This window comes from Chelmon rostratus, chromosome 8 (assembly GCF_017976325.1).
Source record: "Chelmon rostratus isolate fCheRos1 chromosome 8, fCheRos1.pri, whole genome shotgun sequence".
In the NCBI taxonomy this organism is placed as follows: Eukaryota; Metazoa; Chordata; class Actinopteri; order Chaetodontiformes; family Chaetodontidae; genus Chelmon; species Chelmon rostratus.
This window is the reverse complement of record NC_055665.1, coordinates 15,046,980-15,186,379: the sequence shown is the minus strand read 5'-3', so window position 1 is coordinate 15,186,379 and position 139,400 is coordinate 15,046,980. Positions and strand designations below refer to the sequence as shown.

Genomic DNA, 139,400 nt, shown 5'->3' with positions numbered 1-139,400 from the left:
AGTACCCTCTTTGAAAGGACAACTCTTAGGTCAAACATGTGCACTCTGGCTATTAGTTTGTTTCGCAGAGACAGGATTTTCAGGGACAGCTGAAGGACATCAAGCTCTAGAAGAGGCTTTTGAAACATTTCAAAAGTGTACTTCATTTTTGGTGGGTAACTCAAGTTCATGGCATGAATTATGCCCGTCAGCAGGAGACAATCTTTGCAACACTTCCACAATTGTCAAGTACCTCAGTCCCCTCAACGACAATCAACACATCAGCGTTGGATGCACCTTCATCTTCCTCACATGTGTGGAAGACACAGATTCTCAGGACTTGCTCAGCCTGGTCCTCTTGAGCTGCCTCTCTGATATCCTTTAAAATATATGTGAATCCTTGTTCAGGTGCACAGTAAAGCTTAATTTCAAACAATTTCACTAAGTTTAGGAAAGTTAGTCCACTGGTATATTTTATTCTGTCAGTACATTTCACTGTGTATAGTTAATTCTGCTTGTATATTTTACTCTGTTGGCACATTTCACTTCCATATTTTATCGTTTATTGTTTAGTATATTTTATTGCCTTAGTATATTTTCATTCTGTTATATTTTTAATTGCTTTTACAAATATTTTTACTGCATGTTTATTTAATTTTATTGTAGTTATCTTAATTTTATTCTTTCTAATCTTCTTATCTTTCTTACTATCTGTTCCTAACATGGGGGTTGCAATGAAAATTTTATTGACATGTTCAATGACAATAAAGACTCTTGAATCTTGAACCTTGAAATTCTCTTTGAATCAGCAATCATACCTATACATTCTGTGATGGGGTAAACCTCCTATAACTTATGAAGTGCAAAGAACTAAACCATTTTTTTTTTACCTGAACAGCCAGATGACTTTGCTTGTGACACTGCTTGTTGTAGAAGCTGCTTGAGAGGGCACTGCGTCAGCTGCAGAAAGCTGTTGCTTTGGGGAGGACGAAAAACAAAGACAAAATACAGTTTTTCTCAGTCGCTTTGGTGCTTTTCTCAGATCAGAGTGAAAATTCTCATAACTATTAGTTCAACCTCCACAACGCTTAGTCATTTGTGCACATCATAGCAGCAATTTCTCCTTCCTCGGAAGCAATTGCAGGTTGGTTGGAGGGTGCAGCCAAATGTTGGAAGATCCACTGTGAATTCAATCATTCAAACATTTTGTAGGGAGAACAGGTATCAGTAATCCAACATCTCACAATATCTTTTGTTTACTTTACATTGCTGTAATTGTACTCTGCACCACATAGGCACCACTCTCTAAAGCTTGTACTGGAGCTAGAAGCCAGGGAACCACTGCACACATTCATATACGGTGATGATGCGGGTTTCAATCTGGCCAAAGGTAGAAGGCAAGGAAGAAATTGCATTGGACACTTCATGACTACTGGGGTCAGAGCAACAGGCCGGTAGTCATTCAGGCAGGTGATGGATGTCTTCTTAGGTACCAGAATGATGGTGGAGGACTTGAGGCACTCAGGAGCCTTGACCAAGGAGGTCATTGTGGATTTCAGGAGGTCCAGAAAGACGGATCACACCCCCCCTCCCTCCCCATGGAGGGAGAAGTGATGGAGCCTGTGGACAACATCATGTTCCTGGGCCTCCACATCACATCTTATCTCCTGTGCCATGAACACCTCCTGCCTGGTGAAGAAGGCTCTTCTTCCTCAGGAAACTGAAACGGGCTGGACTCTCCTCTCGGCTGCTCGTCAACTTCTACAGGGCCCCAATTGAAAGCATCCTCTGCCTTAGTGTGACAGTGTGGTATGGCAGCTGCACTGCACAGGAGAGGAAACAACTGGCACGGGTGGTTAAAACTGCACAGGGCATCGTGGGCTGCCCCCTTCCTGACCTAGACTCTATATATGAAGGCCGGGAAGGTCAGGAAGAGGGCAAGATCCATCGCCACAGACCCCAGCCATCCGGGCCACAGACTGTTTGTACCGCTTCCATCAGGAAAGCGGTACAGGAACATCCGCACCACCACTAACAGACTGAGGGACAGCTTCTTCCCCAGAGCTGTCAGAGCTATCACCCCCAGCAGCCCCTCACTGCAGTGAGAGACTGTGAGAACTGTGAACCACTGCACACCGCACTTTACATCTTCACCTCCACCTGCACCTTCTGTGTACTTAACATTTAAGTAATAATAATAATAATAATAATAATAATAATAAATTTTATTTATAATGCACTTTACATTTAAAGAATTTTCAAAGTGCTACAGAAAGCAAAAACAGTACAACAACACAAACCAAGCAATGTGACATATATAAAAAAAAGGCTAGGGAAAAGCCTTTGTGAAAAGGTAAGTCTTTAGGCTACGCTTAAACGAGTCCACAGTCTGTGGAGCTCTCAGATGGTCTGGGAGAGCATTCCACAGACTGGGACCAGCCGAGCAGAAGGCTCGATCGCCCATGCTGTGCAGCTTGGTTCTGGGGACCTTGAGGAGGTTGGCTGAACTGGAGCGGAGGGTGCGTGAGGAAGTCTGGGGGAGAAGTTCCTTCAGGTAGGCTGGAGCATTCCCATGTACACACTGGTGGGTGAGGAGGGAGATCTTATATTGAATCCTGAGGTCCACAGGGAGCCAGTGTAGTGACTTCAGGATGGGGGAGATGTGGTCAAATAAAGTACACACACGCGTAACTAAATGGTCAGCCGTTTGCATTCAGTATATACATTTTAGTATATCAGTACATTTCATTGGTATATTTTATAGTTTATATACATTTTAGTATATTTCAGCTGCTGTCGGTACATTTCACTGGTTTATTTTATTCTGTTGGTACATTTCACTGGTATATTTCATTCTGTTGGTAGATTTTATTGTTTATTGTTAAGTATATTTTATTGTCTTAGAAGATTTTCATTTCTGGTATATATCTAATGGCATTTACGAATATTTTTACTGCATGTTGGTTTATTTTATTCTAGTATCTTAATTTTATTTTGCAATCTTTCTTATCTTTCTTATTATCTTGTTTCTAACATGGGGGTTGCAATGCAAATTTCATTGACATGTCATGCTCAGCGACAATAAAAAAATCTTGAATCTTGAACCTCCTCCCATTCTGTCATTATTTATACATCTACTGGGTAGCATCCGGATAACAATTAGGACAGGTACGACGAGTTTCACATGGTCATTTTATTAATACAGGGTACGTATGAGTTTACTCTCCAAAACCATCCTCCTGTCCCTGTCCTGGAAAAAAAATCCATCGCCACACGTGGACTTTGATTTGCAGGAGACAGAAAAAGACATTGAGCAAAATTCCTACAAATTTGAAAGGAGCATCATATGAATCCGTCATCAGCTGACCATCAGGAGTCATAGCAGGGACAGTCAGGAGACAGGCTGGCCTGGGATGAGCTCAGCAATTAGCTAGAAAAGGCAAACCCAACAATTTTGACCAGCTGTTACTTTTGAAATGCATTTGTTGAAACTGAGCGCCACCAAGTGGTGACAGGTGAAGTTTGTTTTAGCAGGACTCAGTATCACATTTACACATTTCTATTCTAATATATCTAATATTGTGTTGAGTGAGTTTTTAGCAGATATATGCCCAAATGTTTTGCTGATGCAGTCTGATCCACCACCAGCAGGTTGATGACTATATGGACTAATTAATATTTGGCTGCAAGGTAAAAACAAATAAGATGTGTTTTTGACGATGCATTGTCTGTGTATTATGAACAGACTTTGTGCGTGTTTATTTACAAAAGATGTCAGATTAATCTTTTAGTGAAAACAAATATTATGTATAGATCTTGTTGAAAAGTATTTTCTACCACTTTTTCCATCTGAAATGCTTTGACAATATCTTTCCAAAAGGCCTCTAACTCTCCCTGTGGATAATGTGGCTTTATTCAATACAGATCCAGTCCTAATTGTGTTTTCCTGCATTGAGTTGATTCCTCACTCAAATTACATACTGGAGGCACAACTGGGACTGGATTTAAGACAGTTCTGGACTTGAACAATAAGAAATCTATAAAAGCTTAGGAATCACACGTTTCTTCAAACGTGTAGTTTAACATTTTAGGAAATGTGCTTTTTTAAGAGTCAGATTAAATTTTTGGTACAGCTCTAATCTCCTGTGTAAACTAGTGAAATAGTCCAGCACATAACTCCCCCAAAACAACAACTTTTGAGATGTAATATATTAATTAGTGAGCTTTAGAGGTGCTGGAAGGTGGATTTTGTAACCTTTGGACGGAACCAGACTAACTGTAGACCCATGTATTTCTTTATGCTAAGCTAAGCTAACAGGCCTCTGGTTCCAGCTTCATATTTACAGTACAGACATTGTGGCATTGATCTTCTTTTCTAATTCCTGGCAAGAAATGGGAAGAGTATTTTCAAAATGTTGAGTAGTTGCTTTAAAGACCTCTAGTGTCCACATTAGATCCACATTAGACCTGGTTGTGCACGTCGTCCACGCAGCTCTTATTATAGGGGAATATCTACTACATTCATTTTGTGAGTCCATTGAGTGCAAGATTGCTGTTTTGTCTTTCACATCCCTCTCTCCTTCCTGCTCCAGGGAGCCAAGACAGTAAAGATGGACGGAGCACGTCAGCCAAAGGAAACGATAGCGAGAAGCCACCGTCCATGCCAGTGGAGATGGGGAAAAGCAAAGTGGCTTCCTGGCTTACCAGCCAGGGGCTGAAGAAGGTGAGTGCAGAGGAGACAAAGTAAGAATAATGTTTCAGGGAACGGAGCTCTGTGTGCAAAGACTTGTCTTATCTTAGATATATCATCTTTTGTGAGAGGGTGGATGGTAATGAATCCGGAGACAGTAAGAGGTGTGTTGGATTTACCCAAACAGACTTAAATGGATATATAATTTTTCCTGCTTTTAAACATATTTAATTTAACATCGATTCTACTCTGTGATCAATAATATCCCAGGACGTTGTTTGCTATCAGCTCCCAAATCGCAGGTAAAGAATGTGTCTCCTCTTCACTGGGACACAGTTTCTACAACTAGTGTAAATGTAGTTGGAGGAATATGTCTAAGTCTTGTCTGCCTTGGTTTCATTCCAGGCCAACACAAGAGATGTGATGATTTATTGATATTATGTTATTTTCAGGTGGCAAGCCTGTGTCATCTTAAGACTGGGTTTTATAGAAATTGGGGTATTTCCTACTGTTAAAGTGTAAAAAGAGGTTTTGATATTATTGTGAATTTCAGTCCCCATCAGCAACAATCAGATAATGTGGAAATTACAAATCACTTTGCTGATTCTAATTGGTTTGTTTAAAGATTCACTATTTAGTTTTTTCTTTATTTCTTAGCTAAATGATCATATCACTGTTCACATGCACGTCAGTATGCACATGAGTACCTGAACATCAGCTGTCATGAACTTCACTCTGCTGGGTCTGTAGGAAAACCTCGACGAGCCCTTTCAACGCTATCACCTTGTGTTTTGTTCTGTTCTCAGTTGAATATGAATTTTATTACAGCTGTTTTGTTGCCTTTATTTCATGTGACCGTGTTTCCTAATTTTCTCTCATTTTGTCAATCACATCGTTCTTTACATCTGAGAAAAATACAGTTTTTAATGAATCAAAGCTCCCAGTTCTGCTGTTTTGTGAATGAGAATGAACCCTATCTATGCAGTGTCGCCATTAATCCACCAGGTGGCTCTAACGCTATAAGAAATGTAATAAAAAACGCATACATTTTCTAAAAAAAATCCAAATTATTTCTATCTCAGTTACATAGGCATAATTTTAATGTTGTATCTGGTTATAGTGGAGGTAAATATTTCTGCTTATATTTCTGTTGGTTAGTTGATTTTGTGAGTATGACAATTTTTGAGCTAATATATTTCTAATGTTTAGTTTAACATGCAAATTAACTAGTGACAACAGCTGTCTCTAAGTACAACATTTGAGTAAAAGTACTTAGTTACTTTCTATCGTGTGCAACTGTGGACATGTGGAGGAGTAATTCCAGAGGCCTGAAGTGGCGCACAAGAGAACAAGAATATGCAAGACAGAAGTCAGTGTGTACAATTCATTAGACATATGCAACACTGCCTGTTTGATTGTGATCCATCAAACTGAACCTGAGAACAGGGATCAATGGATTGATGGTGATTTGAGGATGAGGTTAAGTCAGAGAATCTCAAAACAAAATGGGCACTGGATGTGGTCCAGCAACACATTCATTCTCTTTCTTTATACTTTGCCAAAAAAAATCATTATGATTTCTACATGGTTAAACACATAATAGCCAGGGATGTCATTTTGCGTACCTTACTGTTATGCACTTCATGCTCTGTCACACCAGTCTTGCATTCAGTGACTCCTGGCACCCTGTAGATGGGAGCATTTTCATGCTGGAGGAGACACTTGTCAGGATAGACATGCTTCATGTTTGATTATGGTGATCGCACAGAATAACTGTAAAAATTTCCCACTATAGGTTCAAATTTGTTTTACCAAATGTTCATTATTAGTGTCTGTTGTGGAAAAAGCTATCTTTTCTTCTCTGTAAAAAATCTGTCTTGAACATCTGAATTAATTTGTCCAACCTGAATCTTGAATGTCTCGCCAGTATCAGGACTCTATACTTTCTCTATCATTCCCATATGAATGAGGTTCAACATTTTTAACCGGTCATAGCATGAAAAGATCAGGTGGAACTTATAACATCAGTGAGGGCTCCTTTCCAGCAATTATTTCAATAGCATTTAATAATGCTATTGCGTATCCCTGTGTTTGACTGCAAGACCTACAACATGGCAATAAAATGCCCCCCAAAGCATAACAGAGCCACTGTCAGGGCCAAGCAGTCAGGCCTCTACCATTTCCCTTACCTGAATTTGATGAGAGGCCGATACTGCTGTCTCGCACCTGTCTGGCACCTCATTCTTGATTTTGAAGGTCCACTTCCTGTTTTGTTGTGTTTGTGCGCGAACTTTATTTCTGTTTCCTGAGGCTCACTTCCCCCCGCTGCGTCGAGGAGTGATTGGGCGCACCTGGATTCACTTCCCGAATCAAAGATGCCTATTTATACTCTGCGGAGACGCTCCTCGACGCCAGAGTATACTCCTTCGTACCGAGGTACCAGTAGGCTTCGATCGTGTCTTTTGAAAGTTTCTCTTGGAGTTATTATTTCTCTCTTCTCTTTTTGTTTCAGTGCCTCCCGTGCCCGCACAGCCCAGCACTCTCTGGACCTTTTTGAGTTTTTGCTTTGGACCGCATGCTTAGTGTGCTTGCTTTCTGCTCCCTGTGTTGTAAAAATAAACCTTTGTTTAACCCTCTCCGTTTCCGCTCCTGGGTCCCTCTCAGCATACAACGTCACATCATTTTGATTACCTGTGGCCATTTATTTAGCTGATGCCTGCAGACAGGGTGCAGATCTACTGAAGCAAACAAAGACGATGATGACCATAACGTTCGTGTTTATAAAATGTTGTAAAACAACATGATATGGAATATATCAGCCATTGGCCACCGAAAAGGTCGACAACTAACCTAAACCGAATGCACTGATTATAGATCAATTATTGCAAAAACCCTTTATTAATACAGACTGACAAACATTTGCTTGTGGCTTAGTGGGAAACATGGGGACTTTCCACGACCTGGCAACCCAAAATTGGATATATTTTTTAAATGACTTATAGAAACCACAAATAAAGCCATCAGTCACAGGTCATATAGTCTTTCTATAGGGTTTCTTATTAGTAAATAATACTAACTGGCTTAATTGTTTTGCACAAAGTTGGAGATGTTACCTGTGAAGTGCAGCTCAAAGAGAGAAATTAGTTTGTAGGTGAGCAAACCGAGAGATTTTGAGAGAGAGTTCGTCAGACGGAGAGAAAGAGAGAGACAGAGAGAGATGTGGCTTTTTGGTTTGCCAATATGAACCAGTTGCACAGACGGGAGTCTGGTGGATGGAGGAGGACGGATGGAGGGAGGGGAGCTCTGAGGATAAATGCGCTCTTTCATTTCAAAGTGAGAGAAATCCGTTGCTGGAGGCACATAGTTACACCGACAGAAACTGACGTGAAGCGGCCGTTCACGCGAGGGCAGATCAGCGGAGAGGATCATGGATCAGAGGTTACCAGAGAAACCGCGCGCAGCAGCTCACCTCACACTCTGGACTCGGTGAGCAGACTTGGTGTCAGCGGGGAGAGCTGGATCTTCAAAGACGCGCTCCGGAGCCAGGAGGGATAAAGCGCGCGGCTCGCTCGCTGTTTGGGAAGGTGTTGCACATTAGTAACGGTTTAATGACTCCGAACTGCAGCCTCTTGTTGAACGGGACAGGTGCAGGATTTTCACAGCCAAAACATGGGTCACTGAGGTGTCAATTTAGTTTGTTTTCTTCACTTTTTCATGCACTGTAGTGTAGCTTTCTCCTGTGGCGTCGCTCAAACATTCCTCCAGGGACTTTAACGCAAAGACGCCAGAATCACGGACTCTGGTGTCGAGCAGGTTTATTTTATTGTCGTCTATATCAAACAACTGGAGACTGCGTCTGTGACCGTCCTGAACTGAGCCCTCACACGCACAGCAGACATGCCACTGCGGCACCGTTTCACCGGATTTTACGCATCTCTTGGGGAAAGAGAGGGCTGAAGAAGCGCGCGTGTGTTTATGTGTGTGCGTGCGTCCGTGTGTGGTGGATGCCGTTGCGCTACATTTACAACACCTCAGGGAAGACCACTTTGTGAACAGAAAAAAAAGAGGAGAAGTAAACGAGAGACTGTTTTCATTCGGTTTTATAAATGGAGCTGTGTAAATACCTGTTGTGCCTGGAGTTCATCCTCCTTCTTAAAGGTAAGAACAATTTTATAGTCGTTTTACTTAGGTCTGGTTTAAAAGCCAAGTTATTCTTTTTTCTATTTCGTTTTTTTTACACATTTGCTGTTTTTAAAATAAGATGAAACCGCTTCAAGATCATTGGAGTCTGAACAAATGACTCATAAAGTTAAATTGTGAACTTTGGAGACCTTTGGAAAGTCAACATCTTGTCCTTGATTGATGCCTCTTCACTGCCCTGTTGCTCTCCTGTCCTCCAGCACTGTCTCACCGGATGATTTGGTCATTAACCTCCACAACTTTAACAGACAACATGTGAGAGAAATCGTGCCACACGTGTCTCCCTGAGTCCCACAGAGCTTTGTTCTGTGTGACAGTAAGCGACTGACCGTGAAGACATTCCTAACATGACTGTGTGCAGGGGAGTAGAGAAGCAGGCATATTAAAACATATGGTCAAACTCCATTTGCCAAACAGATTAAAGCTATAGGAAGTTGTACGTGACTCTAGCAAAGTAACAGTGCCTGGTTCAAAGTCTGATCCTTCAGTTTTGGGAGTACTGAGGGAATATTTCATTCTCATCAGAGGCCTCCAGCTACCAGAAGATGTTTGGAGCAATCAGATATATTCGTATGTATCATCTACCTAAAGGTTACTGGTTCATCTCCTCTTACAGCTGACACCTTCCTGACCCTGGCAGCTGCGTAACTTGACCTCAACGGCACTATCAGCCATTCCCATCGCTTAGACTTGACGTCTAAGGTTCCCCTAATAAGGCGTCCGAGCCATGTGTGTTTTCTCCATGGAGCATGAACATTAGGATCCCCTTGTGCACTCATGTTGTGGCAGAGCAGCCTCACACACCTCATTGAGCCATTCCTGCTCACCAACGAGAAACCGAAGAAAGTGCCCATTGTTGTCTACCAAAACTAAGCGTTTACGCAGCTGATAAGAAGCAGTTTAACTGCTGCATTATGGCACGCAGCCGTGAAGCGAAAGGAGATCCATAGGCTGAGATATTAGGCTGTGGGAGGCATGTTAACTTTGTACCTGCTCTGAATCTCACACACACACACAGTCCCTGAAGTCAATGCAACGATTGAGATGTTGGCATTTGCTCCAGATTTTACCATGTACACTGAAGAACGATTGCCCGGGCAGCCAGTTTTCATGCTATGCAAAACACCTCTAATTCAGGAGCTGAGCAATAACCGAGGCATGCATTGAGCATTAAGGTCATTCACACCACATACTTATACACACACCTATGTACACATGCCAGCAGCCAAATGTTGCCTGCGGTTAGGTTTTACACATTGCCCTCCATTATCTTTTTGAATCAAGTATGTACGCCATAAGTCTTCTCACATGTGTGTGAGTTTGGTAGCTTGTGTGTGTGTCATACATGAACATGTAGGTGAGTGAGTATGTGTGCAATGTTAATGGTTTCAGCAGAGCTCCCCTGATGTGGGCAGCAGGCATCCCTTGTCTGTTACACCCTGTTATGCTTCTACTGAGATGTTGAACACAGGTGCTTATGTGTTTAACTCAATTTCACCCGCCATTCATAAATTTTCGCTATTATTCTCCCAGCTATCTTCTTGCGGGGGTTTTTTTTTCACTCTTCCATCATTTGCTGACTTTCATTCCTACTCCCCCTCTCCATCCACCCCCATTCCCCACGAGAGGGTGACAGAGATGAGAACAGAACACGACAGAGATAATGGAGAGAAAATCTGTGAAAGAGGGTGAGAAGAGGTGAAGCAGGGGGATGCATGGGAAACATTATGAGTCGGGTAAATTAAGATGATGGAAACAGACAGTCAAGCAGACGTCTCTACTGCAGGACATTTCACAGATGTGCTATAAGGGATGTAAATTAAAGAGATAGAGAAACAGTAGAAAAGAGAGGGAAACTTAAAAAATCTCTGCATACTGCTATAAGCGCTGGCATGTCTCTGCAGTATCCAAAACATTGTAGTGTCAAGTTCAGTTTCTGTTCCCTCCATAACACACATATGCATATACTACACAATCACAACCATACTCATCTAGCAGCAGTAGCGCCCAGAGCTGAACGTGTGGTCGAGAGAATCTGGACTCAGTTTGGCTTAATAAATGTTTGCCGCCAGTTGTCATGGCGATGGGTGGTCAGACAGGCTGCGGTACAGTGTCATATATAACGTGCAATGAAAATGGAACCAGAGGACAGGGAAAACAGGGAACGATGGTACAGTTTTGTGGTAGGCTTGGGAGGGGAGAGGGGGCCTTGTGGTAGAGTTACAGTGTGTGTTTGTGTGTTGTAGGAGAGGGGTAAAAGAAAGGAGCAATTTATGGTTTATGAGAGAATGAGTGAAATAGGACCATGACGGAGAAAATCAGTAGCAGGGGTTGTTATCAGAGGCCTGGTTGTTGTGGAAAGAAATTTGGAGAGGGAGAGGGTGGGTGCTGTTGCCACAAGAAAAGACAGAGACATTTTACCGCACTGTGTATAAGAGCAGTGGTGAGAGAGAGTTGGAGAGTATAACTTGTTGCCACAAGGCTGGATAGGAAGAGTTTGGTTCATTCTGGCCATGAAAAATGAAGATTTAGTACTCAGGAATTACTCTATTCTTGCCTACGCATTTTCCCATTGGTGAAGTGTATTAAACATCTGCGTAGAATCAGATAGATGGCTGAATTTCATCTAAGCCACTGGAGGTTTGGAAATATTGGAAGCTCACACAGATCTGCAATATGAGCAGAAGCAAGGGTTTACAGTTGGACTCTGTGGCAGCTCTGTGTGGCTCAACTTATGCACAGTAGCCGCAATGACAATGCTAACATGCTGATGCTAAGTAGCTATAATGCTAACTGTGCTCGCATCTTAGCATGTTAACATTTGCTAATTTGCTCACCGGATGTTGTAAACATTTGGGTCTTAGTCCAAAGATTGGGACGTCCGGGGGCATGCTCCCCACAGTAATATAAATCTGTGCATCAGCGTCAATATCTATATATATATTCACGTACGTTCATACATTTTAGCCATCTGTATTCATGTGTAAGGTATCTCTAACTTTATTTTGGCTATATATCTTTGGCTATATACCTTTGTTGGTGTTACCACACTGTTTTTGTCCAGGTGTTATCAGTCTAGGTGAAGTTGCCTGCCAATGTTGCCTGAATTATAAAAACAGTTGTTCATCAGCTGTTGGCATTTATTGTGCCTCTTGGTGTGATTGTATCTTGAAATGGTTTACATCAATCAGTTCAAGAGAATCTTAGCTTTCGAACAGTGTATGATATGAGTATTAACATTAGCGTGGCATTTGTGTCAACAGACGGGAAACAAAACAAACATTCATAAATTCTCAGGCCCACGGGCAGGCTGGCTTGCCAGCAGTCCATGTTAGAGTAGTTGCGTCGCCATGTCACTGCTACCAGCCTCCATGTTACAGCTGTGGATTCACAACCCTGAAACATCAGTCCGCAGTTCATTTGCTGATGCTGATGATCCTGAAACACTGTCTGTGGCTGGTGGCTGAGGTTGACCCCTCATGAAAAAATTATTTATGTCCATAACTGTCTAGCTGGCTGAAAACCTTGCTCACTGACTGTGACACGACACACACAAGGCAACAACCTCTCATTACAATGTTAGGACCTATAGAACTTTGCTAAATTGAGTTGGCTGTCCAGTCAGAGAGCCTGAGGGGAAATTACGCAAAGTTCAAGTTATTTTAAAAGCCTGAAAGATTCGGGTCTTTTGAGAAAACATTCGGGGCTGGAGCCCAAGGAGCCACCCCCACACTCCACCATTGGAGGAGATGTTTAGCTATTTCACAGGATAACTGCAAAATCTGGCCTGCTGGTTGCACGAGAAGAAAAGTCCGGGGATTACCAAAGTCAGCAGGAATCACCCTTTATAGAAGTCAATGGCAAATCTTATAGCAATCCAGCAAGCATTTGTTGAGATATTTCAGTCTCGACCAAAATGGTGGACAGAGTGTCGTTGGGGTTCCTAGAGCCATGCCGCTAGAAGCTAGTGAGAAAATCTGGGCACAAGAAGAAGAAAGAAGAAACTTGAGTGAAAAATTTAGTGACATTACAAGAAAAAAAACATCTGTGCGAAAGAGACAATGAAAGAGCAGGTAGAAGAACCTGCAGTGTGAGAAAGGCAGGAGCAGAGATGGAAGAGAAACAGCGAGCGTATCTAGTTTCTCTCTCAAAACCAAGTGGAATCCCCCTCTGATTGGCCTGGCCGAGGTAACTGTCTGCGTGTGTCAGTGTGTATTTCTGGGCAAGTATCTGTATACAAGTGTGCAAGTAGCTGGTGTATAATCACAGCAGCAGGGTTCTGGTCTTGTTCCTCATCCTGGTCTACTTTCAGTGAAATCACTGAGGTATGTACAGTAGGAGAGTTGCTGTAAATGCCCCCCAGATGCTGCTAAATTACATGTCAAGTAACATTTATTTCAAAAAAACACATCAGACACATCCTGCTTTGCAAAGACACAAATAACATACAGTAGATGGGTCAAGTTAAATACCAACTGTTGAGCGTAGCGAAGTGTTTCTGAGGCTGAACTGAAAATACTACTTGATAATGTACTTTAGTTTAAGTGGAAGTGTTCATCTATAGGAAGAAGCCTGTACATTTTAATTCAGAGTTTGATGCAAGTATGAACCAAAAGCCTGTCAGTAGTCAATGTCTTCTTTCACTGACCTGCAGGCTGTAGATACCTGTAGGTTATTCATGGCAGTTAACATAATCATTTTCTGATTTTGAGGACGCACAGCAGGGTCCAGACTAGTGTTTTCTGCTGGAGGAATGAATCCCTCCTGAACATTAAACGATTGTTAAATCAACAATACAATATACATGCGTTTAACAGATAGAAGGTTGTTGGCATGGTGGGGGGAGCTGCAGCATCTCAGCAACTATTGGGTGGATTGCCATTAAATTTTGACAGTCATGGTCCCCAGAGGATCAGTCCTAATGATTAGTGATCCCCTGACATTTCATCTAGCGTAACCATGAGGTTGACATTTGAGGTTTTAAGTTGAGCGGCTGTGATTAATAGATAAGTTGTCAACTATTAAATTAATCCCCAATTATCAGGTTGAGTATTTTTTTTTACAAAGTCCAAATTCTCTGATTCCAGCCCCTTAAATGTGGATATTTTTTGGTTTCTTTATTCCTCTTTGTCAGTAAACTATATATCTTGTCTTGTGGTTTCTTTTGAAATTTTGAATTACTTTAAATTCCTGGATGCACCAACTCATAATAAATAAGTTTACTAATGCAAAGATCTGCTGTGTTGCTGAGGAGTCATGAATCATAAATTCCTAATCTTACTCATTTTGAGTTGTAAACGGTAATCAGTAAACTCTTGTTTCATTTGTTCATTCAGTCCTCACACTGTGTAGCATCACAGGAAGCATTTAATAATTAATCAACCTCTATATATTTTTTCTGGTGTTGGAAAAACATATTTAGACTTTCCCCTTCAGTCTGTGAAAAAACAAGATGTGTGTCTTTCACTTTGCCAGTCGGAGCATGTTTTCATGCTTCTGTTTACACCTAAATGTTCGCAACTCAGTGGACTGTCTGACTACCATCTTGTTGCTCTCTGTCTTCTCTCTGTCTCCTTCACCTCTCCCTCTCGTTATATGAAGGGCAGGCTTGTGTGTCATAACAGGGGGCTTACTATACTCCATAGTTTTTCCAACCCACACCCTTCCCTGCCTTGCCTCTTCTCTCCCCTCTCCTCTCCCTCTTTCCCCTCAGACTGAACTCCCTTTTTCCTCAGAGGTTGCCTTTGGTCACTCTGTTTATCCATCTTTTTCAGCCCCCCTTCTCCCTTCGCCCAGCTCGCTCTCCCAAAGCCAAGAGGGAAAATAATAATCTGACTCTGCACTGTAGATGTACAGTCATGTACACACAGTCTTGCCGAGAGCTAGATGAGATGATTGATACCGGTCTCACATCTCTACAATGAATGCTAAAAAGTACTCCGACACATAACACTTCACAAAAAGTTTGTTGTTTTTACACTTCTGTTTCTGTGCGGATTAAACAAGCAAGATGTAATTTGTTAATTTGTGATGCTGGTTGAGCCAGGCTAGCCATTTCCCCCTGTTTCCAGTCGTTATGCGAAGCTAAATTAGTTAGCTTCATATTTAAAGGACAGATATAAGAAAGGTACCAGCCTTCTCATCTAACACTCAGTTTTCCTACAACATCCAGTTTTGTTTTTGTTTTTTTTTTAAGTTTTGTGGGTCTGAACAAAGTTTGGCTGCACAGCATGCATGACTGATCCAGTGTGGTTTTAAGGGAATGCCAAGTTTAAAAAAAATATAAAACTTATCCACGCAATAATCTCTTCCGTGTTTCAGAGTTGTGTCAGTGTTTCAACATAGATGTAAAGCATCCACGCATCTTCACCGGTCCCGAGGACGCTCTGTTTGGCTTCTCCGTTTTACAACATGAAGCAGATGGAGAGAAATCGTAAGTGTGTGTTGAGAGACAAAGGAAGAGAAACCAATAATTAAGCTGCCATAATTCCTACACAATGAGGACACGTCTTGATGATAAATGATCGACTGTGTATTTCTGTTGAAGGATGCTGGTCGGGGCTCCCTGGGACGGGCCGCCCAACAACAGGAAGGGAGATGTGTACAAATGCATTGTAGGAGAGGAGAAGAACTCAAACTGCAGCAAAGTGAATCTAGGTGAGAGAAACAAGCATACTGAAAAAATCAACTCCCACTGAAAGAAATCTCATCGAGGTCAGTAACCGCCTCTGTTTATCTATCTCAGGCGAGACTGCGCTCCAGAACGTCTCCAAAAACCTGAGGAATTCTCACCTGGGAATGACGCTCACTCCAGACTCACCTGATGGCTTCCTGGTATGTGGCTCCAACACTGAGAAACAAGACTTTTTATTTTTGCTACATCTGGGTTGCGTGTGGATACCTGAAGGGATGTGGTGAGACCAGGTTGTGTTTGCTTGACAGAATTCTAATGAATCAGCTCTGCTGGTGTGTTTTTATTTGACTTTAGACCACGTGTGGTTTGCTCATCCCCCACTTCCTGGATACCTTTTAGAAAATTCATACACACATTAACAGAGTCAGACACATAGACTGTTCTACCACCAGTGCTGCTGTTAGAACTAACTCTTATTTCAAATCAAGTATTGCATAAATTTTTTTTTTTTTGATCAATAAGTTAATCAAATTAATCTGTAAAATAGTGAACAATGCCCAGTACATGTAGCCAAGGCCCCAGGAGACGTCTTCAGTTTGTTCATTTCATCCAAACATTGTCCCAAATCCCAAATGTATTATATTTCCAATGATTCAGAGAAAGAATTTTGGACCCACAGTCTTTGGCATGGTTGCTTGATAAATGATTAGATGATCAGTTACCAAAATCATGGCAGAGTAATTTTACCTGTGTGCTCTGAGACTCGGGGGAGTCATAAACGTCACTCTCCACCCCCTGCTGTGCTGCACGTGGCGCTCTGTTTTGGGAAGCGATGAGATCAAAGCTCAAACACCAAACTTCAATGCTGTACAAATTCTACATTCACATAATTATCTATTCCATGTGAGCTGGCTGACTGAACTGATACATGCTTTCAGTGCATAGGCATAATACTGTAATTACTGTGATTATGCGAGGCTGATGTCTGCTCTATTTTTTGCGAGACTGCAGGAGGTACAGATTTGAGACCAGTATGGTTTTTGTTCTAAAATCAAAGTCAAATCTTTAGGGAGTCAGGTCTCAGAGCAGTCAAGTGTGAGCCTCCATTTGTGACTTAAGTCTGGCTCGAGACTCACATCTCAAGTCAAAAACTCTGATGCATACATCCTGCTGTTGCTCTCCAGGCCCTATTTCTCCAGTTTTGAGGTTTCTGGCTTGCAGATGAACTCACTTCGGCCCGGGCCAGCATGTGTGTTTTGCATGTGTGTTCATATATTAGTTACTGTGTCTATGTTCCTGTGTCTGTTTGAGAGTGTGCGTTATGCAAGTGCGCTTGCGTGTTTCGGAGTTTGCCAGGTTTTTACTGCTGCTTCGGGTGTGGAGTCGTGTACAGTTCACGTACGCCATCCAGCTTAGCCCATTTTAGTGAGTGTGTGTGTGCGTGTGTGTGTGTCCCTGTGTGTTTATCTTAACCCCAGTGGTCAGGTCTATAACAGGATCGGAATGCGTCTCCGGCCCTTTGTTAATGACAGACCTACCAAAAGCCATAGCACCTCTCTTGCATTTCTCCGTCTTCTCCCTCCCTCCTTCTTCTCATCCCTCTCTCCATCCCTTCTTCTCCGCCTGTCTGTGTGCCTGAGGAGAAACCCGTCCATAATGACAGGGCAAGCAAAACCAGGATGTTTCTCTTTCTCTCATTCTAGCCCCATTTCACCCCACTTTCCGTCTCTCTTTTGTCTCTCTGGTGTGTGCGCGAGTTTCTCTTTTATTTCCTCTTTCCGCGATCTCCCCCTTATGCCTCCCTCTTGGTACGAAAGCCAAATAAACGGCACGCTTTGAAGACAGAAATATTTTTATATGATTCCCCCCCCCCAACCCCACACTCACCCCACTACATTTAGCACAATCAGATTTAAATTGCTCCACTGGTCTGGTGTTCCAGCTCTGTTAAACCACTCATGACAACAGTGACTGCCAGCATGTCAACAATAGTGTCTCTCTCTCTGCCTCTCCCTCATTTTTCTATCCCCCAAACCACACTATTGTAGTTTTTCCATGACTCATGACTTGTTTTCTTTTTGTTCCCCGTCTGCCCTCATTTAAGTCTTTTTTTCTGTGTTTATTTGAGGGTCACCGACCACATTCATTAAAGCCTTTGATATTGACCGAAAAGCCACCTGCACGTCTTGCGAGCAGAACACGGACGAAACATAAACCGCTCAAATTGGCTGTAGATGCTCCTGAAATTGCCTCACCTGTCAGACAGATGCTGATGTGTGTGTTTGTATGTGTTTGGCAGGCTTGTGCCCCTCTGTGGTCTCAAGAGTGCGGTACGTCTATGTTCAGCACCGGCATCTGCGCCTCTGTCAGCGATGACCTAGAACCAAGAGAGACCATCGCTCCGACAGCACAAAGTAACCACACATTTGCACACACACACACGTTGAGGCTCTGCCTTAGCTAGCCAAATATTTTTAAACTCCTACATGTGGCAGGGTGCTCCACATACATGGACATCGTGATCGTGCTGGATGGCTCCAACAGTATCTACCCCTGGTATGAGGTCCAGAACTTCCTCAGCAACATCCTCAGCAAGTTCCACATCAGCTCGGACCAGATGCAGGTAAAAGTGCAAGTTGATGTGTACTTCGCTGCCTATAAATATTATTTACATTAGTAATGGAAACTTGTGGTTTTGAATTTGTGTGTGTCCCCCTCTAAAACCACTGGAAGCCTGTAACTGCTGCCCAGAACACTAAGACAAGCTAGTCCCTTGAGTGAAAACTTACATAGAGGCGACATGTATTGCCAGTTTGGCAAAATATGACCAGAATGAATGGCTTTAGTAATGTTAAAGGACATGAGCCGAGCAAGCTTGAGGTTGCGGCGGAATGGAAGTTGCGGGGGGGGGGGGGGGTCTAGGGCTAAACAACAAGAGGAGTGAGTGGAGGTTTGGGTTTTGAAAAGGGAGGGTGGGGGGTAAGGGGTAGCAGGCAATGTGAGGTGAAGAGGAAATACCTCTGGTTTTTGAATGAATTCAAAAATTCCCCAAGTGCGCTGTTTGCTTTAAGAACAGGATTGGTGCTTAAAGAGATAGTTCACCCCAGAAACAGGAGTCTCAGATGTTGCTTTCCACAACTATGCACCAGCACAACCATGAACGTGTGCCATTATTGAAATACTTTTGTGTGTGTGTGTGTGTGCTTGCACACGTTCAGGTTGGTATACTGCAGTACGGTGAGGTAGCTGTCCACGAGTGGTCTCTGAAGGACTACCAGACCACACAGGAGGTGGTGGAGGCTGCCAAGAACATCAGCAGACAGGAGGGACGGGAGACACGGACTGCATATGCCATCCACATGGCCTGGTAGGCCTGTCAATGTTACTTCACTCTTACTGGCTCACGTTCTTTGTACTAAAACTTACTGTGAATTTGGCTGGCTGACAGGAAATTGTTTGAGTTTTGTTATAACATCCTTCTTTCTCTACATACATTACTGTGTACTTTAAAGTTATACTGACTATCAGGCATATTTTCTTCCTGTCTGTTCTTTATTGTAATGCTGTCCTTCACTAAAATCCCATCGTTCTGTTTTTTATTTATGCTTATCTGACAAGGACTAGATTACCATACTACCATTAGAGTACCGTGGGATACTAAAAACTGCTATAATCAATATTCTAATTTAACAAAGGATCAAATGACTGGGCATAATGTGAGAGGAGTCTGTCCTAGTGACAGACACATGCATAATTATGATAAATCCTCGAGTCTCTCAAGCGTTTTAGCATCTTTCAGCTCACTGTTTTGTTTTTAAAGCCTGCAGGTTTACTGTTTTGTTTCCCTCTCACTGCTTCCATCAAATACATTTCCAGCTGGCAGCTCTGTCCACCAAAAATAAAATCTCTGATGAGCACACTATACACTGCTTGCCCATCATCAAACCGCAGATAGTCGTAGTTAGTGACTAGCTGGTGAATAAAGTGGATCACTTAGCAGCTAAAGAGCCAGTTATCTCCATTAAGAGAGACCAAAAGCAGAGCTGAAAGGAAAGCGATTATTGGGTTTTGCCAGATGAACGCCAACAGGACTCTAAATGAGCGATAATGTTGCTCTATGTCTGCTGGATGAATAAATAAGCAACTTTTTGCATAACAATGAAATGATAAGATAATGTCACTGTTGTGCTGCCTTCAAGTGGCAAAAAAAAGCTGTTACTGCATATTTAAACCAAAGACGTTTGTTTAGCTAATATTTTGTGTTCATAAAGATTTTTCTGGCAACATGCAATCACCAGTTACTGAGCAGAGAAAATGTCTCGACCATCTAGACCATCTTTTAACCTACTTCTGGCTGTATTGTTGCCCAACTTCTCATCCCCGTCATGGCTTTTCTTCGTTGTGGGTATTTAAGCTGGTAACCCAAGTCTAAAGAAACAGCTCTATAGGTTGAGGGTCAGTGGCTAGATGAAAACCTCTAAGTCTTAAAATATCTCTTCCCTTTCAAAATAAAATTCCTGCTTTATTAAAGTCATACCCACATAGAGCACCACACCCAGACCTGATGTGTGGCCATGACTTCCATTTTGGGATGTGTGTCTTGGAGAGGTGTTCTACTTTTGTGTGTGCGCACACACGCACACATACACACACACAAACACACACACACACACACAGGTAATTGGAGAGTTCCTGTTTTGTGGTACATTTAAAGGTACAAGTTGGAGAAGTTTAGGAGGAACGTTTAAAAGGTAGTTGAAAAGCAGTGACTGGAAAATGGAGCCAGTAAAATAGTGTAACTGTGGCGTTTAAAACACCAGTGACGGGAAATCCGGACACTACAGCACAGTCTCTCCGCTCTTTACCTTTCCCCCCCTGTCAGATGGTGAGAAACCGTCTGTAGACTCATCACTGCCCGCGACAAAAAACAAACAAAAAAACTTATTCATTTTTAAAGTTTGTGTGTCAGGGTCAGGGTTTTAAAATAGTTGAAGAACTTCTGTTTTGACTCACACACGCACAGAGATGGACAGATAGCAGCCCTAACACCAGGCAGGAAAGTGACGGGGTAGAAAAACAGTGAGATTAGCTGAGCTGGACCAGCGGGCTGCTGGCTCAGCACGGCTGCAGGTGTGGCACAGCCTGACCCAGCCCCTGGTCAGCCAAGTAGTGCTCCTGCAGCTGTAAAAACACACACACACACTTACAGTACGTACATGCATGGATGAACACGTACACACATATTAAGATAAATTCTCAAATTCACATACATGCATTGTATAACTATACTTACAAGAGGTGACATTGACTGCATTCATTCTTTGATCTCCCCTATACTCAACTTTAACCCTCTTCCTTGCATGTTTGACCTTTAACCTTTACTCTGACCTGGTCCTTATTATAAACTTAACCCTAAACCTAAGCACTTGGCTAACATAACTCCTAAATATATCTCCCTTTTATTTTTGTGTGGACAATCAGTACACACTCACACAGACTTGACTTGACTTGACTGGGAAGTGACTGAGACCAGACTTGCTGAAGACTTGACTGTCTGGGATTTACTGGAAGTTGGCAGAACGACTGGTTCTTTAATTGTTCACTCAAGTCAGTAGGAATATAGCCGCCAAATTGTCACACACACAAATGCTGTAAAAGTGACGTGATGTGTGGGGGAAAACAACAAAAAGATAAACAAGCTCAAGAAGAGTTTGTAGTGGACTGGATCTCCAAGCACAGATCATACTGAGGCTCTGCACGCTTGGCTTGCTAACATTAGCAGAGATATAAAAGATTTAAACACAAACTCTGAGATGAGTTGTCTATATTGGAAGAAAAACTATTTGATGGTTACAAGAGACTTAGTGTTTGACTTGACTTGAGGCTCTTTGTCCAAATTAATTAAATGAGTTAATTAGATGGCTTTTAGGTGCTGGTAATCCCTTGTTACTGTCAGACAAAGCCAGGCTTGATCCCAGACTTAAAGCTAATGGCTGCTAAGATAAGCTAATGGCTGCTGGTTGCAGGTTCGTGTTTAAACATACGGACGTGAGTGGTACAAGTGAGTAGTGAGTGTACGTTGCTTTGGATGTGCACACAGTGTAGCGCTGTCATGTGAATGACAGTGACGGAGTGCACAGAAGGCTTTTTGAATGAAGATTAGATGACAGACTGGTGTATGAACATCAAACAGCCCTCTACAATTGGATTAGCCACTGATTTTTATATTGCTCCACCCGTCTGAAGCTCTAACCCCCCCCACACACACACACAAAAGTACACTCACAGACCGCTGCGCCGTGTCATTACCACACTGCTGTGACTCCATAAAATGGGTTGTAAATACAACCAGGCCTCCCAATTAGCTCCACTCACTTTCTCCCCACTTTCATCTCCCCTTCCCACTTTTCCCACTCCTTGTGTCTCTCACACTAATTTTCCTCTGCTCTCCCTCTTTTCATCCCTTCCCTTCTTACCTGTTTGTCTCATCATTTCTCCCTCTCTCTCTTCTCTCCGCCACATTTCTTCCCCCTTTTACATCTCTTTCTTCTCTCTATCCTCAGTTTTATTTCCCTGTAAACATCGCACAATGGTAATACCACATCAGAGCAGGATTTGCACCCCTCAGCTGTAATATTTGGCTTCATTTTGCAGTCTTTTACCATGCTACCATGCAATTCGCAATCGCAACCCCTTTACTCTCCTTTCCAGTTATTGTCCTCAGTTTTTCCTGCCATCTGCCTTTTGTCTCGATATTTTTTCTTCCTTCACAGACTCATTATTTTACTGTTGCTATCGGTCTTTTCTCATCTTCTCCAGTCTTTCACTCATGCATTTGTTCCTCTCTGTTATTTTTCATCCACTCTTCTCTTCTGTTTTCTTCTCTCCTCTCCCTCGCTGCTCCCTATGTAATTTGCAGACTGCATAGGGGAAACGGTTGTTTTTAACTCTGAGTTTCTTGCGGCTGACCACGATGTTATATTTAGGCAAGGGCTGGAGTTAGGCCTGAAAATGACTGAGTTCACTAGCAGTGACTACTCTCCCCAGTTCGCTCTGTGTGTGTGTGTGTGTGTGTTGGTCTGAGGCTTACCAACCATATTCAACGCTTGAAGCAGGTCCCACTGAGAACAGGTTTCCTGCAGACAAACAGGGTGCGGCTTGGGTCTGTTTGTGTGTGTTTGTCATTTAGGTTTCCTCTCTGTATCATAGCACAACCGGATGGGAATGCACAGATGCGGTCGCTGCGTGCAATGACACATGCATGCTGCTTGCGATGACCAATCTGAGGGAACTGGCAGCTGATGTATGTGTATCCAGTATGACTAATATATTTGTGCCGAGGTCCAGTTGTGATTTGGACCATTTATATCTGACTTGATGGGAAGGGACTTAAATCCCGGTGTTTTACTGGCTATTCATTTTCCCAGAGAAGCACTTGAAATTGTATATTATCTTATACGGATGTTTATTTGAGATTTTAGGAAACCAAGTGACTGATACTCCCTGGTATCCTCCCTCTCCCTCAGGCTCTTTCACTCCTTGTACTTTCCTTCTATTTTCATTCTCGTTCTTTCTTGCGCTCTCCATTGCGACTCATGATCTTTCAGCTGGATGTTTTAGCATGACATTCAGTCTACCCTTTTGTTCTTTATAGCACGGAGGCGTTCAGTGCTGAGCGTGGAGCCAGGGAGGGCGCCACCAAGGTGATGATTGTAGTGACGGATGGAGAGTCGCACGACGGGGAGGAGCTACCAGATGCTCTGCAGGAATGCAAGAACAGAAACATCACCAGATACGCCATCGCTGTGAGTACATGTCATCGAGTCTTGATTTGGCTGTTCTGCTTCAAGAACCTGAAACCTTAAAGAATGACAAGTTCTGGGTTTTATTGGGGAGTTTTAGTGTCTCATGATGCTTAAAATTATGACAGAGGAGCTTTTTTCTACCATGACAAGGGTGAAAGTGCTGCAGGAAAAACACAAACAACGAACCTACATCATCAGTGGGGTGTGCATCCCTGACATTCCTCACACATTGTGTGAAAGTGGTATGATGACCATCTACACCCTCAAGCAACCACACAATACCACCACCACGCCACCAAAAATAACATCTCCAAATTACCAAATGAACCCCTTGGGTCTACTAAAATAGCAGAGTGGGAACAAAAACTCTTCCTTTCCAGCCCCACCCGACCCCCCCTCCACACACACTGAGAGGTGGCATAATTTTAGTGTCAGTGGGGCAGACAGACTCTAGTGGCAGGACTGGTTGCAGACCCCTCCCTTCCCCACAAGAGAAGCTGGGGAGCCTCCAGACTCCACTGGAACCACAGAAGAGGAGAACATGAGCCAACATGGAGGAGAAGTGCCACTTTAGAAGCATGCAGAGACAGTGGAGATCAGAGTAATCTATGGATAGAGAGGTTCAGTTGGCCCATTTGGATCATCCTGATGTTTGAATTACTCTAAAGTTTGGCTCAAGTTTGGCTAGTTTGTGTTAAAAATCTTTTTGGAAGATTTACTGTTAAAAAACATTGTTGTTTGCATTATATTTGTCTCGTTGCTTTAAACTATGTTTTGTTTTTTGGGTTTTTTTTTGCTGAAATTCCAGGACAAAAGTATTCACAAGGGTTTATGCTGCCTCTGGAACAACATGTTTGATCAGGCTCGGATCTGATTAAAAATTCTCCTGAGTCTTCCTCTCTAAAGGAGGCCTGTGCACCTCATTTACAAATCAAGTGTGCTTGTCCTTTAAAGCATTGGTTCAAAGAGCTGATGAGCTTGGTCTCTTAATATGTTGGTCTTTATGCTTATTGGAGTTTTGACCACTTCTCTTAGTGGTACCACATAGATTTGGCTTTTATTTGCTCAGGTTTTCAGATAATCATCTCTGAGATTTCTGCTGCCACACTAACACAACAGAACTGAGAGAAACGTTTGTTTGTGGTGCCCAATGTAATGCAAAGATATGTTTCGCTGTCACCGAAATGCTAATTCCATGCTAAAATGCTCACAGTGACAATGCCAACATACTGTAATGCATGATGCATGGTTCACCACAACCACCATCTTTGTTCAGTATGTTAGCATGCTAACACTTGCTAATTAACACTGACGCTGTTAGTAGTTTTGCAGGTATTTGGTCATAAGCCATAAGCCATGGTGGTGTTAGAGGAAAAAACAGAGGATCCCTAAAGTCATCAGGGGAACACGAAAATCTTTACAGAATTTAATGGCAATACATGCAGTAGTTGTTGAAATAATTCATTCTGGATCAAAGCAGTGGACACACAGTGAAAAAGCCTCAGTGTGAACTGAGTTAATCAGAACTACTCTCTACTGAGAAGTATTCTCTATTAAAACTGTCCACTGTGATTATTTTTCAGTGCTTTAAGCACCACAGATGAAATTCTCCATTGCATTGGTGTTTACAAGAGGCAGAGATCTGGTTGTCATGGCTAGATACCTCTTGGGAAAGGAGAAAAAAACCCTTTAAAATGCTGACACAAAGGTATGTTGCGTTTAAAGGGACTAAATCTTGACCATCCAGCGACCATTGATTGTGTTAAAATGTGTTAGTAGGGTCATATTACTGTGTGGTACTTAAATAACACCTCCATCAGACATACGGACCACATAATCCACCAAAGTTTCAATTTGAGAGAAGGCAACAGACAGCCAGAGACAGGCAGTCAAGGTGTGGGTAGATCAGAAACTGCATACAAACCGTCAGTGCAAACAGAAACACAAAACTAGGCGAAGAAAACAAGAGAGGCTGAGGTCAGTTTTGTGGTCCAGTGTTTGCCTAAAATGTCAAAGTGATGACAGGTAAGTACTACTTGTAACAGCAGCCATGTCTTGATGTTACCCTCATGGCTGCTGCTGCCTCTGTGTGTGTGTGAGTGTGTGTGTGTGTGTGTGTGTGTGTGTGTGTGTGTGTGTGTGTGTGTCAAAATGGCTCACATGGGACAACAGAGCTACAGACTGTGTTTTATACATCAGTGTGTGTTTGTGGGGGAGCAGTTTCTGCAGAACCATGTACATACAGTTGTATTCATATTGTATATCATATTCATCGTGTCTCCAGATCCCTTAAATCTGGAAATGTGCTTCATATTTTAATAGATCTTTTGCTTTTCTGTCTTCCTCTTTCTCTGTTCATTACTATGTTAACGCCAGCAGCAGTTGGCAGCCTGAGTGGAATTTCTCAGCCTCTATAAGATCTTAATGTACATATTTATATGTAAGCTCTCTTCACGTTGCACACTACACCGCTCTCCATCCCCTACCCTTTGAAAACAGAGGATTTCCTTAGTTTGCTTGGCAGCTGGAGTCACAGGAGGAGATTCTGGGGTTTGGTTTCTCTTATGGAATTTTCTCATTTGTACTTCAGGCGTTAAGCCATAGGCCACTGCTGCTACAGTATATCTTCCTCATCAGTCATCTCTTCACCTTTCAGCTAGGCCTGTGAGCCTCATTTACAAATCTCTGGTGGCTGCCATTTCCTCTGTTCTCATGTTTTCCAGTCAATTTTTGCCTTTAGGTATTGCTTAATTGCTAGTAAATTACACAGGGTGTGAAGTGTGTTTATTTTCATGTTAGTCAGAGTTCAATCCTGCATTTCCAGTGAGTGGAGGAGGAAGTGTTCAGATCCTTTACCTAAGGAAAAGCATTAATACCAAAAGTGAAAGTACTCATTGTTCAGAAAAATGCTCCCTGTCAGTATTTCACTATGATGTTTTTAGAGTAATATAACTGCTGCATTAATGTGTATGCTGCATTTTATTGCTGTAGATGTTTCAGTTTGAGGTAATTTTAATTACTTTATAGATGGTTAGGTGGTTTAGTCTACAGCAATGCATCGTATTCTATAAGATCATCACATGTTTGTTATGTCTCTGTCCTGTAAGAGCCACTGTCAGAAAAACAGCCCTGTTTTCAGCTTTGTGACAATGAACTTTCCAGGTAATCCAGGAGTGTTTTTTTTTTTAAATTATTGTTTATTCATCTTAAGAAGTAGAAGGATTTTAAGATTCCACACATAAACACTTAATTCTGCAGTTTATCAGACAACATTTAATTAAAAATCAAATCACCAAATCTGTTAATTAATGGTTTTCACTGGATGGGAAGGATATGACAAATTGTAATCTTAAAAGTAACTAGTAACTAAAGCTGACAGACAAATGTAGTGGAGTAAAAAGTACAATATTTGCTTCTGAATTGTCATGGAGTATAAAGTTGAATAAAATTGAAATACTCAAGTAAAGTACATGTACCTCAAATTTGTACTTAAGTGCAGTACATGAATAGGTACATTCCACCGCTGATCCTCGGTTACTTGTGTGCTCCTTCTGCTACATTGGGATGTTGGCCCTCTCTACTGCCGCCTCAGACTTCTGTGCTGAAGACACAGTGGTGTTCAAACATGTGTCTGTTTGCACAATTAAAGGCTGCAGATCAATCAGTGTGGTCCAGGCCCTCTTTTCCTCATGGACGTGTTCTGTCCGCGAACTGAGAAGCACCTGATTCAGCTGTATACTGCTGGAAGATGTTTGGAGAACCTTGTTTCATCTCTCTTTTCTCTCTTCACTGTCCCTCAGAAACCTGAAGAAGTAATTCCTCCTGATTCATGCCAGAAACTCTGTTTATGCTCTCTGTTTTTCCCACTTTCACCCCCTTTCTCTGCATCCAGTTTAATCCTGCAGTGTTTTATTGAGTTTATGTTATCTGCTTATTCATTTACCGTATTTTCTCTTTTTAAAGGATGTTTCTCTCTGTTTCTCACGCTGCGCTCCAGGTTCTTGGTCATTACATCCGGCGGCAGCAGGACCCTGAGACTTTCATTACTGAGATCAAGTACATCGCCAGCGACCCCGACGACAAATACTTTTTCAATGTGACTGATGAAGCCGCCCTCAACGACATTGTGGATGCCCTGGGAGATCGCATCTTCACTCTGGAAGGTTTGTGGACGAATGAAAAATGCAATGTTGCAGTTCTTTAAGCCTTTCATGATTAGCACCACACATATGTGGCGTTGCAAACCATATGATTTAGGAGTAAGCATCATTTTAAAACAATCCATCAAGTTTTATACACAGTTGTGTCGCAGGATGCATAAAAAAGCAAGCGTGAAAGCATACAAATAGAGATATTTACTGTACAATGTTTACATATATGTATAGTTGGGATTTTTAAACGCAAGTCATTATATTATTGTATAAATACTGGGAAATTATCAAATCTAAATAGTGACTATTTTAATTTTAATTTAACTTCAACCACAGATTCTCTGCATTAAAGTACAAATCTATTGATGTCAACCTGAGAAATTTTAACACTACTATTTTAACATTTCGTTCTTGTTACATTATGACAGTATTTTTCTATTCATCTTATATTTAAGAATAATCTGGCATCCTTTTTTAAGGTTTAAGATGTACAACACCAATGCTATATTAAACATTTTTATTCAAACATTTTATCAACACTGTCAGAATAAACATATTCTGATTAATAAATTACATTGATTGGTCAACCAATATAAAGGAAGCAAACATGAGGATACAAAAACTGAAAGTAGAGTCTGAGAAAGAAGAGAGGAATGAAGCAGAAGAATATGAGACAGAAGTGGAGAAAGAATATTTAAGAGGGAGGAAGAAAGTGAGGGAGGACTCCGTCCATGTGGGAAAATAAATAGCAGCCCTGCAGAGAAAGCAAGAAAAGGAGAAGGCAGAGGGAGGGTACAGCTATCACAATAGTTGTGGGAGCATGAGAGGAAGGCTGCTGAAAAGTGATGCCACCCCTTAAATGTTTAGGGAAATCAGAGAGGAAGGGACAGCAGGAAAGGAGAGGGTGAGGCATGTCCACCACCTGTAGTCTTCATTGTGAGTGAGTGAGAGTGCTGATGGTGTCATCTAGATACTGAGAGGGAGAGGAAGGAAGGGAGGGGATGTGTTAAGAAACATGACATCGGAAACCGACTCGCTGTCTCTGTCCACTTGTAGGCACGCTGGGCTACAACGAGAGCTCGTTCCACATGGAGATGTCTCAGATCGGTTTCTCCACGCACACACTGGATGTAAGTCCGGTCAGCTACGCTTCTTTGTGTGAAGTGCACTTGTTCTACCTGTGTGTGTCTCATTTGAGGCCTTTTCTGCTCCTCAGGATGGCATTCTGTTCGGGATGGTGGGTGCCTATGACTGGGATGGTGGGGTGTTGAAGGAAGGGACCAACGGACGCATCATGCCGCCGAGAGAGGCTTTTGAAAGCGAGTTTCCACTGGAGCTCAAAAATCATGCTGCTTATTTAGGTACCCACGTGTCGCACCCCTGAACATGATGCTGAAAAGATCACACTCCTGGTTTATGCATGTTAGTGCATTAATATTACATACGTTGTTGCGTAATATTAATGCACTAAAATGACAAAACCAAATGAACTTGCAAATGGGCCCAGGGGCAAAAATTAGCTGTGTGGGCCCATGATTAGCCCCCATGTACAAGTTAGTTTGGTTATAATATGATTAGCACTGCAACTACTGACTATATACACTATCAATTAATCTGTGGATTATTTTCTCAGTCAATCAATGAATTTCACTTGTAAAATATCAGAAAATAATGAAAATTCAACTTCAGATTTCTTGTTTTGTCTGATTAACAGTCCAAAACCCAAAATATATTTAATTTAACATCACACTCAAAACTACAAGAGTGCACTGAGTAGAGTACAGATCTCCACCAGGCTAATAGTCAAGATGGAGGCAAAGATAACAAAAACTGGGATTTATTCATCTTGTGTCATCCCGAGCTTAAGTGGATCAGAACAAATCGTGTATGGAATTAATCAGCAGATGCACCAGTTCAAGATGAGACCAGACCGCACGACAAAGGCCAAAATGTGGCCTGTTTTCAGCCTAGCTGATTGCTGGAAATGCTATGTTGCCCCAAGCAGAAACAAGAACTGAAGTAGTTGTTGATCACTTGCGGCCCCTACTGGCCGGTTAAGAGGAGTAAGGAGTCAGCAGTCAATGATGCTGTAAAACAGAGCAGTCAATAAAATAGCTTTTTCCAAAATTGTGTAGCATCACAGTCACATGACGTCCTTGAGTACAGTCATAAATGTCCACAAGTGGAACCAGTAGAAGAAGAGATTGATTCATGCACACCTGGTGGAGATAATAACTGCCAAACAGTAAACCTGGACCCTTTTGGGGCTGTAGGGCTGTTACCTGCTTTTCGCAGCTGATAATCCATGTTTGACTCACTGCTAAACAGAAACCTCTTGCAAATGTAATAAACTCCAAATTTCAAGTCCGACACACTTTAACCTGCATGAACATGTAACCTGACAAAAATACAAGGTCAACAAGATGTGACACATGGTCCAAATGGTCAAGAGACTCCAAAGATCAAGCGTACTTGATTTGTAGTGATGAATTAAAACATTCAGCACCAGTATGACACTTGAACTGCAGTGTTGGATCATGTGTGTTCATGTGTGTTTGCAGGTTACACAGTGTCATCTGTGATAGTTGGTGACTGGAGGAGGCTGTATATAGCTGGGGCTCCTCGATTCAAACACAAAGGGAAAGTCATCCTGTTTGAGCTCAGTGATGAGGGCGATGTCAACATCGTGCAGGCCCTTAATGGAGAGCAGGTAAAGCTGTCGTCCGCTCCCTTCAGACAATTTTGTTTATTTGTAGCAAAAACAGAACAGCAGAAATTTTATTTTGTCAGAGATTAAAGCGAGGGCTCCACCTACTGGCAGTCAGCTGAAAGAACATGTTTCTGTCTGCAGATCGGATCTTATTATGGCAGCGAGGTATGTGGGCTGGATATCGACCGGGATGGCATCACTGATGTCCTCCTGGTTGCTGCTCCAATGTACCTCGGCTCAGGAAACAAGGAGGCCGGTAGAGTCTACATCTACACCCTCAGTGGGGTAAGGCTGCAGTGGCACTCATTGTTCTTCCCCTTAAGGATCATTATGCAACCATTATGATGATGATGAGCCACATATTTCAGATTCATGCTATTTTCTCATAAGACTGACAACAATATCTATTTTTAGCCCCTGCACTGTAACTCTTTCTTTTCTCCCAGGAGGAGGTGTTTGTTTCTAATGGCACTCTGAAGTCTGAGGAAAAGTCCCAGGATGCCAGGTTTGGTTATGCACTGGCAGCTGCTCCAGACCTCAACCATGACGGCTTCACTGACCTGCTGGTGGGAGCCCCACTGGAGGACGAACACCGGGGGGCCATCTATGTCTACCATGGAGAGGGTATTTACATCATCCACAATTATAAGCAGGTATTTGACATTTTACCTACAATTACATTTTCACAGGTGTATTTCGGTATTTCAATCAAACTCATTTCTGCTTCTGCCTCTCAGCGTATTCCAGGGTCATCGATTTCCCCCTCCCTGCAGTATTTTGGCCGCAGTGTGAGTGCTCGGCTGGACTTGGATGGAGATGAGCTCATAGACTTGGCAGTGGGGGCACAGGGCAGCGCCGTGCTGCTGAGGTGGGTCGAGGCAGAGTTGGGAAGGGATGGTGGGGCGTTGCCAGGACAGATTTTATTCCATAGCTGCAAGAACTGGGAGATAACGAAGCTACAGAACAGATTAAATACATTGCATATAGCCAGCTGGTTCCCACATTCAGTAACACAAAGAATACAAAAAAATGTTAATTTCCGATGTAGATTCAAGTCATCAGGCTTCTGCATTTTTGTGGTATCACATGGCTAAAAAATAAATCCAGTGTTTATCCTCTGCTGTCCCTCCTGCCAACAGCTCTCGAAGCATAGTCCAGATCAATGTGAGTCTGTCCTTCCAGCCGCACTCCATCAACGTCATCCAGAAGACCTGCCAGAGGGGTGGCAGAGAATCAGCCTGCCTCAATGCCACCGCCTGCTTCACAACTGTCTCCCGCTCCCCTGGACCACACAGCAACAGCTTTGGTATAACACTTTAATTTTACTTTTACCATGAAGCCCAAATTCACAGGCTTGCCCTCTCTAATCCCTCTAACAATCGCTGTAAGTGCTGTGAATTGGCCTGGCTCACAAATTATTAGAATGGGAATTTTCCAACACTCACCATCTGTCCAAACTGCCTGCTACCTCCTCAGATTTGTGGGTGGCAGCCATGTTGGACGACAGGAAGTTGTCTGCGCGGGCGCTGTTTGACGACAGCTCCCACCGACAGACCCAGCAGGCAGTCCGAGTTCACACAGGACAAACTCTCTGCTACAAGCTGCCATTCCACGTCTATGTGAGTGCTGCTGCTCACACCAACCACAAGTCTCACACTGGATCAGACGCATGTGTGGCAGGACAAACTTTGTTTAATCACTGATGTTTGTTTCTGTCCTTGACGTAGGACACAGCAGACTACATCCGTCCAATTAGCTTCTCGCTGCGGTTTAAGATCAACAACACGGAGAGTGGTCCAGTGTTGGACGAAGGCTGGCCAACAACTGTCAAGAAATCCGTGAGTGGCACGACACTGACTGTTCTCATTAGTGCATCATATTTCCTCCCTCTTTCCTCCATTAAACATGCTGTCCTCTCCAGATCCAGTTCTTTAAGGACTGCGGTGAGGATGACGTGTGCACAACAGACCTGGTTTTGCAGGCTCACATGGACATCTCTGGGACGAGGTACAGATTTGAGATATTCTTCTGTTCTCTTTTTTTTTGAGTTTGACAAAATCAGATATCTGCACCGTTTCAGTGACTCTCTCATTGTGTTTTCTCCACAGACAGAAGCCTTATGTGATTCGCAGCCCTCGTAGGCGTCTGGCGGTGGAGGTGCAGCTTCAGAACAGACTGGAAAACGCCTACAACACCAGCCTGACGCTGCACTATTCACGCAACCTGCACTTCTCCAGCCTCAGCATCAGGGTAAACCACACGCACATATAAACAGCTAACACATGCGGCAGCATGTGTAGCTCACCATGCACATTTATACGTGTCAACATAGACAAAACTAACACACAATTTCCTGTTTCTCACTTTCTTTTCTTTTCATGTAGGAGGATGCCCACTTTAAGATTGAGTGTACAGCACTTGGTGCCAACAGCCACTCGTGTAATGTCAGCTATCCAGTATTTCGCTCCCAGTCCAAAGTATGTGCATGCAGAGGAAATAGCTGCCTCACTCTCTCCACTCAGCCCACTCGTACTTCACTTCCTCCAGGTGAAATGTGTCACTTCAGCCGCCTGTTGTCTCCTTTTTCGTTGGCAGGTTAACTTCATGTTGGAGTTTGAGTTCAGCTGCACATCTCTGCACAGTCGAGTTCAGATGAAGCTTCATGCTGCCAGGTAGCTCACTGAAGGACCAAGTTCTGCATACTGTGTGCACACAGTTCACAAATACTGGAAACCTTAATAAACAGACTTTTTGTCTTCTGTGTGTTCATGTAACCCTCTGGTTCTTCTACAGTGACAGTGTGGAGAGAGCAGATACTTTGGGGGACAACAGTGTTCAGCTGCAGAGTTTTGTTCAGTATGAACCAGACTTGTTTGTTAGCAGGTATGTGTGTGTGCAGCAATCAAATGTTTTAGCTATTTTAAATACATTTTTGTACCACCCAGATTCCAGAAAGCTGGGTCGCTGTCTAAAACAAGAATAAAACAGAATGCAGTGATTTGCAAATCCTTTTTGACATATGCTCAATTGAAAACAGCACAAAGACAATGTATTTAATGTTTGACTTGATGAACTTAATTGATTTTTGTGAAGCATGTTTCAAACAAGTTGGGACAGGAGCAAGCAAGGATGGAGCGAGGTTCACCACTTTGTGAACACATGATTGTATAAAGGACGTTACTACGTGGGCTCAGGAACACTTTGTAACACAGTTTGTTTGCAAATAATTGCATTCTGTTTTTATTTACATTTTACACAGCAACCAAACTTTTTGGGAATCAGTTTGTATTTATGCACTTTTTCCTGTTTTTCTGTGCAGTGACTCTAATTTGAACCGATATGAGGTCCACCCCACTCGGACAGTGTCAGAGGCAATTGGACCAGAGTTCTACACACACCTCAGGGTAAATCTATGGCCCACATGCTAATTTTAGAAACCCATGGCTTCAGTTTATTGTAAATAACATAAAAGTCATCATCACTCTGCACAACAAGGTGAGGCAAAATTTGAGCAGTTTTTTTTGTGTGTGTTTGTAGCTGCAGAACCTCGGCTGTTACTCTGTGAGTAATCTGGAGCTCAGGCTGCATCTGCCCTCTGTGGCTGCAGGAGACAAAGTCTTCATGACTGTCACCGAAGTCTTTTCATACAACGTGAGTAGTGCTGCCACGTGAGAGTTTGTATCTCTCTTTTAGATCATATCTGATGTGTTAAAATTGCCCCATAGGCCACAGGGGTGAACTGCAGCGTGCTGAGTGATCTGGCCCAGCTGAAGGCCAGGCAGAGAGACGTGCGCCCCCTTCACCCCGAAGACATGATGCAGAATGACATACTGGTGAGGCCCCTGGTGGCGCAGCTGCTACTAAACACTGTGCAGCAGCAGTGTACATGTTCACACGCAGTTTGTTTGTATGTTTAGAACTGTAGCAGGTCATGGTGCACAGAGATCGTGTGTGAAGTCCAGCAGCTTCTGAGAGGGCAGGCCGCCATTATTCGCGTCAGCCGCCGAGTTCATGACGATTTTTTCCGAAAAGTGAGTGATGCAGCAGCACGCAGATGCTTACTCATGTCCTTTTTTCTGTCCTATGACACAAACACTGGTCATCACCTCTGTCTTTTTTTATAGGCCAAATATAAGTCAGTGAGGATAATAGGCGCCTATCGCCTCGCAGCTCAGGAGACTAACCTCATCACTCTGGGCACAGGAACGGTCTGGAGGGAGGTAAGAAGAATGCAGCAGGATTTTGAGAAGCAGAATGGGAATGGCATTTACTTTCCTCTAATCACTCCCTTCAACTTTTTTCTGTAGACTGTGCTGGAGGTGCTAAAAGGCCGAGCTATTCCCATCTCGCTGTGGATTCTGATTGGCAGCATCATTGGAGGCTTGCTGCTACTGGCCCTGATCATTTTCATACTATGGAAGGTATTTTCATGTTACACTTCATGTTACATTTCAAGTTTCTTCAGGAAAATGAATGTTATACGGACAGAATATCAATCTCTATCTTACTTCTCGTCAGCTGGGCTTCTTCGCACGCAAACAGAGAGGAGAGGATGAGAACCATGAGGACTGAGCCCAACTTTTGCTGCCATGTCAACAGTCATTTTTCACGACGACCACACGAGTCATACCAGGCACGGAGATAGTCCTGGGGTTGGACTCCACACACAGACGCAACAGGGACCTCCAGGACCAAAGAGGGCATTTGAGGGTCCAACAGAAATGCACTACCCACTATTTTCAGGGTCGGGAGCACTTATGTAAATAAACTTTTTTTTTTATTTCAAGGAAAAGTCAAAGTGTATTAAACCACAATTCTTCTATTTAATATACAGACTCCATCATGGTTTTACATTTCCAACGATCACTTTGTCCCATGTTTGTTTTACAGTTATGTGTTTGTTCTTTAATGACATTAAACTGTTGAAAAGAATTCTTGTGCCCAGTTTATTTATTTGCTGATACATGTTTTAAGAACAAGCAAAACAATCTATTCAGAGCTTCATATCACTCCAAACTGAAACAATCCAGTCAGTAAACTATAAAACAGCCATACTTGGCAGCATTCATACACAAAAAGTAACGGCAAAAGTAGTATGAGTGAACTGTCACGCTTGTGCACCTGTCTCTCAGCTCATCTAAGTGACAGTGGAGTTGATGTACAATTCTAGTAGAAAGATGGTTTCATCCACCTGGTTCTCTGCTGAATCTAACCTGGAAGGGAACGGAACAATAATGAGAATGGTAACACCGACAGGCCAAAGAAACCTGCAGAAAAGCGAACTGTAGTTTTGTTTGTTTCCTCCTACTTGTTGATATGAAGCCGTAAGGCGTCCAGCTGTTGCTTTTCAGGGGCAGTGATCATCTCCTCGACCTCGGTCAGCTGCTCCGGCTCAGCCCCGCTGGCCTGCAGAGATGCCAGAATGGCCTCGATCCGCTGTGATTTCTCCAGCAGACGCCTGTCGGTCAACCAGAAAACCAATCACCTGTGACACTGTGTGAATCAGACACCTTCTACAGTAGATCATGTGCAATTATCTGGCTACTGGCAGAGGTGCAGGAAACATGGGGACATTCAGTTATGATATACTCACTTGCTCTCTTTGGTCTCAAACAGGCGTCGCTCTATGAGGTTGGCCACTGTCTGCAGAGAGAAAAATGTTGAGATAAGACATCACTGAGGGTAGAACCAGCACGAAAGAAATAAAGCATGCCATCAGTAGTCCTCCTTCCATCCAGAGCCCTAAAGGTTATAGTATGTTTATTGTTATTGTACCTTGTAGCAGTTCTGAAGCAGCATTCTTGCAGTTGGGAGTTGGTTGACGGTGTAAAGATAGAAGGTACGTGAGGGAGCATAGTCAGGAGTCTTGGGGATTTCCTGAAGAATTAAAAAAAAATGCAGTTGTTCAGAGAAAATGAGTAGGTAGATTAAAGAATGGTCACTTTTATTAAATTCCTCCTCCCTTATTGTTCACAGAATAAAAGATTGTGATGCTGTGTGGATCTAGTTTTTAAATATCTCATTCTAATCTGCAACATTATGTCGAATTCTACATAATATATGAATATCACCATATATTTAAAGAAAGTACAAAGCCCAAATTCAAAACTCTTGTAGATCCTAGGTTGTTTTGCTTGTGGGAGTGCAACAAAATTCCCCTATTCTCGAGCGCAATATGTGCAAACACAGCACAGCAATAGATCGACAGGTTTCAGCAAATCCACTTTTGCACTCAGCTCAGGGCTAAGGATAACCCTCGGCTAAGAATATGCAGTGTGAAAAGCCCCTTAGACAGTATAAGGAAGTGGTTCAATCGCCTTTAACGCTGGTGAGGAAAGCCATCATGTTGAGGTGGGTCGGGGATGGCCCACCTCACCACTATGTCAATGGAAGTGCTCTTTTTCTGCAGACATGGAAGAAACCGTTGGAATCTCTGGGAGTTAAATATAATCTGACTTTATTGGATAACAACTGTGGACAAGTGGTTTAAATGGAGATACTGGACATGAATCAGATCCTTGTATATACAGTAATTAGCATTGAATTTCACCATATTGTGTCTCCTTTTACGTAAGTGTTGGGATTTTTTTCTTCTTTTAGGGACTAGCCCTGCAACACTATATTTTTTTATATTTTGATATGAAGTGCATCTTCAAGAAGTGTGCCAAATAATTTTCAAAGTAGGTTTTTGGATCAGATTTATTTTTCATTTTTCTGGATCACTCCTACCTTCCAGACAGCCACTCATGTTAATACACTAAGAAAATTGGCCTGAAACTTGCTTTGTACATTTAAATCGATCACAGTGAGCATGTTCTCTTATTTTTGTCAAAGTTACAAATCATTACTGGCAACAGTTAAGAAGGAGGATTGTTCTAGAAGCTCTTCATTCACAATCACAGTCTAAAAGCTCAGAGTTGGACAGCAGCTTAGTTAGAACACATAAATGTGCAGAGAGGTTTCATGAGAGCATCTTTACATATCAAGCATGTACCTGTAGCTGGACCAGGTTGTGTGACAGCAGCGTGTAGAGCATGTCCTTAGCCTCTTTGGCTGGAATCATGGCAAAATCCTCCACCTGCTTCTGCTCTAGGTGACGTTTCCTTAGCAACAGACGGAAGATGCGTGCTGATCGGGAGCCAAATCTGAAATTAATAATAATAATAATAATAATACACTTTATATGCATATCACTTCATATAAGAAATGCAGCTCAACAACAAAGAAATTAGATGCACCAAGTGATTCAAATAAGAAATGCATGAAGATACAGTGAAGACAGGGATAAAATGCTGTAACTAATGTTAATTAAGATGGAGAATAAAAGCCACTTGATAAGAATAGTAAAACTAAAAGTAAAAATAAGGTTTAAATTAGAGTACACAGAATGCATAAAATTAAGTACAACTACAGGGGCAAATAATCAAATTTTATTTTCAATTATGATTTTGACTTCAACAAATTCTGAAAACAAGATAATTATTATTACACAATTATTAAGCCACAATCTGCAACGATGCCCTCAATTTTCTTGTGTTATAAATCCAGCGCACCCATTTCTTTTCCTTCTCCCTAAAAGCCCAGACTCATCTCAGCCAGGCTGCGTGTGCATGTTTAGTTCAGCTCGAACCGACATGATGGAAAGAGAGCCTTTGGCCAACAAGAAAAGTAAAAACCATAGCTGTCAGACAGGAAGATGTCACATGGTGCGTGGGTGCGCACAGCAAGCACACAAACACACACTCATACACAGTGATATTATGTTGAGAGAGTATGCAGAGATGATTGTTAAGCATTGGTGCATTTGCCAAACCACTTTCAATAAGGTTAGAAGAGAGCGTAAGCATGTGACAGCTTGCAGAGCATGTATCAGCTCTCTTAAGAGACGACTATGTGCGTAACGTGCCCAGAGCTGACAGTGTGTCACTGGTCACCAAGCATGTTCAATACTGAATGAGTTAGCGAACACTCAGATGTATCAAAGATAGAACCGTATCATAGGACATGATGCTGCCTTACATATTACATTCATTTTTAATTTGTTTTCAAGTTTAATTAAATTCAAAGTTCAATAAATGCATGGCGTTTCAAAGTCAACGAGTACTGGCGTTTAAATAATCATGATCTTAATAATGACCTAAGTAATTGCAATAAGGATTTTTGCCATAATTGAGCAGCAGTACATAAGTGTGACTGTGATCTGAAGAGTTAAATAATGAGTTGCTGATGACAGGACAATTGCACGGATACACAATTTAAAAACACACACTCACTCACCTTTCCTGTACTACAGACTCAAGCGTGGCCCGAGCCAGATTGGCCAGCGCTCTGTGCAGATCTGAGTGAGGAGTTAAGAGAAGCATCCATGTCTTGTGTGTGTCATGATTTAAATGGCACAAAACAGTATCCTGGTTCTTGACAAGGACCCTCTAATTTAAAAAGGATACTGACAACATACATTCCTCCTCCGCTTTCACCAGCCTTCCCAACAAACTCCATCTAGGAAAGAACAAGGACAAGTAGATCAAAAACAAAAAATCTATCTTGTAAATAAAAAATTAAGACCGATGTGCCTTGCAGAGGTCATACCGGGTCATCAACTAGTAGTGTGAGGTACTGGTCTAAGATGGGTCTGGAGATGTTGTAACTACTTGGGAGCGACCTGAAGATCTCGTTGGATGAAAGGGGCTTTGTGCAGGTGGCTGTGGGGGAGGTCGTCACCTCACTCATCCTCAGCATCGTCCTCACAATCTCACTGCTGGTCTGAGTTATTAAATGAAATGATTTAGAAAGCCAGGGCATGTTATAATCATAAACAACCACAATTATTAAACATTTAATTGCTTTCTTGTTGGATGTGGATATCGATACCACTCTCATATCTGTACAGAAAATATGAAGCTACAGCCAGCAGCTGATTAGCTTAGCTTAGCATAAAAGACTGGAAATACGGGGGAAACAGCTAGCCTCGCTCTGTCCAAAGGTAACAAAGAGAATGTATGAAGCTGACTAATTAACACAGTGTATGTCATTTGTTTAACCCACGCAACAGTTAAGATCTTTTGGCTGGGCACTGTGACTTTTTGGAGTCTTGTCATCACCACCAGGCTGCCAGGCACACAGTGGACAAGATAGATATACCATGCTAATTCTTAAGCTTTAAAGCAGGCGCAGACCCAGGTTAGCTGTTTCTACCTGTTTCCAGTCTCTATGCCAAGCTATGCTAACCAGCTGCTTCATGTAACAGACAGACATGAGTAGTAGTATAGTAGTATCAATCTCCTCATATACCTCTGTGAAAGAAAGCGAACACAGGTATTTACGCAAAATTACTATTCCTTAAACTAATATTTCTTAATCTTAAATTAACTAAGGATCCATGTGTTAACCTGACCTGGTCCAGTTTGTTGGCTACAGCGCTGATGATTGCCTGGTCTCTGAAGTGGAGATGGAACCTCTCAAAATTCACCTGCCAGTAAATCCCCTCATCACCATGTATCTGAGCACAACAGACACAGAGAGTAAGTGTGAGAGTAAGAGAGCAAATGTGTTAAAGGTGTAAATAACATGTTCTGAACACCCACCTCTGAACTCATTTTAGCCTTCTTTGCGTTCCTTTGGTCCTCTCCATCTTCAATGGGGAGTTGGCGTTTGCCTCGCCCGATGAGTGTCACTTGAGGCACCCTGTAACAGTCAGGGAAGCTCTCTGGTGTGGGCGGGGCAGTGCTTACAGGGGCTGCAGGAGTACCAGGGGTTGCAGGGGTTGCAGGGTCAGCTGGAGTCGCAGTCTTTGCTGTTCCTGTTCCCGCCATTGGAGGGCAGCGCTGAAGAAAATGGGTCTCCACCAGTTTGGAGAAGGCAGAGGACACTTCACTGTAATCCATGCTTAGACCCTCTGGAACAACAGGAAAGACAAACAGACAAGTTATATTTTGAGCATGTTTGTTTGATTAACAGGCGTTCCGCACTGGTTGCCTATAAGGCTTTCCTTCAAGGGAAACTCACAAGCTTTTCTACTACTTTGATTGATACAGATACTGAGATACTGACCCTCCATGTTCTGTGTGAGGCGGTCGGCGACTGTCTTAACCGTGCTACTCATGGTCATGTCGCCTCTCTGTAGTAACTCCTCTATGATCAGCTCTCCGGTGTCACCGTACAGGGTTTTGGCAGTGTAGATGTAGCGTGGGTATCGCAGGATTCTCAGAATCTGATCACAGGTGGTCCGATACTCCGTTGGGCTCCCAGGTCCTTTACGGCCTAAGCTAAACACACATGTCCCATGCTGCACAAGCACACACAGGCACTTCTTAACCTACATTAAGGCAGTTAGACAGAGGGAAACACACAAAAAACAGAATAAACAATGAAATTAATGAGAACATGTATTTGTATATTGTACATAACATATTAGCATTCATAACGCTATTTTACAAAAGAAAAAGTGAATGTTTTTATTTTCCCTGGCATTGACACAACCTGCAGCAACATTACTTTCCAACATGGTGTTAAAATGCATTTTCAAAATCACAGCTAAGGCCCTCTACATGCATACATGGCCATGTAATCAGGTTTCTGAGGAAGAAACCTATCCCTCATGTAAAGGAATACCAGGTTTTGCATTTAAACTGATGATGCAAAAAAAAAACACTACTGCAAATCTGCTGTAAGTGTGGAATAATCAGTGTATCTACTGTAAATGCACTACACATTACTCCTACAATGGCTTGACTATCTACTAATGCAACCACAAAAGCTGAACAGCTAAAGTCTGCTTGAAAATGCTTAGAAGCAGTGTGTACATACAGTTAAATATATAATGTATGATAATATTTCCATGGTGTGAAGTAGAGACAGAAACAGTGTCGAGACAGTAAGTGTGGGAGTGGTACCAGGTCCAGTGAGATGCCAGTCTCATGAACGATGGTTCTTAAATTCTGTGCTCCACTTCTGAGCAGGTGTCTTCCCACTTTAGCCACCAATTCTCCAAAGTGCTCCTGCAGCAGGAGACCACACAGACGCACCTCCTGGGCGGTCATCTGCGCAGACACACAGGGGAATACGCAAATGAAGAAAGACGTCAGGTCTAGCCTCGCTACAAGTTTCCCAACAACCTACATTAATTACCTGTAGCATCATTCAATATAATGTATTTATTATACATTATATACGATAGACTTAGCTGTGCCTTTGTTGACCTTTCCAGAACACCTGATTCTAATAAAAAACTACATAAAAGCACAAATAGGACCAAAAAGCTTGCCAACTGAAGGGTCACTGAATACAAGGATACACAAAGACACGCATCATGGAAGGCAAGTATTACCAAAACATAAAATGTCATGATTGCGAGGTATTAGATTTTTGTATTACAGGGAAATAAGCGCCTTTTTTACAATGTGTGAAATGCATAATGTTGAGGGAGGACTGCTGTTGCTATAGGCAAAACACTGGTTGCTATGTGAAAAACATGCAAACAGAAATTATAATTTTGCATCTTTTTACTGGATATTGCAAAACCAAATAGTGAAAAAGCAGCAGTCATGTCACGCTCTCTGATGCATTATCTTGCTGTTGCTGAAAGTTTGGCTACCACCAAATGAGGGACTTTTTCACTGCACAGGTATCACTAATGACATAAACAATTAATGACAGCTCTGTTTTATTCACAGTGAGCCAGTACAGCTGACAGTAAGCAGCATTAAAAGCACCAGGATCCTGAAATCCTATCCTATCCTGAGCTGAAGCAGCTCAACAGAATCATTAATTTAATCATTAAAAAGAATAACAACAATGTTATTATTTAGACCTGTGCATTACTGTTCCATCAAATATCAAAATAGTCGCAGATTTATATTTCTGTCAGTCGACTATTTGATTAATAGACTAGTCAGACTAGTCAGTCACGAGTCAGCACTAGTAAGATCTTGGCCTCTGCTGCTTTGACTTGGACCACTATTTTGTTTGTTTGTCTCTCAAAACATTATGGAAGTGCAACATTCCTTTGGATAAGAGTTCAGTTACGACTATTCAATATTAATATTTTCAGTGTAATTATGAGTACATTTCTAGAATGGTGAAATAGGCTCTAACCCACAGGAACTTCTGCTTGGCAGTGTAGACATATGTCGGTGCTTGTCATTCAGTATAAACAGACAGCTACACAGGTGCTCGGGCGTGCACATACACTTGGCTAGATGAAAAGAATAAACGTCCGGTGATCTTATCTTTACCGTCGCAACACTACTAGTGAACGTGGTGCTGCTGGCCAGACAGGTCAAACAGTTTGTATAGTAGCTATAGCTAAAGCTTACACCTGAGCATCATGTCGTCCGAAACGTCTGCCACTTTTCACAAACCTTTCTGAGAGTGAAGCTTCTGGACAGAGATAGTCCTTGTTTTTAAGCATCCCACAGATTAACGACTAAACACACGCGGCTTCTCGTTGACAACACACGAGTACTTCCGCTCCTCGGCTTTGCTCGCTCGGATTTGCCCAGCGGTGCCGCGGTGCATGCCGGGCTGGAGGCGGACAGCTGTCTTCAGTTTGTGGAGGACCGACGTCAGTGTTTGTGCTGGGCTGGGGAAGATGGCGGAGGCTGCGGCTGTTCCACCGCATCGGTTTTTCTGTCACTGTTGTAAGGGAGAAGTGAACCCCAAACTCCCGGTAAGGCAGATTTTTTTCCTCTCTTTATCTGTCTATACCATCCTTTATAACATGTGTGGTTGACAAGTCAACCGTTCTACAAAATACCGTTTGTTTCGCTTGCTTGCTACAGCTCAACACTAGCTAACCAGTTAGCAGTTAGCGGCGTTTGTTGTTGTTAACTCTCTTAATAAACTCGTGACACTCACAAATGTCTTGCACCAAATGCAAACATCGATAGGTTTTGTTAGGCTTGCATGTTTAAGACAGTTTTGTGAAAGCACTGTGCTTGACGCCTTGATTTGACGGCTTGGGGATATTGTGTTTTACACAAAACAATGCAAACAGATGAGAGAAGAAGGTCTATGTTATTACCTTGTCATTTAATTGTATAGACAGGGTTAACAGTCGTTGTTTGACATTGGGTTGATTTTGTTTTCAGTTTTTGTTTCTTATAAAGCAATCCTGACAGGACGAGTTGGGGAATTTTTAGTAACATAAATCTCTAGGTTTTAGTTTCAGTTTTAAAGTCAAACGTGAGTGTAACGTGGAGTTTATGTATAAACACTGACACATCCCCACATCTTACCAGACTTTTAGTAACCTCAGAATGTATTAAACAGATATTTACTACATCCTAGATAGTTGTGAGAGTTTCCCATTTACAGTTGCCAGTTTATTAGGTACACCTACCTAAAACTAAGACAGACTAATAAAACAGCCTTATAATAAATCTTCCGTTCATGTTGTTTTGTTGAAGCTATTTTAGAGGTTTTAATTCAAGTAAGTTGTAAGTTTGGAAGCTGTTGTTTGTTGCACTGTTGATCTATATTGCATTAACCAGCAATATCTGAAAGGATATTGATTGGTTGATGGGCAGAAAAGTAATTACTAACAATTCTGATCAAAAATGAATTGTCTATGTCCATAATTAAGCAAAAATGTAATTCTTTTCCGTAGTTGCAGCATCTCAAATGTGAAGAATTGCTGTTTTAATTGCCATTTATGACAGTAAACCTGCTGTCTTTGAGCTTTGCTCTGTTGGTAGGACAAAAAGATGTCATTTTGTATATTAGGAATCTGTGATGGGCATTTTGACTCATCACTAAGCAATAAAATGATTGGTGGATTTAGCAATAATGAAAATACTGAGAGGTCTTTGTGTCAGTAAGTCAGTCCACCAGATAATCTTGTCAGGGAATCCTTATGTTTATGGTGTGGTAGAGGGTAATTCCAGCCTGCACTGTCGCTGAGTTTAAACCAGCCAACTTGTCTCAGGCACACTCAGTCCTGTGGCATGTCTTCACTGAGCCAACTGTGTGTGACACCAGGGCTTATCACCCCACACTACTCCACTAAATCCCAAGGACCATCTCTGTCGTGTGTCTATCTATGCAGCATGTGTGATAACCTCCCTATGAGAAAATGACACACAACTAACTTAAACAGTTTTCTTAATGCAGATCCATGAGTTTTTGTAAACCAGGCTAATAGAAGGTGTGAATTGTCACATGAGTTTGAACATGGTATTAATTTCTATTTTTTTCAAAAGCATTCAATGAGTTCTAAATATAATAAATTATGAATATTTAATGTATACTCAAAATATGTATTTTTGACCTGTTATTCTTTAATATACTCTGAGTTATGAAACAAGTATATCAGTCTAATCTTTCATATCCCAGTATGTATATTAAATGACCCCGCTTCAGTCCCGTTCCCATGGTTGAGAAAACCCTGACTTACACTGAGGGGACAACAGGTGATCCAGCTGTACAAACTGGCTGTAGTGCCTTCCTCGTTCTGTTGTCGTGATTTCTAAAATGCTACACACTTTAGGTGTGGTTGGCAGACCAGCTCTACCTCCTGGGCTACATTCATAAAACACTGGCCGTCATACAAATCTGACTGATAACATACTTGCAAAGACAGACTGACAAAGTGTTGACCAAACCAGTCAGCAAAATGTTTTTTTTTAATGTTTTTATGATTCCCTTGAAGGGCTCTGCAATAAATGTAGAAGAACGTTTTCCAGATATAAGTATACTACAGTATGGCAAATACAGTATGCTGAGATTACTTTTAGAAAATCAAATTGATGTTCAACATAATAAACTGTGGTCATTTTTATGCATTACATCAGGTAAGTCTTGTTGCAAGTATAAAACAAAACAATGCATTTCATTGTACTTTTGATTGCTATTGCTAACCGTAACCTTTCTAATGATTTGATGGACAACACAGCCATAATACAGTTAGATCATGCCAGCACAAAATGATTTTACTCAAGTAGAGCTGAAACAGTTAGTCTATCAGTCTGTAGTTAATTGACAGAACATGTAACTGTGACTCCTTTGATAATCAGTTATTTGTTTCAGTCACTTTTAAACAGAAATGCAAAAACATATTTTATATGTGGCTTCTTGTGTGATTATTTGTTGCCTTTTATTATAGATAACTGAACTCCTTGGATTGTGGACTGTTGGGTCGGACAAAACAGCACATTTGAATCATCAAATTGGCTTCAAGAAAATTACATTGAGCACTTTTTCTAACCTGTGTGACTTATTGTTTGTGGTAACTCTTTCCAGGATTACATCTGTCCAAGATGTGATACAGGGTTCATAGAGGAAGTAACAGAAGACTCCAGGTAAGATATATATATAGACATATATTATCCTAGCTATCTACCTCTCGTCTCCAAACAACATGATATATTAAGGTCTTTTAGCGTTAGTCTGGAACAAAAGCAGGACTGTCAGACGTTTTCTTGTGCTTATTTAGAACCCACGTGTTGCACTGTAGAAGATTGTAGTCTCACCGTGCATTTGGTCCCAACCAAGCACTGAACCTTGACAAAATAATAATAATAATTATAATAATAATAATACAATTCATTTATATAGCACCTTACAACATCAGACAGATGATCAAAGTGCTTTACAGAGAAATTACAAAATGCATATCAAAGGATAAAAGTTACACAATATTAAAAGCCAGTCTAAATTAATGAGTTTTCAGATGTGATTTTAAAAGTGCCAAGTCATTAATAGAATGCAATTCAGGGGGTAGAGAGTTCCACAATTTCGGGGCCGCTATCGAGAAAGCACAATCCCCCCACTGTTTAAAATTAGAAAAAGGAACCTCCAACAGGGGCTGTTCTGAGGACCGGAGGGCTCTACAGTGTCACCTAAGCTTTATAAAATCAGACAGATACTCTGGAGCAAGACCGTGGATAGCTTTAAAAACAAACATTATCAATTTAAAAATGATCCTTAATTTAACTTGGAGCCAATGTAGTTCAAGAAGAACGGGAGTGATGTGACTGTAACGGGGGGTGTTGGTTAGAAGGCATGCTGCAGCATTTTGTACCAATTGAAGGCAACAGAGAGAAGATTGCTTGATGCCGAAGTACAAGGAATTACAGTAATCTAACCTAGAACTGATAAAAGCATGGATAGCCATTTCAAGATTGTTCCTGCTGAGGAAGGGCTTAACTTTAGTTAAAAGACGTAGTTGGAAGAAACTCAGCTTCACTACAGAGTCAATCTGCTGGACAAGACATAGACCAGGGTTCAAAATAACTCCCAAGTTCCTTACAGCAGGTTTAAGAAGAGAGGATCTTTCCAAGAGGCAGTAGATAAAGGGTAAAAAGAAGAGGGCCGAGAATGGAACCCTGAGGGACGCCACTAGAGAGGGGGGCACAGAAGGGGGCCACAGTGTGTACAGACATGTGTACAGGGTTCAGTGGATGTTGCTAATAATGTGTCTTTTGTCCCCTTGTGCACATTTTCCCCCAGTCTCCTAGAGGGTGGCGCTAATGGGATAGATGACACAGCCACAGCCACACACTTTGCAGAGGTACAAGCAGCTTTGAGGGATTTTGGGCAAAATAGGGTGGGGAAGGGGACAAAGAGGCTTCAGTGCAGTCATTTTATCTTAATTTGTTAAATTTAAATAAATTAAATTTGTCTCCTTTTTCCCTGCCTTCCTCTCCACTCACCTTTCTGTTGCTTGTTGGTTCACCACTGTTCCCACTGTGCTGCCTGCTTTCCTGTCCTTCATCCCTCGTTGTCCAAACCCTTACCTGTCTCCTCCCCTGTCCAACCCCAACACCCCTGTAGCTATGGCACCTTTTGTTACTGGAGCGGCCATTTACAGATGGTGACCCACTTGATTCAGAACCCCGGCTCCCTGGAGGGCGCTTGGGGGGTCTCAGTGACCTGGGGGGGTTGGGAGGGGGACCAATTGGAGGGTCAGTCCCAGCAGGACTAGGGGGACCTATGGGAGGTCTACTAGGAGCCGGGGAACACTGGGGACCAGGACGTCCCTCTCGCCTGCCAACCCAAAGGAGATACCGGTCCAGAGGCAGCAGTAGGCCAGACCGTTCGCCTGCTGTGGAGGGGTGAGTAACTGACCGGTTCAGCCTTCACCTCCTCTGTCTTCCTCAACATCCTCTTGGCTCTTGTCTCCGCTTTGCATACACCCACATGTAATAATGACAGTGCTATTTATGTTCTTAGAATCCTAACTCTTCTTATTTTTGGCAATGACATTAAATGTTGTATATTTTGTCCCTGTGTCTCAGGATTGTACAACAGTTTCTTACCGGCCTCTTTGCGAACTCTGGAGTCCCTGGGTCTCCTCCTCTCTCATGGTAAGATGACATTACAGTGGTGTCACAGTGTTGGTGCTATTTCTTGTCAACTAGTGGTGTCAGTAGTCCCTTTTACACCTGCATTACAATGTTGAACTTATCAGACATTACCAGTGGAGCTGTATGTGAGAACGTAAACGTTAGTTTGACCAGACATTAAACAAAATTAACTCTGCCACCTCTCGAGTGCGTAGTCCGTGTAATGTGCGATTGAGCCCATGTGTGAATAGACCGGGTCATTGTCCGGAGAATTTGCAGCAAGCAAGTGGGCATGTTGATGACATTGATGATGTTGAAGTGTAGCTAATTCATACTCTTGCCTGTATATTACTTTCCACTCTTTCGTTAATATTGCAATTATGTCCAAATAGGTGTTGTATTGCTAGAAATGTCAAAACTTTCATGATTACGGATGACTCCCCCTCCTCCTGCATGGTCTACCCAGGTGCCACCCCTCACCTAAACCACACAGAGTATTTCCAGTAGATAAGAGTGCGTCTCACATGGAAAAAGCCCTCTTGTGTGCTACATGTGTGAAAGGGAAACTCCGGACAGTGTCCAGACCTGATTTTCCCGCCATTGTCCGGAGTTCATATGAGAAAACGTCCTGTGTGTCTCTCTCAGGACAGGGATGCTGCACTCTAACCCAGGGGATTACGCCTGGGGACAGGGAGGGTTAGACGCCGTGATAACACAGGTAAGACAAATTTGATAGAACTTTATTCCAACTTTCTAGCTGTCTTTGTCACTTTTGAATTTCTCTGAAGTTTACAGGTGCGCGTGTGCGTGTGCATGCGTGTGTGCGTGTGTGTAGCTACTAGGTCAGTTGGAGAACACAGGACCTCCTCCAGCAGAGAAAGAGAAGATCTCTTCTATCCCAACTGTCAGTATCTCTCAGGAACAAGCAGGTCAGTAATTCCTTGTTTGTCTCACTTGTTTGCTCCATATTTCTCTTGGTGTGCCCCTGAAGTACTAATTGCCTGTTGCTCATGGAGCTGTCAGTCTGATCCTCTGCATGCAATAAATGTATTTAGAAAATTAGCTGAGTACACACCTTGGGTTGGACCTGCTCTTTTGAACCTATTACTAAGTTTGTGTGTAAAGGCATTACTAAGTGCTTAGTAGCTACTGGCTAGTTTGGAAGTAGTGATTTAAGTTTAAGTTTTTAAGGCTGCACCAGTAAAACCTGCCTTACCTTTAAAAGCAAAGTAAAAATTTGTGGCAGTACATCTGTCCCTGCAGCCTTGAGATACAGCGTACTGTTGTTGCCTGCCAAGCTTCTGAAACTGTCTGTTTATCACGAAATGCCCATTGACCTTGCGAGTATCAACAGTTTATTCCATAAATTGCTTTAACGTGATGTCTTTTTGCTCACTGGTCTTTCACATCCCTGTTTTTCTTCCACGTCCTCTTGTGGTTATGTTCTTCTTGACTTCCTCCTATCTGTATGCTGTCCTATTTTGCCACTCAGCTCTAACTGTGTGGTTAGTTATGCAGCTTTTGCAGGGCCGTTGAGAGATTACTTATTTGGGCAAATGATGATTCATGTGCATTTTTTTTCTCAATATCTTTTTGTTTCATTGTTTTTACTAATTAGTGAAAACCATGCTTGGTACAGTTAAAATGTTTCACTGCCCTGCTAAGGCACTTTATGATGCAAACACAGATTTGCTACTAATGATCTGCATGTCTCCTTCCACAAATGCAGCAAGTCATTACCAAGTGACCAATAATTAACACTAGAAAACACAGGGGTATTGATAGCAAGTGGATGGTAAGAATCACGTTTCCATCTCGCCTGTAGATTGCTGTATGGAATGTCCGGTGTGCAAAGAGGACTTCGCAGTGGGAGAGCCAGTCAGACAGCTACCCTGTAACCACTTCTTTCATTCAGACTGTATAGTACCGTGGCTGGAAATGGTGAGTCTCAACAAACATGGCAGAACTTAAGAATAAACTCATAGAATAGATCCTCAGTTACATGTACTTCTGTAGATGGCATATTCACAGCAGCCATGAGGGTATTAAGACCTATGGGAAATTTGAACCCATGTTTTGACTACATGGTAATTTAGAAGACAAGGCTGGCAATATTTAATGTTTTTGTTATTGTTAGCAAATCCCATGAAAAGACAAATTCAAAGAATGGATTAGTGCGACGTACCTTCTCTGTGACACTGATGATGTAAATCTTCAAGTACCTAATTTCATTTAAACTCATGGAATAATTTCCACTGTATTTTTTTTTTTTAAACAAACAGGACTAAATAGTGTGTTTGTTAAGGACTATTTTCAGTTGTGGAGTCATTTGGTGCACTAAGCGGCTGTGGGTCAGGAGGTAGAGTGGGCCATCCACTAATCTCCGTGTTGGCGGTTCAATTCCCGGCTCTTCCTGTCCACATGTTAAAGTGTCCTTGGACAAGACACTGAACACTAATTTGATCCTGATGGGCAGCTCTGTCGCCATCAGTGTGTCTGATACAGTATATTTGACGGACCAGACAGAAAAATCACAGCCATTACAAACAAAGAATTTGCTGAGCATCGTGCAAAATCCGACTAAAAAGAAGAGAGTCGGATTTTGAGAAGTCCGCTTGTAAAAACTGCTCAAAGCTAATGTTATCTATATTCTGTTCTGTGGCCACACAGCATGACACATGTCCAGTGTGTAGGAAGAGTTTGAACGGAGAAGACAGCAGCAGCCAGCCCCCATCAGAGTCCCCCTCCCTCTCCATGGACCCCCGCACACAGGAGAGATGGTCCTTCTGAGACACCCACCTGTCTCATCCCTCGGTTCTCCTCGCCTACATCCAGCAACACACCGGGAAGACAAAACGCTTCTCACTTTCCTCTTTTCATCTCTGTTGCAGTCATAATCATCTCAGTCAGATTTTTTTTTTTTTTTTTGAATTTTTTATTTTCTATTTTTAATGCCTTTCTCCTCAACCATGTATGCAGACACTCGTACAGACGTCTTAACAGTGACTTGAGGTCTGCTTGATCTCTTTTTTTGCCTAATGACAAACCAACCTAGATTGATGATGATCTTCTCTACTTCCATCCCTCAAGCAAACTCCTTTTCCATCATTCTTGAAATGCACTGCTGCGACACTATTATGGGGAAACACCAGACTTTATATCATTCACCATGCCCTCTTTACTCATCTGAAAATTTGCTAAGTCCTGCAACTGAGCCCTGTACGGCATATGGGAATACTAAAGCGGTTACTTTCACTCTTGGCATTGACAGGGACTGAACCCGACAACATAACACCTATACCCCTGCAATAAATGTTATGTTTATGAAGGGTATAACGTTTGATTTTTGTTGACATTGTGTCAGGAAGATTTTGACTTAAGTCTGGGTTGGCCACATTTGAAAGCTGTGATATCGAGTAAAGCAAGGGACTCCTAACGCGTTTCGGGACTCTTCTGCATCTGGGAAAAAAATAAAATGTCAAACTGGTAAGGGAATGAAATAACAAATTACGGAGCTCGGCCCATTGCGTAATTCTTTAGATTAAAAAAATACTCCTCCTGGTGTATATATTACAAACAGATGGCATCCCTCTGTCATTTTGTTCCTCTGTTTATGGCTGTCTTTTGTTCATTTTTATCACTTTTTTTATGTACATAATTTAATTCCAACAACTTATGGTTTGCAAAGAAAAAAAAAACATTGAGAATGGAGACACAAATGTGAAATACCTGGTTATCAAACTGTATATTATATATATGAAAAAATGTCTATGATGTATTAATAAATTGACAAAAAACTGTAATAGTTTGTCATTGTTCACAACCACATTAACGGAGTTGTCATTTTATATCCTCTCTTCCCCCTAAAGTAGTTAAACATTAAACTTGACATGGGATATTTTAAAATATGTGCTTTATTTAAAATTAAAACATTAAATAGCAACAGCAGATGGCATTTACAAATTATGTACATTATTATTAATATTATTTTTCAGAAACTTGACATGGTGAGGACACTTCAAGCATCTCATTAGCTGGAAATCAAGGCACCAGATTCCCTTCAGCACAGGTCATTCTGGTGAAGTGATACATTCATTACTGTCAGGAAATATTCCTGGTAAGATAAAATAAGCATTTTAGGATTTTGGATGACAATTAAATGAGTTGAACTTAATTTAAGTGAAATTGAAATCACAACAGCTGTGAGGAAAGCATGGTAGATAAACATGTTCTTGCACCAGTTAATATGAAAGTAAGACCTGCTTTGGCAATGTGGACATTCCAAACTTAAGCTTATCTGTTGAAATGAACAGAAATATCTGTAATGTGGTTCAGCTCAAACGAGCGTTTGTAAACTTGTCGTAATTAGTGCGTGTTCCAAGCAAGTGTGAGCAATGAATGAGCCGGAGCAGTGCAGGGGATGTAGCCCACAGCGGGATCCCACACCTCAAACTGGATCACTGATGATGATCTACAAAACACAAACACACAGTTCAGAGGAATGAATTTCCTGTCATTGCACAAAAAAAAACACTTTACATACCTGTTAAGTATGATAAGCACTACTGAGGCATCTGATCTGATAAAAGCAGAGTACTCCAGGTGTGTTTCTTGACTGGTTGACACGCCCACTCTCTGAGACCCCTCCCACAGGAACTTGCTGTGTAAAACGGGATTTGTGTGGATGTCATTAGACTCAAATCCTATTAGAACAGGTGAAATGTGAGATTTTATGTGAATAAGTACCAGGTAAGACCCAGTTTGCTACCTGAAGTGGGCCATGCTATAGAAGGTCGGCTGCTTGTAGAAGACATCACGCTGTGCATCCACTATAACAGGGCTGTCGACAAAGTTTTTAACCCAGTTTGGTCCACCAGTCTGGTCCAACGCCAGGTTCCAGTCAGTCCAACCCACCACATAATGATTTAGGTCCTGCCATGGAGAAAACGCCCAGAGTTGAGTATCCAGTTTAGTATTAGTATGTAGTGTAAACACTAGAAACACTGTGTAAAATGTAAATAAAAACAGAATGTAATCATTTCCAAACAAACTGTGTGACAAAGTGTTCCTGAGCCCATGTAGTAACTTCCTTCATACAATCATGTGATCACAAAGTGGTGAACCTTGCTCCATCCTCGCTTGTGAACGACTGAGCCTTTCCAGGATGCTCCTTTCATACCCAATCATGATACTATCACCTGTTACCAATCAACCTGTTTACCTGTGGAATGATCCAAACAGGTGATTTTTGTCTTTTGTTGCTCCTGTCCCAACATGTTTGAAACCTGTTTCTGGCATCAAATTCAGAATAAGCAGATATTTACAAAAATCAATGAAGTTGATGAGGTCAGACATTAAATATATTGCCTTTGTACTGTTTACAGATGAATAAGTCAAAAAAGGATTAGCAAATTATTCTGTTTCATTTATGTTTTAGACAGCATACCCACTTTTTTGATATCAGGGTTGTAAGAGGTGTTTTGTTGAATTGAATCCATTGGGTTGGTGCCTGCCTGTTCTTTTCAAATGTCACAAGGACAGCACATCTACATAAACAAATCCTTCCCGATTCACAAGATGTCTCGAGTCTGAATGCGCCCATGCAAAATGGATAGAATGGAAGGAGTCCAATTTCCTTTGAGAGCGAAGTAAGAAGAAACAAAACACCCGTTCCAGCTTGCTCTGATGGCCTGCAGGCAGTTTCTAAGCTGAGCGTGTGCAGCAGACTGCGACTTGTAAACCTGCACTGCAGCATCAAGGGAGGTGATTCACCTTTCAGGAGCAGCTCACAGCCCGTCAGATCTCACATCTGTTACAGTGGATCTGACTGAACAAGCATAACCCTCGTGCACAAGCTAAGATGATCTCACCTCTATAATGTCATGTGCGTACTGTTCAGCCCTGTTCCAGCTACCCAGCTTCACCCCTCTGTCCAGTGGGCTCCAGCCAGAACAGGCCTCTGTTCCGAACAGGTAATACTCCGGGTAGAGATGATGGGTGACTCCAAGGCTTATCTCAGCTGGGACAAGCTTGTCCATGTACCAGTGAACTGCCACACCATGAATGTACCTTCCTGCATGAACATCACTAAGGACCTGGAGGCAAAAAAAGACGAGTCAAAACTGAGTTTCCACGTAAAATGCGTGCAAGAAAAGGGCACAAAGTTCTCTATTCAGGGTATCTGCAGGCACTGAAAAGTCTTCAAAAGCAGTGAATTTATTTTCCTTAAAAATGGCCTTATTAAAAAGTCTTAAATTTCATGAACAATCATCTTGAATGTTTCTTCTTGCCTGCGGAAGACAGTAATGTGAGTTCAAACAGTTACTAGCGCTCGCCATAGCTATTTCAATGAATTCATCATTTTTTTATTGGTTAATCTATCCATACATATTACACTGCTCATCCTGGTCCAGGTCACATTAATATAATTGATTACCCGATTCTTGTTTTACGCTTCTAGGAAGTACTGAAAGAACATATTATAATAATAAATAGTTCTAGGCCACATTGTCCCTACTGGTTCTCTGTCATACTTTCATACTCAGGTCGTTGTGACTGTGAAATCCACACTAAATTGCATTCTATGTGGTAATAAAAAGGTCCTAAAATGTCTTAGATTAAACACGATGAACCATGCAGATATCTGTGTTTTTAGACAGAGCCTTGTTTAAAGTTGCCCTTGACTTCTGTGGCATTACCTCTCAAACTACAGAGGGCACACTCCATTCTTCCAGTTGATGTCTGATACACTGGCAGTTTTACGCTCTTTCTTCCAGAGAACAGTTTGGAAGCCAAAGATGTGAGACTAAAAAAAGTCCTTTCTTCCTGCAGCTGCTTCACTGCAGAGTGAGCGGTAGCTAACTACACTTCTTTTAACTCTCCCCAGACATCTAAACACGTCTACCTTACCTTCTATCTTACATTATCATGTTAAGATCTTTTATTAGCGATTAATCTGTCTTCTTTTTTTATCCTGATTTACTCCTGATATCTTGTCTGCAGCACCAGTGTAGCCGCAGACAAAGTTCACCATGACCTTTCCTACTATCTCCCCGTCTTTGGACTCACCACTTTAGCCCAGTGGGGCAGCAGCAGGCGGTTGTCATCCAGTATGAGTATGTGTGTGTGCGGGTGTGACGAAGCATGCAGGGCAGGGCCCAGGTCCAGAGCCACCCAGTCCCTCTGCTCCTCAGGAGTGAAGCCCAGAGCCTGGAAGCTGCAGAGGGACAAAGATGCTACTCAGTCTGTTGTGATATTGAGGAGTCGTGACGATGGTTATTTCTGTGACATCATCATTTGAGGAGAGACCTGTAGTTTGTCATCTTTCCTGCAGAGGGCTCATTCCCTGTGGTTAATGCCCAGAAGGTCAAGTTATATTTAGCATATTCCTCAAGGAACCTGAGAGGAAAAGCAACCACCAGAGTAAGTTTCCCTTGCTTCAAACATTACCATCAAGTGACATCACATTCAGGTAAAGCCCCACATGTCACCTGATATAATACTGAGCCCAGGTCTTATGCTCCTTGCCCCCTGGCTGGCCCTTCAGGGAGCCCTTTCCTATGAGTGCACCGTTAGTTTTCATCCAGGCGGGGGCGCTCCAGGCACTGGCCAGGAGAGACAGAGGGCAAGGGGACAAGGCCTGAGCACGCTGCAGGAGAGGGATCTGAGAGGAGGAGGAGGAGGAGAGGTTAGAGGGATGGAGTGATGGACATGTGCATGTGTGAGAGTAGGAGAAAAGAGAGGAACCTTCATGTTGACGTCCTCAGGGGCCAGCGTGAAGTTGTCCAGGTTGTAGTCTCCAGGTGTGTCAGCATATGTGTACAGACGGGTGGAGAAGTCACAACTGGCCAAGGGCACACGCACCACGCTGTAGCCAATACCTGCCGGAGACATGGCATCAGCAACAACTACTTCAAAATGATCATTTAGCAGCTTAGAGAGGAACATATTTTGATGATATACGTAGGAAACCTCCACACTTGTTACTCACGCCCATGGTTAACACCTTTCTCGACATTAATCATTTTGAGCATCAGTAGAGAGGACACATGGAGGCCATTCTAGCCAGCAGTGTTTTTTTCTTTTAACTTACAGAATTATGTAGCTTGACTAAGCCTTTTATTCACTGTTGTTTGATATATTATGATTATGTCTTCCTGATCTGTATTTTGGTCTGCCTACAGAACACAATAATCAAATAGTAATCAATAAAAATAAGAAAAAAGATATATTTTTCAATGCTGTCATGTTATAATTGTACAAATTTCTGGTGTCCAAATGAATTATTCTGGTCACGCTGTAACCAAATTAGCTAACACTCCACCTTATCCCTCCCATTTAGCATTTATAAGCAGTGAAGTAACTCCTGCTAACCTCCTGTGGGTGGTGCACATATAGACACCTCTCACAAAATGTGTGAAATGTATTTTTAATTATGTTGGAACAGGACAACCGTTGCTATGTGAAAAAGTGTGGTTGCTATGTGCTTTATATTAAAAAAGGACAAAAAGAACAATGAAGCTGCATCTTATTTGTGGATATTCCTGGGTATTATGGTCAGATTATGCTTCTCTAATTTAATACCCTACTGCTTTTTTCCATTTACTTGTTGTACCTTCAGGGGAAAAGTACTGTCGTAGCAGCTGGTCCTGAGCACCAGCAGAAAGAGACAGGATGTTAATGGCTGCTGCGTCCGTCATAGAGCCACCGAATCCCCTGATCCTCTGGTACTTCTGGTAGGGAACAATAGTCAACCTGAGGCCTGAGAGAGACACATAAACATGAGATGAGAGACACTCCCCACCTGCTCCAACACCACAGACATTGCAGTGAAACTCCACATCGCTCACCTGGCCCAGTGCTGTTCACCTGGACCTGACCCTGGCCTGCTTCTAGTCTGCTGCCGGCCATGCTGGTCAGGTAGGAGGCATACTGGCCCGCAGGAGGCAAGGTGACTGAACCGACGCTGTCACAGTAGGTTGAATTACACTCACACACGACAGAGTCGTGGCCAAAATTTCTGGCAACACATCTGTTGCTTCCTGGAAGGAGGAAAAGTCAGAAAAACACGATGTTTTTTCCTCACTGTGACAGTCTTCTTTATTGATGAAGCACAGAAGTTATATGATTAACTTTACATGCAGGCAACTGCAGGTGACACCAGGTGTTCTGCAAGTACATTCACAGAAATACTGCACTTCAGTACAAAGTCCAGGTACTTCTACTTCACTTGAGTATTTCCATTATTTGCAACATCACACTTCTACTCCACTACATTTGTCTGTCTCCCTTTCCAGTCAAAACCACATATCTCCACATTTGGCGATTTTGAAGGTTCAAATGTTTTTTGAGGGTTAATAAAATTCTCCTTCTTCTTGAACTATTTAAAAACCCTGCTGAATGAGCTACATGTGATGATCTTACAGAATATGCTGCATCACTGTAGATAAAACTACCCAACAGTATACAAAGTAGTTAAAATCAGTTCAACCTTGAACAGCAGTAAAATGCACCGCACATTATTAATGCAGCAGTAATATCAATCCAAATACATCAGACATGATAGTAAAACATGACTGAGCATTTTTACATACTCTTAAGTAAGGTCTTGCGTGGCTTTTACTTCTAGTGGAGTATTTTCACAGTGTGTTATTGGTACTTTATTTGAGTCAAGGACCTGAATACTTGTTCCACTGATGGAGGGTTACCTGTGCAGAGGGTCACTTCTGATGTGAGGAAAACGAGGGCCAAGAGCAGAGACGACGGCAACAACAACAACGCCATTTTATCTACAATTAAGGACTGCAATTAGTCTACAGTGTTGCAAGTTCAAATTCGATAAAACAACGATTTAAATCAGGATAAAATTGCAAAAAGCACGTTAACAACGACCAAGCCGTTCGCTTCTTTTAGCTGACACCCACACATTTTATTGTCATTTCATTCAGAGCGGTTTAGAGAAGATTAGCTCACCTGAGAGGATGCTGATACAAACGCTGGCATGTCCTGCCGGTTAATTTAAATATTAACACGACCGTCACCTTAACGTGGTCCAATCTGCCATGTCACCCACCGTGTTTTGGCCCTTAACGGTGACTTTGGACCAGTCATGTGACTTTTTAAACTGTCACGTGACAAAGCATGCGATACTCTGACCCACCGCCAGGTGGTGCTGTACCTTTTAGATAGATAGATAGATAGATAGATACTTTATTTATCTCCAAGGAGAAATTTGCAGTTCCAGCAGCTCAAAAAGGTGGACACACAAGGGCATGCAAAATAAGAACACGAACTACTTTCAAGTAATGTGCAAGTTGCACATTACTTGAAAGTAGTTCCTGTTCTTTTTTAACCATTCAAGGTGAGTTTTTTTATGTTTCTGGCTGTTTACAGTGTTTAACACGACAGAACAGCATGAGGTAATAGGGTTTTGGAGCATATTTTAGTAATATTATGAACTGTCAGTATACAAATTAAAATAGATTTGTCAAAACTAAAACATGGCATTTCTGAAATATGAGTTTAAGACAAGATTGCCCCATTTCTACATAACTTTTCTCCCAGCTTCTCAACTGCACATAAAGAAATTGTCAGATAACGCCATTCCATTCGTGAAGAATGCTGTTCAGATGAAAAGATTAAATCTTTTTTACATTCATCTGGTTTATGTCTGAAAACAAGCAGAAATGAACTACTGTACATGCAATTAAAGACTGGATGTGTAAGAAAAAAAGAAAAAAGTTCTTTACAGTGGACTTATAGTGAAACACAACAATTATTTAACCTGCTTTCATACAACAAAAAAAGCACTTTCTTCTATTTAATTCAACATTTTATTATCAAAGTAACACACATGCATCATAATTTACAGAGGGGTACATATTATAGACATGGACATTTGTTTGTTTATTTATTTCTAGGACATTGATAATTGTGTGTGATTTAAGTCATATGTGACTTCACAGGAACGCACAAATTCTGTCCAACATTGATGGATTTCTGTTGCTCAAAAAGATGATTTCTTTCTTCCCTTCCTCTGTTTGACCTGGGGAGAACAACAAAAGAAAATAAAGTTAGTACAACAGCATCACTTCACTGTATGTTTTATAAAGCAAAGCATTCACAGCACCATCACTTACTCTGTGGATGCTGCAGCCAGTGGCGGTCCATAAAGTAGAGGTAACAGCTCTCAAACTCCCTCTCGCTGTAGTTGGGCACAGACACTGGGATGAATGGCTCCATTTTGTTAAAGCCACTCTGATGAGTCAAACACAGACAGGAAGTCAACATACTGGACATCAAACATGTCTTTAACAGACTGTATCATCCCTTTAAATAGCATGTTCACACAAGAAAATATCACATGCTTGAACAACATTAAGATGCAATAAATCACCAACTCTAACTCGCTAATAGAGAAATACAGACATACATATCAATATGTATAATGCACCAAAGACCCTTTTACAATATCTAAACAAATAATACAGATATTAATATTTATAGAATTTAAAAGCAGAGAGGGGAGAAATCATGCATAACAATGGATATTTTCAAATATGAATCAACCTGTTTAGAAAAAATAAGCTGAAGTCAAGTCTGCACAGTCAGTGGTCAACAACACAAGTCTAAATGATTAATATTAAGCAATTATAACAACTTTTTTTTTTTTACCTTAGACAAGAATGTTATACGACCCTAGTTTCAGTTCAATCACTGCCCAGTATAAATGGAAGAGGTGGGTGACAGTAATAGATTTATTGGTCCATTACGAAATTGATCTTATGACTTGCAGACATCCACTAAATACAACCACTATAAATAAAATTACAAACCACTTCAACAACACAAACAGGTGCAGTGCTAAGCCTAAAACAGTAAAAGCAGTAAGACACATTCAAGGATGGGGACTCGTCCTTTGTCATAAGTAATCTACACACTGGCCATACTACTGGATACACCGACTGTTTTGTTGCTCGCAGACAACAAAAAGTTGAGATGCTCGTCACAAAGCAACAACAGAGCTTAACCATTATGTCTTTTGTATATTTCTTGACATTATTCTGAAAAACAATGTCTGCCCATGAGTCCTGGTGATGGAGTGACGCAGACTTGAGGTCAGGTTTGCAATTTCCTGACTAATGACCAAAGTTAGAGAAGAGAAGGAAAGACTAATCTGCTGTCAGAGCTGGAGGGCAAGTGCTACAGATTATCAAGTACAATAAAATGACCTCTGACCTCTCCCAGCAGCTCATGAGGCAAGTAGGCAGATTTTGAAGTGTAGAGAGACCCAGTCTGAGACAGAGTGGTGATGATGGCGCCTCCAGTCTGAGACAAAGAGAATTAATGTTAATGGAAAAAAAAAAATCAGAAATAAAACATTCTCATACAACTATAGTCATTGCTTTTACCCAGTCGTTCTTCATCAGCTTCCTCAGGTTATGAATCACAGTGAGCTCTTCTGGATCCACCTGATAGACAGCGAGAAAGACAGACACATAAGACATCCTGTATGTGGAAAAGGCATGAAGACAAGTATGAGGCATGACAAGATTGTGAACATGATTCCTCACAGGACTCTTATCCTCCTTCCTGATGGTGGATCTTCCCCACAGGGCATTGACTCCATCCACAGCCACCGCCAGCCGGAAGTCTGACTCTGGCTGCCCGCTTTGCAGCCTCAGCTCCTTTATCAACGCCCCCACCACATCACTGCTGCTCTTCACACGAGTGATACCCTGCGGCAAAGGAAATACCATCAGAAGCCTCATCACAATACCTTAGGGAAGGAAATCAAAGGCAGTTAAAGGGGAACGCCACCGGTTTCCCAGTCTGTTTACATGTCTTGGAGAGTGCGACTGCATATGTAAACTAGAACTACAACCTCACAGTTGTCTGCCTCTACCGCCCAGTCAAGCTGCATTTACATCCATGTCTGTCCAGACTCAAGTAATATATGTAGTGAAGATTTTGAAAGAATTTAATAAAAGTGTCTTTTTGGCAAAATGGAAGTTATCACTGGACTGACATGTATGATTCCAGTGAATAATTTCCAGTGAGAAACATGCTTCTTTCACTTGGAGACTATATTTACAGAGGAGTACAGAGGACTGATAGAGAGCGTTTTGGCCTTCCTTCAAGGACAAATGGATGGACGGACAGACAACTCAAAAACATAACGCCTTCAGCCATGGCTGTTGCCAGGATGGAGGCTTCAGAAAGTTGTATAAAGCCTTTTGTCTCTCCAGAGGGAGCTGTGTGAAGTCTGATAAATTGCCTCAAGTTGGCTGCTGAAGATTTCAAGTTTGAAAATGAAAAAAATCCAGAGTTACAAAAAAGTGAGCCCGCCAGACCTCTGCAGGCCGCTGCTTGAGGCTAGTGGCTTGAGGCTACGTTAGACGCTACTAGCGCAACACACCCAAATCTCCGACCAAACTGTCTGAAGCGCAGTTGTATTGTGGTTAATGTAGGAGCCAGGTTTTGACAAGGAAGAAGAATGTGTGGAATTAAAAAAAAAACAGATCTGGTTCTACTGCATTTATACTTTGTTTTTTAAATTGTCTATTATGAATCGGACAATGTTATGGAACTGCAATGTTAAATCAGTAGAGTAATCTTATAAATAGTAACAACACGTAACTTAGTAGGACAAAATCGGAGCAAGTGACTTACAGTTAAGTGTCAGAGAAAACAGCAACTTCATGCACCATTTCTTTACTTTTACACCTCTAAACATCAACAAATGTCCTGTCAGAAGGCCAGCTATTAATATCAGATCCAGTTACAACCTACAACAAGCTTGTAGTATGATAAGCATGAATGATAAGTCAGACAAAATAGGGCAACACTAAGGACGGGGAGAGCACGCAAGCTCAAAACAGTGGAGTGCTGCTCCAAACTATGCAGTGAAATATAGCAAAGCAGGATAACGGATTGCAAGAGAGGTGAAAAATTCACAGGCTGAGTATAAATACACTCTTCGTTTCCGCCTTTGTCAGTGTGTATGCTACAAGCATATTGTGGTGATCCATCACCATGCTCAGTTCATTGGCTACTGATCACCGCTAAGCACAGGCGAGGTGAACGATGAAACTTTAATGACCCCTGTGGGGAAATCGGTGGGGCAGAGGAGAAAAAAAAAAAAAACAGGGAACAGATAGAAAACACAGCAAACTGATGAAAATATCCTGGAGGGGAAGATAAACAGCATCTCCAATGAACACAAAAAAAATACTCAAGAGCCAGAAAATCAAGACTCCTACTCATTTGCCCCATGAGAGGACTCACCTGATCCACCAGCTCTCCTAGTGTGCTTCCCTCCTCAGTGAACTCTCTCTTCGTCCACACATAGCGCTGCTTTATCTTTATCTGGGAGAGAAACGGCAGTTTCATTCACCATGTTTCTATGTGCTGGGTCCTCATTTTAATTCATGCACCACGTTTCCATGACACAAATTACATTCTCTACCATTCCAACCCCAAATTTTAATTTATATGTATTCTATCAGTTTTCTATTTACCTCCGTTTTTATTAAATGCATGTGTGCCAGTATGTGAAAGACTGAGTTGCTTTGTCTGGATTATCACAAACATGGTCTATTAAAGAAACATTGTCATTCTTTAAATACTGACCATATTCTTACATTCATATTATTTTTTACATGCTAAAGAGCACTTAAGATGCTCCATCCTCCACTTACATTAAAACATAAATGTAAAACAATTCCCTCAAATAATAAATTTCAAACCCCAGCGTGCTGTTATATTGCAAGTGTGTCGTGCAAAGACGCCTCAAACCCATCCTGTTACAGCACTACATGTGGGTAAATTCAGGTGGTGTCACCAAGCAGTTTCATGGCATTATGTATATCAGCATGTGACTGCTTCGAAAACACAGTCGAGGCTCATTTAAGGGCTATAAATGCCTAAATGGTTGTTAATAATGTGACAAATTTTGTATTACTCCACAAGCCTTTATTGGACTATGTTTACTCAGAGTCATTTAGTCAATATTGCAAAATAGCCGCCCATTTAAGTATCGCCTGATGACTGATGTTCATAAAGGCACACTGTATAAAAATCATTACCTTTGAAAGGAAGTGCTCATTGGTGGTTTTGAAGTTGCGTAACCATTCTGTGGCTTGTAATGGCTGATCAAAGCGAGAGGAGTTATAGGAAGAGGGCAGCAGCTCCTTACAGTTCTTCACCCAGACGTGTGCTGTATTATAAATAACAAAAAAAAAAACACAGGGAAGATGTAGGGGGTTCACTGTGCACACTTTCTGTACTTCTGCGTGACCGTGTTCGTCTCACCATCAGGAATATGCAGCACCATCCATCCCTGTGTGTAGCAGTAATGGACTGCGTGAATGAGAGACATCGTCTTCCCACTGCCCTTCAACCCATCTGAACAACTTGATAAGGTTAACAACAGGTTTATTCAAAAGCATCAAGAGAAGAAGAGTATGTTTATGTGCGTGCGTGTGTGTGTGAGTATGTATTTAAAGGATACAGAATAAATATCGCACAGCAGGTTTGCTGGTGTCTGTTTTCTTCAGACAAGAGATGACTTCTACAGCTGGCGACCTCACCATCAAACAGGCTTCATTAAACGTCTTCACCTAAAACCATACATGACAATTTGTCTTCATGGCAGATACTGTATTATTTCAAAAAAGAAAAAAAAATGAACCAAACCGAAAAATACCATCTAGACCCAAAAACTTAAAAACAATGACATGCAGTCATAGATATAAGCACATACCTGTTGTTGATAGCGCCAAGGGAGGGTGTTGGGGAACAGAGTGTGGATGTGTGCAGGGGGCAGTGTGTAATACTGTCCTACATGTTTCTCTGAATGACATGCCTGCAAAGGGACAAACAGTGAGCTCACCAGCTGAAATCATACAAATGCACGGACAGCTGCTGCTAGGGACACAAATCTGCTGCAACAAGGAATCTGTAATTAATTTTCCCCCCCTGATTGTTGCTGTTAAAGTCAGATTTGCTTACCGGATCATTCTCTTGTGTTCTGAAAATTGAGAAGGGCTCGGGTTCTGACTCTACAGCCACAGCCTCCTGCTGCTGCCCACATCCACTGGTGTGAAGGGACCTTACATGTGTTACCTGCAAACGTTTAATAGAATGAATATTTTTAATCAGATGTCAAAACATGCTCCCCATATACATGAACAGAGTCCTCAGCAGCAATCTGGGTTCAGTTCCAACCTGCTGCAGTTTGCTGTCTTCCCCTCTCTCTACCCCACCTCTATCAGAAAATAAAGGCGCAAAAAGCCTGAAAAGTATCCCACACATGGTCTTATAATACAGAAAACAGAAAAATAATCGGTCAAAGCACATTAACAAATATTATATACAACACCCTAATACACTCATGGAAAGCTTTGAACAAAAAAACAACATTCATCTGTCATGTTGATCAGACTTGGATATCATTTTCAGGAAAATAGGGGAAAATTCCTTTCCACAGATCAAACACATCAAACAACAAAGGGCACACTGTGGTGACAGACAGCAGTTCACACTCAGGCCAGTTCAGCAGGGCCCATCATCCAAGGCAGGTATGGCTGCAGGGATTAGGCTTTTCCTAAAGAGAGCCCTCCTGCCTCTGTGAGATTGGGTGTGGGGAGACCAATTATCCTGGCAGCAGTGTTGGTTATGCATCCAAATTTGGTTGAATTAGAAACGGATAACATGTTGTCTATTTTTTTCACCTACTTGCATGTACCTGATTTTTTTAGTTTTATACTGCTGTATCTCGTCCAACTGTGATGTTCTTGTTTTTAGCTGTATGTGCATTCCTGTCTTCATGGAAATTGTTCTTGTATATTACCGGATGCAAACCCCTTGTATGTGTGCACATACTTGGCCAATAAAGATTATTCTGATGATCTACATGTTGACAGTTTTAGAACCACTACACCTGGGATGTAGTTTATTTTGATAAATATACTGTGACCTGAATCTAACTATTTAAGCTATCTTAGCCATGGGCAGCCATTTAAACAACATCAGTAAAAGACTTTTATTTTGTAAGTTTAATGATGTGTGAATTAACCTATTATAAAGTCTCGGCTTGTATAACCACATACAGTACATTTGGGGGGCATGTAACGTACACCCAATAAAACAATACAAATCTGTGTTATGCATCAGTTTAACGCCACAAATATTAATGAAAATAACTCATGTCCAACATGTCTGAGAGGGATTGTTCTTCATGTACCGTACAGGTTATGTATCTGTAGCTTGTCGAACAGTTAAACCCTGTGCTAACAGTGATCTTACCGTTTGCCGTAGTCTGAAGGACAGTCTGTGCAGTGCCATGATCTGAAACGACGAGATTAATTAAAGTTATAGTTCAGGAATGACACGTGCCTGTGAGGCAATTAATGTGTAAATACACACCAATGCCCTGTAACCTTGTGTGACGTTAAACACTTAGCTAACAGCTAGCCGTGTGTTACCCAGAAGGCATGTGATCTACAGGCAACATTAGCAATGCGGAGCTATGTGAGCACAAAGCGGTGTTTACCTGCGATTCACTTCACTGGATTTTCAGCGACGAGGATCTCGATTAAGGTCATCTATTGACAAATGTCCCTGGAGTAGTTTACAGACAGGCTAAACTGCACACCTCCAGGGGAAGTCAATGTGCCAAGTCCGTCATGGACACCGCCATTATGCGCTACAGAGCAGGAAGTGACGCAACGCCATCACAATTCTGTGTAGCCAATAGGATGGCACGAGCCAGGCGACAACAACAGAGGAAAATGGAGTTTGTCAGAGTTTGACACATTTCTTCTGTAATGATAATTCACGCAGTGAGACTTACCGAAGTAAGTCTCACTGCGTGAATAGTCGTCTCTTAAAGCACAGAACAGGACTCTTGACATTGTTGGGAGATTTTGCCCACTTCCTTTTAAACAAATAGCAAGATAATTACAATACATTCAACTTCAAAATCTGAGCAAATCTGTAGTGGCTCAAGGGGGATTAAGAAGATATTTACAAGGCCCTTTTGCAAACTAGGTATCCATGATGACAAACAGATCTGCATAATTGAGGCCTCTTTGTATATTTTTCATGGCTGCTTTACAACACTTAGGCAAACATGTTTATGTTATGCCTACATGTTATATTTTTAAAATAACAATATCCTCATATCGTTCCTCTTTCGTATGTCTCATGTTATTCCATATATATTCCAACCTGCTCACTACTCACTCCAGTGCACATGCTTCCTTTTGCTCCCTTTTTTCTATTTTCTTGAGCCTCAATTTGCTCTTTTAATGATGTTCCTATTTGAAAATAAATGTCAGTATTTTCCTCTATTGTCTTACTTGCATTATGCACATTCTACAGGATGCTAAGTAGGCTTTTTTTTTACTTGTCAAACTAAAAAATAATCTAATTTGCAAACAAACTTGAGACATGAACAAAATGCTCAACTAAGTGTAAGGTGTAAAGTGGCTGAGCATTATTACCTAATAGGATAATGGGACCTTAATTGTGTTAGTATGTATTATGCTGGAGGAAGGAAGGCTCTGCACACTCTGCAGGTGTTAAATGACAAAGCCAAGCATTCAACCTTTAAACTTTCATCATGTCAAATGATGATTAAATACCTACATTGTGCCATAGTGTGCAGAGCCTTTCTTTCTTAGGATTGGATGTTTTCCTTTACTGTTTCTTTTTTTTTCATTGTGTCATGCAAGCAGTAATCCTCTCACAACTTTAAACTGTGCTCCCATGGTGCATATTCCTAAATAAAGTGTGTTTACTCAGAATACACACAGAAACACACAGTTTCTCGGTCTCTGTGTACACTGTACTTGATGGGAGCTCATAGTTGACAGGGCACTATACACAAAGCACAGGGAGGTGAGGGTTTGGGGTGAGCCACGGGGGCCCAAGTGCATTCTTTTCTCTGAGGCCCCTTAACAGTTAATTTGGCCATGTGTCGAGGCAAGGCTAGATTACTAATCAGGCAAGGGGATCAAAAGGCTAAAGGTTCAATTTGTGTCATTTGTAATCCAATTTATTGCTAATTTGCTCATCAAATTTTTTAATTTGCACCACTACAGCTTAATGTGAATGCCAAGGCCCTTATGGCAAGTCCTGCATCATAACTTCATCCTAAGGATCTGAGACACCCTAAATGTAGTTTTAAAAACATGATGACATTGTCCTTACATGGTACACATTCTTAATTAAAACTGTGGATTGCCTTCCTCCTTCCCATAATGTACTGATTTTGTTGCTGCTTTGCACACTCAAGCTGTTGCACTATTTACTAGTGCTGGACCCTGTTTATACTGGTCTGTTACTTTATTGCTATTTTATCATATCTAATGTTTTATTTTTACCTTATTTTTTATAGCATCAAGTAGAGAAACTGCAAACTTAATCTTGTTCAACTTGTGCAATGGCAGTAAAGATATTCTGTTCTATTCTACTAATAATCAATTATATGTTGTATAATATATGTAATAATCTATTGGACATATAGCAAACATGAGGCGAGTAGTGCTGATTGTTTACTGCGTACAGGTGAAGTTCATGTGTGGTCTGCAGTGTGCACTTAACGGGTGTGGAGGTTACAGTGTGCGTAATGTACGGAGGGACAGGGGGCCAGCAGGGGGCCTAAGGCTCATCATTGTCTCGGGGGCCCCAGAGTGGGTTAATCCAGACCTATACAAAACAAAACAACAATAATGATGGTGATAGTGTCTACTACTGCCATTAATGCTACATAACACTGTAGATAGCAACAATAAAAGACGAATAAAAATGTAATTCCTTTATTATTTTTATCACTTTGTTTTTCATCATTATGCCATTATTACTTATTTTTATAATAAAGCGATTATTTAAAATATACATGTATAGTATACATATGTTTACTTTATTTGTTGTATGTCTTACATTTTGTGCTATTCCTACTGCACGAGTGGGTAAAAACATTGCTTGTAGTTTTGGATCAATTTTCTGTTTTACTGATGCATGATAGCAGCTCTAACATATTAACTTTTTATTAAGTGCTCAGCCCAGCCCGCCTGCCTTTCTTCCCCCACCGCTGTGAGCTCAATCTCATATTGCATTGCGCGATGCAACTTTGGAGCTGCTCCCCAAATCCAACCAGCAGCCTACTTTGGCCAAGTCGTCGCCATTTTATTAAGCGTCTAAATAGCCCTCCCCAATCGCCTATTATGAACAGCAATGAGATCCTGTGCTGTATTCGCCGTTTTATCTCCTCCTCTGGCCACATGAAAATGGCCACGCAATTGCATTCCCGCACATCCACCAACCCCTCCGCGCTGGCAGCCTGTAACCCCGCACGCACGCTGCCGCAGCCCTCAGCCCGTCGCACTGACACGTTAACGGCTTGTATGCAAACGAGGGCACAATCTGAGCCATTATTACTGGCGGGGGAGATGTAACTTTCCCCGAGAGAAGCGGGCAAAATAAAGATCCAGCGTAACCAGTCCGCCACCTAGCTGCGGAGACGCGCCGTCGGAGATCTGTCGACTGTATGATTATGAAAACACCCGCGCCAATGTTGTTGCACAGTCGGCTCCGCGCTCCGACGAGACCGAAACTCGGTTTTAGGAGGTGTTTTAACCTCCGCTGGCCTTAGTTATGTAATCAAAGCAACATCTAATGCACCAAAGGCTCCGGATTGCTGTTGGTGCGAAGGGGAGAGCAGGACAGCAACACCTTAACCTCCTGCCTAAACGCAGTTGGCTCCGGGACGCGCTCTCGGGTAAGTAGCCTACGTAGCCTTATTACAGATTTTCATGGCAGTCCGTATTAATGTGTGCAGGCCTGTCATCACCAGCGAGCGCACGACACCGTAGGTTACTGAGGATTTTGTGCATCCGCTTTGCGCTAATTTTATCCCTTGTTGCTGAGTGTGTTTCTCCGTGCATGGCGATATTTCTTATTCCAGTGTTGCTGACACCAGCAGAAGGGCTGGCAGAGGACAGACAGAAGAGGAAAAAGGTGGCTCGGGACTAATCCACATCACAAACACCACTAGCAAGCACGTTTTGCTGCTACGTAGCGCCCCACTTCCATGTCGAGTTCCAGTTTGCAGCTGTGTGCGTTTTAGGACGCTTAAATGCGGGTTTTATTTTAATATGGAGATAGGAGTGACGACAACAACAACACGTGCATGTGTGTATCATTTGTAAGTGCGACAGCATCAGGCGGATAGTGTTTTTCAGAGGTGCGCAAAGTCATTATGGAGAAGGAAGCCCCTGTTGACGTCCTCAGTAAACCAGTGATAGGTTGCTCCAGTGCGGTAACACCCCCACTGCCCATACTGTATCTACAGTAGCAACATCAGTCAGCCTACGCAGCTGCGACCTGGGTACACAATGTACGACCAACACACTTCTAATACACCAACTAGACGAAAGTGTGCGCGCGTGTGAGGAAGAGGAGGAGAAGGAGGGGGGGACTCACGTGAGAAACTTCCCTGTGCTGTGCATGAGGAGGAAGGCTGCGCCGACCCCGTGAGCCTTCACGGTTCAATATTTTGAGATGCCATCACAGCAGCCCTGGCTTCCAGCTGGGCCGCCCGTGCTCGTGCTGTTGTCAGGCAGACGATAATGGGCTTGTAGTTATTGATGATAACACCGTCATGGGATGGTGATGATGGCTGGAAATATGGCGGGCCATTATCATGATTTAATCGTCGCCTCAGCGCTGCCGAGGAACCACACTGACTACAGTGTCAAGTCCACCCATCATCCTGTCACTGGAAATAGCTTCTGGTCTAATGTTAGAATAATTTTGAGTTATGTTTGAGAGGTATAGCTTTGGAGAGTATAAAAAGCTATTAGTATGCACTTTGACTGATGTTGAATGGGCCTGCCCTTTTACGTTTGAAAACCTGCCACTCTCCTTCTCTCCTTACAGTCGCTTTGCACAACAGGACTGAAACTCATATGACTCATATCTCTTCGTTTTGCTCCTCTTCGCCGGGGTCAGGCTTCTGGAGCACAGGTCGTAATGAAAGTGGCCGCCGTTCTTCAAGAGGACGACTGTCCATCCCTATGCTCATTTTATTTTATTGTGAGGAGGTTTGGCCCTGGAAATGCCTTCCAAAACTGTTACATAACAGCAGTTACTGGAACAGATGTTGATTTGAGCTCAGTCTGATTCAAGGAAAGGGTTTGGGTGTGGAGAGACCGAGAGGCAGGAGAGATAGCCCACTGAGCTTTTAAATGAAAACATTATCTGAGATGCTCTTGTAAGTTTAAGGGGGCAGTTCAGAGCGTTGAGAGGCAGAAGAGCTATTTCGTAAGAGGCTCTCAGGAGAGAGCTGCAAGAATGCTTGGTGGAGTGTGTTTTATTAGAAAATGGATGAGTGTCTTCCTTAATGAGAGAGAGAGTATAATGAAGGAAGCATGACAGAAGATGCTGCTTCCCTTCGACGAGTTAAAGACTGAGCCGAACGCTGTGTGAGTGAGAGTGAAAGTTTTTTCTCTGGTGAGGAGAATGTCATTTTAGGGTGTGTTACTTGCTATAATGTCACATTAAAAGTCAATTTACAATGGGGTCAATGAAAAGCGTGCTTGACTTAGAGGAAGCAATGGGAGGAGGAGGAATTTGCACTCCTTTCCAAAAATAAGTTTTACCCTTTCCTACGGATTTGTGTTACCACTACTGAAAGGGGAGGAGGGGAATGGTCGGGCCGTGAATGGAGGGATTTAGGTTGGAGAGGAGGAAAAGAACGAAGTGGAGGAGGAAATATGGTTCTGATTAACATGGATACAGTGTATGAGTTGACCATTTTACTGTGTGGTCTACAGAGGGAGAGAGAGAGAGAGAGAGAGAGAGAGAGAGAGTGGATGGGACTAATAGAGAATGCATGCAAACGCTTTCTGCCAAACATGAAAAGGGGAGTTTCGGAGAGAAAAGAAAGTACAGCAGAGGGAAGGGTGGGAGGAGAAGTGCTTGTGGGAGTAGCTGAGAACAGAAGGCGCAAAGACAGTGGGGAGAGGAGGGGAGGAGACTGGATCAAGTGTTTGAATTAGTCAGGAGCTGATTGATTGATATATTGATTTGGGGAGAGGAGGCAGATCGGATTCGAACTCGAGTAAAAGCGTAGAGGCTGAGGGAGCACTTGCTGTCTGTCAGAGCGGCCGTTATTTACAGATTGTTAGCAGACAGCTAGCTGAAGCCGTTTTTGGAGAACGGGAGTAGGTCTTTCTTCCAGTTAGTGTCGACATTCTGGGAATCGGCGGCGTTGATTGGCCCCCTGGGTTTTCTGTATGATGAGATCATCTCTGTGGACACAGACTTTAGCACCTCTCCACAGCTGCTTGCAGGAAGGGGACTTTCCCCTCAGTTCCCGTACTGCTGCTACTCAGCATCTGAGCTCACTGAAATGACTAATCACTGACCTCTCTATCTTTCTGTCTGTGTCTGTCTGTCTTTGCTTCCCCCCTCCCTCTGCCTCAAACTTATTCCATCTCAGTTCAAGCCAAAAGGACAAGAGAGAGACCTTCCTCCGCTGGATGAAGGAGCCCAACTGTACCTGGACTGTGTCAGGATATTGTTCTGGAAATCTCTTGACCCACACCTGCATTCTGCTCTTTGCCTTTGACCTCACTAACCTCACCGGGGTCGTTTAAAAGTGTTATACTGGGAGCTCCACAGCATCCTACTTCTCCCCCCTGACTTCTCTGATGGACCAGAGAGTGAAGGGGGGAACCCCTCCAACCACAAACTCCACTCTGGACCCCACCTCTGCACCTGAAGACTCTGAACAGGACCAAGTGGCAGAGAAAAAGAGGATCAGCGAAGGGGAGAATGGAGACGTAGGGGAAAGGGAGGAGGAGAAACGGGGTGCAGGGAGGAAGAGGGAAGGAGACAAGGGGGCAGTGCTGGAGTTGCTCATCGAGGGGCGTTGTGGAGGTGCAGGGCAGCAACAGCTTCAGATCTCTGGCAGAGAGACGAGCTGCCCTGAGGGGAATGTACGACTCCGGATTGGACTACAGGCCAAACGCACCAAGAAACCGCCCAAGATCTTGGAGAGCTATGTCTGCAAGCCCACCATCAGGACCTATCAGAGGCAAGGCAGGGGGGGCCTGCTGAGGGGGGACGGGGAAGGAGGAGTGGGCCAGCAGACCAAAACCAGCTCTACTCCAGACGAGGCAGCCAGAGATCAACGCTCAGGCTTGGATGCTGTCCAGACCACATCCAAACAAACTGCATCTGCTGCCTCGCCACCACTCGCATCATCATCGTTATCATCGCCATCATCATCATCTTCGTCATCGCAGCCACTGTCGTTATCATCGACATTTACTACAGCTTCCACCCCGGCCTCAGTCCCTGCCATAAGCAGCCAAGGGACCAAGTCTGCCAAACAGGTAGGTTAAGAACAAGGACGAATTGCCTCACACACATACAGATTCTGTCACGCCAGCTGCTGATATTAAACCTCTATTAGTTTAAGTTAGCTTAAAATGGAAAAACAACCCAAGGGTTAAAATGACTGGAGGTATTCATGGATTATTAATGGCACGCACTGTATGTGCTGTAGCTCTGTTTTGGTTTTTGCCGTCAACCACCAGACAGGCTCATTGAGTATGGTGCAAAATCGCCCAGCCGTGTGCTTGGTTGTAATAAGGTCAAATGAGCTATTGTCTCAATACTGAACCCTAAGCAGCCCATTTAAATAAACAGACCTATAAATAGGACAACAGCACGGCAACCACTTGGAGCTATTACAGACATTGGTCCATCAGTCCCTATGACAATCACCCAAGGGGAAGCGTAATGCGTTAGCTGCGCAAACGCCACTCAAGCTGCAGCATACCAAAATTACAGGACAAGTACGAAATGTCAAGCCTTCTCATCTGTATTAGTGGCAATTTATAGCTACCAATAGCACAGCTTTCTCTCTCTCTTTCTGTCTCCGCCTGGCTCTCTATATCTGTCCCTCTCTTCTATTTTTACCTCCTCTCTTTTCTCTACCTGCTCTCATTTATCTCTCACTCCCCCTCTGTCCCTGTCCCACTCCCTTCCTCTCCGTTTCTCTGCCTTTGTATTTCTCCTTTCTGTGTCAACCCCATTCCTGTTTCCATCACCTCACTCTCTCCTTCTCCTCGGTATGCCCTCTTTTCTTTGCCCGATTGAGTCATTTTGTCCTCGCTCTCTCTTTTAATGGGCGGACAAAAACAAAAGCATTTCAGTTACTGTCTCTTTCCCGTTGTCCTTCGCTGTTGTCAGCAGTAATCTAATGGTTGTCACAGTCGTTGTTGTCTATGACAGACATTCTGTGTTTGCACTCCCCAGGTTCCTATCAAACTGGCCGATAAGACAGAGGTGAATTCGAATGGCTCATCTGAGAGAGTGAAGAAGGAGAAGCTCCCGATTGTCAATGGCCAGCCTGTCCCTGCAGGACACAAACCCTCTTCGCCCACAACAGACCAGACAGCTTCAACTACTCCTTCCGCCCCATGCATCCAAGCCCTATCTGCATCGGAAACCAGGAGTGAAGGGAAGACCTCCAAGAAACATAATGGTTTGGTACAGACAACAAAACAGAAGGGACTATCGAATGGGAAAGGCTCTGCAGACAGCCTTGGCACTTCCATCTCGTCAAAAATCAAAGTTGGAAAACACAGCAGTTCCTCCTCTGCTTCTTCCGTGGACTCCTCGACAAGACCTCCAGTCTCCACCAGCTCCCATAAGGAACTTAGCCTGTCCAACAAGAGTCGGCCAGACTCTCCTTCCTCTCCCTCAGTCACCCCCAAACCACAGCCCTCCCCCACTGTGGGTCTCTCCTCTGGCCAATCCAGAGATCAGGATCCCTCTGTGCAGCCCTCACTAGAGAAAAAGAGAGAGAAGGAGAGGAAAGCAAAGAAAGAGAAACGGAAAGACAAGAAATCAAAGCGAGAAAGATTGGAGGCTGAAAGAGCAAAGAGCCAGAGCAGAAAGGAGGAAGGCAAGAAGAAGAAAAAGGAGAGAGGGAAGGATGGAAAATCAAGGCATGGTAAAGAAAAGGATGAAAGACATAAGACTGATGAAACATGGAGGGATGAACTGAAGGTTGAGAGAGGAAAGGCTGAGAAAAGGAGGGATAAACTTAGCCCAGACAGACAGAGAACAGAAGACAATAATGCAAAATGTGGTGAAACAGTTGATACTGGTAAAGCAGAGAAAACCTGTAAAGCGGTGAATCCAGGCGCACCAGATGAGATAGACAAGACGGATGACAGTTGCAAGCCAGTTAAACAAGCCGAGCCAGCAACAGGTGACGCCAGTAAATCAAAAGAACAAGACGTCTCGAAACATTCAACTGTGCCTCCAAGCCACCCCTCTTCTTCTGCTCCTCCCTCTCTGCCCACTCCTTCTGCCCGTGGGCCCGTTTCTCCCCCTTCCTCTCCCCAAGAGCAGGACAGCCGACCGCTCAAGAAACGCAAAGCCAGGCGGCCCAGCTGGACCAAGCTGGTGCACCGAGCTCAGAGGGTGGAAAATCAGGAAGCCCCTTCAGATTCCCAACATAATCCTTCACTAAGTTTCCCCCAGAACCCCAAGACGTCCCTTCCTGCCAAGACCACTATTCAGCAGACTGATGAGTCACACACAGCTCCCTCTAGCTCTTTAACCACCAGCGCTTCCCCTCTCTCTCCTACAACCAAACCTCCATCTCCAAAGCAGAGTCACCCCACATCAGACCCTAGCCCCCCTGCTCCCAGATGCCCCATAACCCCTGCCCGGAAAAGGGGCCGCCCCAAATCCCACAGCTCCAGCTTAGACGAGCCTCCTCCTAGACTTTCACCAAATGCGGCCCCAGCTGAGGTGCCTCCTCTTGGGTGTGACAGAATTCAGAAAGCCCCTGCGCTGGAGCCAAGTCCAATACTGCAGTGTGCTGCTCAGTCTAAATCCAGCCCCAAGAAGCGCGGCCGTCCTCCCAAACGACCCCTCCCCGAGGATCAGAGTGGAGATGCGCTGAATCGCACCAGTGATCCAGACAGGAGTAAAGATTTCCATCCTCCTGAAAAGGGGAACAGGCAGCTAAAGATCAGGAGGCTCATTAATGAGATGAAGAAAAGAAAGAAGAGGAGACTTCACAAGGTGATGCTGTCTGGGTACGTAGGAAAGGAGGGGAGGGGAGGCGAGGCAGCAGATGGCGAGACCTCTCTCAGAATGTGTAAATCGATAGAGGCTACAACAGTACACACCCTCTCAGCCCTGTCCTCCTCCTTTGGGAGTAAGCTGGGCCCTCAGATCAATGTGAGCAAGAGAGGAACCATCTACATGGGCAAGAGGCGAGGACGCAAGCCTAAAACCCAAACAGCTCCAGCAGTCCAAGCCAGCTCCCAGAGCTCCACTCAGTCGTCTCTGTTTACCAATCCCTCTGAAGCGCCGCTCTTCTCCACCCAACCCCAGCCTCCTCCCTCTCACCCATTTCCCTCCCCATCTCTTACCCACTCTAGCGGGGCCCAGAGCCCTTACAGTGAAGGCAGCCTCACCGAACCCACATCCTCCCTGCTGTTTCCTCACCCCTTCTCCCTCCCATCCCCATCGTCCTCCTGCACCTCCCCCCGTCCTCCCTCCTCCTCGTCCCTCTCTCCCTTTGTGAAGAAGAGTTGTCCGTGTCAGGGAAGGCATCACTTCCCCTTTCACCAGTCTTCATGTAAGCTCTCCTGTCCCACCCCTCCACTCCATCACACGCCTAGCTCCCCTGGCCACCTGAAAGAGGCCACCCCCTCCCCCAGGAGCGAATCACACAGCGAGGAGACGCTGCCTAGCGACAGCGGGATCGGAACGGATAATAACAGTGTTTCAGAGCGAGGGGAGATTAGGGGAGTTCGAGGCATGCTCAGGTTGGGTCAGGGGTCAGGAGTGATTCTGGGGGGTCAGAGGCACCCCTCCTCTCTTGTGGACCGTCCCTCTCCCGTCTCTTCACCCCTCTCTCACATGGCCAGACACACAAACCCCATCACCAACTCAACAGCCGTGGAGCGGCACAGGGACAGACACAGGCACAGGCGGAGGGATTACGACTGTTCCTCCGCCTGTACTTGCTTGTGCCCATGCCCCTGCCCAGGGCACAACAAGTGCACTCATTCAGATTATTACTCTTGCCTTGGGCACAATGCACTGAAGAGACAGAAAAATAAACATAAGAAGAAGCACCAGCAGCTGCATATGCAGGATCCAGAGTTTCTGGCTGAACTGGAAGATATGATCGGCCAGTTCAGCGAGGTCCATATTGGGCGACGAGGTTGGGCGAGGACAGGACTGGGACAGGGGTTTGATGGGAGTGGGAATACAGCTGGAGGAAGGCGCCATCACTCCTCCTCCCATTCTCTCCGCTCCAACATCTTCAGGATCAATCTGAATGGCTTCTACTCGCCTCACCCTTCATCTTACTCTGCTAACACCTCCTTCTCCCCCCAGCATTTCTACCCCTGCCAGCCTGTGCATTGTAACAGGAAGCCAGACCGCAGGCAATGTGGTTGCCCGTCAAAGTTCCAGGAGACCATTGAAAATATGGGCTTTTACAGCAGCTATACCCCAGCCACAACACTTTACCACCACCTCCCCAGCTCCTATCCGCTTCCCTCTCCACACCAGTACGCACCCCATCAGCCCCATCATGCTCACTTCCTTCTCAACCCTGCCAGGTTCCACAGGCGGAGGAGCAGGTTGCTGAGGGAGGGAGCTTTAGGAGGGGATGTTGAGGGAGATATAGGAGGAAGCAGTGGAGGAGGCCCACACCTCAGCTCAGGGTTCACATCCAGCCTCTCCTGTGGCTGTGGGAGGAGTGAACACAAACACAAGCATAAACACCGTCACAGGCACTGCGAGCGAGATATGGATGACGAGGAGGAGTTTCACGAGGATGAAGAGGAAGATGGAATGGATAGAGAGGGGTTAGCCAGTTCAAAGACGAGGTCAGGGTTCATTCTGGGCCAAGCAGAAGGAGGAAGGAAGGGGGCTAGACGAATGGGGAGCATGCTATCTAAAGAATCGCCTTGGGTATGTGAGAACGGAAATGATCCCTTCTCGTCAGCCGCTGCTGCCACATCATCGTCATCTTCAGCAGAGAGGTACAAACGCACATCTCTCACCTCACTGGGGCTGGGTTCCTCTCACCTGTCTTCATTTGGGGGAGGCTGGGGTGGCCTGGGCCAGAGCTGGACAAAATTCGGGGCCCTGGGAGGGACAGGATTCGGAAACCCAAACCCCAGCTGGAGAGGCTTCAGTGGGGAGCAACACACGGGCCGACTAGTTGCATCGGATGGAGAGGACGAAGACGGCGAAGATGTTCAAGACTCACACCCGTACAGGACGTCCCCATCCCCTACACACACCAACCTGTTCACATCTGCTGCCATGGCAACTACAGGGAGGGGTCTGAGGAGCGGACTGGCCGGCAGGAATCCAGGAAGTGGAGACAGGTCATGGAGGAGAGATGAGCCAGTGTGGACAGAGAGGAGAGAAGCAGGTGAGGATGCATGAATGATTTGATCTATGAACGTGTGAATAGAATGTGTGTGAATGTGTGATAGAGCACTGACATGTATGTGCTTCTGTTTGATGTCCCAGTATGAGGTTATGCTAGCATTAGTGCTAACATTGGTACATTCATCAACACACTGCACTTGTTAGCATTTTTCTGGCTGGAAACTGTCTGTGCTGATAAATGCAACAAAAACATTGTCAACATTGCCTCTGGAGCTGTGTGCATGTGTCGTATTATGGTAATTTTCCATTGGGAGAAAATATGAATACATATAATACGGACAGTAATTTAGATAATATTACAAATCTAACATCAACTGTGCTTATCATTGAAGTACATCAGTAGCACCCAAATCATGACAGCTAACTGAGTGATTTTATGCCAAGAGGCTCTTTTTACTTGCAAAGTATGACAGATTTTTCTGTTTGCACAATGTGGAGATGAGACTGTGGCACCAATAGTTTGCCCAGTGTAGTGACAGCACTGCTTTTTCTCAGGTGTTGTTGAGCCACACATCAAAGCCTGGAGGGTGTTTGAGAGGAAATCAGACTCTATAGCCAATTTTCAGACTCCCTCTGCTGTGCAGGGGACGTGCCTGACACTCCCCCCACCCCTCACACACACACACACACACACACACACACATGCAACCGCGGCCACTCTCTGTTGGAAATTTTTTAAAGCGTTATAGCAGGAGGGCAGCATCTTGATGGGAATCTTGCAGAAATCTTTGAAATCTTCCCTTTCTGTAGCGAACCGCATGCTGTCGCAGGCTGGGGCTACCCAGTGAACACAGTCATTAGTTAACCACCAGATTGGCTATTTAAAGCTTGGCCTATCCCTCACTGCTGGCCAACAGGGCCTATTTGACTTGGAAAAATCCAATAAGGACACAGTGGCCAGTCTTGTCGGTGACTGTGGAAAATGGAACAAAAGTAGATGACCTCAGGAGTGATTGATGGAGAAATAGCATGGAGGTCAGAGTGGGGGCAAAGAGAGCTGGTGAGAGGAAAATATGTTGTTTGTGAAAGAGGTGGAATACATTTTTACATCAGTTCATCATCTAACTAAACACACATGTGTTTTGGAGTACAGCGCGCTAGCAGAGGCACACTCACACACACTTTTTTTCTCCTGTTGTTTGTCTGCTCAGCCTTTTGAGATTGTGTTCCACATTAAGAGTGCGATGCAAGAGTGCGTACGTGTGCATGCTTCTATTAAGACGCATGCATTCTGCGCAGTGTTTGTGGCCTTTCTTGTGGGGTTTTTTTGCTGTGTGAGTGTGTGTCCATAAATCACTTCTTAATGCATTTCCCAGAAGTGATCTGGTCAGAGGAAATGTTGTGACTCACCTAATCTGTTGCCCCGCATGACTCAGCCTAGACTGGCCTCACCTCACACCTCCTGCTGGCTCAATCACTGATCCACATCTGTCTCATTTCCTCTCTGCCACTTACCCCCCATCCCCCCACCCTCCCCCTCCACCCACCGCCCTTCTATTTCAATGACTGCAGGTTTACAAGGTGACTCGAGAAGCCGGGGGCAGCAGAAAAGTGTGCCAACAGCAGACAGTGTGGCAGGGAAAAACAAAAGAAGGCCAGGGCGGCCCAGAAAGCACCCGCTGCCTTCCACTGTATCCTCCCCCACACACTCATCTGCAGCTCCCTCCATGTCATCGCCCGACCTCTTGCCTCACTGCCACAACAGAGATGGGAGAGAGGTGGGGGGGAGAAAAGAAGAAAGAGGGCCAGAGAGGGATCGTGGAGGCAACACAGTGCAGCAGGTGACCGAGTTGGAGCTGCAGGCCAGGAGGAAGAGAGGACGGAAGAGAAAACATGGTGACTCTCCTTGTCATCAGAGGTAAACGCTCACAACTGTATAATAAAGCACCTGAGCTGGTTGACTTGAAAATTCAATACAACCACTCACTACTGCTATATTAACCCATCGTTTTCAGCACTGTGTGCTAAACCAGTGCCTTTTCTCTCTTTCTCTTTTTCCTCTCTATCGTTCTATCTCTCTCTTCATGCTTTCCTTTTAGTGTCACTGAGGATAAACCCGAGTGTGACACCTCCCCTGAATGTTTTAGCCAATCAGATGCCGAGCAGGCTCCATCCCAACCAGTAACCATCCAAAGAGAGGAGAGAGCAGATGGTCCTCCCAGGAAGAAATTTCTGAGGGCAGGCCTTTACTCTGATGATTACAAAACTACAGAGTAGGTTGAATTCATAAACAAACTGTTCTATATTGTTTTCTGTTCTCAGTTTTTTTTTTTTATTTATGCATTTGATGTGTTTCTTTCCTAGTCCACCCTCCGAAGCCCAGCAGTTGTGCAGAGAGAGTATGGAGTACACACCAGAGGAGCATGACTATAGCCTTTTACCTGCTCCCATACATGTTGGTGAGTGCACAAGAAAATGCAAACACTGCTGTAGTTTGCGGTAGCTGTGACAGTTCACCCAAACTCCCTTTGTGTCCTCCAGGGAAGTACCTTAGGCTGAAGCGGATTCATTTCCAACTACCTTATGATGTTATGTGGCTGTGGCAGCACAATCAGGTACAGTAGAGCCCCAGAACACAGAGTCAGGACGTGCGAAAGTCAAGCTGAAGCATCTGTGGAGATTAAAGAAGAGATGTGTGCGGTGTCATGAATGTGTGTGTAATTCTCGTGTTGTGTTGCTACAGCTTCAGAGGCAGCCTGCTGTCCCCCTGAAGAGGAAGCGGCGTTACTGTGAGTTGCCAGAATTGGACGTGCTATCTCCAGGTTTAGTTGATGGATCCAATCAATACTCTCATACGGTGTCTTACTCGGTTTCTCGCTCTCTGTTTGACTCAGGCCGGCTGAAGGAGAGGACTGTATCCTCTCATCAGACAGCAGTGAGTCCCTTTGGCTCGATCCTGATTAATTCCAGTGAAGAATGCATCTTTGATAACCGTTTAAACATGTACATGTCCCACTATTTTACAGGAGGAGAGCTCTAGTGACATTACCAGCCTGTTTCCTCACCTCGACATGGATCCTTTGACCAGCAGTGAGAGGTATGGAAAGAACACAGCGATTCACATTTCAAGATAAACCACTTGATGTGCTGTTACTGAACTGACGTCAGCATGGATGGCTTATGTTCTGCGCTGTTTCTCCGTGCCAGGAGCTTTGTGGTGAAACATCACGTGTTCCTTGTGAGGAACTGGGAGCTGGTGAGAGACAGACAGATCCGGCTGAGGATAGAGAGGGAGAGAGAGAGAGACGCAGAGGGAGAGGAGAGGGACTCACGAAGTCTGTCCTGTGATGGAGCCAGTGGGGACGACGGCCACATCAAGTCAGGTCCATGAAGCAAGTGTGTGTGTTAGTTTTTGTTTCTGTAGGTGTTTTTGTATGCATATGTGTAAGCGGTTGAGCTCTATACATTTTTCTTGTTACTGTACATCTGTATAGATTTCTCCTGGTGTCCTGTGTTGTGTCTTTTACTTTATGTGTGCATGTATGTGTGCGTGTGCTTTGCTGTCCTCATATTTGGCTTGTCTCTCCATATCATACTCAGCAGCACAAACTAAGTGGTTTTCCAACCACAGAATTTCAGCCTGCAGAAATGTTTCCCCATTTCTGTCATCCACTCTTGGTGTCCAAGAACCCAGCAGGCATCGACTTTCCCCATTAGCAGTGAAACCACACAGTTTCCATCAAAGGCTCCCTGACTGATGGCAGATAGGACTCAAGGGGAAATAAGGACACTTGCATAATTGCAGATATGTCTGTAAAAGAAATTACATGCTGTTTTCATCCCATCCTGCAACGCCTTCACTAACATTCAGAATACTGTTTAACCTCTGACCCTCAGATCAGCCAGTGGGGGTGGAGGTGATGGTTATCAGCAGTGACCCCCATCATCAGAGTCAGGACACCTCCAGCTCGCTCACTGCCAGCCCCTGTGTGAGTGAGCAAATGCACCCACGTAAAAAAAAGAAAAAAAAGAAAGAAATGTTCTGCCTTTGAAGAATGCGAATTTCCACAGGGATAAAAATCTGCTTTTGCAATTAGTTGTGCATACTTGTTCACCACCAGCCCACCAAAACCCAGAACAGACAAGACGAGGAGGGAGAGGAAGAAAAACGAGGGGAAGAAGAGGTCTGCAGCAGAGAACAGAGGAGGAAACGGCTGAATGATTTACTTTTGACCCTGCAGCATTCATAAGCTAACAGAAATAGGTGAGTGGACCATCAGATACAGAAGCAGGAGGAACTTGGAGAGGTGTTTGCATGGTTTTGTTAATAGCATTTTGCCTTTGTGTAGGTGGGACCACTCTGAGAAAGGGACCAGGCCCACCACTGGACAGATGGACAGGAACTGATGTCACAACGCTACTGTTAACAGCGGTAGTGCCACAGAGAGCAAGCGAGAAGGGAGAAGAGAGCTGAAGAATTATAGCGGCTGAAAATGCAAGAAAGACATCTCACACACTGACAGATGAGTGTGTTGAACCTAGCGCTCTGAAGGGCATCACACCAAGGATGAAACCATGGCAACACATCTTTTGTCCAAGCGGCGAGGGATGAGAGAAACGGAGATTGACTGTCCCGGATGAAAGAAAGAAGCAGACCAGCTGAAATGAATTTGCACTAGTGCTGGATGAACAAGCACACTAAAGACTGCATGTATGCTGAGTGGACACACTATAAACACACACACATACATTTTGACTGCTCTTACTTCGGCACCTTAAGCAAACTGGGAAAGACGGACGTTGTTCGGAGACTGAAAGTGGACATATATGGTACTCAGCATTTCAACTCTGAAGTTTCCAAGAGACGAGGAGTTCACAAGCTGCCCGAGGGAACAAAAATGTAGCCTGGGCCCTAACTAGGTCAAAATTGAACCCCTCATTTAATCGTTAAGCTTTCAAAGTCACATTGCACCTTTGGGAAATGACACGAGGAGAAGTGAACCAGTTAAAAGCTGTTGAGACAGTGTTAGGGTTTTTCTTCACTTTACCAAGACAGTGTCTGCTATGTACAAGTGAATAGGCAGGGGAGGGGGGTGGGCTTAGTGATAGGAATTTTGGCATCGCTGCAAGAGAATTTCTAATGAGGTTTTAAAGAAAGAAGTTATTTTTGAAAAAAAAAAAAAAGACAGCCTGAGTACTGTCTGCTAAAGAAATGGACAAAATATATTCACGATAAGAATGTTTATTGTTGACTATTTTCAGTATTGCTTCCTGGGGATGGGAGGGAGAGGGGTAAAAAGTGTTTTGTTTACTTCAGACTGCCTTTGAGAATGTTTCGCTCTTTGCTCCAGAGCATTGACAATCAGAATGTCCTCGGGGGGGAGAAAGGAAAGAGGAAAGGGAATGAAAACTAGAATTGATTTGCCCCAAATGCTCTGTAGAAGTGCCATGTTGTCTTGTGTACGTACCTAAGCGAACTCATGCAGTCTTTAAAAGCAATATCTCCTCTGATAAGGACTATATAAGGACTTCCTTTGTTTTGTTTGATTTTTTTTTAAGTTGTGAATATTTGAGGATTGGAGGTCATTTTTTTTCTGTACAGTTGCGAAGTAGATTGTTCTCATCTTAGGAGCATTGGGCTAATCCACTTAGTGGAAGGAACCATAAGCGTTTAGTTTCATGTGAATGTACATAGAGAGAGAGAGAGAGACCTGTTTTCCTTCTATCAGCAGTAGCGTGTAAAAGTAGTGTTATACATGACAATACTATTGGGATTATACATAAAGACATAATAATCAAATCTTTCATTTTACTAACATGTTTTTAACAGATTATACAGCTGACCAATATATCAGTCATTTCTCCTTAAAATTGACTATGATTGTATATGATTTTTTTTGTAGAATTACATAATTTGTCTTTTTTTTTAGCTGAGCGTACGTTGTTTTTATTTTTTTGTTTTTTATTGGTCAGACAATCAGTGACAGTGAATTAGTTTTTCCAGTGTTAAACTTCTGCTCTCTTTCAGTAGTGTGGCTTCTAATAACAAGCCAAGAAAGTGCAATTTCTTTGACTGTTTACATACTGTATGTATATTTTTCCTCTTTCCTTTTTTAACTAAGAGCACTACATTATTGCCAGTGGATGATTAACTTTATAGCAAAGGTACACATAAAGAGTTATTTATCTAGTTTGCATGTCATGTAACCTTTGCCTGTTGCCTCTGATAATGTGCATCTGAAAAACAAAACGTCAAAAACAAACAGCTATAACTCAACGCCATAGAATGTCAGCTCAGACTTTTTGCCTCTATAACCATAATAATAAAAGCATTTTATGTCTACTAGTACTAAACCCAGCAGAATCTTGGTGTATCAGATGTGCGGCCTTTTTGCTGTGTGTGTGTCTGTGTGTGTGTGTTTTGGGAGGTTACTGCAGTGATTTGAATCAGCTTGAGCTAACAGTGCTATCTAGTGGTGTTAGATTGTATATCTCACACTGTTGTCCTCCATAATGACCCACAATGGAGGACGCTATGAAAGGAACACGGTTACAAGATGGGGGAGGGCTGCAGCTCACTCCGGATTTATTCTCCTCTTTCTGCCCTTCACAACATCCGAGGGCATCCAGGGATTTTGTAGATCTAAGCAAAGACACGAGACAAGTACTCCCAGTGAAAGTAATGGAGTTAGGTATTAAAAGTGTTTCAAAGAAGGCTCCATTGTGAGTCTGTACTTCCTTTGCAATCTGACTCAGTTTCCTGCCACATTTCACAGGGCAGCAAATACAGGTCATGTGATGTAATGTAGAGTGAGGTATCCTCCATGGCTCAACAGATGTGCAAAAATACGAGTCCAACAGCTGCATAGGTTTCGTTTATACTGATCATTTTATTTGGTGTATTTACAAACAAGCACATGCAGGAGGTGGACAGTGACTGACACTATAGGGGCACTGAGCTATATGCAATAGTAGGACACAGGGGGATGTCTACAGGCTACATGACACCAGAGAGAGAAAGAGAGGAGGAGGAGAAGGAGGTGCATAACTCAGTTACACTTACACACACACATAAGTGAAAGTGCAGGATGTGCTAACACTCATCTCTGCTTTCACCGCCACATACGCTGCCATGTGCACACTCCCACACACACACACACACACACACACACACACACATAATGAACCCAGATAGATAGAGAGACACTAGATGGGTCAGATAGAGCTATTCCTTTCAGAAACCTCAAGGTCAATAAATAGCACAATAGCACAATAAATGAACAGCTTTCAAACAAATGAATTTAGACTGGAACCTCACATTTGAATAAAAATACAAAAACCAAAAAGCTATTAACACATTTTAATGTGTCAACCGATATTTTATCTTTATCTAGACGCAGGTTCTTGTGAACACCTAGGTATCATCCATTTGATGGTGTTTTATTGTGATCATACGTTACAAGTTATGAGCACTGGCTTGACATAATGCTACTGGACAGTTGCCATAGTGACAGTAACGTCATGCTACATGGCACTGACACAATAACATGAGGAAACTTTCAAGAACTGAGCTTTCCCTGATTAATCAATAGCAATGAAACTTTCCTGCAGAATTAAACGGAGGTCCTATAGTATCAGTCTTTCATAACCAGTGAAAATCTAGCTCCTTTATATCAACTTTAACAACTGAACTATTTCAAAATGACTTGAAAACAAACAAAAAAAGGCTTTTTGTTGTACATTTAACCATATGCATAGTCCGCAATACAGAATCGAGAGAATAATCAATAAATATATGACACAAAGCAATGTTTCATATGAGCAACATTGGAATCAACATCACTTCCACCACTATCATTAATATCAATGATTATGATCAGCAAACATGGCAGGTAGGGTTAAGAGAAATACAAAAGCTGAGGTACGAGGTGAAGACCAGCCACCAAACCCACAGACTTTACAGTAGCACTAATGAGTGACATACAGCTGGGCTTTTCTCACTGCATTAAATATAAGGTCAGATAGTGCCGAACAAGAGCTGAGCATAGTTTTGTGATGTGTCTATTCCAACACACGTTGGGTTTTGGCTGAGTAGAGAGATTAGCTACAGATTGCTGTTGTCTGATAAGATTTGACAACTGTGTGGGATGGATAAATAATTTTCTGGCATTCAATCAAAGCATTCATGGCACATTACAATGCATACAGTGTTTAAGATCTAATCTAATTATGCTATGAATATGATGTCAAGACACTGGCAATACATAAAGCACACAGGAGGGAAGATAGTGGATATCATAATTAAAACAAACACATGTACCGGTACTCTTTTTTTTCCATGTATGACAACCACTCAGTGTCTGTGTAAAGCTGCAGATGTAAAGATAAAGAACGAATCCATTGGTTTTGAACCATCCGCTTCCTCAGTGTGGCCACAGCATTAAGCTTGTGTTTTACTATCGGCTTTCTCTTGTTCATCTATCTTTCTATCTATCTTGGTAGTATCACTCTCAATTTATATACCTATATATATATTTTTATGTATATTTATACAGTCAAATATAGTAGCAGAAACATGTCAAACACACATGAACCAGGCGATAAAGGTGAGAGTTCAATAGGGGTGAAAGGTCAATAGAACACAGATCTACACGGCTACAATTCACTACATTACTACGCAGTATGCAACAGGAGCTACAGCTCAGTACTCTAACATGCTTTCTCCACTCGACAACCTGCGAGCCATGACTTTTTACAGCCGACGGCTAGAGACATTAGCGTGGCTACTTAGCAGGCTGTTGACTGTCGCCTCCTCACAACGGGCAGCCGCTGATCTGAAAGCGCTTCAATCTGCTTGTGGTTGATTGCACAGAATTTCCCCTGTGATCATTTTCAAATCAGTGGCTGACGAGGAAGGCAGAAATCGAGAAAAGGACATTTAAAGGGATACTTCACTCCCAGATCAAAGGTCTTCCAGTGTGAAACGATCTAAATTTGACTTGAGTCATTATTTCACACCATCTGCTGCGTTCCTGCTGTTGAAATCCATTAGTTTAATGCTACCAAACTGGATGGACTGCGATGGGGAAATAACACTCCCATATGTTCATAAAGGGAGAGGGCTGCAGACGGCTCCTGATCGACGAAAAGCAGAACAGATGGTGCTACGCCCTCAACTCAAACTCTAACCGAGCAGGCGTGAAATATCCCTTTCAGAGTAGTGGAGCCTCACCAAAACCTCTCAATACTCGCCTAAAATATATATATGTATTTATTTATTCTTTTTTTTTATTGATTGAGTGCAGCAGTTATGGTGCCGAAGTCACATGATGAGAGAGGTGTAGCCAATAGGTACCAGCCCCTCTTTGTCTCCCTGACGACAGCGAATCCAGTCTTGATCGACTCCTCCTAACACCACAAGTTCCTCCCCTTTGCAGAAGCTGAGCTCGGAACCTGATCCAGTGTGGTCACACAGCGTTCGGACTGACCTGCGGACACACAGCAGAGGTCTCCTCAGCCCTGACAGTCTACATATACACCAACCACAAACAGTAAGGTCATCTTTAACATGCGATGTAACCAAATCCTGAATGAGTCACAATGCGGGATTGCTCCAAGTCAGACTGGTGAGTCACCAAATGCAATCTTTCAAAGACAAAAATGATAAGAGGAATGCTTCTGATCTCCCCTCCCCCCACTGGTTGGCCTTACTTTAAAAAGAAAATGAAAGAAGTCATTTAAAGACGAGAAAATACGCTACAACTAGTCACCTTGAAAAAGGCAAGTACACTGATGAGCTTCAGTGTATTTTTATGTTAACCATCCATTTTATTTGCCACACCTAAGCTATGGATGAAGGCATGCCTATTTTACTTTATCAAAATAATATTAATAAATAATAAATAATTTTTTAATTTTTTTAATGACACTAAAATATTGCTTCCCCATCAGGCTGATCAATGTTTTCTAAAAGCCAGAACACAAAGGCCCAAAAAGTGACATTACTGTAAATTTAATTTAAACTACAGTGCAAATTGTGTCCCTACAGACACTAAGGGACAAGTTCACCAGTGAATTGATGAGCTGAACTCCCAATCTGTGCAAGCAAGCGAGTAAAACTTCATTTACATAGCACATTTCATTCCAGGTGGAAGCACAATGTGCTGCACAGAGCATAAACTACCACAGAAGCTGCAGCCACAAAAACAATGTGGACAGTAAAACACTAGACATGAGTACACACAATTAAAGTAAACACAGAAATAATACATGTGAGTTAAAAACCATGGAGAGCATAGAATAATTAAGAGCACCACCAGTTAAAATGAGACATGTTTAAACCATTAAAAGAGTAAGAATAAAAAAGGTTAAATAAAAATAAGGATTAAGACCAACAGTTACACCGACAACTAAGAGTAGACCATTAAAAATAAACCAATAAAATAAGTAAAAATCATATGAAATACTAATTAAAACAGGCAAATCAAACTACTGAAAGGCTAAAAAGGAATGTTTTCTGTTTAGTTTTAAAAGATGTCAGCGTTGGAGTGAGTAGGATGTTCCAGCGCCTGGAAGCATAAAGGCTAACAGGAGTTTCACCAGTTTTTGTAGAGACTTCGGTAATAACCAGCCAGTCTGTTCCTGATGACCCGAGAGGTCTGACTGGTACATAGCTCACGAGCATGTCAGAGAGATATTGGGGCACCAAATCATGTAGGGCTTTAATAACTAGCATTAAAATTCTTAAATCAATTCTAAAATTTACTGGAAGCCAGTGTAACGACCTCTGCACAGGAGTAACACGGTCATATTTCCTTTTTTTTGGTAAAACTCCGGCAGCTGCACTCTGGAACAGCAGCAGCTGATTGAGATGCTTTTCCCTGAAATCCCTGTCTGTTCCAATCTATGGATATGTTATTTATGGATGTTAAAGGAGCAACTCTATCTCCAGTTTTGAATTAGAAGGACATGCAGCAGACATGGGTTCATTCATTTTAGTTAAGGTCCAGCGAATGACTGTTGTGTATATTATGCATTTTTTTTCTTTTTATTTAACTACTATAGTTTATTATTTTACATTTTAAATGCACTGCCTGTTGGGTGGAGGGATGGGTTTCATAGGGATGGATGGGAGGTAAATTTTTATATAGTACTTGTAAGTTATAAAAAAGTTATAAAAAAAATTTTAATCCTACATTTTGACCTTGCATCAAAGCTTGGCTACCATTGTCTGAGATTTCAGGTTTGATTCAAGAAGGTTTTAATATTTTCATTTATTTCTAAAGCTTGTAAAAAGTGTTAAAATGTACCGTCCTTCAATCAAAACAGAAGCCGCAGTTTGAGATGTCAGCTGTGAGGCAACAACAGAAACATTTATTTGGCTCTCCCCTTCTCAGCTCGCAGAAAAGCAAACCCTCCACAACCATCAGCATCCAACATCCAACATCAGCATCCAACCATGCCTGTTGTACCTGAGTGGTCTGGGTTTGTCCTTCATCTCCAGTGCTTCAACATCTTTCTCTGACTCTGGCTCACTCTCTCCCTGGGGATTCGGGGCCCTCTTTATTATTGGAGTGGAGCTGCTGCTCACCATTCGAGTCAGTGCGGTAACACCGGGAGCCAGCCACTGAGAGGGACGCCTGCAGAGACAGAGAGAGGGAGGATCAGAGGAATGGGGAAAAACAGGGAGAGTGTGGGACAGATGGGCAGAGGAGAATCACAGTTCCCATTCATGCAGTTTATTCATGAAGAAAACGATGTCAAATATAGCAGTGACTTAAGAGCTTCTTTAAGTAATTACAGTGATTGAGTAATTCATTGCTTCCTCTCCATATAGAGATTTAGTCTGCATTGTGTATTCTTGATTTTTAATCAATAGCTAACCTGGTTGGTGGTGTGTGACCTGGTGGACTGTTGGGACTTTTAGAGGCTCCAAAGAGCCGCCCCAGACCCCAGGGCACCTGAGCACCACTGCTGACAGGAGCGAAGTCACTTCCTGCCTGGACCTGGAGATCAGGCAGATCCGTCCTCATCTCTTCCTTCTTCAGGCTCAGCTCAGCCAGGTTCTGGCTCAGCCTGCCTCCCCAGCGCATCACAGCCCCCCATCCCTGCTGGATAACCTGTGTTTAAAAAAAAAAAATGTCAGTCCTACAGGATCGCACAAATGTATTTGACTACAGACTCTGGACAGCCACACACAAACATAAGTACCTGTCCTGCCTGTTGAGCAAGGCTGTCTTCCTCAATATTAGGGGGAGGTAGCTCTCCAATTTCCTTCTCCTGCACCCACAGCAGCTGAGGACTAGTCTGCCCGAGACTAACCGAAGCCTGTTTGGGTGCAGCACTGCTATGTGTTGACTCCTCTGATCCTTCATTCTTTGGATTAGCCAATGGAGACAATTTCTCTTTGGCTGCCTGATACTCTGGGCTTCCGAAGTCTACTTCTGACAGGCTTTCAATATATCTGCAGCCCGTGATTTTGGATTGGGACCCCTCTGTTGAGAGCTGGAACCCAGCATCCTGACACGGTGGACTGGGGATCTCTGGACTGTGACTGTCTGGCTCTAAATGGTGGTGCTGGAAGAGTAGGTCGAGGTTGAAGGTCAGCAGGCTGAGAGGCTGCAACACGAGGAGCAGCTCCTCGAACAGAGGCTGGCAGGGGGCCAACGACAGACGCATAAAGGAGGTGGGACGATAATATGTCTCCAGCACATCTGAGAGGAAGAGAGACGATGGTCACGTACATGCACGCCCACAAGAATGAGATGAGACGGAAGTGAAGGAAACTCACCGCTGCAAGACTGAAGGTGAGACAGCCAGAAATCAAGAAGCTTGGCACTAGAAGGAAAGAATGGAGAGGATACAAAGAGGACATGTACAGGGAAGTCAAAATACAGTATATTCCATTTTTAACTATTCATTTCAGCACTGTCATGCTACCAGTGGACACCAGAGACGATTAGGAGCTAGTGCTTACTTCAGTAGGCCAAGGAGGAATGCGTTGAACCTGTGTTTGGACTGTCGGAGCTGGGGCAGCTCTCCGACTCGAACTTGGAGGTTGAACAAGGCCTGTGTTTTTGGACCTTGAAAAATGCGTTGAGAGGAAGAGAAGAAAATGTATTTCAAAAGAGAGGGTGAGGGAGAGAATCAACAGAGGAGCTGACAGAGGTGAGTGAAAAGTTGCAGCGAAACTTGGCACTCATAAGCCAATCGATATCTGCATCCTGTTGTTCGCTTTATTCAGCATTTCAGACACAAAAATCAAAAAGTATTGACTGATGTGTGGGAAAATGAGAGACAGACAAAGCCCAGGGTTTATCATTATCATCCATGGGAGAAAAAAAACAACAACAGAGAAATAATAGGCTTATATCAAATTCAAGTCTATAAATGCTAATTTTCCTGCAATCCTGGTGTGCTACCTGGCCTGGTGGAGGCCTGGACCAGACCCCAGGCGGAGTTTGGCCTCCTGCCTGCGATCAGGTCACTCTGGTGGGGCTTCAAGCCATCGGTCAGCAAGCTGTGCAGGGCAGGGCAGAGGCACTGCAGCACCAGACGGCCCAGGGATGGATTTATAGTGCTGTCTCCTGATAAGGCCTGAGAGGAGAGGAGGAGAGAGGAGAGGAAAATGGGATAGAGTGAGGAAGATGATGTGCAGTGATAAGGAGAGACAGATGAGAAAGGATGACTCAAGGGAGGGAGGAAAGGAAAATTGGACACATAAATGGGGGGTTGAGAGAAATGGAGATGATGAGGATCGGTTTGATGTGATGAGAGATGATTTTTGGGGGAGTCTGGAGTTAGTTTACAAAGAAATTCTTAATACTACAAGATTGGGTTATCAAAGATATTCTAGTACCTTGTTAACTGAGAGAGACTGAGGAGAGACAGCAAAATATGTAGAATCAGAACAAGAAGGAAGGAAGGGAGGAAAGCATTGTCAGAAATAAAAACATTCAATACAAAATGACATTCAGTTTCTCGATACAAATATTTGTTATCAAGAGTGATGTGAGGAAAAACACTCATCGACAGGGAAACAAACTGACAAAAAAGCCCTCAACATCATAATTCTGCTAATAAAAATCCCACCAGTGATGTAGATTCAGCAGTGACTGACCTTCTGAACTACAGTCCGGGAAGAACTGAACTGGGCCAAAATGGCTTCCACTGCCACGCTGACGGCACTGACCAGAGCTGGAGGGAAGAACAATGGTCTACAGTTAAGCTGTAAGAGCTACAGACATCAAGGGCAAAGGTACACAGCCGGACAAGAGAGCACACACCTTTTTTTTCCTGCAGGCACAGAGAGGACAGGCCCAGACCTCTCACTGGATGCTTCACATCTTCGCCCATCCAGGACGTCTCTGTCCTCTGTACAGAGCCGGCGAATGAGACACTGCGAACAGCTGACAGCGACAGTAAAAGAGCAATTACTTACTGTACAAGTACAAAAAAAAATACAAAATCACCAGAAGCAAAATGAATCACCACAGACAGAAATACCATAACTAAAACATTTGCATTATTAGCAGGAGCAATTAAGCAATGACAAGCACTGGAGTAGGCAGATAGAAGCAGATGGTACTACAACAACAAACAGTGTGCGAGGACATCCTGTAAATATTGGTTTAGTGTGGTGAGCTTTCAACATCTGGATCTGTGAAGACGACTTTCTGTATGCATCAGGGATAAACAGGACCCCATGCATTAATCTTTACTCACACTCAAATGCACAAATACAGTCATCCAAACGCCCACACATACTTAATATAAGCATAAGCTCACACAGAGGTAACTGAAGAGCTTGGGGGGAGGGGGGGGGCAACTATGTAAGCTACCACATCAGTCAGGTCAGATATCATTACACACATGTGCAAAGGGCAGGTGTTGTGTGCCGTGTGATGTTTATATAAATGGATTTATATAAACTACTTATAGAAATGCAGACATTCTTTCAATGAACAGGATGCAGTGGGCCTTAATTACTTTGAAATCGGCCTAATTGTACACATACACAAGATGAAAAAAAGTTAACTCAAATAAAAAATCTTTACGCTACAACATCGTCAACAAGCTGCTTGGGCTGTGCTTGGCATGAAATGCATGTGTCCCGTTCAACACACCGTGCAAAAACAAAAACAACAGGTGGACAGACCAGACAAGGCAGACACAAAGAGAGACAGATAGAGGAAGACAGAGAGAAAGGGAGTGATGAGAGTGACTCTGGACACCCTCTGACAGGAACAGCTGTTACCCTTCTGAAGGCCCTTTGCAGATTTGAAAGGACAGTGCAGATAAGACGTATCAGATGACCGGCAGGGAGCCGCCTTCTGATACATAAAACAGCTACAGTTACGCAGTTCTTTCAAAACTGCAAATCCCCCGGGTTGAAAAAGTGACCAAAGTGTGAGGACCGTCACATCCAGAGCAGAGAACAAAGACAGTAAGACAGACAGACATGCATGCAAGCAAGATGTCAGACAAAGAGAGAGAGTGTAAGATGTAGGGAGAGAGAAGAGAGAGAGAAATCTTACTCGCCACGCGTGACTGCGGAGGAGCCTGGTACAGTTTTGGGGGTAGGGGGGGAGCCCTGGGCGGTATAGGAGGGTAGAGGTTTGGATAGTAGAGGGGAGCAGCGAGGGCAGGCAAGGTGTGAGAGCGGGGGAAAAGCGGGGAGCTGAGGCAAGAGCCTGCTGCGCCAGGAGGGGGCGCTCCGGAGCGCTGGGGAGGAGAGAGGGCTCCGATAGGGGAGAGACGAGGAGGGGCACCCCGATGTAGAGGGCAGTTTTTAGGGTGGTACAGGTAATATGTGGGTAGAGGAGGAAGCTCTTTAGATGTCCGGGCCTTGTTGCTGCTGTCTGTGTGCGAGTGTATGCGCTTTTCTGTATGCAGTGAGCCCATAGCACTGACACCGTTTGAATACGTCATCATGACATCAATGTTCTTATACGGGGTGGTGGCCTCTGCGGCGCCACTAACAGGTGTGTCTGACTTAGTGTGTGCGCCATTCTGCTTCTCTGAGTCACTGCAGTAGAGAGAGTCAAAATTGCACATGGAGTCAGACGCAAAGTCCCTGTGTGTGTTAAAGGTATTCCCATTATCACAAGGAGAGTCTACACCGAAATCCACCACAGGTTGGTATTTAAACCAAGCGCTTAAATCACTGCTGGAATCATCTCTGTGGATACAAGCTGAGCTGGCAGCAGGGGCCCGCTGTGTGTTGCAGTGCTCGTCTGTGGACTCCCTGCCTACATGGCTGTGGGGTCTGGGATCTGCAAAGGGCTGGGAGTTACAGTAGCCTGGGCGATAGGAGGGGAGGGCAGTGTGGAGGAAGTAGGGCTGGGAGGACTGGGTGAGGGAGAGTGGGGGGGAGGAAACTGCTTTTTGGAAAGGGTAAAAAGGCCAAAAATTGTAAGGTGCGGGAGATTGGGATGGAGAGGGCATAAGCATATATGAGGGAGCAAAGCGGAGCAATGGACAAACAATGGAAACAACAGAATGGGATGGATAGGTGAAAAAAAAGGTTAAAGGAAGAAAAAAAGAAATGTGGCAAATACATGGGAAGGAGAGAGAGATGCAGAAAATGTTAGCGTCTGTTGAGAGAAAAATGCACATTCATGAGTGTATTCCAGCAGAAATCGTCATCATGTAATATCATGCAGTATTCAAACAAGTCAAACAGTTGATTGACAGTTACACATTGACAGTGCATGAACGTTAATGGAGTTGATTTATGGAGAGCAATAACCACAGTCTTTCATTTAAGAGGGTTTAACAGGAACAGGAACATGACACTATGGGCCATAAAAGAAGAACTATTGAGAAGTCTCACAGCTGCTCATAGAAACACTCAATCTGTCAATCAGCCACTCATTCACCAGTGACACCATGATTAAAACGGCATTCACAAAGTGTCATCATATATCTGATTTCATTTTCATGTCATACTAGTATTGAGAGTATTAAGTGTAACACAGCGAGTGCCAATCTTTACGCTAACTGTTTTTGTACTTTACTGCAGTGCGTGCCATCCTCACCTCCGGATCACCTTCTCTCTTCCTCCTCGCTGCCTTTGTTTTCCACCTCTCTCTAGCTCGATCCCCACCACCCCTCCCTTCTCCAGCAGCACAGCGTACAGTGCAATGCTGAGTCAGTCAACAGATAGCTGATAGTTCTGTTCCCTGCTGCTCAATCACCATGTCTGGCTGTGTGAAGACTCAGAGACTGTGGCAACACAGTTTTCACTGCACTCAATTTACCTGTGACAGACTGCTAAGCTATGGGCTACAAAATGAGCTGGAAAGCAACCATACCTTGGTTAGACTTGTGCTGTCTTTGAACTGAAAGTAACACATGATACTTCCTATTGCTCTCACAGGAGCTCTCAGCAATTGGTTCGTGTACTAAGAGCCACCCCTTGGACTCTTAAAGGTGTACACACCTATTTCTGGTTTGTTACCCAAAGCAAGTTGCAGCATGCAGCTCATAGTAATTCATTTGACTTTTACTATCAGAAAGCAAAGGTAATGTCATGAAATAATTGCAAAGTAATTATACCTCAATTAGAGAACTCAATTTACTTATAAACTTAGCATCCAATTGCTGTTGGCCAAATATGAGTAATTGAAATTAAACATACAGCCTGCTCTATCTTCTAGACAATGACAACCTGGTAGTAGGGTCTATGTAGCTGACTGCTGCACTGCATGAGATAAGTAACTTGATCTTGGTCCGAAGGGTGGATGAATAATTGAATAAGGCAGTGATGACATCACATTTTGATAAGCAGTGCAGGAAATACTGGCTGGAAAGTTTCCAACCTCCTCTTTCTCCTCATACTACCTTCACTCCCTTCGCTGTCTTCAACCCCTCCATCTCTCAATGTTGCTCGCCTTCCTTCTCCAGCTTTCGCTGTCTTGTTAGTGTGTCCCGTTTGTGAAATCACCCTCTCTTTATCCCCCGTCATCACCTATCCATCAAATCACGCATCATCCCCTTCTGTGACTCACGCTCGTCCTTCATCTCTCGGCTCTCCCTCCATACATCATTTCCATAAATGAGTCAACATTTTCACCTCCCTTGCTTTTCTGTTTCTTTCAATTGTACTGTCCAAGGATATAATTTGTGCATCGCTGAGAAAGTGAGCAAGCTGACTGTCGGTCTGTCTGTAAGACCATCTGTTTCACTTCATCATCTGCTGTTGTGTCGTCCAAATTACGCCGAGTTACTTTGATGTGTTTACTTTCTCCCATACACACACAAAAAAGCAAATGCACACACGCGCACACTCCTTCCACTGTGTCATCAATTTCAGCTGCCTCCTTTATTATTCTTAACACCATCATGGGAATTCATACTCACCTGAAGTTCTTGATTCAAAAGTCCCTCCTCCATCCGCTCGTCCTCTCACCTCCTCCTCTTCTTTTTCTTCTTTCCCTTCCTTCTCTTCACTCTTTTCCTCACACTCCCACTCTCGGCCCAAGGTCCACAGACTGCTGTCACTGACTGAGCAGCCAATCTTCTGTGATGGGCACAGCTCCGGTTGTCCACCCTCCTTGTCAGCTCTCTGGAGCATTTCCTTCAGGGCAGCCATTGAGGTGAGGGCAGGTGGTGGCTGCATGAAGAAGGCCTGAGCCTGAGAGGTGTACTCCCATTGGTTGCCATCGCCGCCTGCTGTCTCTCTTCTCCACCTAAGGTTGTACAGTATATCTGGGTCTGGAGTAATAACTGTTGGGTCAGGGTCTGGGTCAGTGATCACCTTTGTTGGGGGGGAGGTGCTCTTGTTGCGGAAACGCAGCTCTTTAAAAGTTGTCACCTTTGGAGCCGAACCTGGAGACGAACCTGACGAACTGAGCTTCTTTTGAGTTTCCATTTGAGATTTTCTTATTTCCAGAGGTGGAGGCTGTGGGAGGGCATCACAATCGGGTGTGAATGCTATGAGCCAATCAAATCGCTCAGGTTGTGCAGAGTTGGCAGGGAGAGTGCTGACTTTGACTGGTGGCAAAGATGGGGGGATTGGGGGTAAGGGACGAGGAGGAGGGGGAGGGGGAGGTGAATCTGGTAACCCGGCGGGATACCGTATAGACTCAAAGCTCATATTCTTTGCTTTGGTTGCATGTGTATTGCTAAAAGCGGTGCTGTAGTAGGAGTCGGAGGTCAGACCGCTGTTCCTCTTCCTTCTCCTTGCCATCTCAGTGAATGAGGTGGTTCTTTGTGTGTCTTTACTTTCCTCTTTTTTTTTGCCATCTTCAGCTACATCGACTCTTCGATCTCCATCGAACTTGCCATCTCTGGCCATCAACTTGGTGTCATATTCCCTCTCCTCCTCCCCCCTCTCTCTTAGTCTGAACTCATGTGACTCCGAAGACCTGGACAAGATAGCACTATCTCCATCGCCTTCATCCTCTAGCCCTCCGACACAAACGCTGAGCTCTGGGCTGAGTTTGAGGAGCTCAGCTTGGGTCAATCCAGCAAGCATCAGTAGCTTCCGAATCTCCACATCCAGTGCGTGGAAGGAAGGGGGAGGAGGCAGGGCAGGTGGAGGTGGTATGGCAGGGGGAGATGAGGACGAGACTGAGATAACTGGTGGAGGAGGTAGAGGTGGGGGACGTGTAGTAGGAGGAGGAAGGGAAAGGGGGGTTTTTTCTTGTTCGGCTTGAAGAGCTGCGAGCCGCTGTGCCTCCTTCCTGGCAAGGTGGCGCCTCCGAGGTGGAGGAATGGGAGGAGTTGGGGTGGGTATAGATGGAGGTGGAGATGGAGTGGTATAGAGGGTGAGGTAAGGGACCGGTTTAGAGGTGGGGAGAGGAGGAATAGAAGGTGGAGATGGAGGTGGGGGTTTCTCACACCTAAAAGTAGTGAATGTGGGAGATGAGGAGTTAGGGGAGAAGGTGGACAATGTGGGAGAGGTGGAGACTGCCATGGAGGTGGTCTCCCTGCTGATGTTGATGTAGGTGTGGAGGTCAGAGCTCACACTGGCATGACGTGCTGGAGGTTTGGGGGGTCTAGGTGGCGGCTCGACAGGAGAAGGCGTGAGGGAATCAGGAGCGAGAGGCTCATCACAGTCTGACGGAGCAGTGAGGTCGACCCCTGCATCTGAAAACTCCTGAGAGTCTCCCATCGTTCCTCTGCGACTTTTATACAACTTCCAGGGAATATCGATGTTGCCCATTTCATCCATGACATCCGAGAGATCCTGCTCTTCCAGATCTCCAAGATCAAGTCCCTTCTCGTGGAGTCTGGCAACATAGGCCAGTTTTACTTCCCTGTTCACCTTCTCCAAGCGGTCCAGGTGATCTAGCCGATCCCTCAGCACATCCCAGTGTTGCTCCCCCTCCAGATCCCAACGAGCCACTTGGATCACCTGGCTGAAGCGCTCCATTTTCCCAAACTCCCCTACTGATTCCAGAAAATCAAGTAAGCCTAGCTTGGTGACTTCAGAATCACCTTTGACTCCTAAGTAGTCAGGAGAAGGAGAGTCCAGTGCAGAGGGGTAGCCCTCATCTGGGGAGCAAGGGGGAATTGGGGAGTGTGATGTGTGGAAAGGATTGCGGCTAAGAGGAAGGGATGGAGGGGAACGCGCTGGAGGCTTGCATTCAGGGGCTTGCAGAAGAGAGTGGTCTTTGGTGGACAGAGTGACAGATAGATTATCCTGGTCTTGGGAGGAGCAGACAGAGGCGGATTGATCTGCACAGTCAGACTCCAGATCAGAGCAGGAGCTGATGGAAGTGGAGGATGAGGAGGTAGATGAGGAGAGTGAGAACTCCAGGAGGGAGGGAGGACAGTCACAGCATGACGGGACCAGGGTGTCATCATCATCATCGTCATCATCATTGTCAGCTTCCTCTTCATCATCATCAATATCAATATCCCCACTGCTCTCTTCCTCATCGTCTTCGTCCTCTACTTTTACAATTTTCTTGTTGTCCAGAATAATGCTTTCATCTGCATTCTTGCCTTCATTTTCCAGACTGGCAGCAGGGCAGGCAGGAGGCTCCAGCTGAGCCTGTGCTTGCAAGGGAGGCTGAAGCTGCTCCTTGGCCCCTTTCCCATCCTGCCTCTGGGGCAACAGGGCTGGAGGAGGTGGTAACTGCATTTGCTGTCTGAGAGAGATGGTGTTGTTGTTGTTGTGGTTATGGTTGAACATACTGTTGTTGTCCTGCGGGGAGCGCCCATCGCAGCACAGACACGGGAGGCTCGGCTCATTGCAATTCGGGTCAAGAGGGAGAACGGAGGGAAGCGGCGGCGGAGGAGTGGCTGCTGGTGCAATTTTGGATGCCGCCGATGCACGAGCACTCTTGGGTTTGGGCTTAGCTGATTTGGAGATGGTCGAAACCTGTTTTTGAGGGCCAAACCTGGACTGGCCTACTGGTGCCCGAGGCTGCACTCCTACCCTGGTCCTGGTGGGTGCAGTGGGGCCTTTAGTAGCCCGGCGCGGGGAGGACGTGGTGATCGTGTTCATGTTTTTATCCTCCCTCTGAACACCAGGGCCATGAGACTTCGGTGCAGCTAAGGTATTGGTCCGTCTGCTGACATCAAAGCGCCGTGGCTTTGGAGGCTGAGAGGCGCAGCTAGAGGACTGCATTGTGGGAATGGGATTTTTTAGGATACAGTGATATTTCTGTTGCTATAGAAACAAGCGTTGTAAAGGCTGGACAGATCCAAACTATGACGCGCCGTGACGGTCACATCTTGGCTTGGCTCCCAAGATCCTGCAACATCAAAGGAGACACACAGTGAATAATGACTACGAGCAAATTCAGCTCATCAAAGACTGTTTTCTTGCTCTACACATGTTGTTATATTAGACTAGACTAATATAAGTCTTTGAAGCAAACCCATCATCTGGACTATCCATTAAAACTCAATTGCTTTTGGGCTTTCTGTTTTATAATTATCACAGCCCAAGTCCTGGGAGGACACAGCACTGGTATGAACACACACACAGTCTCTCACACAGTCCATTAAAAAGCACATTATACAGCATAGTTTGACCTGAAACAATTAGTCAATTAATAAATTGGCAGAAAATTAATCAGCAATGATTCTGAGAAACAATTAATGGTTTAATTGGCAAAAATGCCAAATATTCATGGTTTGAGAACATTGCATCTTTTGATGAGCAATACAGAAGCTGAACTGCCGTGATGCAGCAGAAAGAGGCTGTGATGGCACTGAAGATTTTGAATTAACTTGCTCAGTTAAACAAACAGGCAACTTGGAAATGCACATAACAGAAGTGCCACCCCATTTGCATGCATCTGTTGTACTATCATCTTGGTTTTCACATCTAGCTATTCAAATTCCAACACGCGCCCACGCACGTATCACATGAAATGATCCCCATGATGATAACTGCCACCTAATTTATAGCTTAATAGCTGTCACTCATCATCTGCATCAGTCATGTTCAGCTTCACTGAGCACTGATTTCCATGAGTTTACAGTAGTCAAGCTGTCTCCATCTGTGCCACTCCATCCTTACCAGCTGACAACAGGCAATAAGATGTAGACCGAAAGAAATGTCGTTAAAAAAAAACAAAAAAAACCCCACTGTACCTAAAGCAATGAGTGAACATAAAAGCACATTTAACTGGAGCATGAAATAATCAGGCAGCAGCACTGAACAACACCGAGTCTGCCTTTTTTTTAAAGCCCATTTACCGAAGGCTACTGCTCATATTCCTCCACAGTGCCCTTCACATCACTGAGGAATATAAATCACTCAAGTGCTTGCTTACACCGGGCCTTACGTCGGAATGGCCATTAAAGCCAACAAAGCCTTGAATTAAGGAGAAACTCTGGATATCATCATAGGCAATCGAAGCCGTCCCGTGCACAGTATTTATCCCTGCATGTATTGATCCCACAGAGCTGATGGAGACAGGGAGGATGGGAGGAGAAGGAGGGGGAGGAGGGGGTACCTCCAACCGCATCGCCCTGATATCCAGGCCCATCCGCCTCTATCACAACTCAAATATTACACATAATATTTACATGCCAGTTCAAGCAGATAATAATAATGCATTTTACCTGAAGAAATACCAAAGAAATGTCACTGTTAATAGCGGAATCCCATGTCTCTTGATCTACGCAGGCTCCGTGTGGGAATGGGAGATTTTTCTTACCCGGCTGGACTATGCAGGTTCGTTTGGACACAAAAAAACCACAAAGTAAGACAATAAATTATGACTCGACTCACGATCAGATTCTGGTAAAGATGGATGAAGGTCTCCATCTCATCGGGCTCTCTCACATCCCCAGTCCGTGTGAATGTGAACGTCTCTCCGACGTTAACAGCCTCAGCATCTGTCCTCTCGCGAGCTTCCAACTCACCACCGCCCCCCTCCCCTACCGACGCCACCAAACCACACCCCACACTCGCCTTATCATCACATCCAATTCATCTTAAGTCATTTTCAGCTTCAGCTCCCTCAAATGATTAGCTCTGCGCCCTGCGTTTAGAGGAAGAGTCACATTTCCTTCCATTTCTCTTAAATCAGCCTATTTGAAATGTGTTCAGGCATTTATTAGTCTGTCTTCAAGGAAGTTCACTAATATGCAAAGCTCACATGCAGCCAATCGTGGCTTCTATTCATTATTATCCGTCAGTAATATTCTAGATAAGTCGATTATTTAGTCTGTTAGAAAACAGTCAGAAGTGCCCAGTAGAATTTCCCAGAGCCCAAGATGATTTATCTGATTAAAAGTTAAAAACCCAAAGATATTCAATTTATGAATGACAAACAAGTTTTGGCATTTTTGCCGATAGTTTATTTTTGTTTCTTTCGTTTCTGCTCTATAGCCAACACGCACACACACACACACACAGGCGCACACGCACACACGCGCGCGCGCACACACACATGAAAAAACATTAACACAATAAAACAGAAAAAAAATGACTGGTCATACACATCTGATAAAAGCAATAACATTCAGGCCAGTGCAGACTTTTGTAGCAATATAAAAATAAACGGAATTAGAGAGCTGATACAGGTACATCTACTGTCACATATGTACTGTCCCTTTCAGTCCCTCAGTAATTATTATATCTATTCCTAAAAAAATCTAAACTTTGTCCACTATCTCATGTGATTTGTATCTTCATCCTGCCATATGTTCTTCAGGGCACACACATGTGCTGGCTAGACCATGTGATTCATTGCAGTAGAGAGATGACTGTACATTATGCACTGGGTTCGATAAATAGATAACATGGCGCAAAAGAGACAGGCTGTAAGATGGCATTCACAACCACATATCTACAAATCTTTGAAAAGTTAAGAAACTGCCCGCAGGATTTCTAAATATCACAGCCCTGTTCAGCTCACGCTGTTGGGAGTCAGAGCCTTGTCCCGGGCAAACCCTCTTTCAAAGAAAGAGGAGCTGATCTGTGCGTCATTGCAAAAGTCAGAAGGGAACCACCGGCCCCTCTCACTTGATCCTCTTGTAGATTTTCTCGGCAAAGTTGAGGAAGACTGAGTGAGGAAGGTTCTGAGCGTGACTCGCGATGAGTTTCTGTAGCCGTTGGTAGCTCTCATCTTCATATTTGTGGTACAGCGCTGGCATTTGCAGGGTGTTGTACAGTGCTTTGACCTTTTCCACACTGGCATCATCGTGGCGCCCGTAACATGCCTGAGGAGGAGATGAAGATGAAATTAAGTATTGCTATTGCACGAGTGACTCTATTTACACTTGTAAAAAGGTGGGATCAGCGGGCACTACATACATGGAGGATGATAACCATAAAAACAAGGGCATCCTGGGCTCAGAAAATAGGTTGACTATGTCTATGACTAGAAATTCTTAGAATAAAGAACTTTTCTATTGCTTTAAAGCATTTTTGTTCGTATAGTTGAAGCCTGAAAATAGGGTTTGGTCAGAATATGAAATATCTTTAAAAAGTGATACATACAGTATGTTCCTGCATTTCTTACTTTAAAACAGTATACAATGCAGGATTTTCCTAAAAAACAAAAGCAAAAACAATGTATAGACTCATACAAAAGTAGTCCCTCTCAGCCATCACTTATGACCTACTAGAAGTGTGTGGTGGTGTATGTATTTACAGAGAACCTGCCCTCAGCCTGTATTGTCTTATACTCCTTGTTATGATGTGTTCAGGATGTTTCTGGGTTGCAAGAAATGGCAGTGGGCGTGCAGCAGCCTCCTGCCAATAACAGCACACAGGTGCCAGGTGTCAGACTGTAAGCAGCACGTGCGCAAGAGGAAGATACAAAAATGGTGGAGACAGCAGTGGAAAAAAAATGAAAAAAAGCACTAAAAAAAAAAATATATATATATATATATATATAGCGAGCGAGGGGAAATGTCAAGCGGACAGAGCTCACTCCAAAACAAGTGTGAATCTGGGGTTGGTTTTCAGCAGCTGGCAAGCACTGAAGGAGAGGATGGGCTTGAATTGATGCTAGCTGGCCTGTTTTCTGTTGGACAGGTAGGTGGTGGCGGTTAGCTTAGTTAGCTTGCCAAAGATATGAGCCTTCTTCTTTCTACGGTAGTAGCTTACAGTGGGTGCACAAGTAGCGCACTTTGGTGGTGTTGAACTGGGGAGCAGGGGCCAAGTCTGAATGTTGTGTTTGCAAACAGCAACAGATCATTCCTGCATTGCATACCTTTAACAACAATTTGTTACAGTGGTATATATATATATAAAAAAACATTATTATCCATTGCCTTAATTACACTTGATACGTTTTTGGAAAATTTCACTTACTTCAAATCAGAGAATGTCAGTGGGTCATTGCAATGTACGGCACTGGTCTAACATAACTGTTGCATGCATTGCATTTATTCTTGATTATTTTCAAATAATGTTGTAGTATTTATGAATGCTCTCTGATGTTTTTGTGAAGGAAACACTGAATATAACCTGCACAGCAAATTAACTTCTTTAGTCTCATTTGGCAGTGTGTGAGCCACAAGATCCGTGCAAACCTCTCTGTAGTTTGCAGCCAAATAACATCAGAACATATTAAGGGTGCTCAAATATAAAGGGTTGTTATCTGAACTCCCACCTCCAGTTTTGCTCTCTGTTCAGGAGTCATGATTTCCAGGGCAGTCACCACCAACCAGCTGCATTTGTTATCCTGGATGTCTGTACCAATCTTCCCTGTCACAGCAGGGTCCCCATAACAGTCTAAGTAGTCATCCTGCAAATGAAATGTGTCAGGTGGTTTGTCAAGTCTGTATAATTGGCAGCATATTACTCAATATGTGATGCAAAAGCGGGATGCAGGTAAAAGTAATCACCTGTATTTGAAAGAACTCTCCCATCTCAAGCAAGATGCGTTTGGCATTGTTGTGCTCCTCTTCGCTCACAATTCCTGCCTACAAAAGTGAGGTACAATAGTTATGAGAAAGAGTGTGGCATTACTCTCTTACTTTCGCTGTGCAGATTGTGTCAACTGGTCTTATTCTAAGCTTCTTACAAGACACTTACGATGTACATTGCAGACGCCACTGGGAGGTAAAAGGAGTAATAGGCGGTCTTGTATTTCACAATAGCTTTATACCTGAAAAATAAGAAGGGAAATAATTACACCCCTTTGCTTTGGTGAACAACATCCTTTTATGCAAGTGTGCTTTACAGATTCATCTTTACTACCTCTCCATGGTGAATCTGTTGAGGTCAATCTGACCAGGGGGAGCTGTCATGAGGTCCAGGGCTTGGCCGAGCTCTGTCTGGAAAGATGTCTGAAACATACAAGAGATGCTTTTACAATGCTGTGTCACTGTGTGTCGGTGTATGCGCCTGTCTCATCAATCACGATGTACTGTACCTCAGTAAATAGCTCCAGTAGGTGGATGTAGTAGGGCTGATCCCTGCAATGTCTGCGAAGCAGTCTGTAGATTGACCCTTCCAAGAGAAATGAATCATTGATGGCGTCCAGGCCTATTCCATCCTTAAAAACAAACAGACAGGAGTCACCTTAGTGAGCACACCAGTAATAGTGAAAAGTCAATTACCACGTTGCAAAGATGAAAAGTACTTTTTTTGTGTCCCTTTTTTTGGTTCGTATCAAGCCTCACCTTCTTGTACCAGCAAGGCTGTCCTCTCCGAGTTACAGATGCATCCATGATATCATCCGCCACGAGGAAAAACGCCTGAAGCTGCAGGCGAGGGAGGCACAGTTGTAACACTTAATGACCTACAGAACTTAACACCCTTGAAAAGTGTCACTACAACAGTCAATCTGAGAATGCGCATGTCAGATGAAGTTTTAGTGACCCATTTAGCAGCACATAACAGCTCCCTGCTTTAGCTGCACTGGCGATGCACTTTTTGATCTTTTCATGGAATTTGTTGACAGTAAGAAAAACTATAATATGTAAACAATAATAATGTCAGACTTCTCCCTTTAATAGACCAGAACATGTCCTCACCAACTCAATGCACCAGCCAACCAACAGAGCCCGCTGCACCATGTCCTGTGTGAGCTGACTGGCTGGAAGAAGCTCCCTCAATGAGCCAACCACAGACAGGCCTCGGTTCCTCTTGCCTCCAGGGGAATTGTACACCAAAACCTATGAGCAAAAGATGCAGGGACAACACATTAAACAGCAGTTCATCACTTCAAATCAACCAAGAGCAGACAACATACAGACCTCTCTCAACCTGCTCAGAGCATCGGCCAGCGCAGGATCCTGGACGTCCCTCTCTGCAAGCTCCGTCACCAGCTCCTCAAACTTGGCTTCAAACAGCTGAGGGTCTGATAGCAACGCCCGTTTGCTGTGCTCCCCATTGCAAATGGTGTCTCCCTGGAAAGACGAAGCGCACAGCTGAATCGATGGATTTTTTAGCTTAAGCGGGGAGACCACCAGCCACATGGTCCGTATTCTTGTAGAGGCATTAATGATCCGACTCAGCATACGTGTCATCCCCAACCAACTGTCCAAGTGTCCCTAACAACCGTGAACAATCTGCGGTCAAACTCGTCGGACTGCGGCGGTAACTGCTGAATCACAAAACGTCGGTAACCTGTTTCAATTGAAGAAAACTGCCACTGTATCATCGCCCACTTGGGTCAGTATCAACAAGAACAGGGGCTAAGCAAATAGAATTACTATCATTAACTAGTAAGCTCCTTTGCAATGAAACGAAGCGTTAGGTGACATTAGCTTAAATCGTGTCCTGCATCCGGTCTGTCAACAAGGCTAGCTATAACATACAAAATAAAAATAATTTTTGCTCATACATATGCTTTTACATACCATAATGATACTGTCTTCTTATACCAGACTGTTAAGTATAATACAACAAAATTGTTTATCTTCTTTTTCTTCGTTTTGCTGTCAAACTGAGGTCTGTGAACGTCTCCTAAACCAGGATGTGCAGATTGTAGTTCACCGTAACAATACTCTCCATTTTATAAGAAAGGAGCAGAACTTATTTTCCCACCATCCATTGCGAGTGGTACGTCTGGGCGTGGAGTTCGGGGCTCCATTTGACATCGAACGTTTTGATTGGCCAGTAGCATCGGACCAGGATGGGCTTTCACACGGACTGACAAATAGAATTTTAGAAGAGGTGGGGTTTAAGTGGCGTGGGGAGATTCGTGAAGGCAGGAGTGATCAAAAATTATAATAATTACATTCGTTAAACTGCTTACATTTGAAAAAATAAAAATAAAAAAACGGAGACAATAAACAAAATGAATGAATTAAAAAGGTTTAACTGAGAATACTAACCTCAAAGTATAGTTTGGGATTTTGTCATTCATAGTACAAAACATCAACATAAGTATATTTATTTGATGTCTATCATTTATTTCATATTTTGAAATACATAACTTGCATTGAAAGTTTTGCCATTGACACTGCATTTAAAATCTGGAATAGGTGTCATAGTTAGATACATTTATTATTCAGGTTTCAAGGCTCTATCATGTTAAGCCTGCCATACAGATATACTTTTCTTCAAATAAATAATGTTTTATGCAAGACAGGAGGTAGAAATACAGCTCAGTGCCTTAATAAGGGAGTGTGTATGCGTGTAAATTTTTAAAATTAGTTACATACATATGACTGTATCCAAAATGTGCCTTTACTGATATGGAGTCAAGATCATCACTTAGTGAGCACAACAAAAAAGACTTTCCAAAGAAACTCCAATCTGACACATATTGATACCCTTCAAAATCCAGTATCCAGAGCTGCCAGACCCATTTATGTTCACTGCCACTGGACTGTCAGCAGTAAGTCTTTTTTCATTTAACCACCCATCCACAAGAGAACCCTTGCCAACACATAGTGTGCCCAACCTTGTAACAAATTTGTCTGTACATTTATTGCAAGAGACTCTTCCTGTCATCAGAGTCACAGTGCAACTCACACTTCTTTATCTTACAGGATCAGGCTGCTTTAGCCAGTGCCGGAGACATGCCTGTGAGCTTGAAACTATTTCAAAACCTATCAAAATCAAATTAGGATGCAGAGGCATGTTTGGAGCCATCTGGAAGAAAACTTTGGGAGCACTGCACATCTTTGACTCTGACCTTCAGCTACCTATTAACACAAACACATTTCAAATGGCTACTATCATAGGTCTTGGGTGCAAGAGGAAAAAAGTAATAAGCATTGTCAAAACATGCAGATAAAGACATTCTGAGGATGTGTTACTTAGTTACACAGACGGTCAGGGTTGAATGCACAAGGTTCCTGCTGTATTTGGGAGACTGTAGCAAAAACATGCACATATGCAAATCAAACCACCATGTCCAGGGGCCACCCACAGATAATACATTTCAAAGGCTGAGCATGTGTCTGTGGCGTGCAGTAATGTCAGTGTTAAAAATGCTGGCTCTCTTTTTAAAAAAAAAAAAAAAAAAGCCAATGTGGAGGTGGGCAAGCGTGGAGAAAGTGGGAATCTGAATTGCAAAAAGAAAAAGGCAAAATTAGCAACTCAGTTAAGGGTTTTCGATGTGAGAGCATTTGTCCTCATGTGCAACCTCATCTGCTTATCTTACATTGTACTCAGCTAAATATATGTTTATCGAGATGCATTTTTTTTTATCAATGGAAGACAAAATAAGGATTTTCATGATCACTTCACCTGAGCGATCCTGTGGATGAATAACAGTGTACAAAAGGGCCAGAAGCACATTGCAACCCATAATTATGTAACTGACTGAATGCACATGTAAGTGCTTCTTGTAGCATGAATGCTAGTTGAGGTCTGTCTCTAGTCCAGTGGTGGAACAGATGTTTCCACAAGAGTATTGAGAGAGGGAGAGGAGAGTACAGCACAAAAGATGCTTCTGGTTGGTTGTCTCAGCCAGCTGTGGTCAGAAACGCTGCCCATAAATAAGTATCTAGTGACCGTTTCACTGATGTTGAACAGTGAAATAGCGTGAGCTCTAGGCTGATGTTCCGAGTGATAAAGAGCACCACTGAATAAGGCCATTTGCACAGTTGACAAAGGAGGGAAGACTTTCAAGACTTCAGTACTAGAAACCTCCACTAAACTGCCTTATTTCCTCCCATCCCCATCTCCCTCACAATCCTTCCTCACAACTCGCAAGCCTATTTTCCTCCTCCATCCCGCCTTCACCCTCCTCTCCTCCTCACAGTGCAGACTCTGAGTAGAGAGCTCCTGATGACCCATGTGGTGGATGAGGTGTCACCAATTGGCGTAGCGACGCAGAGGAGGAGCTCAAGTCTCCACAACTGCGCAGATGGATCCCCTCTGGTACCCGACTGCCGTGGTTCCGGTTGTGTCGACTGTCGCTGTGGGAATGGTGGTGTCCACGGCGATGAGGTTGATGAGTGGGATGGTTGGGGTGTCCTCGGCTGGTGTTCCATGGGGTCAGCAACACCTGAGGATGATTTCATCGAGCAGAAATTTAAACAAGGAGCAGATGGCGTTACTTGCACGAGCTGAACTATGCTGATGTAGCGGTCTGGAGATTTGGGGGAAATAAAATAGCTTAATCAGAACTTGTCATACTTGTTCCAAAGGCAGGTGGTTGGTGGCGGCGCCCTCAGCACCACTCCTCCTCTTAGGCCCCTGCCCTGTGCTCCCAGCATGCTCAGAGGCGGGTGATAGATTGCGTTTGGAGCGCTGCAGGAAGCGAGCCACCAGACCCCGAGTCACCTGAAGGAGACGTGGAAAGATCAGGAGATGAAATAAGACAGATCAAACAATAGTCCAGCTTTTGCTTGCACTTCCATGGAAAGGGTTGCTTCTGCATGTTCTATCTGCAGTTGTCAGACTAACCTTAAGGTCTCCAAGGGAACGGTGGCAGTCTTTAGGTAAACGCAGTGGTGAGGTGGGGGGAGGTTTGGAGGGGACCTGCACCCCTGTGGCTGCTGATTTCATGCTGCCTTTCCTTGGCAGCGCTGCAGCAGGAGGCAAAGAGGTGCGGGGCAACAGACACGCCTCAGAGGATGGACCTTTGAGAGACGGATTCAGGAGAAAAGAGAACAATTTTGACTTTCATATTTCATCAAGTTATAATACTGTTACAAACCCAAATTGATCCAGGGAGAGAAGAATAACATAAAAGTAGGTAAAGAATATCATATCTTATTCTTTTATTGTCGGATTCAGAAGCTGGAGTTAAAATTCAGAGGGGTCTTATCTACATTAAAAACGTAAAGATAGAACGTAATAAGGAAACACAAAAGAACCATGGACTAAGTCCTGACAAAATAGCTCAGAGTACACAAATACTCTGTGTGTAAGCAGGCAGCAGAAAGTGCTACATCTGTTCTTAATCTGTCTTAATTAATTCCATAACTGTCATAGCTGTAAGGTGAATTTCTGTATGGGAAAGGGGAGCCATACTGTAATATGTCAGATTCTCATCATGCTCTGCAAGAAAGAATAAGAGGAAATGATTTTGTGTTGAAACATAACCGTCAATAGTTGAGCTACCATAAAAAGTACAAACTAGGCTATATAAACTCTCAAAGATGTAGGTCCATATTGGGGAATTCCTACAGTGAAGCCCAGCAACTCCTGCCGATATATTGTTCCATGACATTACCAACATTCATAGATCAGGATGTATCATTTGAAAATAAAATGTAAATGAGGACCTGGTGAGGCACATTATTGTTTCCACAGCAGAAACTAATTTATCAATCTGTGATCAAATCATTGTTAATTGAGATGGTGAAAGGAGAAAGACAGAGGCAGTGGGGACTCTTACCTGTGTCTACAGATACTTTGCTGCCTCCAGAGCCAAAGTCAACTAGAGAAGAGGAGATGCAAGGACCAGTTATGGACACTGAACAAGCAATGCAAGAGACGTGCTCATATTAGTGTCTGACGTACCCGTATCAGTGGAGGATCCGAGGCCTGGCTCACTGTGTGACCTCACAAGACGCAGGAGCCCGTCGCTGTCCCTTCTTACACCCTCTCCATCCTTCTCACTCCTCCCAGCCCTTCGTCGAAGGTACAAAGGCTGTACCAGGAGGGCCGGTCCGGTACCCTGCCCGCCGGTCTGCTCCCTGGCAGCTGAGGGGGATGAAGTCGGAGGAACATAGGAAGTTGGGGCAGCTCCTTGGTGTGAGGGGGTGGAGGGGTGAACTCGAAACTCTGGGATTGAGGATCGCTGTTGAGAGGCGGAAACCCCTATTGCTTCCAGCTGGGAACAACTACTAGCTAGGATGGCCTGGCGGCGCAACACTGGAGACCTGCAGGACAAAACAGGAGAGGACCGAACAATAATATCACAGGTTCAGTTCTGGATTTCAACTCGTGCATGAACACGAGTTTATTTCCCAATATGTCGGCACTATGATGAGTGAAAACATTCATCTAACTGTGTAAATATTGCTGCATGACACCATCACTGTGGAGTCCTTGCGTTATTATATTGACTGCGAGTGTGTTTGTCCTCACCTGTAGGTGTTGGTCGCTGTGCTGGGTGAGGAGCAGGAGTTAGACCTCTCTCCTCTGAGGAAGCGTCTGGCTCTCGGCCCCCCTGCCAGAGGACTCTCTGGTGTCTGAGACAGGGGGCCACGAAAGCTGATGTACTCCCCTCCGTCTCCTTCGTCTCCCCCCTCGCCCCTGTTGCCCCTTTCCCCCTGGTTCCTTAGCCCAACCTCCATCAGACAGGAGTCCTCAGAGGGGGAAGAGTCATCAGGGATGTCCACAATCTCTGACATCAACAGAGATCCGCTGTCCATGGACACTGATAAAAATAAATGAAATATTCATTGTATTTATTTTGTTAGTAATAACTGTCTTTAATTAATTTTTTAAAATTTCCTTTTAGCCCATTGTTGATGTTTTAAAATCTCACCTACAGCTGAGGTTGTCTGAAATGAGGTCTGGAACTACCTATTTCTTTCATTATCCATAAATGTATTGATTATTTAGTAGTTTAGTCAAGTGATCCTTTGGTCTACAACATTGTTTAAAACCAAATCCTCACATTTGAGAACCAGAGAATGTTTGGAACGGTTACTGTTACTACAATTTGGCCATAAAATCTTTTTGGCATAATTTTCAGTCTATAGATTAACATCATGTTTCCCCAAATCATTACGTTACCATCAGTTTTCCTTTTTCACTTAATCATAACGCCCCTTTTGAACAAGTTCAAGTGAATATAATATCACAGACGGCTGCCTGTGTTGTGCTCTCTGCTATACTCTATATATATATATATATATATATATATATATATATATATACATGTTTACACGCATATACCGTACATAACCACCAGCTTCATGTATACAAAGCAATCTATTACGTTAAATCATTCAATATATATTCTTTTGCACTATTTGTATTGTTTGCAATTTACAGAAACACAAACAACATCTATGTATGTTGTTGTTCATTGTTACTTTATATATATATATACCTATATATTTATCTATATAAGCATTTTTTCACCTATTTGTATGATAGTCTATGTTTTTTTTTACCTATTTAGTTCAGCTTTGTTCTGTTTACCTCTATCCTCCTGTAAATAGTTCTGTGTAAGAACATGTGATGATTTCTCACCTTCTCCGCTGAAGGCAGTTGAAGTTCCTCTCTCTCCAGACAGCTCAGTGCCGTGGGGGTCAAACACTGTTGCCTTGACAGTCAAAATAGACAAGGATCAGCATAGGCAGTGGGTGGATCACACATAACACAGGATCACACACGCAGAAACACACACACACACACACACACACACACACACACACACACACACACACTCACCTGGCTTGCAGCTCTTTGTCCAATCACAGCTTCATAAGGAGGGGGGCAGTCAGTGGGGTAGAGGGGAACAGGGCTCTCCATGGAGCCATTATAGGTGATGCTAGATTTTAATACAATAATATCACACAAATCATTTCTTTCCACACTGTAATTATTTACATAATATATAATACGTTTCAAATGCCTGTGTGGTACCTCTGAGCGTCTGTTTCAGAGCTGCAGGTGTACTCAGGAGGATAGTAGGGGGGTGGAGGGATGGGTGGGACAAACTCCTCAAAGTCCATTATGTTGGTCAGGAAGGCGTCCTGAGGAGTGGTGCATTCTGGGTTAACTGAACGAGAGCGATGTGGAGCCAGCTGGGCAAGGACAAAGGGAAACACGTACGACAGATAGGTGTAATGGGCTTCCACATTTGTACGTAAATTCTGTTCTCAAACGTAATCCCTGAATGCAGCAGTGTAGTTTGCTGCTGGGTACTCGTCAGCTGTGTACGGAAGAAAAGCCCGACTGGTGTAAAATGTGCTGCGTCTGCACTCACCAGGTGCACAAGGTCCAGGGAAAATATGTGGATACTGCAGGTCACAGTGGACAGAGTACAGATGATGGTGGAGAGAATGCTGAGACCACATGCGCTGAACAAAAGGTCCTGTGGAGAAATACATATTCAGAAAATCCAGATCTGATGGCAGATTTTGTATCTTACTGGTAGGAATATGTCACATTTAAAGGAGAGGTTCAGAATTTTTCAAGTCTGTCTTAAAACACCCTGTAACTTTGGAGGACATCCACATTATTTGTCTAACTGCCGAAGCCTCAGCATTAGACAAACCTTTTTGCCCAAAATGAGAGCTTGAGAACACTGAAATATGGATAATTAATAGTCAGTATGAACAGGTGGAAAGATTCCAGCAAGCAAAACTTTTTCATCGTCCATATGGGCACCTGAATGTTGTTTTAAGACAGACCTGAAAAACTTTTCCTTTAATGGCTGACTTGGGCGATAAAAAGATAATTTGCGCCTTCAGTATGTAGACACATCCTGCCCACCTTCAGCTGATGTCTGACTGAGTGACAGTCAGCATTCAGGTAGAGGACCAGGGTCTCCTCCGCCGTGATGGAGCATGGTTGAGTGGGCGCGCAACACGCACACAGACCATTCTCCACCTACACACAGAGGATTGGTGTGAAGCATTGAACTGCACACTAAAAACACATTCACAGTCATTCCTGGCACGTTCCCCATGCATCTGGCTGGAAGGACATTTCAGCATGAGACAGGAGACAACACTTGCATAACGCTGTGTACCTGGCAGGTGAGCATAGACTTGACCATCTGTGCGTTCTGACAGGAGAGCATGGAGCCGGCCAGGCTGAGGATCACACACACTGCAGACAGCAGCATGAACAGTGACACCTGGGGAGGAGCACAGAGCCATGTTTTGATTTAGAGCAGGATGTCCAAACTTGAGCCATGCAAGCAAGAGTGAACGGTAGTTTTATTCTTCCGACCAAAAAATATGGCAGGTAATTTCACTAATAAACATTCAGCCAGAGAGGAGGAACTAATTAGTAAAGTACCTGGATGGACTGAAAACCTCAGCTTTCGAGCCAACATGGACAAGAAGTCCTTAAACAGCTCAGGAAAATGGAAATTTGAACATCTACACTTCCATGACAGCTACTAAAGGGACCTCGTACTAAGATTCTGTTCTCAACCTTTCACTTCTCTTTATATCTTGCTTTAGTGATGCAAACTCTTGGAATAGTTTGCAATTACTTGAATGATCAAAACCTTGCTTACACACAATGAGGCTGGGGTTTTTGGGGGTCTGTAGGTCTCGGCCCAAGGGGTCCTCTTTACCCTGTTGGTAATGCAGCATTGCTATATGGAATATGGCTTCACACCTATACCTAAGAGACCTGAATGCTCCTCTTATGAGATGTAAATATACATACCACCAGCGTCAGAGGTCTCCTCCATGAGATGATTCCAACTATCCCTGATGCTACCACCTGCAGACACCACACACATCAGAAATCACCCTCCTCTGGGTCTCTGTTATAGTAATACTGTATGTTTTCAGTCAGATTTACACTCACAAAGAAGCCAGCCCAGAATGGACAGGACTGCCTGACGCGTGCTGAGGAGGTGAAGGCCATGCTGGTGAAAGAGAAGGCCAGGACCATGGCCCCTAGGCCCAGGTGGCACAGCCCTAGGTAGAGGAGTAGCCGTGCCCCACCAGGCCCCCGGCCCGACATGCCCCTGCGGCTGTCTGACCAGCCCCGAGACCCCGAGGCCGAAGCCACGCTGCTGGAGTCCGATGGCGAAGGCATGCTAGGCTCGTGTGCGGAGGAGGCTGGGAGGAGTTTCACACTTACTCTAAGTTCATAAAATAAAGCTCAGCTGTGTGGGTAGACGTGCTGGAGAGCAGAAGAGGGAGAGACATAAATGCTGGCTTCAGAGCTCCACTCCGTCAGAATTATGCACCAAGCGCTCCACTAGCAGGTGCCATAGCTTCTGCGCAATGCCCCATGGTGCACACTGTAGTCCAGAGAGTCCAAGAACTTTGTCAGCAGAAAGTTGAGAATTGAGCAGCCACTACACACTCACAGCCACCGTACTCACCTCATTTGACGTTTCAGCCATGATACTAAGATAGCTTCAGTCAATACAGTGTCTCTTTCACCCCATGCAGTTCACAGGCCACTACAGCCTACAGAGTACAGTCAATACATCCCCCCGCTCAGTCACTCTCTGATTAAAATGCACTCACACAGATGGGGCTAGTTTTTGCCAACCTACACATCATAGTTATACTCATTTGCTTTGTGCTTCTCCTGCCTCTCCATCTTCTTGCCTTCCACCTCTCCCTCCTCTCACCAGTGGCATTGCGGTAACTGGAGACCCGAGCAGGCCGCAAATATTAAAGCATCCCATAGAAAGCAGCTGATCCCTCGTCGTTTCACCTCCTCCCCCCAGCAGAGACGATATGAGCCCGTCAGTCCGTGCGGCCAGTCAGTAGGAGCAACATCCGAAACATGTGCGCTCCCCTCACGCGACCTTATGTTAGGTCCTCTTCGTGTCACGGAAAAGAAGAAGACGGTGCAGAGATCAAAGCGCCAAGATCACATCGGTCCGTTCGGGAAGCGAGACTAATTACCTCGACATGAACAGGAAATAAATATCCTCCATCGATTTTCAAACTGCACCAAAAATAGTGGCCGGGCTGGAATGATTCTTTCCTCACAGGTTTCGATCTTTGGCAACTCCTCCTCGGGGGGTTTTGCGGTGGTCCACACAGGCTCCTAGAGCACCCCCTCCTCCTCCTCCACCTCCGCCGCCTCTTTCCTCCCTGCAGTCACGCGGGCATCCCGTTCAGCCCGTGTGTTTGTGTGTGTGAGTGTATCCCGGACGTTTACCTCACAGCTTCCCACCAGGCGTCACATGAGCATAACAACATAGTTTATAGCCTACCTAGGTCCGGGATTACATGTTTAAATCCACCTAAATTCTTTTGTGATGCTTCTTTTCCTTCGCCCCTCCCTCTGCTGCCCTCACGTCCTCTCCTCTGTTCCTCGGTACAGCTCTGGCACTGGAAGAAGAATGTATCGTGTTTGCAAACCAAAACCTGCCCTGCGTGATGACAAGGCACGCAGCAGAACGTGCAGGCAACTTGAAGATGCGGCAGAGCGCGCGCACACCGTCGTGGTGCTGATGCTGGGAAGGAGGGGCGGTCGCCTAGCGACAGGCTCCAGCTCCTGCTGCTGCAGCAATGAGGGGGGAAAGGAAACTATCGCGCTGCTGGCTGCTGCACCGGGAGGATAGTAGTTAAAAATGAAGGCAGCAGGGGGTCCTATAGTGAGAGTGTCCCATAGCTGCCTCCTCTAATTTAGGCCTGTGTGTTAATTACTGCTGTGTCTGTCAATGGACATATTTCCTGTCAGTGTCCTTGAGACACAAAGCCACCTTCTCCTCTTGGTAACATTTTAATTGAAGGAGTGTGCACAAGACTGACATGACACTGCCATAACCATGACACAACACCTGTCTTGAACATGAGGGAATCTTTGAGATGTGTCATTTGGTAAATTAACCTCAACCCTAACCCCCAATAAAATGACCGAATGACACTTAATAACAGCTGTCATAGACAGACTCCTTCCTGTTCATGACAGGTGTCATGTCATGATTATGATGGTGTCATGTCAGCATCATGCATACCCCTTCAAATAATCCCTGCTCTGATTTTAAGCTGCCTCACTACTTGAACAGATCTTTATTTAAGTCTTTAGGCAAAGATAATTAAAAAAACTGTAAGCAGTAATGAACCTGAGAGGTTAAAAAGACAAAAAATAAGGAGTAACATGCATCATAGGAATAACTGAACAGTTGTAGGTTGAAGCCATTGCTTCTTGCGCCTACCCTCACAGTACAAAATTGAGGTCTTCTTGGATCCATTTTCTTCATTTGTTTGCAATCTATCAACCAAATATTGTTATTCTGTTTTTCCATGCTGAAATTGTCATTTCCGAGGTTTCTGCTGTTATTTCCCCTTTTAACATTTTTTTTAATGTTTCTCCTCATACAAATATATCATCTAAGGATAGAAGATGTCATATGCTGTACAGATTGTATTATAAAGCCCTTTGATTTGGGGCTATATAAATATAAAATATATAAAATTGACTTCTCAATAAAACATTTTTAAAATTAATGAACAAGCTACATACCAGTAGTCCAGATAATCCAAGCTATGGTACATACTCTGATTATGTTACGGTTCCAACATACAGATTGAACTACATCACACACATCATGGTTTATTCAGCAAGCGGCAGGTCTGTAAACTACATACAAAATGTTGTGGAACATCTAAAAAGAACTACATAAAAAAGTAGATACAGGAAATACAGCACGTCTGTCAGGATCGGATGCGCACCCAATGTACAGTCAGAGTGATCTTTAATGATGCGAAATTGCCTTAACAGGGAGACTGTCATGTCAGACGTAGCTAATGTGTGATAGTGTTTAGTAAGAGATCTATCAGGCACTTCAGATAAAAGGCAAGACCACTAAATCAATTCAAAATGATGGGCATGCGCGCACATCCTGTCCATTCACTTGCATTATCCATCATTCTTTCATCTCTTCACTCATCTTCTCATATTGCACTTATCTCTATTCCTGTCTTCCACATTCTATATCCATTCATCAGTTAAAACAAGGCTTGTTTATCACCAGTGCTGGTTTCAGATTCAACTCCATACAACCGACATCCACAACTTGTTAAATCCATAAATGTGAGAGCGTGATGCCAGCTTCTCACAGGAATTTACCCAGAAAAGGTCCATGCTAGAGACTCAGTGGCATCTGTTACTGTAGATTCTGTTGAATGCATTTAAATACAGTGCACCACTGAAACATTTCAGCAGTTCTTAAAGGACAGGCACAACATAGACATAATAAAACATAACTAGAAATTTAGCCAGCATTTAAATCTGAGTGTTCAGTCTATCACATCTCTGCAATATATTTATGTGTCACAAAAATGTGGTTCTAATGATGAAGACTGTGCAGTACTGTTGAAAATTATTAAAAAATGACTGTTTGCCACATTGCGCAGATGCCTTTTGTGACTTACTAATGAACAAATTTACCAATTCTGCCCAGTATTTAAACCACCTAACAGAATCTATGAGAAGTCCGTGGCAAGTTGAATTTAAGATGAACAGGAAATAGCAAAAATTTGTGTCAAAGACTACAACTGGAAGCCCGCTGTGTGTGTGAATCAAAACACTTCCCGTCAAACTCCTCTTGTGCCACTGAGCTCCTAAAAGCCACACATAAAAAATGGTTCCATTAAGCTGAGGCGTGTTTTTTTTTTTTACACAGCTAACCAGTCCAAAAAGATCCTGAAAACCTGGTTCCTTTAAGACATGACGCAGTGACTGATGTAGGGATGATCGTGTTGTGATGAGCCAGAGAAACACAAGGCGGAAATACAAATATATATCTTAACTACACATGATGGGAACTGCTTGGTGATTATCTAGGATGCCCACTTTGCACCATTTTCATGACCATCGCAGGAGATGTGGCAGAAGATCTGTCGTGTGAAATTACACGACCTCAATAAAATTTCGGCCCAAAGGAGGAATCCATAAATTATTTTTCTGGTAGAGTACACTTTGCATAGCACCTGTATGTAATTGACATTTTCAATGTAATTGACATTTTCAACCACCAGATGGCGACAGACAACCCACTGTACTCTATCGCTCCCCAGTGATGCGGATGTGCTCTTAAATTTGTGTGGCGCTTTCTTATGCGTGCTAGCCCGCGTTCCGTCTAGAGAAGAACACATTTGGAGGATTTTTTCTCTGTGCTGCTCGTGATTTTCACCTCTCGCCCTGTGGGGCCCTGCCAGATAAGGAAATACAGACAAAGGAAGGAAATAATAACTAGTCTTACATTCAGGGAGGAACAAATACTTCAGCTTGGTATTATTTGGTTTAACAAGACTGTTCTGACTTACTGGTTTCTTGCTGGATTTCTGTAGTATGTCACGTGCCAAAGACAGAAAAGACTAAAGGAAACAGAAAGAAAAAAGGCGTGAGAGAAAATGAAAGTTTAAGTATTGATATCATAAGATGAAGCTTAATGAGGCATGAAGACAGTGTTTTGTTAGTAGGCGGTTACGTTCTGGCTCACCTCCTCCACGTTAATGCTGGACTTTGCACTGGTCTCAAAGAACCTGATGCCATGATCTTTGGCCAGCTGCCAAAAAACAGACACGGACCTGATTACAGCAGGTCAGGATATGGGTAACGATCACTTCTTGATTCTTATCTTAAGTAAATGCGAAGAGGGTGCATCAAAAACAAATCCTTCCTCAAACAACCACTCCCTCCTGCATCTAAAAAGTTTTTCTCTCAGTGAAACATGGGACTACTTGTAACAGGGTCAATTGTACAGCAGTGTAACAGAGTCATACACCATATAATTTTAGTTATAATTACACAAATTCTGTCACTAGTTTTAACCTTACCTGACATGTTAGGCCTCCAGAGTCAATGTGGAACGTCTGAGACTTTGAGTCAGTGTACCCCTACGTTTGTTTTTGTGGGTCCCCCTCTATAAAATATGCCTCCCGCCTTCACCTCTCCCCTTTTGATTCTGTACTTCGTGGGAGAGGTATGCAGCACATTATTCTCGTTTACTCGCTAGCTAAAACTTTGCTGTGGCATGCTAACACATTCCTGTGTTCTTTGATTTGTGTAGGGGCTCACGTATATTGATGATTGATCGGAGGATCTTTTGTTATTTCACTTTTATTGTCAGAAATAAATGGAGAGCACCTCCAAATGCATCCAGGTCTGGTTCTCTGCATAACACAACGAACACGACGATAATCCACCGGTTACACTTGGTGCGAGGATACAGCAAATCTCACATCTCAGTGGTTCCCAACCTTTTCCTCAGGGGAGCCCTAAACTGACGACCCCTGACTAAGTGACATATTTTATGGATATTTCCTATTATATTCAATGCGATATAATCATAGTACAGAACAACTGATAAAATGTACTATTGACCCAAACAGTGGAGAAAAATTACTGCAACAAGTTTGCGTAGAACAGGAGATTTGGATGTAAATAGATGAATTTTCCTGGTATTTTTAGGAACTTGTTCTACAATTCTACAACTGTCTGTATTATGTTTGTAAGAATAAAAAAAATATTTTAGTTTTCTGCACAGAAATGATGAAATGCTGAGATATAGGCCTACAAATATTTCTTTAAGTTTTCTTACTCCCCTTAAAATCAGGACCTCTTGACCCCCCCCCATGGTGGGGTCTGGACCCCCAGGTTTGGACCACCACTATGAATGCACACTTTAACACTACTGTTACTGCATGAGTACACCTTTTCAAAATGAAACTGATACAACACATGGGGCCTAATAAAGGTTTGGGTCATCTCACCTTTTCTCCCGTCTCCCTGGAAACCTTCCGCTTTGCTTCAATGTCGCACTTATTACCTAGTAACATTCGGCTGACTCCAGCTGATGCATTCTGGGAAAAGAAGGAAAAGGATTACGAAATGCTGAGTCCTTGTCTACGAGGATGTTTGCTCGGCAGAAGAGTTCATAGCAAAGAAAAGCAGACATCTTTACATAACGTCTGAACTGAACAACCACATTGAACCACGCAGTAACAGTAACTGTACAGCTGGTACTGCAGATATTCGGCTATGTGGATATTACATCCTTGCATTCCCACCAAGTCAAACAGACAAAAAAGTTTAATATAAAATCGTGTCTGGCGATATCTTAGTTCTCTGCACACCATTAAGTTGTGTGCAATTAAAAGCTGTTTAATGAGAAGGAACCAAAGAGAATCTCTCTCTCACACACACACACACACACACACACACACACACACACACACACACACACACACACACACACACACACACATTGACAGTCACCTGCACTCATTCTATTAATGATGGTTCAGTCACATCATTAATAAAGTAGAATAGTGGTTAACACCACACCATATTACTGCGACCACAACATCCTCAGCCACTGCTCAACTGTCCTCTATTGATTAGAGATTTTTGGGAGATTTTTTTGTGCAGCTGACAGACAGCGTGAGGAATTCTTTGGTTGCTTTCTCTCCTGAAACTTCTGCTGCCGCTAAATGACAATCTCCCTCATGATCACACAAACACTTTTCACGGGGGGCCACTTCTTCTAGGGCTGAGACGATTATTTGATTCATTGATTAGCTGATAGACAGATAGATTTTAATAGACATTTTCTGGTACCAGTTCCACCAATGTGAGTATTTGCTATGCCTATGTTTACGTGCACACTAATCTTCCACCGTTATCCTGAATATGACAATATTCAGAATTGATACAGGTCATGTAAACAGCATATTTCAGCTGGATTTTATTCAGAATGGAGCATTTTCTGATTAAGACATGTGGGATATGTTGATAGTAGTCGGGTTTGGGCCTCTTGCATGTTTACAGTCAGCTCTGTGTGTTGTCTCTCCAACAGTTTGCAACGAAGGGGCAGAGATTCATGCACAAAAGTAAAACGTAAAAGGTTAAAATCACCACTTGTGCAATGCTCCTGCCTTGTCGCTGCAGCGAGTTAAGGCCCGTTCTCACGACTAACATGCATCATAATGACTAAGCACTATTTCTACGTCTTTCCTGGTTATCTTTGCCCTGGCTGAGCGGAAACAGTCTCACTTCTTTGATGCTCTTCATCCAGTTCTGAATGTTTTCGAAGGACTTCTCGTCCGTGATGTCGTAGACCAGGATGATACCCTGCCACAGAGCAAAGAGAGACACAAACAGATGGAGAGAGAGAGGGTTAAAGGAGTCAGTAAAGGGTACAGAGCGAGCACAAAGGGGCGGTGATGTCAGCCTGATTATCCAGTCTGCTTGTTCTGCAGGCGTCCTGCACTCACCATGGCTCCTCTGTAGTAGGCCGTCGTAATGGTCTTGAACCTCTCCTGCCCTGCTGTGTCCCTGCACAAAGCACACACAATGCAGAGTAAGAAAATGTGCGCTGATGCATGCACACCAAGCAAGAACTGTAGTCAAAATCAGGATGAAGTTCGAGCCGTATGCAGGGTGATATGTGCATTTTACGCTGCTGCGGCGAGCTGGGTTCATGTTGCTGCAACAACAGGCTTATAGGAGGGGAGGTGACTCGCTGTGGCGGCCTTGTGTGATGCAGACTTGGCCAGCAAACCCTGTCATAAAGTCCTGATTTGGACTACAAGAGGGAGGTTACTCTTTCCTCTCAGGAAAAGGAGCCAGAGGAAGTCAGCGAGTCACTCGGCATTATCTGTTTGCAAAAAATCACCAAACAAAGCATCTCCACGCAAGCCAGCAACTGACGCCGCTCACCAGACTTGTAGTTTCACTTTCTTCCCATCCACGTCAATGGTTTTTACTTTGAAGTCGATGCCTGAGAGACAACAAGAGGACAGGAAGGAGCAGAGGCCGTCAGATAATGAGTTAAATACCTCAGATATGAACTAAAAACACACCCACCCACACTGCAAGATATATAGGTCACCCTCGCATGGGTGGAGACCGATTCATGGTCATTCCCACTGTGGTTCTGACCCCTCAGTGCACTCCCATCCACAAACAGACATGAAGGAAAGACGCACCGCCCTGCAGGACAGCCTGTCTTTGAGTTCTGTTTTAGTTCCTGCCAGATGGACAAGCTGACAGACAGACAGACAGCAATGAGGCACAGGAGGGGAGTGGGGGGGGGGGGTTGTCCTGCAGAAAAAAAAGAAAAAGAAAAATGTGCATGCCAGAAAGCCAGCCATTCCTCTGGGAACGTAGAGATGGTAGAAGAGATAGGAATGAGGGTGGGTGGACCTTCAGAAAGCCAAGTGAGAGGAATGAGATCTGAGGAAGAGGGTCAGGGAAGAGACACGTTCAACAGGAGAGTAAAAAAAAAGAAAGAAAAGATAAGAGACAGAATTAAAAAAAGGAAACGAGAGCGCAGGGACTGGTTCAGACATGAAGGCAGTCTGACAAACCAGTTTGTACAGTGTTGGGCATCAAATAGAGGAAGAACGAAATGTCAGCATTCAGCAAACGCCGTTTTCACACAGGCCAATCATAAGCTGGTGCAGACATGTCGAAGGGCAGAGGCCAGATTTCACCGAAACAACGTACCGATGGTGGAGATGTACGTGGAGTTGAAATTGTCCTCAGCAAAACGAATGATCAGACATGTTTTGCCCACTCCGCTGTCCCCGATGAGTAGCAGTTTGAAAAGGAAATCATACTTTTTCGCCATGGCCGGAGCTGTTCCTCGGAGTTAGAGCAGAACTAAAAGTTGGGAAAAGTTGGTGTTTCCGGGGGGACTTTTCATCGACTTGGCTCCTCAGACCTAGATTGTGATGGTGACTCTTTTGAAGGTTACTCCATGTAACGAGTGGATCCTCTTTTCCCGTTTTCCCCCTCGCAGACTTGTCACCGGTAAATTCCGATCCCCCTCAGTCCCTCTGCGCTCCGTTTGGACTGCGGCGGATAAAGTTGATCTGACTACCGCAGATCGGTCCTCATCACCGAGTCTAATCCAGAGTCATGTCGCTTTCCTGCGACAGTCAATATCACCCCGCGTACAAACGTGCCGGGAAGGCTACGTGTGTTTTTTTCTGCCTCCTGAAAAAAAACACTCGACCCGGATCCCAGACCCCAGATCCGCTGAAAGGCTACGTAGAGTGGGAGTGCTTTATGGGACTAACGGCTCGGTCCTGCAGGCGCCCAGCATGACCACAAGATGGCGCCGTTTGATCAGAGGAGAACACGCGCCTGAGGGGACTTGAACAGTGATGATGGTTCGTGTAGAATAAATCATATGACATCAACACATTTTTAGCTTTTTTTTCTTCTTTTAATAAACTTAAGAACCAATTTTTCCTAAACGTGTCCTTTTTTCTGTCTTTCTTAACATCTCTGTGTGACCTTTTTGATAGAAACCTGAGCATTATTGGGTTACATTAATATTCGAGTTTGTCCAATTTGTAAATGTTCAGTGACCTTATAAGGCCACATACCGCTCAGGTGATAAAATGTTATGTGACACCCTTTGAAGAATGTACTGAGTACACTTTGTGCCATAAGATACAACTTAATTGATCCCACTCTGGGGAAATCACGTAATTTTATGTAACCTATTTTGTGACCTTCAAATATACTGAAGTGTACTCAAGTAGTCCTTGAGTACCATTTGAGTAATACTTCAGTATACTTGAAGTTTAAATTGTTGCTAAAGTGGCACAAGTTTACAAACCTTAAGTGTACTGAAGTCCACCAGAGAAGATTCATGAGCAGTACAGATGTACTACATCAGCTATGTGTTGGAAATATACTTTAATATGTTTAAGATGAAATGAAATGAAATTACACTTTACACTATTACACTTTAATAAAGTATGCAAAATAAAATAAAAATAAGCATACTTTTCATAGATACACTTTATCACCATTAAAAGTATTTGTGATTTAGTTCACTTTTTAAAAGTACACAATAAAATTTACAATACTCTTAGAATAAAATACACTTTTTCTAAGTACTTTGAAATGCCACTTTAGATATTGCAGAATCAGTATATTAGTTTTAATACATTTAAGTAGAAGTGCACTTTTAAAAACTACGTGTCAAACATACTTTAAATTATGCACAAAAAGAGTACTTGTAAAACTTTCCTGTATTTAAATTGTATTTCTAATAGACTGAAGTATGCTTCTTTTTGACCTGGTTGTGTATTTTAAGCAATTTGTAATTGAAAATCATTACTGTTTGCATGACTTAAAATCTACAACTTACTAGTAGAACTATTGTTAAGCAAACTAAAGCTCAACATACACTGCATGGGTCATGAGTCAGAGTTGTCTTATGATCCAGTGAACCAGTTAACTACAGGAAATTAATCTTATCTTATATTGGTACTAAAGTGACTTTCACAGAGACATCACTTGCTTGGAAACGTACAAATATGAAAATCCTTCTTTTTGTTGTACTACCAGCTGCACTTATTTGATTACAATTGCAAAAGCGCTTAACAAGGCAGAATATTTATTTATTTTTATCGTTAATGCAATATTTATTTAGAGCACAACAGGCCTTTTCCTACAGTAAATCACGTATCTCAGCCCAAAGCATTAGAGAGGCGTCTGTTACTTCACGGACAATCACTTCCGCCGCGTCTCTGTCCGTCTGCCACAAGTTTCCGGTGCGTCACAAGCATCATCTTCCGGTGAGCGTCCAGACACGCAGACATGCCAGTAAGTCACGCCACGGTTTTTAATGCTCGCCTTTAGTCGTTTAAAAGTATACTTATCGGACTAATTTGACACTTTGTAAAATAAGGTTTTATCTCTGTTGGATTCGACGTCCTCGTGCTTCTCTAACGTAAATATAAAGACGTGGAAACGGACGCAATATGGCGAAACACGTGTGCAGCAAGGCAGCCCACGCTGCTGTCTTTGTGGCTACCAGTCATGCTTATTTATGTAGGAGGGAAAAAAACACAATTTTCTAAGATATTTTGGGTTGTGATTACTCAAAAATGTTAATCCGTTTCTTCTCAGCACTTTATCATATTTCCTCCCGTTTGAAAACTGTAGAATACGTCGACCTTTGCGCTCCACGAGCTTGTTTTAAAGTTGCTAAACGTGACCAGAAATGTAATTTATCTTTCTATCACAGTCATTTCCAGGCTGTGTAGATGATTGTAACTGAATTGGAAATCAGGTAAATAGTTGTCTGTGATTTCCTTTCAGCTCGCAAAGGATCTGTTGCACCCGAGCCCCGAGGAGGAAAAGCGGAGACACAAGAAAAAACGACTTGTACAGTGTCCCAATTCCTACTTCATGGACGTCAAATGTCCAGGTAAGTTTGTTCAAGTGGCAGCCTGTAAATTAACTAATTAGCTAGTCATTTTATAGCGGTGGTACTCTGAGGCCTAAGACTTATTTGAGGAAAATTAACTTTCATGGCGATGCATAAAAAAATAATAATTTGGACAGAGTAATAAAGAAAATCCATCCCCAGTACTTAGTTTTGATATCTGAGTAAACTTTATTAGGGGCAGGGCTTTTGCCATAATTGCTTTCTACTCAGTTGTGATTTTATCATTTAATTAATGTACAAAATTGTCCAAAAAAAAAAAAAGTACTTCTCCCACGTCTACATCAGACTTGGGTTAAAAATATTTGCCTTTATGTGTTGCCCTTTCATTGTTTCCTTAATGTTTGGGGTGTCAAATAAGGCATACAGCGACACTTGTGACTGTCTGTGAAATGAGTTTGAAGTGACTCCTTTACATAAGCAGCTGCAAGGACACACCAGGAAACACACATGATAATGCAATGGTCACCCTGGCAGCTGGCTGTTCTCAGTGTAATGGTGCCGTGGCTGTACCATCCAGTGATTTCCATGTGTTTGTGTTGTCTGCAGGTTGTTACAAGATAACCACAGTGTTCAGTCACGCTCAGACTGTAGTGCTGTGTGTTGGCTGTTCCACAGTCCTGTGCCAGCCTACAGGAGGGAAAGCTCGCCTTACAGAAGGTACAGGACAACCAGTGCATGCATAGCAAAGAAACTGTCTACCTGTTTATGTTGAATATACATATAGCTTCACACATGCATGAGAAAACCTTAAAAATGCAAATGGATACATACAGTAGAAATGTCACTTACAGCATGCATTTTTCTGTTTATCAATGTGTGTACATGTTATGCATATTCTAATAGATCATTTACCAATTACAGTTTTAGGTTTCTGCGAAACTTTTTAATTGAATACTACTCTTCCCTGTGCAATAGTCCTGCACAGGCCTAAAACCGAGACACAAACCCAGCCAGTACACATGTAAATTTGAGACCCAAACTGACATGGGCACAAACTCTGGCAGTATTAAAGCACAGAAGTATAGTGGTTGGTGACACATTGCAGCACTTTTTTTGACCTGTGGCCCCCTACAGGTTAAGATGGACATGACAACTGGCACTGCCAGAGAGAGACTAACAGAATTTCTTTATAAAATTTGGAGATAATCAAACCTGAACTTTACACAAGTATTTTGTTGGGGTCAAGAATCAAACTTTGCTGAGCAGTACACCTCAAACTGACAGATAAAAGAAAAAAAGTTAATTGTAAATTGCCTTTGTGTTGCCCTTTCATTGTATTCTTCATGAACGGGGTGTCAACTAAGGCATACAGTGACTCTTGTGGTTGTGACAGAAATTCATCATTGTTGATTTATTTCTACACAGTCAACTGCAAGCACACATGCTTCTCCATTCAGACTTTTATTTACACCTTGTTTGAGCGAGTCCAACAGAGAATAGTTTCACACTGGATTAATCTGTTGTTTTTGATGAAAGATGCATCAGAGTTGCTTCAGCAGTGAGAACATTGAAGAAAATGATGATATGCTGTATACAGTGTGTCACTGAATTGGTTGAGCTTAAGGTCAAGGTTTGTTTTTATCAATGCCCTCGCCGTCCCACCCACACTGCTGCCGTGGCAACAGAGGGCCTCTCAGTGTGCTCAGCTTTGAGTTACTATGGGTGCAGCAGCAATTGTTGGCAGTGAAAACACATTTTGGAGGAGATTCAGTCAGAAAGCAACGTTTTAGTGTTCGCTTCGTTATCTTTCTGTCACTGACCTTCCCTGTTGCATTGACTGGTTTTGTACTGTTAATCCCCATTAGAGTATTAATGTCGTTTCTCTCTGTAAATGCGACAAGAACAAACATTCAGGTGCCAGTTTATTTGGTACACCCAGCTAAATAATGATGCAGTCTAATACAGCAGCCTAACATGAAATCCTACCCCTGAAGTTTATAATATTCAGTTTTTATTCAAAGCTTTTTAAAGAATTGAGCGTTTATGTTCATCCTCAACCTCGGAAACTAGTTTTGCAAAACCACCCCAGCAACTCACACTCCACTTCCTGGCTTTTCCTGCATCTCATTCTCTGATAAATGAATTCAAATAGATGACATTTTGGAGGCTTTACATGTAGTTTACGGCTGCAGCTGTGTTTAGAGCTGCAATAATTAGTCACTCAGCAAAAAATTAATGTGCAACAGTTACTCATTGATGAGCCTTTTTTGTGTGAGAGAAGTATCTCTGGTTGCAGCTTCTCAAATGTCTTCATGTTCTGGTTTCCAGAGTCTTCTAATAGTAAAGTGATTGTCTTTGGGTTTTGGACTGTTAGTCAAAACAAAAAGATGTCACCTGGTCTTTTCTGAAATTCTTCATACTATTCATTGATTAATTGAGAACCCACTTATTACAGATTAATAGCGAGTTCTGCCCGCCAACTGTATTGTGTTAATCTGAGAGGCATTTGTAATATTTAGTCATCTTCACTGATGTAAATAGGGTGGACAAAACATTTGTTATAATACAATCCACAGCTCCACAAATCGGTAAAAAAATAACTAAACATCCATTTTCTCTGTCCTTTATCAGGTTGCTCATTCAGGAGGAAACAGCACTAGTCTGACCTGACGTGGTTGGACACTGTTGAGGAAAATGAACAGCGCTTGGACATCAAGCTATACTGCCATGGAGCTGATGCTGCAATGAGGAGATGGAGAGCGGGAATACAAATCATGTAATATAAGAAGTCTCTAGTACAGATTATGCAGAGAGAAAAGGTTGGCGTTGCTGACACCCCACCAACACCACATATTAATTCTTGTCTCTTAATAAACTTAGGTTGTTTTTTGGTAAAAATAATCCTGCATGGTTGTCATCCAGTTCTTTTTATCTCTTGAAGGTTCTAAGATGTCATTTGTCTGGTGAAAGACACATGTCAGTTTAGGGACCTTTAGACATTTGCTGGTTATGATGAGGGCATTTGAGGACTCTGGCTTTTGGTATTCTCCCAATTGTACAGATGTGAGACCTCAAGAATTTTTTTGCGGTGAGTGATTTGCATTTGTTTGCATTACACCCTCGATGCTTAAGCACGAATAGTTATAGGGAGGTGAGCCTTATTGTTCAACAGTTTATTGGCACTGTAGATTTATGCAAATTTCCTTTTGAAAACACTTGACCAGTTGTAGGAAAGGAGGCTCACTGTGGCTGAAATTAACCTTGAGTTTTAGTCTGTAAAAGCTGCACTCTGCATACCTGAATGTTGACTGATGTGTCTTCAAAGTTAATGCCACGGTGAAGCTAACCTTGACGGTGATGTCATCGGTGCGTGCTCCAAAGCTGGTGGTGTTGGTTCAGGGCCCGCTCTCAGTCTGAATGAGGGCTGATTCAGGGAAAGTCGTCGCTGGCTCTGCTTCGGTTTCCTGATGCTTGTAAAAACACACAGTACGCAGTGATGTGACACTAAATGACATAATGAACAGCCAGGTTGTGAATTTACTTATGCTTTCAAATGATGTGAAAACGATTATGTGGGATGAATTCTTGTGAAGTTTCAAAAAATACATGATCACAATCACACTAGCTTGTGAGGAGTGAGGAAAAAGTTAGACATGAGTCAGATAAAATGTGTCCTACAGTTCACTCACAGCTGTTGTTTAGGCTTGTGAACATGTAGGCTGTTTCCACAGGCTCTGTATGTGACAGCATTGAGTTGCACACTAAATACAAACTAAATTAGGAGAGGGAGTGAATGATAACTTTTTGTTGCTATGGTGACATTTTTCTTGTCTTGCTTGTATATTGGACACATCTTACAAATAAATCATGATAAATGGGAACGACTTATATGTCTCCTGGTTACTGATTGACCAATAGATAAATGTTGTATATAATGTACACTCATTATGTTCTGCCACAGCCATTTTAAACAATTCAGCCAGTAAATTGCACTCTCAAATGTGTTCTACGGGATTAATGGTTATCACAGCCATTTTCCAGGCTGTATAAATGGTTATCAGACACGTCTTGCTGTATGATCTTGTTTTTTGTTTTTTTTAAACCTTCAAAGTTAGCTTCTTCAGAAGTCAAAAATATTTCCTCCTGCTTGCTGTAGACAGCAATGTTAGTGCTGGCTGCCAGGAGATAATCCAAACTAAAAAGATGGACTGTTGTGACAGTGGATTGTGCGTGCAGCAGTGTGGAGTTTCAGCACCATCAGACCTGTAGCAAACATTCACTGCTGCTAGCTACTGTAGCTAGGAAGCTCATCATCTCATCATGGGCAATGAAGATTTTATCAAAAACTTAAATGCATTAATCATCTTTAATTTGCTAATCCATCCATTTCTTGCAGTTTATCCCGGTCCAGGTCACTCTAATCTAATTAAATTAGGATTTATTCCTATATACTGCTGGGAAGTGCTGAAAAAAATGTGAGATGTGATGTAAGAAATAATTGTAGGCCTTATCGTCCCTGCTGGTTTTCAGTTATTCTTCAGCTGGTGCGACCTTTAACCTGGCAATAAGTTACATTCTATGTGGTCTGAACCCTGGCCACTGAGGTGGTGACTGCCAGTGCTATTGAAGAGCTCTCCTGTAAGGGCACAGGCAGCACATCGTCCAGCCTACAGCTGTGGCAATAAACCCAACACATGTATAGCGGTCACTGCATGGTCATGTAAACACATTCAATTTCAAGCCAAATAACTAAAAATGTATCAAACATGAACTGAAATCCGTCTCCTGGTTACAATGTCTCAAAATTTCATCTTAAATTTGCTCAATGTGGGCTGTCTGAATGGCCAAGTGGTCAAGATAAGAGGTCAAAATAAGTACATATACTCAAATACTGTACTTAACAATTTTTAACTACAATTCAGAGGCAGATTTTTACTCCAGTATATTATTTGATGACTTTAGTTGCAAAATACTTTGCAGATTCAGATTAATAATACATAATAATTAACTAATAAACATATTACTTGTAAAAATAAAATAACATTTTCCAAAATCCAATAATTCAAAATTATTAACAATGACATACAGTATTTTTTCTACTGTCAAAATGAGAAGTCTACAAGTAATGGCAGCAGATAGAGACTCCAAACAGCTTGTTTTGACAAATGGAATTAATTCACATGAAGGCTGTAGATGCACAGATTTCATACTAAATTGCTGAAATTCCTTTTAGGTACTCATGAGACTTTAAACACACTCTGAAGAATTGTAAAAGGCTGTGCAACAAACTGTGTGTGGGACCTTTCTGGTGCAGTATGCTTGAGGGATGAGAGCCTGTCCTTGGTACCCATCGCAGTAAATTGAACACTAGGCTGAGGGCCCGGAACGTCGGCAGGTAGGACAGCGTCTCTGAGACACCTGGGAGCAGCTGAGGCAGAGGGGCGGCTGACCCTGTGGAGAGGCTCAGAGAGAGAAATGAGAAGGTCAGTGGAGAGCAGCTGGGAAACAGCCTCCTCCTGAATGTTTGTTAGTAGTGTTGTAATTAAAGTGTGGTGACACTTTTCAGCACTGTAAAATGTTAAGTTGTCGGTAGGGGGCGCTGAAGTGCTACGTTTCAGCCTGCAACAGAAGCAGGAAGACCAAAGATGCATTTAGCTGAGCCGGCTAGTTGATGTTGGTCTATTCTGGTCCATACGTGCTTTAGTTTAATATTTGTGATTATTGATATTTTGGTGTTGGTGCTTTTTTTCAGGTATTTCGGGTTGGAATGGAGTAGTGCCAGGTTGTGTGATGAAGGAGTCTATCTGTCCACATCTGCATTTATCCTTACTTCTTTAAATTAGCCCCACTTCTCTTGCTGTTCTCCCTCTAGCCTGTGGTAGACTACCACTGTCCCAAGATGCTTTCAGGCTGTTCTGAATCACCTGGTTAAATGCTAGTCTGATCTGAGCAACAGTTGGGTTTGCTATAAGCTCTCCTGTTTTTTGCTACTGGAGTGCAGTACATGCTCTTGTTTAAATGGATACAGACAGACACGGATAGCAGGAAGAGGAGTGTAGGGGTTTGTGGGACCCTTTGGCACTGATAAAACGGATAAAACTCCTTGTCCTGCAGACAAAGCCTGGACACCAAAAAACATGGCTGTCAAAAGCTGAAGTCATCTGTGCCAGGTCATCACTGAGTGGGAGGCAGAGAGGAGGATGGGATGGGAGGATCGATAGCGAAGGGCAGAAAAGTCATTCAGAGACATGGCCAGATGAGTTTTTACAGTATTGATCTGAGCAAAACCAAAGTTGTAGAATGAGAAAGTGATATGAAAGAAAGAAACTGTGAAGAGATTAAAAGAGTGTACGGTAGGGTGTGGGGGTGAGGAAGTGTGTGTGTGTGTGTGTGTTGTGAGAGTGGAACTATTGTACTAGATTGTCACAGAAGAGCACCCTATGACAAAGGGCCGAGAGACACTGTATAGGGATGAAACCATAAACAGAAGCACAAAGCACACTGGAGAGACCAAGAGTTCAAAACACACACACACACACACACACACACACACACACACACACACACACACACACACACACACACACACACACACACACACACACACACACACACACACACACACAGTGTTTATTTGAGTTTCTCCTTTGCCAAGGACAGAGCCATTACACATCATTAGCATCCAGTGCACAATTAACTGACCTGAACAGAGTCTGGCTGACCCCATGAGTCTCCATGGAAACGACCTGTCTGGGCCACTTGTCAGAACGCCCCGGAGTCCACAGTGACGAGCCGTGTCCCATCACACGCTGACCCAGAGCGTGGTTCACAGGGCAGATGGCATCTGTGGCACACAAGACAACAACACGCAGTGGTCATGACATACAGACTCCTGATTTCTGGGTTCAATGTACTGAATCTTTTAGGAACAGGTACAGGTAGAGAGTGAGGGTCAAGGACACTTCAGCAGATGCTTATTGATGGAAAACTTCAAACTCACTACTCTGTTTCCTAGATGCCTTACGCAAAGACATATACACACCCACACAAATCTATTGATACTTGGTTGGAAAATTAAAAACAACTGACTACTGGATTAAAAAATTATGAATGCAAAATGCATTCATAATATATATATATATATATATATATATATATGGTCTCCAACACCCTACACTGTGTCAATTGCTTGCAAAGAACCTTGAATTGCATTTGCATTGAAAGGTGTTATATGACTAAAGTTTGGTTGATTGATAAACTGCGGTAAACAGTGTCTTGCTGCAACAAGAATGTTTATGCTGCATGGAAACAAGAAATACACGTGAAAATCATTTTAAACTGGCCTACAAGAGTCACATTGTGCTGCTCAGAGAGAGACTGAAGGCAAAAGAGACAAACAGCAAAAGAAAGATATTTTGCTTGGACAGGTTGGACGTCTACCATGTCTAGGTAAAAGGAGATAAATATGATGAAATATGAGTGTAAGTGTGTGTCCCTCGTGGGTTACATCAGGGTGTTTGTAAAGGTTTAGGGTGGGTCTGCCTTGCTGCATACCTTTCACTATCTCACAGAGGCAGTTGGAGTAGAGGCCCCTGGGCTCTGCAGTCACAAAGTTGATAAATTAGTAAACATATGCTTAACGACATTCGTTCCATGCACATGCACACACACAAGCTTGCATGCAAGCACATAGAAACAGACAGCCTGCACACACACTACACACACCTCTGCAGGAGCGAGGGTCACTGTGATGGATGCTATCCCTGAATGGCCGTGAGTATTAAAAGCCTGGCGACCTGGTAAAAACAATCAGTCATGTCATTTTGTCACAGCTTGAAATTAATCATTCCTGCATCTGTGATAATTTCCTGCATTAATTATTCTGACCATGTAGCTTAAATAGGCTGCGCCCTGTGAGTGTGTCCACCAGCACCGTGTGTGAAAGAACATTTAGGGAGATGAAGAGGAGTTTGAGGAGTCTCTGGGAGGTATGTGAGGTTGTGAAACTGCACCCCCTTCTGGTCACATGCTGTTGGCTGCAGCTTCACACCCTGACTTTATGCTACGGGCAGAAGAGGGAGGGGAAAATTACAGGAGGGTGAGGATGGATACAGAGATAAATAATTTATAGTGCTGCTCTTTTTGGTGGTAAAAATACAAAAGTGCCAATATATTTGTTCAGATCATTTAGCAAAGCTGTGAGTAGAGAGATAGAGGGACATGAGTTGGAGGGAGAAAAACATGGTGGCAGAGAGAAGATGTAAACACAGGCTGTTTCAACCCACTGAGAATGTTTGAGCACACTGCTTTGTGTTGGCTAATTGCAGTCTAGCTCCTAATGGAGGAGAGAGATACTGTGTTAGGACTCCTGTCAATAGTTTACATGGCAGAAAATGTAAATATATAATCACTAGCCAGATGCCACTCAATTGTTTTGGCTAGCCAAGTTGTTGCTGAGTGTGTTTGCACAAATGGATTATTTCCCCTGTCAGAAAAGTTCTGCAGCTAGAAAAATGCATTTGATGAGTGTACTCATGCATATTTCAACTGGTAGTTTACACAAAAAAACAAGGAGATAAATTATGTATTTGAGCAACAATTTATAAAGGATGTATTTTAAAAGTACACAGGCAATACTTGCAAAAATGTGAAAATGATGCAGTCGAAAGCTGTGCTACAATTATATGGAGATGATACAAAAGTTTATCTCCATTCATTCCTTCTGTTCTTCCATTGTCTTTACCCATTCATTCCAACGCAGGATCACAGCAACCTATCTATCCGTGCGCTCTTTTTGATAGGAAGGGAACACACAAACACACTTACAATAAGCAATTTATAGTCTGCTGTCCACCTGACCTACATTCCACTGGAAAGTGAGAGAGTGCCACAGCAGCACAGAGACAGACACAAACACGTCAGGTTGCATAAAATCTCCCATTTGAAACGTAAATCACCGGCCTAACATGCAATCATGCAATGACTACTGTATGCACGTATGTATTCATCCTTAAAAACAATGTAAAACATGTAGAATTCTTGATCAATACAGTCCACTTATCACTATGTAATCAATCGTAAGCCACAACAATCACTGCAATCATTGTGTGCATTTACATGTGCACACTGTTTCCTTGCTCAAAACATAACCTGAATACTCAAAAAACCCATAGACCCAGGATACTAGTGTGCATGTAAATACATTCATTGATGGTACTTCAGTATGAAATAAAAAAATAATCAAATGTTTAGGGATTCACATTGTTTTTACGTTACATCATGTCTGCCCAAAAAAACAATTTGACTTGAATGTCCAATTTGCAATATACTCAAGCCTAGTCCTGTCGGAATCACCCAATCAACAGCTTTTTCCGAGCTCATTAAAAATAGTCAGTGTGAAGCACATGCTGATTGCTAATCAACAGTTTCACAAATGAATGCATGTGGGCGTGTGTGTGTGTGTGTTCTTTTGACTCCCCTTGCTCGGCATCCTTTCTGTCAGGAAACTCCCGTCTGATACAGACATAAACAGTTGCTATGGAAACCAACATCACTTTTCAGGCGAGTAACTGGGGAGGGATGGAATGAGGTGGAAAGAGGGGGGTGGGTAAATGCACAGAGTTCAAATGAATATGAAATTCTAATGTAATCCTGTGTGTTTGTGTATGTGTGTGCCCAAGTCTCAGCACCTGTCTCTGAGTGCATCAGGGTGATAAGCAGAAGGTATAGCCCCAGTACCAGGGAGGCAAGATAGAAAACAGCAGAGGAAATAAAACTCAATGAAGAAACTTGCTGCACTTGTGGGCTACTGGGACTGAGGGAAGGGCTTGGACCGGATAGAGGAGGAGGAAGCGGGGAGGAAGGGGGGGGCAAAGACAAAAAAGCATGGGAGCTGCAGCCCACTTTCAGCCTCTTCTCATCCTTTGATGGCTGACGGTAAGGGCCCTGAAGTTTTAATACTGACAAAGCAGCCACTGAACAGGCACACATGCACAAAGTTAATATAAAAATATACCCAGAGTACTGATGTCAAGAGACAACTCTGGAGTCGGGCTAAGTTGCTAAAAATATCTCTTTTGACTTTGCCAGATGAGTAACACTGTTAGCGAGCTGCTGACCATTCCTAGGGTCTAACTGGCTGACTGCCCCCACCTTCAGCCTGTCCACGTTCTCCTCCATGGGGCCAGAGGCCATGTCTTGGGAGCTGCCACATATACAATGAGCCGTGACACTCTGACAGAGGGTAACGCTTCAGAACCAGAAACCTAGAAAGAAACAGAGAAAGAAAGGCACACAGAGAGAAAAAGAAAGGTTGAACTGGGAATTGAACGCGTAAGGGGCACTAGGCACTGGCTGTGAGTACAGTATGCAGAGGAGTTACAGGTAGCACAGATATGTCAGCATAAGTGGCAACAGTTGAAGTCCTGTCACAGGAGGGAGCAAAGCACAACTCCCCTGTGGCATCATTAAAAACCCCATCGTCTCTCCCTTCATCCAGATTCTACCAAACAGTCTGAAAAATAGGTCAATTAACAACCTCTGCTTTCTTACTCCTTCACTCACACGCAAGCACGCGCGCGCACACGCACACGCGCACGTGCGCACGCGCACACGCACACACGCACACACACACACACACACACACAGCCTGAGGGGAGTGTGGGCGGCTCACGTTGCCATGGAGCTCATATTGTACCGGTCGGCTTCTGTGGTGATGGTGACACGCGTTTGTCCAGGACCCACTGCTCCCACCTGCATGGCAACCTGAACCACCAAGGTTTACTAACACTTCCACATGCAGAGTACGCATCTGATCTCAACAAATGAAGACACAAAAAATGGCATTATAGAAAAAGGACAATGAATTTACTCATGTGCAGCAGTCAGCTCTCCAAGGACCATATGAGTAGTATTTCACCAACTGTATCGGTTCTTTTTAACAATAATCATCCCCTTTGGTTAAACTGCCTGGCTGGAAATATATGTACAGTCCACTTAACTTGGGGTGCTAGCCACCCTTCTTAGGTCATAGCATGAAAACTACATGAAACATTTCTGGATTTCAATAAATTAAGGGGCTGCAGTACAGTGGAGGTGTGCTAGATTTTAATGCCCAGGAAGCTGACTGCACACTAACGCACGAATGTATCAGGTAGACATTTAAGAGCCTGTAATCTGATATCTTAGACCAACAAAGGCATGCATCAATAATTTTATCCAGTACCGCTAATGGAATGTTAACATTACTTCCATGTTTGTCTCTAATGGACTGGCATAAGAAAAGTTAATTGAACAGAAAGGGCAGAAAGCATATTGCCATAACCTAATGAGCCATTTATTGTGTGCATTCGGTCCCATTAAATGAAAATGTCTACATAGGTGTCTCTGAAAGGAGTTGGCAGTAAGTAAGTGAGGGATAGTGATGTGCTTCCACAACTCTAAGACTTAGGCTAAACCGGGCAGAGCTGAAGACCAGCCACATGCACGCACGCACGCACGCACGCACGCACACACACACACACACTAGTGAAACAGTGTGTGTGAGTGCTGAAATAAAAAGTGCTGTACTGAGGATGTGGAGATGCTAGGCAAGCACTGACTCAGGTAAAAAAAAACAAGACAAAGTAAAACAATATGATGTAGTAGTTGTAGTTTTATCAACGTTGCAAACTGAATTCCACTCATTTCTACCCTCCTTCACCAAAAAAGTTCACCCAGTATCTGGTTTTAACAAAAAACAATTACTTAGAAAGTTTAAAATATAACTGGGCTAAAGATGGGAGTGATGTTGTTATAGGCTTCTAAATTTAAATACCACCTTAAAGGTGGTATAATATAATTTAAATCACCACCTCAGTAATGCCATGACAAATGTGGACATTACAACAACTTGGACTATAATTAAAACACCTGGAGGCCAAATGCTGATATGGAGATTTATCAAGAAGCTTCCAACTGGTAGTTTAAAAAGAGAGAGATCTCAGAGGTCGCACTGACTGACGGAGAAGGGCTGGCCCTGGATGTGGGGAGTCCAGGTGCCCTGAAACTGGACTGACTACTGGAAGATAGGTAAACTGGGTAGCATGATGTTCTCCCACCCAGCAGACTGCATCTGGACAGACAAGAGAAGAGAAGAAAGATATAACACTCAGAGGAAGTGGGAAAAGTCAAGGGGTCACTTTCATGGACTGGAAAACGGGAAACAGGACCTGACTCCCTTAAATCCTCTTTTGCTCAAAACTGTGGTCACTAAAGAGGCTCACACTGTGGAAACATGAAGGCAGCCCAAAGAGGCAAATAAATCTGGTACAGCTAAGGCACAAAGACTTGACAGACTCACAGACAAACACAGGCAGGTTGACAGAACACGGAACAGGCAGGCAGAAATGGCTAAAACACAAAGGCAGCCTGGCATCTCAGCAGTGCTGTGCAAGTTACTTTTATAATTGTTTACAGTTACATGTTACTTCTCTCACGTAATAGAATTACTTTACCAATTACTGCATAAAAAAGTATGGAAGTTACTAAGGAAAGCACATTTTGCTGTACTATTATATTTCTGCTTCAATTCTCTCACGTACACATAGCTGTTATTTTGGTGTTGCTGTGAATCAGTGTAGGACATCTATCATTGTACCCATTATACCGATGTAAGCTGTACTACTGTTTGGGTAGACAGTAGGGTTTGGGAGAAGAGTTTTTTTGCTTTAACCTATCATTATGAAGTGTTTCTTGCACAACGTAATGGCTATAGAGTAATGGGACCATCTGTGTTTAGATACGTCTTTCTTTTTACTGGGTACGATCTCCCAGGCTGACTGGTGATCCAGTCAGGCAATGTTTCCATCTGCTTTGTTGCATCCTTTGTAGAACAAATGAATGAATGAACTCGTGCTTTTTTGCCTTATGTTTTCTTCTTCTATTACTGCTAACGAACATGTGTCTTTCTTCTCTCTTATTTCCAAAGTGATGTTGATTGTTTCTTCATGGAAATCTGTGAACAAATGCAGTGTATCATGTTTTTGATAGTTGCTGGGCTCGGAGGAAAACAGAAAGTGATCCGCTTGTGTTGGTGATAGTGGTGTCAACAGTAACACCACTTGGAAAAGCTGCTGGGGTGTAAAAGTTGTCCGTTTCCACTTTAACCGAGCTTTGCTACAGTCTTTAATAAATAATTAGATTTGATGAACCTAAGTTTCTTCAGTTTATATTAGAAACATTACAATGAAAAACACGCTCACATTGCCTGAACTGTCTTGTATCACGCCATGGTCGGTTGTATGTGTGTGTTTGTGTGTGTGTGTGTGCGTGTATTCACCTATCCTGTGGTGATATGTAGAGGATCATGTGTAACCGCTATATGAATCACAGTCTCTTCCCCGCTGTTACTCCTTTCATCATCACGGCAACATGACTGTCACTCACTGACCAGCTCTACCTGCTCTGCACAAGCACATGCATTTACAAACTCTCTGAATTCAGGACTGCCTCTAATACATCTCACCGTAAATACATAAATACACACATGCATGCACAGACACACACACAGACCTGTATGTATTATAGGCCGGTCCCTCTGGTTGCCAGGGAAACACCAGGACATAAGGCACGAGAATGAGGGGTTCATAGATCTCCACTTCCTGGTGAACTGTGACCGGTGGAGTCATCCAAGGGTTTTACGACCATGAAAAGGATAGGACGGTAAGCAATAATGTGTTTGTGTATGTGTGTATGCTTGCTGCTGTGTTTTGTGTGTGCTGTGCCCCTGCAACAAAGCAGAAGACGTAAGCACATTATGTTGATAGAAGCTTCCAGCACACCACTCATCTCTACTGTCAGCACAGACACCTTTGAGATAAAAGATCCCGTTGCGATGGGAACAGTCTCCCGCTGACAGAGCCTGGTGACATTTGGTCGGTTGTTATGATGATGACATTATAGTTGACAGGTGTACCACATGATCGCGGACCAGTACAGGCAGGTGACAATGGTGGCCGACCTCCAGCAACCATCTGTCTATCTCCTCTTCCACTAACAAAACTATGTGCGCACTCACATGCACAAAAACACGAGCCATCCTTGACAATACAAGAGTGTGTGGTTAGGTCTCTGCTTTTAAGCATAATGAGGCAGATGGACTCCGCCATGCAGACAGAGCAGCAGGGCACATGGAGTTCAATAGCAATAACCAGGCCTGGAAAAAAAGACGCATGAGGAAAATACATTTCTATGTTGTCGTATGTTTTGTGTGAGTGCATATGCATGTGAGCTATGTATTTGTTATATTATAGAGTCAAACTCTCCTCAAGGGCAAACATTTAGCAAAAACTCTCTTTTGTGAGGTATTTGATTTTAGAGATAAGGGACAGGAGTATAATTCAATTTATTTTAAGTCACCTTAATAAAGTTGTGATGAAGGGTCAACTCTAAGCCAGGAAGGATGTGCTCCTTAATAATTCCATCAGGAATATCTGTGCGGTGGGTCACGAGAAGCCCTATAGAACAAAAGAGAGGAAAGATTACTGTTCCATGACGGCTGAACATCAGGATGGATACTGGGATGTGAAACGGAGACTGTAGCACATCTTGTCTAGACAGCTGTCAGCGTGGCTGTTTTCTCATTCACACTGATGACATCGTTATCGTTGTCTGGGCATTGTTGCTCTACAGGTAACTGGTAACCCTTAAAATCAAAGGTCACATCTGTACAGGGGAGTATAAAAAGCCAAATAATGAACACAAAGTAATATAGTATAGTTGTATTTGCACCTTAAAACGCAGGAACCCATTTTTAAAAAGACTTAGCACAGACACCTTACTCTGGAAAGTGGTCAGCTGTAATGTTAAAAATTGTGTACTATAATAAATGGCTTAAAACCTGTGAAAATATGGGCT

The 139,400-nt window shown here is 43.2% G+C and overlaps 11 protein-coding genes and 2 non-coding genes across 19 annotated transcripts; 6 read left to right on the top strand and 7 right to left on the bottom strand.

Moving 5' to 3' along the window:
• The first annotated feature begins 8,035 nt into the window (after positions 1-8,035).
• Positions 8,036-35,093, top strand: itga10 (integrin, alpha 10). The gene is made up of 30 exons (XM_041941661.1): positions 8,036-8,827; positions 15,191-15,302; positions 15,417-15,526; positions 15,615-15,703; positions 17,803-17,917; positions 17,999-18,126; positions 18,722-18,870; positions 23,158-23,308; positions 27,306-27,471; positions 28,516-28,589; positions 28,676-28,820; positions 30,021-30,169; positions 30,311-30,454; positions 30,616-30,822; positions 30,907-31,037; positions 31,309-31,475; positions 31,646-31,788; positions 31,897-32,007; positions 32,091-32,176; positions 32,278-32,419; positions 32,554-32,646; positions 32,765-32,841; positions 32,963-33,052; positions 33,489-33,573; positions 33,707-33,820; positions 33,895-34,002; positions 34,087-34,200; positions 34,294-34,389; positions 34,477-34,590; positions 34,688-35,093. The coding sequence occupies exons 1-30, from the start codon at positions 8,776-8,778 to the stop codon at positions 34,739-34,741; spliced, it is 3,516 nt and encodes a 1,171-aa protein (XP_041797595.1). The 5' UTR covers positions 8,036-8,775; the 3' UTR covers positions 34,742-35,093.
• On the bottom strand, positions 34,948-42,651 carry polr3c (polymerase (RNA) III (DNA directed) polypeptide C). Its single transcript, XM_041941662.1, has 13 exons — positions 42,529-42,651; positions 41,062-41,208; positions 40,220-40,484; positions 39,754-40,064; positions 39,564-39,668; positions 38,759-38,932; positions 38,617-38,668; positions 38,447-38,507; positions 37,164-37,314; positions 35,945-36,046; positions 35,763-35,812; positions 35,478-35,627; positions 34,948-35,382 (listed from the first exon to the last, which is right to left on the bottom strand). Exons 2-13 carry the CDS (start codon positions 41,206-41,208, stop codon positions 35,307-35,309), a joined length of 1,644 nt encoding a protein of 547 aa, XP_041797596.1. The 5' UTR covers positions 42,529-42,651; the 3' UTR covers positions 34,948-35,306.
• Positions 42,652-42,733: 82 nt separating this feature from the next.
• rnf115a (ring finger protein 115a) lies at positions 42,734-51,334 on the top strand. Its single transcript, XM_041942434.1, has 9 exons — positions 42,734-42,836; positions 45,407-45,465; positions 46,616-46,676; positions 46,940-47,220; positions 47,404-47,472; positions 48,097-48,169; positions 48,287-48,380; positions 49,277-49,392; positions 50,122-51,334. The coding sequence occupies exons 1-9, from the start codon at positions 42,759-42,761 to the stop codon at positions 50,239-50,241; spliced, it is 951 nt and encodes a 316-aa protein (XP_041798368.1). The 5' UTR covers positions 42,734-42,758; the 3' UTR covers positions 50,242-51,334.
• Positions 51,335-51,355: 21 nt separating this feature from the next.
• Positions 51,356-57,558, bottom strand: gba (glucosidase, beta, acid). The gene is made up of 12 exons (XM_041942433.1): positions 57,424-57,558; positions 57,159-57,239; positions 56,301-56,492; positions 56,066-56,212; positions 55,198-55,331; positions 54,942-55,114; positions 54,760-54,849; positions 54,520-54,667; positions 53,322-53,546; positions 52,220-52,383; positions 51,995-52,111; positions 51,356-51,922 (listed from the first exon to the last, which is right to left on the bottom strand). The coding sequence occupies exons 2-12, from the start codon at positions 57,232-57,234 to the stop codon at positions 51,817-51,819; spliced, it is 1,572 nt and encodes a 523-aa protein (XP_041798367.1). The 5' UTR covers positions 57,235-57,239; positions 57,424-57,558; the 3' UTR covers positions 51,356-51,816.
• Positions 57,559-58,275: 717 nt separating this feature from the next.
• dap3 (death associated protein 3) lies at positions 58,276-65,154 on the bottom strand. The gene is made up of 13 exons (XM_041941710.1): positions 65,006-65,154; positions 64,759-64,800; positions 63,463-63,576; positions 63,215-63,316; positions 62,963-63,071; positions 62,764-62,856; positions 62,538-62,668; positions 61,738-61,818; positions 60,024-60,188; positions 59,862-59,921; positions 59,689-59,778; positions 58,590-58,707; positions 58,276-58,495 (listed from the first exon to the last, which is right to left on the bottom strand). Exons 2-13 carry the CDS (start codon positions 64,795-64,797, stop codon positions 58,410-58,412), a joined length of 1,188 nt encoding a protein of 395 aa, XP_041797644.1. The 5' UTR covers positions 64,798-64,800; positions 65,006-65,154; the 3' UTR covers positions 58,276-58,409.
• Positions 65,155-67,869: 2,715 nt separating this feature from the next.
• Positions 67,870-82,161, top strand: LOC121609925 (histone-lysine N-methyltransferase ASH1L-like). Of its 4 annotated transcripts, none has more exons than XM_041941707.1 (14): positions 67,881-68,236; positions 70,961-71,858; positions 72,787-76,951; positions 78,484-78,829; positions 79,059-79,184; positions 79,276-79,370; positions 79,453-79,526; positions 79,655-79,700; positions 79,806-79,846; positions 79,938-80,008; positions 80,119-80,294; positions 80,809-80,900; positions 81,033-81,175; positions 81,261-82,161. In XM_041941707.1, the coding sequence occupies exons 2-13, from the start codon at positions 71,172-71,174 to the stop codon at positions 81,159-81,161; spliced, it is 6,048 nt and encodes a 2,015-aa protein (XP_041797641.1). In that variant the 5' UTR covers positions 67,881-68,236; positions 70,961-71,171; the 3' UTR covers positions 81,162-81,175; positions 81,261-82,161. The 4 variants fall into 4 exon arrangements, 3 of the variants coding, with proteins under 3 accessions (XP_041797643.1, XP_041797641.1, XP_041797640.1); XM_041941706.1 differs by having other exon boundaries at positions 67,884-68,236; positions 79,011-79,184; XR_006007024.1 differs by lacking the exon at positions 81,261-82,161 and having other exon boundaries at positions 67,877-68,236; positions 79,011-79,184; positions 80,119-80,307; positions 81,033-81,074.
• A 1,626-nt stretch (positions 82,162-83,787) lies between these two features.
• rusc1 (RUN and SH3 domain containing 1) lies at positions 83,788-96,391 on the bottom strand. Of its 3 annotated transcripts, XM_041942585.1 has the most exons (12): positions 93,951-93,973; positions 92,448-93,506; positions 91,197-91,319; positions 91,031-91,107; positions 90,770-90,787; positions 90,333-90,507; positions 89,888-89,993; positions 89,702-89,748; positions 89,122-89,624; positions 88,795-89,030; positions 88,383-88,550; positions 83,788-86,399 (listed from the first exon to the last, which is right to left on the bottom strand). In XM_041942585.1, exons 2-12 carry the CDS (start codon positions 93,361-93,363, stop codon positions 86,234-86,236), a joined length of 2,535 nt encoding a protein of 844 aa, XP_041798519.1. In that variant the 5' UTR covers positions 93,364-93,506; positions 93,951-93,973; the 3' UTR covers positions 83,788-86,233. The 3 variants fall into 3 exon arrangements, with proteins under 3 accessions (XP_041798519.1, XP_041798520.1, XP_041798518.1); XM_041942586.1 differs by lacking the exon at positions 90,770-90,787 and having other exon boundaries at positions 93,951-93,972; XM_041942584.1 differs by lacking the exons at positions 90,770-90,787; positions 92,448-93,506; positions 93,951-93,973 and adding an exon at positions 95,275-96,391 and having other exon boundaries at positions 91,236-91,319.
• A 4,310-nt stretch (positions 96,392-100,701) lies between these two features.
• On the bottom strand, positions 100,702-105,262 carry fdps (farnesyl diphosphate synthase (farnesyl pyrophosphate synthetase, dimethylallyltranstransferase, geranyltranstransferase)). 2 transcript variants are annotated; one of them, XM_041943232.1, is made up of 10 exons: positions 105,145-105,262; positions 104,539-104,691; positions 104,317-104,457; positions 103,963-104,043; positions 103,713-103,835; positions 103,538-103,626; positions 103,373-103,445; positions 103,183-103,260; positions 102,948-103,082; positions 100,702-101,547 (listed from the first exon to the last, which is right to left on the bottom strand). In XM_041943232.1, the coding sequence occupies exons 1-10, from the start codon at positions 105,145-105,147 to the stop codon at positions 101,347-101,349; spliced, it is 1,077 nt and encodes a 358-aa protein (XP_041799166.1). In that variant the 5' UTR covers positions 105,148-105,262; the 3' UTR covers positions 100,702-101,346. The 2 variants fall into 2 exon arrangements, with proteins under 2 accessions (XP_041799166.1, XP_041799164.1); XM_041943230.1 differs by lacking the exon at positions 105,145-105,262 and having other exon boundaries at positions 104,539-105,110.
• A 1,515-nt stretch (positions 105,263-106,777) lies between these two features.
• Positions 106,778-114,062, bottom strand: fam189b (family with sequence similarity 189 member B). The gene is made up of 14 exons (XM_041943229.1): positions 113,198-114,062; positions 113,054-113,110; positions 112,404-112,511; positions 112,145-112,261; positions 111,636-111,743; positions 111,293-111,453; positions 111,098-111,197; positions 110,897-110,969; positions 109,781-110,072; positions 109,211-109,572; positions 109,086-109,127; positions 108,149-108,324; positions 107,879-108,025; positions 106,778-107,747 (listed from the first exon to the last, which is right to left on the bottom strand). The coding sequence occupies exons 1-14, from the start codon at positions 113,429-113,431 to the stop codon at positions 107,496-107,498; spliced, it is 2,229 nt and encodes a 742-aa protein (XP_041799163.1). The 5' UTR covers positions 113,432-114,062; the 3' UTR covers positions 106,778-107,495.
• Positions 114,063-115,898: 1,836 nt separating this feature from the next.
• On the bottom strand, positions 115,899-122,368 carry rab13 (RAB13, member RAS oncogene family). Its single transcript, XM_041942829.1, has 8 exons — positions 121,820-122,368; positions 121,031-121,091; positions 120,586-120,646; positions 120,365-120,442; positions 119,083-119,172; positions 117,810-117,875; positions 117,634-117,684; positions 115,899-117,518 (listed from the first exon to the last, which is right to left on the bottom strand). The coding sequence occupies exons 1-8, from the start codon at positions 121,941-121,943 to the stop codon at positions 117,447-117,449; spliced, it is 603 nt and encodes a 200-aa protein (XP_041798763.1). The 5' UTR covers positions 121,944-122,368; the 3' UTR covers positions 115,899-117,446.
• A 1,523-nt stretch (positions 122,369-123,891) lies between these two features.
• On the top strand, positions 123,892-128,391 carry rps27.2 (ribosomal protein S27). The gene is made up of 4 exons (XM_041941733.1): positions 123,892-123,937; positions 124,436-124,544; positions 125,112-125,222; positions 127,137-128,391. Exons 1-4 carry the CDS (start codon positions 123,932-123,934, stop codon positions 127,163-127,165), a joined length of 255 nt encoding a protein of 84 aa, XP_041797667.1. The 5' UTR covers positions 123,892-123,931; the 3' UTR covers positions 127,166-128,391.
• On the top strand, positions 124,869-125,000 carry LOC121611103. Its single transcript, XR_006007080.1, has one exon. It is a non-coding gene; the product is annotated as a small nucleolar RNA SNORA13 (small nucleolar RNA).
• Positions 125,817-125,948, top strand: LOC121611101. The gene has a single exon (XR_006007078.1). It is a non-coding gene; the product is annotated as a small nucleolar RNA SNORA13 (small nucleolar RNA).
• Positions 128,392-139,400: the final 11,009 nt, after the last annotated feature.

Bases quoted from the DNA above. Each gene is read 5' to 3' on its own strand.
- itga10 (XM_041941661.1), top strand. From the start codon at position 8,776: ATGGAGCTGTGTAAATACCTGTTGTGCCTGGAGTTCATCCTCCTTCTT. The intron at 31,038-31,308 runs GTGGGTCGAGGC...TCCTGCCAACAG, and splicing joins GGCAGCGCCGTGCTGCTGAG to CTCTCGAAGCATAGTCCAGA. The intron at 32,008-32,090 runs GTGAGTGGCACG...TGTCCTCTCCAG, and splicing joins CAACAACTGTCAAGAAATCC to ATCCAGTTCTTTAAGGACTG.
- polr3c (XM_041941662.1), bottom strand. From the start codon at position 41,208: ATGACCGCCCAGGAGGTGCGTCTGTGTGGTCTCCTGCTGCAGGAGCAC. The intron at 39,669-39,753 runs GTGGGTGTTCAG...TGTTGTGCTCAG, and splicing joins AGGCTAAAATGAGTTCAGAG to ATACATGGTGATGAGGGGAT. The intron at 35,383-35,477 runs GTAGGAGGAAAC...GTTCCCTTCCAG, and splicing joins TTACGGCTTCATATCAACAA to GTTAGATTCAGCAGAGAACC.
- rnf115a (XM_041942434.1), top strand. From the start codon at position 42,759: ATGGCGGAGGCTGCGGCTGTTCCACCGCATCGGTTTTTCTGTCACTGT. The intron at 47,221-47,403 runs GTGAGTAACTGA...CCTGTGTCTCAG, and splicing joins CGTTCGCCTGCTGTGGAGGG to GATTGTACAACAGTTTCTTA. The intron at 47,473-48,096 runs GTAAGATGACAT...TGTCTCTCTCAG, and splicing joins GGGTCTCCTCCTCTCTCATG to GACAGGGATGCTGCACTCTA.
- gba (XM_041942433.1), bottom strand. From the start codon at position 57,234: ATGGCGTTGTTGTTGTTGCCGTCGTCTCTGCTCTTGGCCCTCGTTTTC. The intron at 56,213-56,300 runs GTGAGCGATGTG...TGTCTCTCTCAG, and splicing joins GGTGAACAGCACTGGGCCAG to GCCTCAGGTTGACTATTGTT. The intron at 54,668-54,759 runs GTCTCTCCTCAA...GTCCCTCTGCAG, and splicing joins GGAAAGATGACAAACTACAG to CTTCCAGGCTCTGGGCTTCA.
- dap3 (XM_041941710.1), bottom strand. From the start codon at position 64,797: ATGGCACTGCACAGACTGTCCTTCAGACTACGGCAAACG. The intron at 62,857-62,962 runs GTATCCTTTAAA...CAAGTTGTTCAG, and splicing joins TGCTGTGCGATATTTATTCT to ATGGGTTGAAGGGCAGTGGG. The intron at 59,922-60,023 runs GTGAGGAATCAT...GCTGTCTATCAG, and splicing joins GGAAGGAGGATAAGAGTCCT to GTGGATCCAGAAGAGCTCAC.
- LOC121609925 (XM_041941706.1), top strand. From the start codon at position 71,172: ATGGACCAGAGAGTGAAGGGGGGAACCCCTCCAACCACAAACTCCACT. The intron at 80,295-80,808 runs GTCCATGAAGCA...TCTGACCCTCAG, and splicing joins CGACGGCCACATCAAGTCAG to ATCAGCCAGTGGGGGTGGAG. The intron at 80,901-81,032 runs GTGAGTGAGCAA...GTTCACCACCAG, and splicing joins CGCTCACTGCCAGCCCCTGT to CCCACCAAAACCCAGAACAG.
- rusc1 (XM_041942584.1), bottom strand. From the start codon at position 96,391: ATGCTTGCTGGATTGACCCAAGCTGAGCTCCTCAAACTCAGCCCAGAG. The intron at 91,108-91,235 runs GTCTGGGCCTGT...TCTTCCCTCCAG, and splicing joins TGTGAAGCATCCAGTGAGAG to CTCTGGTCAGTGCCGTCAGC. The intron at 88,551-88,794 runs GTTAGCTATTGA...CTGTCTCTGCAG, and splicing joins GGTCACACACCACCAACCAG to GCGTCCCTCTCAGTGGCTGG.
- fdps (XM_041943230.1), bottom strand. From the start codon at position 104,811: ATGACACGTATGCTGAGTCGGATCATTAATGCCTCTACAAGAATACGG. The intron at 103,836-103,962 runs GTGAGGCTTGAT...TTTGTTTTTAAG, and splicing joins AGCCTTGCTGGTACAAGAAG to GATGGAATAGGCCTGGACGC. The intron at 103,627-103,712 runs GTACAGTACATC...TGTATGTTTCAG, and splicing joins TACTGGAGCTATTTACTGAG to ACATCTTTCCAGACAGAGCT.
- fam189b (XM_041943229.1), bottom strand. From the start codon at position 113,431: ATGCCTTCGCCATCGGACTCCAGCAGCGTGGCTTCGGCCTCGGGGTCT. The intron at 111,744-112,144 runs GTGGGCAGGATG...ATTTCTCCACAG, and splicing joins CAGTCAGACATCAGCTGAAG to GACCTTTTGTTCAGCGCATG. The intron at 110,970-111,097 runs GTGAGTGTGTGT...TTGACTGTCAAG, and splicing joins GACAAAGAGCTGCAAGCCAG to GCAACAGTGTTTGACCCCCA.
- rab13 (XM_041942829.1), bottom strand. From the start codon at position 121,943: ATGGCGAAAAAGTATGATTTCCTTTTCAAACTGCTACTCATCGGGGAC. The intron at 119,173-120,364 runs GTGAGACTGTTT...TTCTTTTCCCAG, and splicing joins GGATGAAGAGCATCAAAGAA to AATGCATCAGCTGGAGTCAG. The intron at 117,685-117,809 runs GTGAGCCAGAAC...TGTTTCCTTTAG, and splicing joins CCAGCATTAACGTGGAGGAG to TCTTTTCTGTCTTTGGCACG.
- rps27.2 (XM_041941733.1), top strand. The intron at 124,545-125,111 runs GTAAGTTTGTTC...TGTTGTCTGCAG, and splicing joins CATGGACGTCAAATGTCCAG to GTTGTTACAAGATAACCACA. The intron at 125,223-127,136 runs GTACAGGACAAC...GTCCTTTATCAG, and splicing joins GAAAGCTCGCCTTACAGAAG to GTTGCTCATTCAGGAGGAAA.